Source organism: Sylvia atricapilla, chromosome 3 (genome assembly GCF_009819655.1).
Source record: "Sylvia atricapilla isolate bSylAtr1 chromosome 3, bSylAtr1.pri, whole genome shotgun sequence".
Lineage (NCBI taxonomy): Eukaryota > Metazoa > Chordata > Aves > Passeriformes > Sylviidae > Sylvia > Sylvia atricapilla.
Genome location: NC_089142.1, coordinates 88,136,867 through 88,263,907, shown reverse-complemented (window position 1 = coordinate 88,263,907; position 127,041 = coordinate 88,136,867). Strand labels below are relative to the sequence as shown.

Sequence of the window (127,041 nt, the reverse complement as noted above, 5' to 3'; positions counted from 1 at the left end):
CTTTGTGTTACAGTAATATGTTGATAATGCCCAAAACAGGTATTTGCTCACTTGTAGAGATAAGATATAACAAATAAAATTAGCTCACCTTCTTGTATTTATTTTTACAGTATAAATGCATAGCAACTGATTGTTATTAGTGACGTCTTTCTCCATTGCAATACACATCATAGCAATTTGCCAAGTTTGGTTCCTAAGGTTCTCAGGTAAAAAACACCAACCTGCCCTTGAGTAATTAAAAATCCAATGATGCAACCTGTTAATGCTTGTCATGGTGCACCTAGTTCTGCTCAGAAAATGAGCATCAGTAAATAAATGGCTGTAATTCGCAGTCATGGTAAGTGCATGTGCAAATTAGTTGTACAGTTGCTGTGAGCGTTTTGTAAGATTAGCTTGCTTGCTAAACGTTTAGATGCAGATCTCTGTTCTTACACAGAGAAACCCAAAGCAGATTGTCTACTTGACTTTCATTTGCATGTTGCACACAGTGGATACCTCCTAATGTAATCAGCTGTTAATGTCCTAGATACTGCTATGGGAATTGTGAGGTTTGGTTGGTTTTGGTGGTTTCGTTTTAGTTTTGAAGAAATAGGAATGAAAGAACAACTCTGTTTTATTATTCTACTTGGCAGTTAGGACTGCCACATTACTTTCCACAGGGTAATAAATTCCCAGGAGGACCCTGGTCTATAGATGTTACGCAGGTCTGATAAAATAAGATCTTCAACCCCAGGCAACCCCATTCCTCATGTTTTGGACTAGGAATCCAAAACACTACAAGGTTCTTCTAAGGTGAATTCTACCATTTCTTTCTTGTTCTGCTGCATTTGATTTCAAAAAAACCCACTTGATCTGATCTGAGTGCCATTTTGAAATTATCAGATTTTCACTGCTTTTTAGTGGCAAAGCCAATTCTTTCAGTCCAATTCAGCATCATTAAATTGTCAGAATAGCAGCTTCCTGTTTGATTCTTAATTATTCCTTTTTATTATATTTAAGACACTTAATTTTTTTTAAAGTGGTTTACTCTTCTTTGTAATGATCTGTTGTGATTAGAATCTCTTTTATATTACACTGAAGTTTTAAGGGTATATATTGGTACTTCTAGTCTAAACCTCTATTTTCAAGGTATTTAGAGGATTAAATTCTAGGCTGACTCTCTGTTGTGAATTCACTTTGATGTTTAATAAAAAAAAGGAGCGACACAATGGGAGAAATTAAAGACATAAGGGACAGCTCTGAATTTTAGGGGCATATTGTCACGCACAGAAATCTTCAGGCATCTAGATAAGAATATACCATAGCCTTAACTTTGAATTTCCTTCCTTTTGTGAAATTAGTCAGGCTGGTGACATTACTTAAACAGCCTTTTTCCATTTAATATTCCACCCTCTTACCATTATGCAGCAGGACCAAACGGTGTGAGTGTTTCAGAGGTGGTGTTATGACAAGGGTGGATGTATCCATAATGGGGACTTGAGCGGTGAGCCGAGGAACAGGCTGCGTGCGGAGTGCGGGAAGAGCTATCATAGGATGTGGCCAGGCCTCTGTTTACATAGAAAAAGCTCATATTCTATATACTACAATTACATTAGCACACTGCCTATGATCATATCTTGTTTCCTTGATGCCGAGAGATGGGGAATATAGGCTGTGATTATTGTTACAGGCTTTAGCAATAAGAAGGTAGGAGCCTTGAAATACCAGCAATTAGCGTTCATGCCTAACAATAGCATCCGTGGGGCTGTGTACGGAGAAGAGCTCAGGGAAGAGTGGGTGGATGACACACAACCTGCCCACTGACACTGCTGGCACTTGCAAATAATGCAAGTTTGGGGGAATGATGCCCCACTCAGCCAGTGAAGGTCATGCTGCGTGCCTCGGCCTCTGCACATGCTTCCACAGCAGAGCTGCTGCTGCTGCAAAAGCAAATGGTTGGTGAGGCAATAGAAGGCTTCCCACGAGCTCCAACCAAGGCTAGAAGTTGTAAATGAATTTCAGCACAGCTTTGCTTTCCAAGTTTGAGAGTAGACTGCATGCATCCCTGTATCAGCAGCCCACTGTGCCCTCCTGCCTGCACTCCCTGTATTAGTATAACAGTCCACAACAACCTCAACACTGAAGCTGAACAGCACAAGGAAACACTGCCCAAAACTCGTTGTACTGCCCACTCTACCCAAAACTGCTCATTCCACAGGGCCAGTACAATGTTAGAGACTTCAGCAATGTGGTGAGGCAGATGTGCCACTCAGCAAAGCACTGCCCACCAGTCCAACAGTGCCACTGTCCCAAGGACTCACCATTGGCTGTGTTTGCTCTCCCTATGTCCTCCCTGGCCAGCTTTAGAAGGGATCTCTTCAACTCTAAGTCCTGGTCCCTGCTCCTGAGGCAACCAACTCAGTGCAAAACTGGGTTTGAACTGGCACCATATTAAATTGTTACAGGGTTTCCAGGCTGTTTTGTCCAGCTACTGTTTGAACTGTGCAGAAGCCAACTGCATCCGTCTATGGGGTGTGCAATTGTGCACACCCCAAATGTGTCCAATCTGGGAATGGGATTACCAAATACAAGCGACAACATTTGTAGGGAAAATTCACCCAATTTAGAACCACAAGAGTCATTGGTTACATGGATACTGATCTGTTAAGAAACAGATTTTAAAAATCCCTTTATTAGTTTAGTATGTAATACAGCAAGAGGCAGGAAGTTCTTCCCGTTTCCACTCCATCCAAATTCATGTAGTCTCTCCACTACAGCAAAGAACAAACTTTTAGCACTGGAAATGGATTATAGAAACACTGCCCTGCATACTGGCTCATAGGTAGTGTTAGTCCTCCAAGATATTTTTAACTTCTCCTTGGGAAGGATTAGATTTCACTACGGCTAGCCTAAATTAATAAGTAGTTGCCAAAAGTTTCATTTCATATTTGTTCATTCCAAAAATCTCCAAAATGCTAGGTAGCTAAGAAGTATCAATAGCCATTCCTTTTAATAAAAAACCCCCATTGAATTCCTTAAAAAAAAAAATCACAGACAATACACTACGCATGGAGATTCTTTGGGTAAGAAATTGCAGGTGTTGGTGTGTCCACTTGTACCAGAAATAACAAACCTTTCAGGTTATAGCCACAGTGATTAATTTTAATGGCAGTAGACAAGAAACAGTGTACACAGAGCTCTGTGACATGCTGCTTTTTTAAAATATACGCTGAGAGCCAAGACAAGCCCTTCATGTGTTAGCAGCTATTAATTAAGGCAACAATGTTTAAGCAGTGGGTTGAGGTAATTTTAAAACTGCTTAACCCTTTTCAGAACTGCTGAGCTTTAGAAAGCACATATATATGTGTTCATATTAATATATAGAAGTATCTGCATGAATGGATTACATACATTTGTATATGCACATATAACTAATGCCTATGATTGCTCTTTTTTTGTAGACAATATTTAAAAAGCAGTTCAAATCGATAATTTTTAGAACTGCTGTTGCCAATTTATATAATTAATTATAAGACTGTTTGTTGACATTTATTTTGTCATTAATTCAAACTTAAAGCTTCTTTTGAATTGCAAATATTGTTGGCATTATTTTGCTTTCATGGTCATAATTAGATACTTAAAATGCTTCCAGTGCTAAAACCCGTGCAACTTCAAACCTTCAACATTGATACCATGGCTTCAGAACCAGCATCTCTCACCAACAAGACATTGGTATGTTTTGCTCCTCTTTAAGCACCTGATCAGATTTTGCTTCCTTTCCTACTTGCATCTTAGCACTGTTTCTGCCCCACAGTAGTGTTTCATGTTGAACAAGTGGGTTTAGAGGCCTAAGTGTTAAAGTACTGGCCAGAACTACATGGTGAGTAGATAAACAATGCCACTTGCCTCAAAAATAATTTGTATTTTTTACACAAGCAAATTAGCCTGAATTTTCAAGCAAATGCAGAGGAATTGGAAATCTATGAACATTCACAAGTAAGCAAAACCAAAATGCACACAACATGTAATTTTCAATAAATTCCCAGTGCCTTGCAATAACATAAAATCATATCAGGTCACAGGTGACATCATCAGTCTTCAAGACAGTATCTTTGCATACTTTCACTTACTGGGGGATGGGGGAAGTGTTTAGAAAACTTTCTTAAGTGTTTAGAAACTTTCTTAAAATAGTAAACCTTCACATTTCACTGAGAAAATCAGAAGGAAGAAAACCAAAAAATGTAGCAGCACTGCTGTGCCTGTCTGGATTCCACCAGCAGCTCCTTCCCAACACAACAAAACATCATCCTTCTCATGATTCAATGCTGTGAAGACTGCCCTAAAAGAACTGAGTATTATCCTAATGTTCCCTTTCCAACAAACACCCAAATCTTCTATGACTCAGTTAAAAATAGCCAATCACCTTGTGGTAATGCTTCATCTGACTATGTTAAGGCATAAAGCCAAAAAATGGGAGCTCCAAACCAGGCAGCAGAAAAACGTGCTATACAAAATCAAAACTTCGAAGCAAGATGAGTAGTGCCCGTATTAGCTGTCACCAGGTACTGGATGTTACGCTACACAAGGCAGTCACTGGATTTCCAGGTGGGAAAGTTGGAGGATAACCCTGTGGTGGCCATCAGCCCAAGAGACACTGATCTCAGCTGAGTAAGGCAGAACACCAACAACTCCTTTGCTCTTTTAGCGCCCCCTTGGTAGAATCAACTTAATCAGCTTTTTGGCTTGTAGTTCTTAGTAACAGGAGCATGAGCTGCCATCCCCCGCAGAGCCACAGGGGCATTTTCAGGTTGGTGGGAACAATCCAGAAGCTGGCATGGGCCCACCAGAATCCCAACAGTGATTCTGCACACAGCACTTATGGCCGCTCCCACCAGAAACTGTACCTGCTTCCCCAATTCCACCCCCAACTCCTACAAATGATCATGTAAAAAAGCCTTTTGGCCAAGTATTACTGGTACCAAGAAAGGTCCACTTGTCTGGTTACAGCAGAGCTCAGCACTGCCGAACGCTTTCCACACACGTGCTCCAGGTTTGTTCCTTCTAAAAGCAAGACAAAAGCAAGGTGAGTGAGTATTTTTAGCTTTACGTACTTCACAAGGAATTGCTCAGTGCCTCTGTATTAGAAAAATGCCTTGCAGCTCCGTAGTATGTTCAGTGACAGGCGCGTGATAAATTTCCACTGGAAAAAAACTCTTGAACATGACTGACAATAGTAAAGCCACAAATTACCGTAATTTTATGCCCCCTGCAGCTAGTGGTATAAAACATAGTTTTCAACCTTGTTTTTACTTGCTGAATTTAGACAAATTTATAATGTTATTGATGACAGTAGGAAAGACACTCAAATGCAGAAATTGTATTCCTTGGCACAAACACAACTGGAGCACAATATTTTATATGTACTATAGGGAATGAAAAATATGGTTGTTATTAAATACATATAAATATAAAGATGGAAATCTAGGGGATCTAGAGGATTCAAAATAATTAACTTCACATTATATAAATACTTTTTTTCAGCTATCACACATTTGATCTGGGTTTTTTTCCTCCTCCCTGGAATGCTGAACTGTTAAGACAGGTGCAGCACATGGTATTACCAGTGCTCTCTCTTGCTGAACATTAATGTTTTAAATGCAGGCTGTGTCAATAATATCATGAAGAAATGCAAAAACCTTGTTTAAGCAAAGTCTACAGTTATATTGCTCCTATTGGATTTTCCAGCGAGCATACACCTTCTATGACATTTCTAATTTTTACAGTGTAATTTTTCTTATAGAGGGTTCTGAGGGCCCTAGAACTGAACAACTGCTTGAGATGATCAAGCTTTACAGTTAACTAACCCCACACAGACCATTCTATCTATTAAATAAACTGATGGGAGGGAAGTCTCAGGGAACTCTGCAAGTAACAAGGGCGTGATTAATTTTTGGTGTAGGCAGGAATTTTTTCAGACTATGGCTCAGTAGCAGGCCCTGAAACTGGATACAACTGCTTCAGTTACAACTTCACCTGAGGGTGCAATTTCAGTATCAGAATACACAAATGGTGACAGCCCTACACATGGTCCTGTACCCAGACTCCTGTTCAGCACCACCCTGAATTACACAGACACCACACTTACTCTTTCAGCTGCTTTTGAATTGGAGAAGTGAGAGGTTGAAGAGGCTGCTGCTGGAACAAACTTCCTTTGGTGTTTCTGGCTTGTAATGATGCTCCCCTCCCTTCAGCCACCCAGCTGTGATTACAGGGCCAGTGCCATCCCAGCTCCCTGCGGGGGAAAGGCATGAGGGCCAGCGTGACTCAGCAGCTCTGATCAGTCCCTCGTGGCCTCTTCCTTCACTGAGCTGGGCTCAGCAGCCAGCACGCCCCTAGCAGCCCTTGCTGCTGCCTCAGCTGCCTTCTCCAGCACACCTCAAAGAGAAGCAGTTGAAGAACAGTCAGTGGGAGCCATGCAAAGGTCCATGGTGGTGTGTCATCCACCATGGCAGCCAACAAGCTGCAGGCTGCTCCTTCCCCTCATGGTCACTCACTCCCAAATCCCCGGCACCTAACCTCAGGCATCATGCTGAAGCTACTGGTTTTGTCTATTGAGACCTACAACTACTGTTCTTCCCACTTTCCCTGCACCTCCCCCATCCCTTCAGCGTTCCTCTGCACTGATCCTGTATTTTGACAATCACCCCTCCCAGCCCATCTCCCATAAATAAAAATCCAGCATCCAACAAAACAACCTTTCAGAGCCTTCTTTGACAGCCTTGTTAACCAGAACAACCCTGCCCTGTCCACGCTCCCCTGCTTTCCCTCTGGCCCAAACTGCTTTCCACCTGGAAAGTTCATCTTCCACTCCTGCCCTCAAGACTCAACTCTGACTATCTACAACCCTTCCCAAAACTCACTTTTCAGATCTGCCCTGGTCTCATGGACTACGTGAAGAACAGCAGATGCCAACTACTTGCAAAGCCAAGAATTAAATTTGCTGCTGGTTGTCAAGGCTCATCACTGCCAGACACCAGGGCTTGCTGCTTTATAAGCCTTGAGTTCACTCGCACCTAGAGCTGAAGGAAATAACTGTGAGAAACACAGAGCTACAAAGACGTTTGTAGCAATCACTGCAGACAATAGCAATTCCACAGATACTGGTGCTTTATCAGCGTTCAAGAGTAATCACATGAAAAACTGTGAAGCATTAGCCAATTGCAATATAAATGTTTAAGAGTATCAGAGAAACCTTGCATTAATAGTTTTATCTAAAAGTAGATCAATGTGGAACCTCCATCTATAGCAGGCACTGCATAAGACAGTTTCTATTATCTCATTTTCTTAATTACAGGAAACAGCAGAGAAAACTTAAACCTCAAACTTCCGTATCTACCCTTATTTCCATATCTAATGGCAAACCAAGCACTTTGCTCTTGTAGCTGAGAATCTGCACACTTAGGAAGATGCCCTCAGATTGAATTACAGTCTCAGTTGGAGCCACTAACTTAGAAGGATATTGGGTTTTCTCTAATTATTGATTCACAGCAGCAGTGGCAAACCACCAGAGGCTGCAGCCATTCTGGAAAGGAAATAACTTTTTGGCAATTACTTTACACAGAAACTATGAGAATAATTTTAAGAAATGCAGAGAAATATTTGCTAAGAAAAGGGCTAAATTCAATAGCAGTCTCAGCCTTTTCTTACATGCTTACTTTTTTCACCTTTACAGTAAAAATAAACTTGTGCAGGAATCTGAACATCCCCTCCAGATGCTGCCAGATTTCTCACACTTAAGCAAAACCTCCTGGTCACGTCCATCACTTCTGTCTCTCTCTCCTCTGCTGTGTTCCTGGGGAGTCCAGAACTATCACATGTTCAAGAAAAGCACTAAATAGAGTAGTACCCTAGTGAACACACTACCAGTCTATTCTTCTGTCAATACGTGCACCCATGATACTCCCTTCAGTTATGATCCTGCCTTGCCATGTAAACTGCAGCTGGAATCCTGCTGACTCAGACATTCAATCTATAAAAACCCTGACTCTCACTGCCAGAGTCACAATCCCTTCAGATACTCCATTTCCAACAGTGGGTACATATTAAGAAAATGTGTAGACAGCTACTAACTTACCAAGCTGCAATTCTTGCCATAAAAAAGGGTCTCAGGAGACAATGAGTTGAACAAACTGTTTTAGTAGATAAGGATAAAACCATAGCATGTAATTATCATGCTGCAAAATGACTACATTGGTAGTTAACGAGGAAACTTTTCCTGTGTTGGTCTCAAAAGCCCCCTCCTCCTGCCCCTGCCTCAAGGGGAGTGGGGGAAGACACAAGCCCATAATGTGGTGCAGGGCACAGAAGTGAGATCAAGTCATCTCAATTCAGGCAGCAAGCTTTTCCCAGTCCTCTCAATCCCAATCAAGGCACACGATTATGCAAACACATACGCACTCCCACAATTTGCTTTCTACAGTAACATGTCAGGTCATGGCATGTCAACAGGCTCTCTGCTTCCCACGGAGGCCTCTGGAAAGGGTGTGCTTCCATCTCACAGACACTGCACCTGGTATGGATCTTGCACAATCCCAGTTATCCACTAGCCGGTGGCAAATAATTCTATCTTGCTTTCAAGGGGTGCATGCTGTGGTCAGTGTGCCACAGTGCATTTGCTCTCCAGACCAGTAAACCACCACGACACGTTTGCAAGGCTGCCATTCTGCATTTTGTCATCTTACAGGTTTCCCTCTTTGAAGATGAAGAAATAATGAAACCGCCTACTTATTTGGTGAAGAAATGCCAACCTTCCAAACTGCACTTTTCTTCATGCTTGAAATGGCTGAGTCTCAGCACAACGATGCACAAGAAATATTATCATTTCAAGCGTGTTCTTGAAGAGTCGGCACAAATGCCGATTCTGCAAAACCTTCCTGGTATAACCTTGTTTCAGACTGAAATGACTGTGTCCCAGAGTGGCACAAATCCCTCATTGGCCCACATTTTAAAGACAGGAGAGACTGCACTTCTCTGTGTAATCATCCCTTAACTGCACATGAAACATTTACTGGAACGGGAAATCAAAAGCATTATCACACAACAGCAGTCCATCCTTTGAATAATCTCCTTCTTCCCATCTCTGCCACAGAGATAGGCTAGGCTCCACGAGTCCAAGCTATTCCAATGAGATGCCAAATGGTCAGCGTGTCCTTTTACTCATTTCCCTGTCAGTACTGCCATGTAACCCTGTTTCTTTTTGGTCTTGTGTTCCTGCAGTGCCTCACTGATGTTTAACCAGCTCAGCAGCTGGCTTGCTCAGCCCACAACCTTCCATGAGGTCACTCAAAAGGCAATTCTGGAGCTGAAAATGATTTCACTTACACTCTTCAGTTACAGGCTATCAAATGTACTTATTATCTCCATAACTGTAACCATGACAGGGCATGGTTCTGGCAGAGAGGCAAACCAGCTAGAAGAAAAAATGGACAGATGTTAACTAGCACCAGTCCTGCATGGTCGGACGCCACCGTGGGCGCCAGCAACACAGCCTGCATCTGGTTGTGGCCTTGTGTGCTGCTCCCCTGCCTCACAGGGCAGCAGCCAGCAAACATTACCCCTTGGTGTCACAACACAGACTACTGATGGTAGCAGTACCTGATCCACAGCCTCATGAGACTTCATCTCCTTATCAAAAACGGAGTTAAGATCCACAGATCTGCCATTAACTTCCTCTGTGATGACCTGGTGTTTGCTTCAACTAATATTCTCTTCCTTAATCCATGTGCTAGCTCAGCTCCAGCTGCATCTGTGCCCATTTCCTCAAGTTACGTTCAGCTGTGACTCCAGTTACAGGAACAGGACTACTGCTGTGAAATGGAGAGATTCACAAGATGACCTCTAAAAACAAAAGCTGTGGCACCAGAGAAAGGGTTGCCAACTAGTTGACACAGTCTTCAATTATGCTGCTATTACACTGAAACACATGTAATGTAGCTGCAGCTTTAGAAAAAAAGAACCATCTCCATTTGTGAAATGAAATAAACTGAGTCCTGCCTAGGCTTGCTTTCATGTAGGGCACAAAACCATTAGGCTATGAATGAAATTTCAAATGTTAATGCCTTATCTTGACAAGCCAGGAACAAAGGGTGCGAGACAGTTCGAGCCACGTAGCTGCAGTATGTTGTCAAGTCTGCGCTCATGGAGTGATGAAGGTCACTGCAAAACCACACCACTGAGGAAGCAGACACTTGCATTCACTCAGCTTGCCTGGAAAACAAAACTTACCATTCTCCTCCCTCCTGATCAGCAAAGTCTCATTTTTAAAGTACAGCAGGATTTTTCTATTTATTTGTTAATATAATAATTAATTAAATTGGAAGTTTAAATTGAAAAAAATTAGGTCCCAATTTCTTTCTTTGACCACACAAGTCTTGCAAAATCTTGCCAAAACCTTGTGCATACACATGAATTTTTAATTACCCCAATTTTGCCTCTGTGGGAAAACCTAAGAAAGATAAAGTTAAGATACGGCTGAAAATGTAAAGATTAATAAACAAAGCTGAAATGCACAGAAATTATCTTTCATTTTGTTAAAACCTGTCTGAAGTACCCAGAAGGCAACATGTTCCATTTGCAATACCAATGTGCACATTTATGAGTTTCCATTATTATGCACAGAAATAATGGATGTATTTTGTACCTAATATTTAATCTTAGTAACTTAGACATGTCTTATTTCCACAATCACACAACTCTGGGCTCAAAAATATCATCTCAGAGTAGCTGCACTCCCACATTCCTTCAAATAAAGCATGTCCACTAGTCTCCCAGCAAGTAAAACTGCTACCCCTGCAAAGAACAACCACTGCTTTGTTTAAAGGGCATGTTTTTATGGACATGGAGTTCTTGTATCTGTAAAATTAACTGGACTAACAGTTATGAGAAAGAATACATATATTCATTCTATATGACTACAACATACAAGGTTAGTGTAAAAAGCCAAAGTATTTTTCTTTACATATAATATCCAACACCCTCCCAACATGCTTAACACAGGAAAGTACAATTAAGAGAAAACTTAAAAAATATGTTTATTTTCTGTGTAGATACAGCTGAATTCTGAAGATGATGTTCTTCACCCTTACATTTTCACCCCAAAGTACAGTGACCAGGCAAAGAACAAGGATTAGACAGTTTACTTCAGTTACAGTTCTGTACCTCTCTAGTAACTTTCTTGATATACACACACCTGGCAAATCAACAGGGACAAAGAAACAGTTGCATTTATAGCAGGACATATATCAAAATAGAAATACCTCAGTGGGCTGCACCTTGCTTGATATTTCATTTGCACTTTCAACAGCATTTCTATTAATAAATGTTTCTATCAGCTGCAGTTATGGCAAATTATGTTAATCACAGATTAAATTAAAAATTACACATAACATGCTTTTTAAAGTTTTTATTTGGTGTAGTATTTAAACAATTTCATAAACAACTAAATAATAAAATTGTCTGTTCATGATGCTTCCAATCTTCTGTTCTTCCATTTTTCCGCATAGAACTTGAATGTCTCCTATAAACAGAGTGGAATAAACAAGTTCAACCTTGTTTCAACTGAAAAGTTACTAATTCTGAACAAAGTCTTACGTCCTGACAAAATCTATTATTCTCTGTCATGCAAAACTAGATCTGTATTGAAGTCTGTATAATTAGGAGAAATACCAGAGAGAGTGAATAAAAGGAAAAGGAAAACCTTGCCAAAAATGCATAATGAAGCTTCTATTACTAAATGCAATAATATAATCAATTTCATTTTTAAAATGAAAATACCTTTTAACTTCAATCTGCAATTGTGTCAAAAAAACTGAAACGCTTTTAAAGACCAAGCTGCATTAGAGAAAAACTGAACAGGGAAATCAGAAAATGAATCATCCCAGGGACTTGGAAAAAACACTCTTATGTTAACTAGCTACATATAAGAAACAGACATTCTAGTTTTTAAATTTACAGTCCAAATAAAAATTCAGGTTATAAAATATGTAAAGCTACAGAAAAAAACCACCATAGCTGTTGAAAGATTAAACCAAGTATTTTGCGCCAATAATTTTCTCCAATTGTTTACAAATTAGAAAAGAAAATCACATTTATCATGAAGCAATATAGAGAAACAGTATACAGCCATTCTTCACAGAATTACAGAACATTTTTTAGAATAGAAAAAGCGTTGAGAAAAAAAAGCAATAAAAAATTTGCTTAGAGAATGGAAAATATAATGTCTTCAAAATCTGCTTAGCAAAAATGGTACTAATAGTTAAATGGTCTACTAATAGTAGACTATTAGTCAAAGGAATGAGGCAAAACTATTTGCAGTCTTCACAGATTTAATATCATGCTGCTTGTCACCCTCAAGTAACATGTATTTGCAGAGTTGCATAGGTATCTTGGGAGGGCAGCTAGAAGCAAAGCTGCAACAGAAAAATAATTCCTACAGTTCTAAAATTCCATACTACTAGCGCAGCAACTTATACTAGACACAAAACACTAATTAATGAAAACTAGAAGCCATTAATTGTTACTGAAGCACACGTTCTACAAGCCTTTTCAAGTCCAATTTCTTAGATAAATGCCCCAAGGAGATTTGATAAAGGTACACCTGTAGATGAGCTGCCTGATAAGGAGGTAGTTTAAATATTGTAAGCCCCAGGAGGTTTTATTTCCTTAAGTCAAATCCAATGCAAGATTACCACAGCTCCCACAACACCCAGAACTTCATACGCTACCTCCTTTGAGCAGTCTCTGCAGAGACCTAGTCCCTATGTAATTATTCACGCAATCTGTTTTATTAATATTGAACGTACACAACTCTGCAGATCAATTTCTTAATTAGGAAATACTCACAGGGGGTTCAGTGAAAGGGACAGGCTCTCCTACTTGCTTCAGGAAAGTTGCTAAAGATTTCAAAGAGATCTCGTTCAGCTCTATGTTCTTCGCTTTTGTTTTCTCATAAGTAGCCTTTACAGAAGCAACATCCCCATCCAATTCTGAGGAAAAAAAAAAAAAAACATAACCCAAAAAACCTCAGTTGTTACTTGTTTCTCTTTCCACCTGTTTTCACTCATGCTTAACCATCAACTGCGGCTCAGACATTTGCTTGAGAAGCACTGGGATGAAACTGAAGAGACCCCTGAGAGTTTCACTGCTGTCCCCAGGGTCTTAGAAGCAGTACAACAAGCAGTTCCTAGCACCTTGTAAACATCAAGGAAGCCATCATGTCCAGTTAAATTCATTCTGTTGCCTGGGAGGGAGAACACAAACACCTGCAGTATGGGAGCTGTCTCAGGTTTTACTTGCTCACATTTGGAAACATCATCTTCGCAACCATAGGAGCTATAGAAACAATGGTTCATAAAGAAAGAAAAAAAAGAGCTTTGTGCAGAAATGGATAGCCTGTGTCCCTTTCTCGTGAGAAAAAGCTTCCCACTCACATCTGGAAAGTGGCTGAGCTCCTTTTTGAATGTGGGAGGCTACTGCAAAAACTGCATGAAATGACAGCTTAATGAAAGCATAGAAATTGTTAACTTTCTACAACTTTAAAATAGATTTATTATGGGAAACACCAACAAAAAGAGCTAATACTTATATTGCATTTAATGGACCACGCAATAGTAATTTTACATATTTCTTTTTTCTAAAAGGTACATAGCAAAGGATGCTGCATCTCACCAGACTGAAGGAAAGCTAGCCCTGGCAGTGGATCTCATCTCAGGACAAGGACAGGAGTAAAGGCCCTATTATTTGTTCCATCATGGATGCCTGACAGATGATCACATTTCTTTCAGCTGTGATCTATATTCTACTATATCTTTGCTAAAAACAAACAGTTATAATTTTATTTGCCCATTTTTTGTTAATTAGAAACAGCTAGCAACTACGGTAATAACAATACTCTGCCATATTTCATAGCCTTTTCTAATTAAAAATAACAATGGCCTGACAGGAGAATAATTAATTATCTCAAAAATCATGCTAATGGCAAGGTTGGATTTGGCCCAAAACAAGAAATCATGTTTGAAAGCTTATTAACTTCAAAATTTAAAAAAAACCCAACAACTTTGATTTAAAAGATCTTATTTCTACCCCTCATGGCTAGAGCACAGTCTAAGCCTTCTTATTTTCAGTTGTGCTAAATATTTTGCTGATGATCCCTTTAACAGTCAAATGATCCATGTCTCATGCAGGTGAGATGCTTGCACAGAATAACTTGGGAACAGCTTTTAAAACTCTTCATGCTTGTACTGGAAGTCTCCTCTAGGACCTGCTAGGAGTCAGGTACATCTCTTCCTGAAGAAAGTACAGCAAGCATCTGTTAATACAGAGTATAGATTGCTTCATATGGTTAAATACCCTCTATCCACTGTTTTAGGTATAGCAGGGTAGGCGATTCTCTGCAATCTCTTTATGAAACTGCTATTCCATCATGTCGTTAGAAAGGATAGTGAAAATCTTAGTTCAGTTACAGAATTTTTACTGAGGAGAAAGCAGCAGAGGACCAATGACGGCATAAAGCAGCAAGTACACTGCTGGTGACAAAAGGGCAATTTTTGTCTTATAAAAACATGTTAAAAAACTTACCCTGCTGTGAGCCTGAACCTACCTGTTACATGGCTAAAAGATTTTTGGTAGTAATAGCTTTTTGCAATGTTACTAAGCAAGCAAATTTTCTAAGTTAGGTAACACATCACAGGACTTCAACAACTTGATTCAAATATGTAAGTTTGTATTCCTTTGACACCATATCTCAGATGTGTGTTTTAAGTGTTTTACCTAATTATTCCTATTTATCTTCCCTGTGACAGACTGGTGCACAAGGGCTTCTGTCCTCGTACTTTTTTGCTTGTAACATGTGTGAAAAGGTTTTACTCCCTGTAATACAACTAGAGGACAGTATCAGAGTACACAAGGCAAAGCACTCTACAAGTACAGAGATGCAAGCTTAAGACTGAGTGTTGCCATAGGAGCTGTATGTATTCGTTTTTCAAGAGTGAGTCTTGCAAATAAACATACTTTACTTGACTTTTTTAGAGGTGCTCACCTCTGGCTTCAGCTATAAAGAGAACTGATAAGTACTTCAACTACTTATGTAAATTCTAATGAAGGCATCTGGAATATTAATGCTGGCTACATTACAAGATACATAAATAATTTACACTAATAAGATCATTTCACATTACTGAAAGAATAAATGACGTACGATTTTGAAACACACACATATATAAAAGGAACCAGTATTACTACATGCTTAGGGGAAAAAAAAGCTCAAGTAATTTTAAAAGCCATTCATTTCTACAGCATTTTCCCCCATGTGTCAGGATGGATTCTTTCTTATTCCATGAAGGCCCTACTTCAGGTTCTTAGTAAAGGATTCACAGCTTGTGTTAGCTGGTTGCTCTTCCATCCTAACAGCCAGGACAGCATACAGACCCAACAGACTGAAACAAGAAAAACCTCAGATAACCCCTGCACCTCTTATGACTCAATCTGTAAACCAAGTAAGGGCTGGCATGACCATTCTGAATTGTCCCCAGAGTTCTCACTATAAAACTGTTCCAAGGAGAATTGCTTACCATAACATCTCAAGAGGTACCGGTACGCCACTGCTAGATTGAGATGCTCAGGGATCAGTTCTAGAAGTGCCTCAATCCTCTTTGCCTGTGAGATTTAATGCACAGACAAAAAGAGCATGACCTTGAAATTTTAAAGAACAAAGTAAAGTCACCAAATTCAGAACAGTTATTGCAAATTTTTTTAATGAAATGAACTGTGCTGGTAACAAAGAATGGATTCTGTGACTCAAAGTACACACAATTTCCTTCCCAAAATTTTGCAGATATGAAATAGTAAAAGAAATGAAGCCCAAAATACAATTAATGTAATAGGGGCCTACTCAAGAATCCTAAAGATTAGTGTCTCCCCCGCCCCCACTCCCCCCCAGTTACGCAATTAATGTATCAATGAGAATATGGCAGGATTTCAACCAATTTTGGAAAACTTCAAAACACTCAGCATCCATCAATAACCTACCGGTCAATGGTAGCTATGATCAATGCTTAAAAGGAGTCAGATCACTAACTAATGTGCCTAAATTTGGAACCTCCTTCCCTCAGCCTCTGATTGCAGTTTCAAATATCCTCAGATTTTAAATTAAAAGCAGTTTATTAAGAACATCTTTATCACACACTATCAACTTTGATATGTTAGTAAAATTTCAGCTTGATGAGCCAGGAAACTTCAACATTTTTAGTTCCTTCTTACAGACACCAAATAATAGTGTTTATCACATCATATTTATTATCCCCGCTTCAACATAAGAACTTTAAATCTATTAGTATTTAATGGCAACTTCCACAAAACATAAATGTATGTTTGGCTCATTTGAAAAAATATTTATTCAAGTTTGTGTACTAGATGTCTCCTGATGTTGCTCCTCTATGAAAGTGGAATCCACATTGTTTTGCTTGGGTGTGTATTTCAGGGTTTTTTTGGTTGTTGTTCAGTGTTGGGTTTGAAGTGGGGGCTGTTCAATTTTTTTAGTGTGTGTTAAGGCTTTTTTGTTTGCGCTGGAGGTTTTTTTTTGTTGGCCTTTGGATTTGTGTTTTATTTGTTTTGGGGTTTTTTGTTTACTTCAAGGGGGCCATAGGAGGAGGGAGAAATAGGAGTAGAGCGAGCACATAAAGGACAGCATTTCAAATTACAGGGAATGAGCACAAAGCCAGGAACCTAAACAGATGCTCCAACTACATACATGTCCAAACCACCATAACAAGTAATATGAAATGTGTCTTACAATGTAAACACAGAGGCATTTTATCATCAGAGAGAGGCTGAGCTTTTAACTCACATTTGTATTCACACAATGTAGCCAGTAAAATAAGGACTTTCAGGTTGTGATAGTACGCAGTAAAACATTCTAAGGACAATGTTTGTAGGATATACAGTGTAACATGGAAAATGCAGGAAATAACGGAAACAAGAGAAAGATGTTAAGTACCCCCTTCCTCTCCATCATGCTCCATAATACAAGCTGTTCTTAAAATATAACCAGCTCTGCAAATTAACCTCCCCCCTCCCCAAGAAGCACAGTAAAGCTGTCAAGTGTTAAGTTCAAAACACTAAGAAAGGTTCATGAAATAGTATTTTGCGACATATATAATTGTATGCATAAGAAAAATTTTGTACCTGTCCAGGTTTAGTTGCTGATCCAGCCATAAAACGCCCTAAAGTTCTCTTCTCCTGAGCTATTGCATCCCACTTCTGAAGACAAAGAAATGATTAATGTAGCAGACATGAATAGGTTACTGATAGGCAAAATCACTAAGGTTACAATTTCTAATTACAGATGCTTAAAACAATATACAAATATATTACCTATTTACAAGGTAAATAATTGAATATTAGTTTGACAAGAAAACCAAAAAACTAACCACAAACCAAGCTCATTTCATGCTCTTCTTTGGTAAGCATTTTTAAAATGGTAGGTATAAAGTTTGTTTAAAACAATAGGGGAAAGAATTAAACTAATCCTTCTATATACCACAAAAACGAGGTTTAGGACTGCAAAAGAATGAAAAAGAGAAACACTATTCCTCTCCAATTATACTGCCAAGCATTCACAAGTGAGCTAGGGATCATAAGGTTAATTATACATTTAATAAGGTGTCAGGGAGATAACTGCTCATTTCTTTATAAAAATTAAAATGTACAAAGCAAGTTCTCTTTAAAGTATAATTACCTACACTTATGCATACAAAGGACTGATTTCAATCTCTCTATTTTATAAAAGGCTTTAACTGCAACAGACAGGGTTTGAGAGAGAGAAGTTGAACTTAAAAAAGTTTGAGACAGACCAGATAAAAATCAAAAATCTTTCTTTAGAAACAAGGACAAAATAAAATACACAAGACAATATTTAGTGTATGTTCCTCAAAGATTTCAGTCTTAAAACTCTTAACAATGCACAGCGTTGTTTTTTCATCAGCTGCATACCAGTACTAAAATGCACAGGAAAAACATAATACTCTGCATATGGAAACACCTTGAATTTCCTTCATTCAACCAGTATTGTAGACATATGGAACCAAGAAATTTTGGGTTATGTCATGATAAGTATTCTGTGTAAGTAAATTGGTTTACAAGCTCTTTAAGGTCCAGGTGAAAAGGGGTGAAGGTTCATTCCTTCAGGCAAACAGACAAGAAGTGGCTTTATGGTCCTAAACAGGGGCAAAGCACTGACAAGAGAAACTTGCAATTATTTTTTTACCAGTTCTAGACAGTCTCACCTACAGCCAGTAACTGCTCTGAAAGGAAAGAGTCTAGTTTGAGAAATGTTATCCACTTTATCCTCCCTTTCATGCTGAAATATCAAATCCCTTCTGATTCTCATCAGTAAAAGCATTCTCCCTCCAGACAGTAGCAGACACTGCTGCTGTTTCATAAACTTTTAAACAGACCCATAGATGCATTTCTGAAAGCAAGGAGTCTCCATGTATACACTAATATTTTAGATTACAAGTAAAACAATTCATTTAGATTGTTGTTTACTCTCCAAAATATAACAATGGAGAGTCATTATTCTTATCTTCCAGGTAGTGGATTCCTATTAGTGGAATACTTGATGCACATATCAGTTACAAATCTTTAATATAGCCCAAAGTGTTTCCTGAGCCATAAAGCCCCCTGTTTTCCCCCTAAACACAGAAGTTCCAACTCAGGCTTACCTATAAATATCCACTTATAACAAGGTATTTTAAAATTGTCCATTAAGATACACTGTATACAATGTTATTTCAAGTAGGCTGTAGAGCCATGAATTTAATTCTAACAGCTGGATGCTGTTATAACACGTTTCTGGAATATATGGATATTTTTCCATGTTCTAGAAAATTTTAACCGTACTGTGATTTTACTTAAAAATGAAAAACCCTTATCTTCACAAAAGCAAAAAAACCATACCAAATTTTCATTTACTCATTCCATGTCAATCAAAGAGCACTCCAAAAGAGTCAGGAAGAGTAAAATAAATTGAGGGTTGTTTTTTGTTTTTTTGTTTTTTTTTTTTTTTTTCATTTTGGTGGTCCAAGTTATATAGCAGGAGGGTTTTATGGCAAAATTGTAGCCTCCTTTTTATTTAATACTCAGAAGACCAGTTAGGCAAAGCACCACTCAGAGCCAGGGAATTGCAAGTAATACACCTCACACTATAGCAGAAGTAACTGAACAGCTCATAAAATATCCCATGGATGAAGCAGAGGTCTTTCTTGAACAGTTTAAAATACTTAAGAACTGGTAAATGAGTAGCATGCACTATCAGGAGATGATAAGAGGCCTTCATTTGAGGCAGGAGCCTATGCACACATCAGTCTGACTGCTGGACTGTCACCTGCTTGGATGAGCCTCCTGACAGAGCCTGTTTCCAAGCACCCACAGTTCGTCTCACCTCTTGCTTGGCTTGTCTTTAGCTTTGCACAAATGGCACAAATGCAGCTGTCTCAGTTCCTAATTCAGCTGAGACTGTGACCCAGAGACCAACACTTGGGTTTTAATGCATCTGTGACACTCAAATAGAAAGCAAATTCTGCTCTTAATAAACCATGAATACATTATATACAATATTATAGCAACCAAGTGAAGTAAAGTCCATGACAAGAAATCATTGCCTGCTTCTGTTTTGCAAACTATACAGCTGTAAAATACTATGTTTACAGCACTTAAGAAATTAGGTGAGAAGTTGCAAGAAGTGGTTTGCAAGAAACTGATACCTAACAGGGAACTTGGAGAAAACTATTTGCAATATACAAATAATTCCTTTATTTCCTTCATGTTATTGGAACATGAAAAATGCCCCTGACTCCGGCACACACTGCTACTCTCAGTACTAGGGCACGAGCTCATGGTTTCATCTAAAGTGTGCACTGCTACTCACACTGTAATTCAAATGCATCCCAGCAGCAGCCTATGCTGCACACCTCCTCTTTCTGACAATTTCTCAGTTAACCTTTGAAGAGCTCTACGCATTTCTGTACCTCTTGTTATGTCATTACCTGTATCAACGATCTGGCATCATCCACTCTGTCTGCACTGATATACTGAAGGAAAAGATCTGTGACAGGTTTGTAAATTCCACATTGACCGGCCAGTCGTTCTGCCATCGCACCAACTGCAAAATGATGGGTACATAAGGAAAATCTTTGATTGAAAAGCTGCTTTTGTAAACTTCACAGGCATGATTTATGCTGACTGAGCAGGTTTTATGTGTAATAGCTCTTTCATAACACCTCTGTCGAGTCAGAATATTTAAATATCATTGCAATTAACTTACATTTTTCCAAAGCTGGTTCTAATCCTTCCTCAGACACCTTTCTTAACAAATAGGAAATACTTCTGGCAGCTTGATCGGGATTCTGTGCACCAGAGATAAGCAGAGGCTCAAGGTATTTCACAGCAGCATCAAGGTCATTGCTAGAAAAAGAGATTGAACTGGCTCAGTTTCTGAAATCAAGATTTCTAAACCTAAAGAAGCAATTACAATAAAGTTTTTGTTTTCTACATCAACCTTGTATTTATCAGTAATAGTTGATGAAAAAACATTGACTAAAAAAAATTATTCACTTAGATATTGTAAAACAATTTATGACTCAATGAATAAATCAATTAATAAATAAATTTAATGGCCTTTGACCTGTACAAAGTTTAGGTGTTTTTGCCACTCTTTCTTCCTCATTAAGAAAGAAGAGTTCAGTTTGCTGCTTTAGGAAAATGCATCCTGCAAATCTACAAGGCAATATCTAAAGATTAACAGAGGGTATCTGAATAATTAATGCATGCAACTTAAGTATTTTTATGCAATGTAATTAATTATTTACCTGATTTTTCCCATGCCTGCCTTTCTGGATGCAAAAGACAATACTAAATGTCATTTGGTCATTACATTTAAATGCTTTTAATCTTAAGGCTTAAATACAGCAAATGCTAATAATATAATGCAAGAAGTATTCACCGAAGTGTAAACTCTACTTTCAGCATTTTAAAAGGTTCAAATGACAACATCTCTTACCAGTTCACATAATTAAACTGAAAGAGAAAACTGAGCACAATGAATGATTTTAGGTGAAGCAGAAATGCAGGACATGGGAAAGCTATGAAAAATGCTTTGAAAACTGAATCAGAATCATGGATCTACCAATAAATGAACATTGTGTTGGGAGTATCTGTAATAATCTGCTTTTTAGAGTTATAAAGGTACAGACTGCAAGGTATTTAGAGAATATATAGGGTGTGTATTATTTACACTGCTCAGTCTTTTCATACATCGTTCATTTTGGTATGGGTAAAGTTGATGCTCTACTTGCATACAACAATTTATTTCTTGATTCTTGTCACCAATCTCTATCTTAAGAACGCAGCCTACCTTTGCAACACTTTTATGACATGGAACTATAGGAAAATATGCAGCTTGTAATACAAATAATGAAGAGCCTCTCCCATCCGAAGCATTTCATTTACATAGAAGTCCATGCACTAGAACTGTGTGCCAAGGACCACTCAGATCTGCTCCCTGGGGCCTGGCATGCCTGAGGCAATCAGGAATCTGTGATGTACTACAGAGTTCTACAGCTTTCCTGCCAAGTGAGGCACAGGAGGTCCACCTGACAAAACTAGTTTGAAATAAAATAACAGAGTATGTAGGATTCTAGGATTCCTGAAGATTGGTTCCTGCAAAGTATATGTGAGAAGCTGACCTTGCCCTTTCTCCTCCAGGTGCTTCCTCATGCAGCTTTACACAAAGGATAAACCAGCACAGTACCAATGTATCAACTAAACCAGAAATGCATGCAGAGCACAATACTGGATTAAACAGCTGAATCACAGGATACTTGAAAGTCTGGGGATAATTATGATAACTAAACTGTAGCCTAAAGCACCAGCTAAGTATTTATAATTCTTACAAAAAAAAAACAAACAAACAAACAAACAAAAAAAAAAAAAAAAAACCAAAAAAAAACAAAACAAGGAAAGACTTCACAGATACACATCTGGCTTTCAAATTTTGAAGTAAAGACAGTAATATTTCAACAATATATTGCCATTTCAACTGCTGGAGCAGGTAGTAGATTTTTGTTTCCAAACAAAACACCAAAATCAAGAACACACACAAAAAATCTCTGGGTGCTAAGTCTAATGAAGTAATTCCACTTTACCTTCAGATTTCATAGAGCTTTTGATGTAACACCAAGGAAACACTTTACATGCATATTGGAACAAAGGTATCAAAGCTGCATTACAGCACTAAAGAAGACCTTAATGCTTCACAGTTATTATCCCTGTATATTTCATTAAATTTTCAACCACAAGTTTGTTAGGGAGACAATAACAGAACAGAACTGCACACTATACTCATCCAGAATTTTAACAACTGGGACACTGTAAAAATGGAAACAGAATGAAATGGTTAATGCAAGAGATTTCCCAGCACAAAAAAGAATTAAATACATAGTCCTAGAAATACTTACTTTTTAGTATGAGCCAATGCAATTGCATTAGGTATTAGTGAGCCAGATAAACCAAGTGATTTTGTGACGTCTCCCAGGATTCCTCCAAGTACCTGCAGGTTCTTTATATCTCTTTTTTCTGCCAGGGCCTCAGTGAGAGCAAAAACTGCTTGTCTAGTAGGCAACATACCACTGTCAAGCACTTTTTTTAAAACAGCCAAGGCATCTAACAATGGTAAAGAAGTAAGGGAAACAGAAATCAGACTTTATTTCAGAAAGCACCCTGCTGCTGATATCATTAATCCTATCCTTTTAAAAATATGTACAGGAGAAAAACTCTTTAAGCCCCGCAATCACTAGAGTGAATTCTAACTTGAATATACATACACAAATAAAAAAACTTCAACAATAATTTAGGTTGAAAGGCTGTAATATCTCATAATACGAAGCTCCTTTCAACATGGAAATAATCTGTTTGTAACCAGTTCAAGGAAAGCAGGTGTGTCATAAATATCCTCTCTCATGATTTTAAAGTCCTGACTCTTTTCTTCTCCAAACTGCAGTCAATTTTCTTTACTCAAAACCAAAAATGTTGTATATTTAAGAATAAATATAGCTTAGAAATGTAGTTCATTATAGAAACTGCTGAAGTATAATACTGAGATTTCTTTTTTTCAGTGTGCATGAAAGCTTAGTTTCCCAAAATTTAATTTTGAGGTAGAACTATGGGACACAAGACTCCTTGGAAGAACAAAAACTGAGAACTCAAGCCTTACCTCAAAAACTCCTAAGATTATTGCAACTACGTATAATAGAAACACACAAGGTCAACCCCCTGTCCATCTGCCACAAATTCCCCAAGCCCACAGCTGATGAAATCACCCTCATTTCTCCAAGCAGAATTCTTGTCAATTGACATTATCCATGTGCAAACATACACAGAAAGACATGCCCCTCTGGTAAAAATCTCTTATTCCTTACCAGCATAGGCAGGATTAATCACAGATGATAATTATAATACCAAGGGATAACACTTCTAGCATAATATACACCCACATGAAACTCCACAGCATTGCCATCCCAATTCAATATGCAGGTACTGCAGAAACCAAGTACTACTCTTTACATGACAGGATGCAAAAACATCCTGTATGCTTAGCCTTCCTTCACAGGAAATTTTTTGTACCCCACATTCTTCTTTTTAGGGAAAAAAAAGGAGCAATACATGGTGGGGGGGCAAGATTCAGAACAATCTTGGAACACATGCCAAGTTCAAATTCTTTCCTAACCAGGTGTGGACCTCACTCTAGCATAGAGTACAGCCAGCATTCTCAACAACAAGGCCAGAGAAAGATTTGAAAGCTGCATATGTGCAGCACTACTGCTGGAAGTTAGGTACTGGAGCATAGTGGATAATTCTGTGGGTAACTATATGCTTATGAAAACCAACCATGCAGCTTTCAAAATGCTCTCCTATAAACTCTGCAAATTTCCTACCATGAAACTCAAGTTCTGACTCTCTAAAGTAACCTGGTTTTTACCAAGTTCTTGCTAGAAGATATCAGAATTCTTAGGACTATACTTAGGGGCCTCCATAAAACCTTTTAACTGTACCACATTACACAGCAAAGAATGCTGATGAACTAAATGTGGTACGTAAGTGGCAAAGCAAGCAGGTTTTACACAAGTGAAAGCCATCATCACAGGATGTAGGTCAAATGGAGCTCATCAACGAAAGACTACAAAAACACCATGCCCGAAAATGTTTTAGGTAATCAGTGAGATTTAGAAAATGACTTAGTAGCTTTGATTTTCAAGGCTTCACTTAGACAAAGACAAGTAGTATCTCTCAAATTAAAAGACAAGTAGTATCTCCCAAATTAAAATAGAAACAAGAATTAAGTGTGACTATTCAATAAAATTGTCAGATAAAGCTTGTTCAATGCACAAGATAAAAGAAAATATAATTTTGCAAAGTAATGTAATTCCACAGACTTGAGAAACTTTGCATTGTGCAAAAAGTAAGATTTTTAGAGTACAGCAAGGATGAAAGTTGACGTGACAGAGAATTTCGTATGCTAGCTAGAAAATTCCCATATAGTTACTGCAATAGACAGGCAGGATATTCTGAAGAAGGGAAGAATTTTGCTGTGCAGTATTCAGGAAGTAATGCTAAAACTCATGGCATACTGGAGAAGAAAACAGAGAAGATTCATTAGAATAAAATCAGACAGGAAAGTCAGGTGAAGGCCTTGAAAGCTGCAAAAAAAAGATCTGCCAAGAGCAAAAGGAGCAATGGCATTCATGACAAATACTTCAGTGGATGACACCTGCCAACAACATGAAACTGCAGACTGAATGAGGAAGAAGACAAGTTTATCAGCCACAGGAAACAAAGAGTACAAGTGAGAAGATGTGTCTAAATGCTCATTTTGAGTATTTTAATGTAGCTGATGTTACATGGGTATGGGTTATTAGCACAGCTAGGCATGATGGAATGAAATAAAATGTAACGATGGCACAATCAAAAACGGATTTTCTGGTAGGCCCTATAAACCCAACTCCAATAATATACTGAATTTGTACACAGTTGTTTTAATGCCTAAAGGTACTGACAAAAACATGTATCAGCATTGTACTCAGACTTGCATGGAGATAAAAGACATTGCCCTGCATGTATAACTACCTGTGTGCAGAGTTTTCCTCTCTCACAAGAGTTCTAGAGCCCAACTAAATAACTAAGATGCAACACTGTGGAGCTAATCTCTAGGCTGCAAAGCAACCAATGCTGAGAACTAAAATAAAACAACTGTAAACTTTATGCACCATCTTGTTGACTACCCTTACGTACTCTTCAGCCACCATTTTCTTCACTATCATCATTGTTACATTAAAAAGAAAACCAAAGAGAGTTATTTTGTTACTGTTGGTATTGAGAACTATTAAAAAGTATTTGATTAAGTTTTTAAATCAATATTATAATCATTTAGTTCACAATCATGCACATTTAACAGTCAATTTAACTCATCTGGTATCTCACACAACCAACACAATATGCAAGAAACAACTGCTGGGAATTGTTTCAGATGCTCTAAAGTATGTTAATTTCCAAAGCAAAATGACTTGTGCTGTGAATTTTAACGCACTTGAAAGCCTGTACTTTCTCTCGTTCTGGAGCACAAATTTTGCATGTCTGAAGAGCTGTGATTCATCTTAAGAAAACCCATCTTGTGTTAAATGGAATGGAAACTGGACTAAGTGGTCAAATGACAAGTACATTCATATTCAAGCTGTATTATAAATGCATGTACAGTAATTTACGTCTCTCAGCTACCACAAAAGGCTCTTGATAAGCAGGTAATTTGCTAAATGGACTCCTTTATCCAAGTATTCGAAGGGCGTTACAAGAAAAATCTGCAGAGGCATTAATGTGACGTAAAGGTCAAGCATTGTGACATACCTTTCAAATAATCCCGCCTAACTTGCGATATGATGAGGAGGCTGCTGGCAGCACTGTTCAGTGTGAAGCCCTTGATGTGGGTCTCAGCACTAAAAGAAGCAGACATTTAGAAAGGAATTACTGACATGCTTCTGATACGATAATAAATGGTTGAGCACCAAGGTGAAATTATAAAAACTACTGTTCGTATGTTAAAAATATTGCTGCAAAATATCGACCTGGAGACAGCTTTTGTGTTATCCTGTCAATGGTTATAGAAGGATAATTTTTTTTTGCATTCTGACAGATGACAAAGTTGGAAGTGAGCAACAAAAGAAACAAAGTACAAGATTTTTTTTAAACAATCGGTTCAGATTCTTGAATGCTGACATATTAGATGACTAAAATAACTGCATGCCCTGCATTGTTCTGTTGTATCCTAAGCTGGATACTTTTTCTTCTTTTTTCAATAGTCACCATAATTATAAAATATAAAACTATTCTTTCAGCAATAAAAATGAAACATTTATTTTCAGCACTGTATATTTTAAACATAAACTAAAGCATATTATGAACTAACACCATATCATTTGGTTGATTAATTTTCAAATTTCTGTCATCTAAATGTATACAGGTTTTAAAGTGAACATCCTACATTTGCTGCCTTAGCCACATTAAAATTGTAGTTCGCTTATCAATTCCTTGTCTCCTGTAATGCAAAACTTCATGTATGTACAGCAAAGACAGCCTTTACTTTAGTAACCCTGCTAATGCTTTTCTAACACTCTGGGAATTAGTTAAGAGAGACTAACCAGCAATCACATTGGTCTTATACTACAAGATGTTCCTGCTCCTAAATGACATACAGTCAAGCCCCATTTTTAATATATAAGGATAACTTTACAAATGTTCATTTCTAGATTACAAAATCTCTACAGAGCAAAGGGGGGCATTGCCATTTACCATATCAGCAATCAAGATAAACCTCACTGATCATCTTGTGGCAAACAACTGAGCAGCCTACCTACTTGAACTTAGGGACTGAGCGGATTGGGAGGTAAGCAGGGTCATTGCTAAATTGTTCTCCTCAATCCCAAGAAAATCCTTCACATTGCACACAATATGACTATCCTCTCAGTCACTTTCAGCCTCCCAGGCTCACAAATGCAGTCACTGGACTCAGGATTTTCTTACTCTCCCAACCAATCCTCTTAATCCCTTCCTAAGCACCCACTGCTCAGTTCCGCCTTTTTTTTTTCCCTTTGTCCCATCTGTCAAAGCCCTTAAGTCAACAATTCATGCATGAGACTGTAAATTACATATAACAAAGGATTTACTTTCTCCAATCTTCCAATCTTTAGTGTGATTAAATAGATGTTAGCTACTATTACAGAACTAATCCATCATTCCAATACTCCTAAATTTCTATTTAAAACTTCTTGGACAAAATGCAGTATATATTCCTCAAAACAGTTTTAGAATGTGAAAGCAACTACACTTGGGTTGACCAGTAATGTTCTGGGATGTCTGGTGTTTGTTTCTTTCAAAGGCAGTGTAAGAGTGCTATTTACTTCTCCCACATTACTTTCTCATGGAAGTTTTTCAGTTCTAGTAACAAGGGGATATTTTGAAGTTATCGGACATTTTTAAATTATAAAAAAGCAGTTATTTTGCTGCCTATGCTAATGTGCAGAGTAAGACTATCTACATATTATTTACCTTTTAGATTTGGCTTCAAACAGTAAATTGAGTAATATGAATCTAAATGAAGGTAGCTTTCCTGTATTTTATGAAAACAGTAGAAGCTGCACAAGTTTCAGGCCACTGCACACATTTAGGCTTTGTAGGAGTAATCTCTTTTTAGTATGAGGTTGGAAAAATTCTGAAGTATCCAGAAATGTGTGCTAAACACAGATTTATTATTCCTCCAACACCATCACTTTCTTTATTTCAGTGAATTACTTAGAAGCTTTTAAAAATGCTTAATATAAGCATCACTTTGTTACTAGAAAAAAAGCTACACAGATACCCCATGGACACGACCAACATGAAGCATTTTCTGTTTTGATGCAACAGTAAGCTGTTAGTGGCTTCTCAGATTGGCATTTCTATGCTACAAGATGGAGTAGGAGAGTTGTAAAAGCACTGGGGTTGTGATCATAGTTGGCTTTGACCAGGAAAAAAATCTCTTATAAAATCCTATTACTTTACTCCTAAACATCTCAAACTTCAGAGGCTTAACACATCTCCAACCTTTTCAGTCTTTCGCATTTTTTTCCCCTGAATTTTAAATTGATGTACTACAACATTTATCTGAAGCGATGATTCTGAATCCTTGAAACACTAGCAACAAACCATCACCACCTTTCTTCTCTTCCAATCTGGAAATTACTGCTAGTATTATGCACTACTCTTCGTGCATCTTCCTTACAAGTAAGTTTGAGCTGCAGAGCAGGGAAGCAGTGGATCCATGTACAAATCTTCAGTACAGTGTTTCAAGCTTCTTCCCTGCAGAACCTTCCAATACATCTTTAGATACCTGAGTATTTTCTCTGAAACGAACTACCTAAATTTTATCAATGTTCTTTGTACTCCCTAAAACATCTCGCCTCCATCTTCTTTTTGCAAAGGTTTATCAGTTATTTGCATTACAAGGAGATCAATTTGATAAACTGATTTAGTTTTTCCTTGATATAAGCCATATATCCTGCAGGCACAAACATTACTTATTAATATTAGTAATTAATTAAAGCCCAGTTGCTGAGAGATATTTAAAAAAAGCACTATTTGTTCTTCTGAGTGCAGAATTCAAACACTTATTCAATAGAAGACATTTCTCCAGTCTAAACACTTTGAAAGAAAATATTAAAATAATCAGTATCATCTTACAGTAGACTGCTCCTGGACATCAGAAACTAAGTTGCCTCTAAAAACTACTAGGATTTTTTTACAGTACTCTACGCATTAGGTAATTCACCTAAAAGCACTTTCAAATCCACGGTATTCATTCAGTGAGTACACTTGATGACAACCGCCAGTCTTGCTCTAGTTGAATAAATTGAAAGACTTAAAATCCTTAAACCTAAATTCTTGTTCTTCTGAGCTCTATGTTGACAAGTCACAACACTTTAAAGCCCATAACCTGACCAGAACACATGTTACAGGCAGTAATTAAAGCAAGCGCCATACCATGCAACTTACTAAAGGGTTAACTGGATTCCTTTCCTTCTAATAATTCATGACAGCAGGTTGGATTTATTTCAGAAGTGTAAGAGTTGGATCTGAGGTTTATGGTCATCTCCTAGCCACTGGCATCACAGTCAAACGTACCATTTTGCATTTGGCAGGCAGCCAGCTGCCAGGGAGTGTGGGCAGGGTAAGACAGCAGCAGGGACAGGCATTCAGGGGAAGGCTCACGGGCAGCTAAGTGAAGCAATCTTGTCTGTTTGGATATTGCTCTAAAGAGGAAAAGGCAGACTGCCAGAAGGGTAGACTTTCAGCTCTGATGCCAAGTACATTTGTTCAGATTGTTATTTGAAATGAGTTATTAGCAATACACACTGTCACTCTTGTACCTTTCTAAAAATGTGGCATATCGCCCTCTGAAATGCCGGTGTATTTCTTACCACAGGTCCTAATCACTAGCCATGACCTGTTTTCCCATTAAAAGATAAGGACTCACCTGAAAATGACCCAGAAGTTATTTAACCCCTCTCTCTGAGCCAATAAAAATCCCCCAAATGAAGAAAAGCCTTACATGCGTTTCACATCAAGGGCTTCATCAAGGAAATCCTGTGCTAACAATGCTTTTACCAGCATGGTACAGCAACGACGATGAGACTCATCCTTCTGCATTTTCCTGAAGATACTGTAGGCCTCTAAAAAAGAGTAAGAAAGCCAAAAGGAAATGTCATATGCAAGAATGTTGATCACAGAAAGAAATCACCTATTCATGGAAAAATGGAAAAAGGTCAATCTTAAATCTATGTATCCTTTGCTTACATCTCGAAGCCCAGAGCTGCAGATCACAGCTTGCTCAAAACTGCCTGTATACAAACGACCAACACACACTTCTACAGCAGAAAAAGTTTGCTACTGCTCTTCCTTTATATGTGGCTGTTGCTTCAATATCAACATAGCTGGTTAGAAGGGGAAGACTCACGATTTTTAAAGCAACACCTAATTCTGGGGTATACAGTTACAGTGTCTGGTGCATGATCATAACAGCATTTAACAAATAATATAGAAGGCGATTCCAATATGGGGAGATCAAATTATTTGGCTACGACAAGATTTATACAAAACATACAATTTACAAATATACAGATATTTAGCAAGTAAACTACACTGCATTTGTTTGACTGATTAACAGTTTTATTTCATGCATTCACAATAACTGTCACTGTATGAAAAGATGTTACCAAAAAGGGGGAAAAAATGATAAGCACAGTTTTCAGTCATTTATTTTTCTGAAACAAGATTATGCAGCTATAAGCATGCAGCTAGAACTGCCAACCACGCTGTAACATATGCTAGAAAGCTGTGTTAAGAACCACAAACGATCTTTTATATCTGAACTGTGACTGCACATTTATTTTAATGACTCATGAAATAATCCCTTTGCTAATTCAAATCATAGCCACAATAACCTTTAAAACTTAGCAGAAATAGTTGGGACTATCACCACAAATTTCACAGCTAAGCGCTTAGCTGTTTTCTTCTACTTTGAAAGTAAAGATGAAGTCAACTCATTTGAATATTAATGTCATAAGAAGCATCACACTAATTGCACTTGGTACAGTGTGTTACGGAATTTTAATCAAAACTGTTGCTATAACTTTCAGTTTGCATCTTAAACTTCTTCAGCCAAAAAGTACACACAAAAACCTCCTGAAATGTAAGCACAGAAATGGCTATGCATAATTTTTTTTATTTACATCACACAGACTCCTACAGCAAGTTAATAATTAGAATTACCATGACCATTCATAATCTACTTTGTATACTTGAAACTTTGTTAAATATATATATGAACAAAGATAAAGGGTAACGGTATCTTAATAAAAATTAAATTAACTTCTGTGCATTTGAGTTTCATGTATACAAAGAGTCTGACATTACAAGAGTGATTGCACTGTCAACCAAAAGAGCAATGAAACAACACAAGACATAAGAAAGGTCCTGAAATCCTCCACCACTTTTACTTAGAGGTCTGAAGTTAGTTTGGCCTGAAGCAACGTGATGAACCCTCTTGTCTGCTCAAATGCTGATCACCAGCATTCATAGTGTTAAAGTTTAAATTCAGTGGGAACACATTTTTTCTTCTACTGTTCTGAAATCTGAGTTACCAGTAGACCAGCAACCACATTGAACAAGAGCAATACACCTCTTACTGGTATAACCTGCTACAAATGCAACTAACGATTCACAAAAATGTCGCTGACTGGTGATAGGTTTGGTCTTTCTACTCATAAATCTCTGTTTGAATTCTAATTTTTTTAAGGCAAAAAATTTCTTATGTTTAGAGACCTTACCACTAGTGGTCATGCTATCAAGCATATGTTACCCTCAATTATCGCAGTCCATAACATGCAAGATCTCCTTCTACAAGGAATTATATTTAATTTTAATTTTTTTTCATAATGACTAGTTCAGTGAAGAATTAAAAATATTTCTATCAACTTTGTTGTGTATGTCAGTCCTAACCTTGGAATGCTCATCCTATTCAGATTTTTTTCTTAACTTCATTTGCATCTCTGCAAGAAGCATGTTTGAAATATACCTAGATCAGTCTTGAATTGAGACATATACCTGATCAGGTATTATCAGCTTATGACTTCTTCAGATGGCATCTAAAATTATTAAAATATATTAGCATTCAAAAGAGAAATTTCTTGGTTTCAAAATCATATTGTGTTGTACCAGCTATTTCAAGAAGAAAGATTTGTTAGAGAAGTGACAACTTGCCAAGAAAGTCTCAGTTCTCAAGACAGTCAAATCTGTTTCAGCAATTGTGACTGTTTGGGATATGTGTTACACGATCCCCTAGAGTCAAGTTCTCACACTGAGGAATCAAGACAAAGATGAAAATATGACTTTGCATAAATCAAGCACTTTGGAGAACAGATTATCAAAACGTGTCAGACTTGGTAAGTTCATTGAATAGTTACATAACTAGATTGAGTTAATCTTTCTCTCATCAAAAAGCTGCCCTATTACATTCACACCAAATTTACATTATACTGTTATATAAAAAAGCCAACAACTTGATATTTTTACGGTTTTTTTAAAGGCCAAAAAAGCAGTTTTCCAAGAAGACAAATAGTTTTCCAACATAGTTGGGACATTTTTTCCCCTTCATTCCCAATAGCTCTAGACCACCTTCTCCCAAATACTGCACCTTTAAACAAAAGAATATACAGAAGTGATTTATTGCTAAATTCAATATCCAATATTATCAGAGAAGTAATACTTTATTTTTTTTTTGTTTTAAACCAGTATCTCTGCAAAGTCTAAGGCACATTTATTTGTTTCCTCCTGCTCTCCGTTTGATCATTTACGATACCAGATGGACAGGACACTTTGCTAGTGAAAATGTCATGAAGTGCATCCCCTTGGTTTCCTTTAATTTTCAATGAAAATATTTCTTATTTCCTTCTGATACCCAACAGTTACCAGCATGAAGAATCTCCTAAAAACATAATGTCTTCCATAATACACTTTTCTTAATTTCATATACATAACATGATATTGCACTCCCAATATGCAGAATGTCCAGATTCAACTTTAGACTCCTAATCTAAACAAACTGAATATTTAGACTGAATAATTCTAGATTGTAGTTTCACTAACAATGTAAATTAATGTCTAAATGACTGATATATTCTTCTTTTAAAAACTCAGAGCTTAAAAATCTGTGTCCAACCCATAAAATACACTGATTACACTTAGAGAAGAAAATTACTAGGTGTCTTGCATTTATAAATCTTCCTCATCCAGCAAAATTAATTTTTAAAACTATTGAAATCTATTTTCTATACCACATTCAAGTGAGGTACCTCGTTATTTACTATACTACAAATGAAGAAAAGAAGTATTTCCAGAATATTCAAGTACTCTGCACCTTGGAAAATACTAGAAACGAACTAACCAGGACCAAGGCTGTTCTTGGTGGTGCAGAGCAACAGGACAAGAGACAATGGGCAGAAACTGATGCACAGGAGGTTCCACCTAAGCATGACTGTGCTGCTGACTGAACACTGGAACAGACTGACTAAGTGAGGTCGTGGAGTCTCATCACTGGAGATACACAGGGATCCTGTTCCATATGCTCAAGGATGAGACTGCCTGAGCAAAAAGGCTGGACCAGATGACCCAGGGTCCAGCCTGACACATTCTGGGATTCTGTGATTGCTCCCCATTTTGTAAGGTCCAGTGAAGCTGCTACTTCTTCTGTCACCCTGCTTTGGGATGAGATGGACAGGAATGAATTTCCAATGATTCAACATAGACTAAATCAAAGGAATGGCACTGAAATACACTCTGCTCTTCTGTGTACAAAGGCAAACATCCATGCCTAAATTAATTCTGTTTCTAGCAGAGACTGGGAAGTTTGGACAGAAGAGCTCTGAAGTTAACTGAAACCTTAAAATTAATGTAGAATGGAGGAAAAACCCACAGTGGATTTCAGTCTACCTTTTACTTTATTTTGCTTGCAAAGCATCCGTATTTCCAGTTCTCCAGTAGCAGCACTTGTGCTATCTTCAGGGCTACCCTTTAAAAGAAACAAACATTTAAATTACTGTAATGCTGTGTGTTAACGTTTTTTTAATATGAAGAAATATATTCTTAAATGTTGTTAGCTAGGAAAGTTAAACTCCACTTACTTTAGGTACCTCAAATGGAACCACCTGACCATTTTTCTTAAGTATATTGGCAAGTAAAATTAGTGTCTTCTCACGAGGAACAATATTTTCTTCCTGAATTTTAGTCCAAATAGCTTCAGCCTTTCCCCAGTCTTTGTTGCTGTCTGAAACAAGATTAAAATCTTCAGACAACAGCACATTTAGAACATACATTCATATCTAAGGTGATTCAAAACAATGTCTTTGGAAAATAATTCATCAATTAATCATGTACTTCTACTTCATCCGATCATCAATTTGAAGTTTTAAACTATTTTAATACATACAGGATGTCAGGAAAAAAAAAAACAACCAAACCCTAAGGATTATACGAATTTTCAGATGAGAAATCAGCTCAAAAGTAGTGCAGAACTGATCATCCCAGATCATCAGTTCTATCATTCTAGGCTATTAATTGAGATTTATATAGGCATCACTGTACATAACTGCAAATAAATAGAAATCTGGACTTCATGAAAGAGAACAGTTAACTACCTAGAGCAGGTGGTTTCCTGTTGCCTTTATATTTTCTAGCTTTGCAGTCACCAATTGTGAAGCACTGGTTCACTCACAGACACTATTGATTTATACTCTGGTAAAAATGAGCTCTCTAAAGCAGAACATCTTTGCCAATAAACTGCTTTGGCATTTTACTGAAATCAGGTTGAGTTCTCCTACTATACATGCAAATCTTGTAAATTCTTTGCTGACTCTTCAAGAGCCAGTCTTTCCTCATAAGTGCACTGCAAAGGGTGAAAGGTGACATTTGAAAGCTGCAGCAATGGAGTATTTGAGGATGATCAGATCCTGGACCAGATTGTTCAGAACGGCTCTTTAATCTCCACTGTTGGAAATCACCTCAAATCTTTACTAGAATCTTTACTAAACAAAGCTATGATGTGATCTGACTTTGGAGCTGTCCTAGTTCCAGGAAACAGCCTAGGCTTAAACTCCTGAGGTTTTCTCCAGTATAAATTACTCTGTGATAACCAAATACCTTGCTTTCAACCTTTTTGATTGCTGCTTGGACTAGATAGTAGTCTCCTTTTTTTATATGCCTAAAACAGATCTGAAGTTGTGGGTTTGGTACACAATAACAGTCCTACTGTAGTTGTGCACGGGGCAGCTTTGACAGCTAATCTGAAATGGTTGAAAGCAAGATTATGCATGGCTTTTGTCTTTCATGGTGACAGAAACCCACAAATGTTTTCCACTTCTTTGAATAGATGAAATTGGTTCTGTCTTCTGAAAGAAGACTGAAGATTTTGCATGACAGAATTTGATGAATTGTATCTTCTTAGATTCTCTTCCTAGCAGGCACACTGTCAGACTTAGTCACTGCCAGAGGTGAACAGGATGAGTGGAGAAATAGGAAGGTTCTCTCCCTGTTGAGACAAGATTGATTTTCAGGCCTATTTGATTTTTGATGGTGAACCAGTATGTGTAAAGCCAGAACTAGGTAACGCTACAGTTTTCTTAGAAGCTTTCCAAGGCTTCAGGAAATGAAAAGAAGCAAAATTCTCACGGGGTCTCTGGTAATTTCTTTGGGCAAGTACTCATGGTCTTCTCTTGCTGTAGCTAAGTGCCGTGGGGAAGAGGCCTGCATCAGTAGTCCTACTGAACCAAAAATATCTATTTTTTGTATAGGAGAACAGCCTAAAATTACTTCAAACTCAAAAGTAAGCTTTCCAGGTACATCAAACTCCTGTAATGGCTCAATAATATATAGATACATGTACATACATTACCAAAGTACACGGAAGTCCCATAATGCTTTATGTCCCAATTTACTGTTCAGTGCTCCATACCCAATCTTAACACAATGTATTTTTTCAGTACTTTAAAATAAATCTCAAAAATTTTAATCAATTATAATACAGTATAAAACACTTAATAACAAGGCCAACATACAACTGAAAAACACAGAAAGGAAGAATGAAAACCTCATAGATACATCCTACACTAAGTCTGTGGCACAGAAATTAACTTTCAGGGGTTTTTTAAACTGTTTCACAGTTATAAATGACGCAAATGTTAGGTTGTGGCTGGTGAAAAGTAAGTAAATTACAAAAATATATGCACCTTTCGGAACTAGATTCAGTTACAGGAGACCCCTGATTTTTATCAGTTATGAAGATAACAGATGAGCAGGTTTTCTTCTCTAAGCACATCAAAAGCCAAAATAGAGTTAACTTTCAAATTATAACACCAGACAATAGCATGGATTGGAAAACTTGTGCTACCTAAATCTATATATTACTTTCATCCATACATATACACACACACACTATACTAAGTGTTCAGGTCTCCAGATGTAAAAAACCCAACCCCCTGACCTCCCCTCCCCCACAAAATGCCTCCGAAATGGTACCCAGACTAATTGTGTATCAATACACAGCTTCTCTCCAGGGTTACATCGCATCTCCAACCACAAAGGAAAACAGAGCACAAACACAAAGATCTCGTGCTCACTTACCACACAGTTCAAGCAGGTGGTAGTACATCTCATCTCTATCACAATCAAACAGATTCCGAGTTAATTCTACCAACTGTTCCAAAACTTCCATCTTCAAAAAGAAGGAAGAACAGTTATACTTCAGCCAAACAATTATTTTTCTATGTATGTGCACATACATGCTGTGTGCAGTCAGCGAAAATAGTATTTCTGTTTAAGTATACACCAGCATTAAGTTCACCTCATCAACCTGTCACATGTCCTTTCACAAACATAAAAATCAAGCAAGAAAATACTTCAAAACAATTTTTCTTGGAATAAAATGACAGTTCCATAGAACACATCATATGAATCACATACCTGTTCACCCAATATACACCTTTTTGCAAACCAGCGCAATCTTCCAGAGTGTGCTCTCAAGCCAGGTGTCTGTAAAATATTTCCACAAGAAGAAATACATTACTGCACATTGAATATTCTAAGGGAAAATAAACATAATAGAGGTATTCAAAACAAAAGTTCATAGCTTTTGTTTGTTTAAATGAAACTACAAGCTCACAAACAATCATCTTAAGTTGCATTTATGAGACGTAAAAATGGCAGTCATCTTATTCAAGACATTCTCCTTTTTTGGTTGAACATTGCTGAGAGAGTTAATTTAAAATACACTTCCAAAGAACTGAAACGTTTAATAAATCCTATCACCATATTAATTATTACTGCTGCTACCTATAGTAATCCTTTGTATTACTAATGGTAAAGAATTACACCAAATGTTTCCAAACTGTCTTCACAATAGAAATATCTGTATTCAGCACCACTGCAACTTAGCAGCTAGAAAAGCATTCTTCTGAACTGCGCCATCACCATTTGGTGATGCCAATATACTGCACAGATGCCAGGTGTAGTAACTGTAGGGCAATTCTACCCCAGAACAGAAGGCTCAAGACTTACTCTCAAGGCTAAGACACTTCAGGCTTGCCCTTAAGTGTGTGTACACAGAAGAACTGATGTGTAATTGTCAGCATGCCACAATTCTTTCTGTTACTGACTTTCCCAGGTTGTGAGCCTTTGCTTATTCATTGCTTTGTTGTTTCAAGCAGACTACAGCTATATTGTACACATGCTCAAAGAAAAGGTTTCAATCCTTGAAACTCCAGCTGGTGTAGAAAACCACACTGTGCCTTCCCAGCACCACATGCCATAATCAGAACAGCAGTTCCTACACTTATGTAAATTCTGAAATAAAGATAGGAAAAGTAAAATTTTTTGAAGAGAGATCACACGTTCTACCTACTCATGTCCAACATATCTAAAAAAGGTTACAGCGAAAAGTGTGCAAAGCTCCATTATTTTTTACCTCTTGGCATTCCCTCCCACAGATACTTGGATTTTCTTGCTTTATACTATCTTGTCTTAGCACAAACATAATTTACAGAGTGGACTCTGTTTTTAATTAAAAATGTCCAGATTCATATTAATATAGCTTTAAGTAATTCCAAGGAAATGTCTGTTCACCCCTAAAGAGAAACGTGTTTTGACTCCTCAAGGCCTTTAGGTTTGAATATTTTAAGAAATCTCTACAGTTTAAATGCGAAGTGCAACTTCAAAAATTTGAATGCCAGTTTGCACAGAAGAGGCAGTTTGAACAAAATACTGTGAAAAATATTTCCAGTTGCATAACAATGTAAACACTTACTACTGGAAATATGAATTTACCTTATCCCTTTTAAACACAGATTATTTCCTTTTCCCATATTCTCCAAGTGCAGAATTACTATCCTTGCATCTTTCTGAAATAATTCGGCATACACCAGACAACCAGCGTGCAAAATTTCAGCTTTGCACTCTTAAGTTTTGCTAAATATCTAGGAGACGGCGTTCTGCAGAGTAAATGTCCATATAATCCCACCAACCATCTAACCATTCTATGAAGTCAGTGTCAGTGTTTGCAAAAACCAGGATGCTAATCCCACAGCTCCTCAACATGGAGCATCTCTGTGTGTTTAGCTGTACTGTTAGAATAGTCTCAGCCCAGAAGGTCACAGAAAAATTGTGGCTTCCCACACATTCAAAGCAGAATATATAAACATAGGATTCCAGGTACATGCTTTTTTCCCAATTAGTTGTTTATTTGGTTGGGTTTTTTCCCTTTCCCACAGTTATTTATATTGATAGGTACCTGTTCAGTGCCTTTTTAAGAGCTACCAAGCAGTTTCACATAAAATATGCTGAAAACTAAGTCAAGAATTAACATCTTACACAACAAGCTCTTGATACACAACAGGCTGTTGAAAATGAAAAAGAAAGAAGTATGTTGCCTGCATTTGTAGCTAATCCTCTTTAGGACATGGTAAAATTCAAATACTGAATTCACTTACAACTTCCAATATCACTGCTGATCCGAATGCCAATGAACTCAACAGCTCGAAAGCTACAAACTTTTTATAGTAAATCCTTTCCTGTTCAGAAATGATTGATGTGTCTGTCACTACAAGGACAGCTGAGTTATACAACAGATATCCTTGTGTTTCATTTTGAAATTGAGACGTGTTTTCACATACTGCAGGTCTCAATCATCAAAAGAACATCTAGGTCAGATTAACTAAATCTCCAGGGCTTGCCTGATAGTCCATATTTGTAGCTTATCCTTCACAATCTTAGGGAATTTTAAACATTGCATTTAGCAGCATGCAGAGCTTCTACAATACAGAAGACTAAAATATAGAATAACAAAATGCAAGGAATAAAGTAAATAAAACTATAATTACTCTCCCAAATTCCCATTTACAATTTTGATCTTGCTTGTTTCAATGGACTAAAAAAAAATATAAATCTATATCGAGTCTTAACGGTTTCTTTGTCTTCTTGGGTTTTTTTGTTTGAGAGTCTCAAGCAATTCACCCAGCATATAAACCAAACACAGATTTCTGGCTTTTACATTAGTTTGAAATATAAAACAGTTGTACTGTACCAAATCAAACCCTGTTATCCTCTCTGTAACAATAATTACAGGAGAAAAGAAAACAACACAAAACACAGCAATACTTTGCCTTTAGTGCTCTTCCACTCTCCAGCTACCTGAGGTTCAGTGGATCACACTGGTTCTAATAAGTTATTTCTCTTCCATGAGCTCTTCTGGTTGCCCCTGAAACCCCTTCAGATTAATCACATTCAAAAGATCTTTTGGCAATGGGTTGGCTCCAATACCTTCTGCAGAGAACAACCAAAATACTACCACTTTTGACTGTTCCAGCCTAACTTCTACTAGCTTCATTTGAAACATCTGGATTTTGTATTAGAAGATGATACACAAATGATTTTTCTATATTATCTCAGTTTCATACTAATTTAATGATTAGTATACAAAATAATTCCCCGTTTCTTCTCTAGGCTAAAGTGGAATTCAGCTACTTCAACATATCTTTTATAGAATCAGTCCACAGTTTTGATCCAAACTTAGACATGATATGATTCATGGGGTGTCCTACACAGGGCCAGGAGTGGGACTCAATGATCTTGATGGGCCCCCTTCCAACTTAGCATATTCTGTGATTCTATTACAATTACACTTGCACACTTACACCCACACCAATTTACTCACTGATTCTATACCTTCACACACAGTATGTGTGAAAAATATGCGGCATCTTTGGAAGAACTCTTGTCAAGCAGCACTCAAAAATCATGTAAATGCAACAGTCCTAACACACTGAAAGCACCTGATTTGTTATCCTCCTTCTGAGAACCAGTCACTTCAGACATGTGATTGAAGGGGTCCAGTCAGCAGATTTTCTGTACTAACATTTTTATTTGAGCTAATTTCTACCTATTACAGCTGAAAGAAAACAGATTGCTTGGAAAAATATTGACCTGTCAGGGAGGAATCTATTAGATGTTTTTCTAGATTTTTAAATAATGATAGAAATATTCAAATTCTGTTTACAGTAGTATTCTGTAACTGCTATAGCAAATAGAGCCATACTGGTTCTTTTTTACTTTCAAAAAAAAGCTTTTTTAACAAAAAAAGTTGAAAAAATTACAGAAGACATATGAACATATTTGTTTAGTCCTCTCCATTTGCCTAAAACCAAACTTTCTCTCTTCAAACACAAAACTTACTTACAGAGAAAAAACATTAAAGACAACATACAGACCAGAAGCCCTGAGTCCTGTTCAAAAAGATGACTTTCAGGAAACTAAGAGCTGAAAACTGCCACATAACAGTGCCACTTTTGCTGGCTTAAGTTGCCTGTTTAAAAACCAACAACGGCATTTTTCATTTGGCATATATGTGACATGAGATGGAGAGCTTCTGCTTGAACCTTCCAACACTGCAGGTTCACTAATGACTACTGTGTGCTGTTTGGCAAAATAATTCTTACAAATACCAGAGTCAACTTACTCTAGCCTTTCATAACTTCAATGTGAATAACACATCAATTCTAACTATTCAAGTTTAACCCTGACCACCTTCAGTGATTTATGTCTACTTCAAAATTTCTCTATTTTCTTTGCAAAAAGTTCCATCTTTTCTAAAGGAAACAGTTCTACTATAATCACTAATTCAAACATATTGGAAAGAAACAGTCAAATTTTCTAAAAGCCATCCATGTTGCACTTCCTGATGGTATTCTTTGGAAGGATAGATCCATTCATTCCTCTCTCTGTAGCTGAAAAAGCCAGTAATAGTAAGAGACAGCCAGTGCTGCTAAAGGAAGAAGAACATTTCATGAAGAGTTACATCAGCAGCAATAACAGACTTATGCTACCAGTACCAGAACCAGTTACTGAGATTTAGATGCCAAAGCAATGTCTTAGAGGAAAATGAGTCACTTCTCCAAGCAGACAGCCTTGGGCAGACAGCTACAGGAACTGATGTGTGTCATTCCTAACAGCTCTCTCCAACATAAGCATCAGGGAAAACACAACACTTGATGGGAAGCTCTTAATCTAAAGACAGATTTTTTTTTTCCCTGATTCCACAAAAATGTCTATGAAAATCTCACAAATTCCACACAGCTTTAATGAAGCCTGGGATATTTTTGCATGGCAGGCTATTTGAGCAAAGCTGTTTACAACATCAACACTGGACGCTTTCCCTAGCTTAAAATTTGTGGCAGAAGATCACACTTCTACTAACCAGTAGGTGCACTTTTTAATCAGAAACTTAGAAGAACATACATAAAATTTCTGTACCTTATGTAGCCCTCCTAGTCTCCATTGAATGAGATGATTAAAACTATTTTACACTTCTATTATTATTTTCTCCTGCTAAACACTCCTTCACTTTCAAATAACAATGCATTAGTTTTTTAAAAATACCGATTAACACATTTACATGATTTTTAAAAATAATCTTATATCTTGAGTTAATATGTATGCAGGTATACCACTTTCCTGTATTTCTGCCACTATAGTCTTTTTAACAAAGACTAAGTGAAGTGTAACTGAATATATATATGGATATATATTCACTGCTGAATATACAGAAGAAAAAAACTATTTTAATTATTGGTTCTGAACTTTTATCAGTAGCCCAGATGCCCACAAAAGATCCAGCTTTAGAGACCAAGGGATCTAAAAAAATAATCTGTGCACCAAAAAGCATCTTTCCTGTTGCAATCATATCAACTGCCTAATAAAACACGAGTGCTCCCCTAGCTCAGCTTTCCTTTAAGTCATTGTACTACCTACAGCTACAGCTGTTCATGGCTGGTGATGGAAGCAAAACTTTTTCTACAAGTTCATTTTCCACTCTGAAAGAAGTTTAGTTCTCAAGGGTTTCAAAGACTGTTTCTTTGGTGATGGCACAGAAAGATACTCTCACTCACTTTACTCTTTCTAAACAAAAGAAAACCTTGCAAACTCTCTAAAGGTGGAGTAATTTCTTCTTCATAAGCAATTTTGCCCAGAAATAAGTACGACTAAAAAAAAATACATCTCCCATAATACTGAATTCTTTAAAGAGAAACTCATCTAAAATATGTGGACTCTAGTTCAACTTTTTTGGGCAAGGGATAACTGTATGTAAGCTTGAAAACAATTATAGCTGTACCTTCAATATATCTGCTTCTCATGTTGATAACGAGGGGCAAGTACTCTACTGCAGAATGGAATATTAAAACTTATGAGTTTCTCCACTGCAAGTCCTGCCTTCAAAGCTTACTCAGTTATAGCGTATTTGGTGTTTTATTTGCAGTACCAGATATTTAAATAAAGACAGAGGGACACATGTCTACACATCTACCCTCACTAATTATTCTCCTGAGACTGATGAGAATTCAAGCTCATGCTCTCCTTTCTGCCTATCCTGCAATCACACAAGCAACCAGTCAACATCTACTAGGTCAATTTTGATGTAAAAAGCAGCAGTAGTTCATAGAAGGAAAAGACAAAGCTTTCCACTGAGAAAGGCTGTGCTGTTGGTTTATGGCTTTTTTCTTCTCACGTATGCATTTGCTGCAAAGCTTCTGTCAGTTTCACAGTTCACTGACTTGACCAACACAAGTATCTGTTGAGTAAATACTCATGATTTTATTTATTTCACTTGAAAGAGGAATATCTGCTTCTTTATGTTAGGCAAACATTGAGAAAAATGTCAGGCAACTTGATTGTTTTCCAAAAATACTAAGATAAAAGTAGGATAGAGTTTTACAACTTGATCATTACTCAACACAACTGAAACTGATGTACATTTGGAATACTCTACATTTACCAGTAAGTTTTCCAAGATATATTATGCAGTGAAATATTATTACAAAATAAATTAGTATTCACAACAATAACCCCACTGGAAGAAAAGGTGACAGAAAAAATACACAAAAACGTTGCTTAAAACAAAGTCCTCAAGGTAATCCTAGTCTCAAAACAGAGCAAAGAATTTGCTGTTGGCCTTGTAATGTGGTTTTATGATGAATGAAAAAAAAAAAAAAAAAGCCATTATAAACCTCTTCCTTCTAACACAAAGTCCCTGGAGCTAAGAAAAGACACACAGATCTTGCCATAATCCCACATCTGAACACACTACTGTCTTTCTTTTGGGAAGGAATTTCTTCAGTTGTCATCTCCTTTACCAAATTTACTTATTTGAAACATATCCCTTCCCTGTAAGAAAGGAATATTTAAGAACTTCTAAATAACATAGACTGAACTAGTAAGCACTCCTTTTATCATTAACCCACATACATTGATGCATGGAAGGAAAATTTAAGTTCACTAATAACTAACTGCATCAGAGTCCAGTTTTGGAAGGAGAAGTAATGATTTTATTGGACTAATAGGACTCAATAGTAATAATTTTAAGAATTAATCTTGTCTTGTAATTATAGGGTTTGCATGCTTAAAAGCTCTTTCCCCTCCATTTCAGTTGTACACAGTTGCTCTAATAAAAGCTATTACATCCCCTATGAACTATTCCTAAATCTCAGACCACCATTATCTAATACCATCTTGCTCATAAACATTTAAATTTTGTTTTAATTACCTCCACTCTTTTCTCAACAGGACCAGAAATAAGTCTTTGTAAATAAATGCAGACACTAAAAAAAGCATCACTAAATTACACATAACCCATGCACCCCCCTCACTCCCCCAACCCTGCTGTCACAAATCAAGAAAGCATCTTCTTTTGGTAGTTCATCTCCAGCAAAAAATCAGCAGGACTCAATTTGATGATGCAGACTCTTAAAAAAAAAAAACCAATCTGGATGAAAGAAGGTTGTAATCTCTCAATATCATGTAGAAATATTCTCATTGTTTTTATGGCAGATTAAATCCAAAGGCAACCCGTATCTTGAGGTCTGCTGACAATGGATGTCACAAGTCTTTGCTTAAATCTATTTACCTCCTAAATTACCTTGACATCTGTTGATAGATATATTCCTGTACACTAAACTCACCCAAACCAGTTCTTTTGTCAGGTCCCAGACTTCAGCAGCCTTTTCTTACATTTCTTCACAACAGAACACGTTTTATTGAACTATTTCACAACCATTTGTCCCTGAATTCTTCACACTAATGTCTCAAGATACATGGGATATGGTATGATAAATTTAATTATTAAATACAAACAAGATATTTAGTATGAGAGTAGATGAAAATAGTACCACACTTGATTAAAATCTGGTTAAAAGAATTCTGAAGCCATGCACTATCGATGGCCATTTTCAAGGAAAGCTCCTCTAGTGGAAACAAAACAGACAGGTTAAATGTCTACTGAAAAACTCTGCCACACAGTTCTGAGATCTTTCCCTGTATTCCAACCCTCCTGGCCTTCATTTCCAGCAAAACCAAAACCAGAGCAGAAATGAGAGCTTTTACTCTTTCACTGACAGAGCAAATTAACAGCTGTTATTTTAACTGCTGATGTGATTTGATCTAGAAATATTTCAAGAAGCATCTGTCGAACAACACGAAGACAGTGGAACACTGCTACCAACTCCTACATCCTATCAGAGGAGTCCATATGCTCCCAACTAAATATGCAACAAACCTGATACCTTTCTGAACATGGTGCTTGTTTTGGTTTATTTAGGTAAGTATTTTGCTGTACAATGAAGCTTGATTTAAGGTGCAACGATACAGTGCAGAAATGGTTTAACATCAGTTTAGTATCTTGCCTATTCAGTCACAGGAATTAAATGTTCATTTCTGCTTCACGAAAACATGGTTCACACTTTCAGTAAGCAGATTTATAGATGGGCTTTGCTTGACCCTCTGCTGCAGGACTGTTAAAGCACTGAATAAGATACAAATCTTTTCAGAAAAAGCCAAGAGTGGACATGGGCTGCATTACACACTGAATTCAGTGGGTATTTAAATAGCTGCATTCAGCATGAGGAAATTAAGGCAAAAAGGTGAGTCCAGAAATATTCAACCATCATGAATGCAAAACACAGGTTACAAGATCTTGGTCAAAGATTCACAGCTTACCAAAATATCAAATCCAACAAAAATGGTAGACATCAACTGTATTTTAACTACTGTAAGTAGTGAAATCTGTAAACCTCCATGCAGCATGAAAACAAAGAATAACAGGCGAAAAGGGGAATAAATAAATTCCGCCAAGATGGTGTGACATTCCTTTTCTTACTCCTACTCTTCTGGATTACCTTCCCACTAGTACAGATCTTAAACATCTGCTTAATAAAGTGGCAATTAACACCTGAGTAAACAAAATGGACTTTTAACTGTACAGTAGAGGCAACAGGTAAAAAGTAGGGAGATCTGGGGGACTAGGCTCTAAAATATTCTTTTATCATTTATACACCAGACTTAAAAGAACATAAGGCCAAACAATTCCAGATTCTCTCCACATAATCATGTAAGACCTCTCCAGGAGGAGATCTGATTAAAAATTTTTGAAATAGGAAAACATTTTAGAGGATAGGAAAAGTATTTTTTTAGAAGGTACTTTTTCCCTAATCCTATTTATTGAAAATTCCCATCCCCTTTTTTTCAGCCTGCAATAGTTTTAATGTAGTCTAATTTAGTTAAAGGCAAAACATACTGACCTAATTTTCTTCCTTCTTTCTTTATGAAAAACAAAATTCAAGGACAAAAGGCAATTAAAATACCTTTCTAAGCAAGGGAAAAAATTATAAGTATCCATAGCTAGATTTGATGGCACAGAAGTCATGCTGTGCCAATCCAAGGGAAAGCAAGCTAATACGTGACCTTGTGGTAAGGGGCAAGAATGGGGAAATGTGCCAACTTAGTTTTGACATGATCATCTTTGCAGGACTCAAGACAAAAGCTAACTTATCACTTGAGGTGCAATTAAAAAGACTAAATCATGTCTTGACGTACTGCAGCACCCACTGGTAGAGCTTCTTTTCAGTGTAAAGCAGAATAGCATCCACCAACACAACTTTGAGGGCTCTGGAATCTCCAGGCACAGCTAGAATAAAACAGACTTACACTTTACAGAGGGGCCAAAGCTACCTTATTTGTAGCTATTGTTTCTGAGAATGAGACTTTCAAGTGCCTACAAGGCCGTTCAACAATACTGCAAACCGTAACCTAAGCACACAAACCCCATGATGCCTCAGAAACAGCAGCATCGCCCCCACAGTCTTCCCAAACACAGCTTCTCTTCCAGTCAGCATTACCTCAGAAGAGACTCCCACTACCAAACCACCATATGCTTCAGTCTGGCTGTTCTAGCATGGGGCAGACAAATTCTTTGTCTCATTTCCTTTGTATTTCCCTCCTGTTGCCTCACACATTCTCCTTCTCTGATTAGTCTTGCTTTGATTCCACCAAGCAGATAAGGCCCAGAGCTTTCAGCTTTCTTGTTATATCTCATAACATGATCTTGCATATATATGCATTCACAACACATTTGTGGCCAGATAATATAACATACAGAAGTCTGACCTGATTTTTTTACTCTCACTCAGATCTCACCCTTTGTTCTTTCCCAATATTGTCACCCACTTTGATTTTACCAAAGATTTGAGATTTAAGAGTTATTTTTTCATTCCTGGGGCTTTGAGTTCCAAGTTCTTTAAAGCAACAATTGTCACTAAGTTTCACATAAGCATCTAGTGTACCTCTAATTTCCAAAAATAGCAAGAGCACGCAGAGGCAGTGGTCTCCAATGAGTAAAAATCCCATTTAAGCAACCCCATCCTCCAGAGTGTTCATTTCCTTAGGTCCTAAGGGTTTTTTTCCAGCTTTATTACTATTTTTAGAGAATTTTTATTAATTCCATAGATTTTTTTAAAAAAATGCCAATATCACTAAAATTAATTGACCATCATAACCAGCAATACTTGATTAAAATATATGCTTAAAGCTACATGCAACAGCATCTAAAAAAGAAAGCAGTAGTAACTCATCTCTTTCACTAAGTATTACATCACAAGCGAAGAAGATAAAAAAATAATCTGAGATGACCATCAAGAGAAGTTATTTAGTCACAAAACCCACTGGACTGAAGAAAAAATTGACATACACCTTGTTTTTATATAGACACATATATACACACGTATATACACCATTTCACAGTATACTGATTAAGGTTTTCACTTCCCAACAAATCAAAAAGCAAATAGGAACTTGCTTATGTTTTAAAACAGTACAAACAATTTTCTTCTTCGGCAAAATATCAGTTATAAGGTTTCTGTCCTCCCCTTTTGGAAACAATTTCTTTGAAATTACTCAACATATTGTGACATAACAAAAGCACACTTAAAATATTATGCACCATATAGTAATTGATTTTTTGGCACTTTTTCCACTAGTAAAATACATGCATACTACTCCTAGCTAAATTCCTATACTACTAAAAATTCTCTAATTTAAACCATTCTTCCTCCACAGCCTAAACAAAGCTCTAATTCATACTTCAAAGAAGTTAGATAAAAATACTTTAACTAGCATAAAAGAGAGGAAACTTTCCATTTGGTCTCCAGATATTTGGTGCTCATATTTATGCCTAAGCATCTGTGGTTAGTAGTCACTTATGATCAATCACCAAATACTGAATACTTGGCATGTTTTAAGAAAATGACAAGAGTTTCAGAGCCCAAACAATTTGATAACTTGCTTATTATCCTATTCACGATTGCTGAGCTCCAGACACCAATACAAATTCTGAGAAATTAAATGCCAGTATCAAAGAAAGAGCTCCTAAATTACGACATAACAGTTTTGTTCATTTAGCTTTAATTTTACTTCTAAATCTCAGATTTCATACTTTTACCTCATATATGCTTTAATCACTGTAAAAAGAACTCAACTCCTCGGTGTCATCTGCTGCCAGATTCACCCTCTCAGAACAAAAATACTGATGTTTCAACACTGTGCTTAGCAGTGTCCACACACCCCACGGCCAGACAGTATTGTTCCATCACAGACAAACAAACAGATCTCAGTTAAGATTTTTTAAATGTAAGAATTTCATTAGACAGTTGAAGGAGGGATAGCTGGTTTTTCAGATACTTTAAGGGGAACTAAGATAAAAAGCATTCTTTGTCTCAGGAAGGAAAAACACCCCCAAACAGGTTAGAGTTGTGTATGTGCATAACACAAAAATGCTGAGGACAAACTAGTACTTTTTCTGCAAGATGCCTCCTCCCATATATTAAGTGGAAAACTTATGCAGCATTTAAAAAACATACAGCTGTGTTAAGAAGAAAAAATAATCACAATCTGGGCAGACTCTGCAGCTGCCCCTTTGACTTATCAATTTCAGTAAGCACAATTTCAATCAAGTCTAGATAAAATATACTAATCCTAAATAGACCAAGTTTGTCACCTACCACTTTCTATAAGCTGCTTACTATCCTGAAAAAGGAAGAGAGAGAAGAAATGCTAAATTAAATGCCAAACAGTAGCAGACAGTGCTTGTTTGGCTGATTAACTTGTAGACAAGCATTACAAATAAATCTGAGCATGGTCTGCAGCAAATTAAATTCCAGTGCTTTTAAGAACAAAGAATTCCTTCGAAAAGAGGATTAGCAACTTTACACCCAGGAATGCCAGTTTAATTTAATTGTTCCACAATCCGATATTTAATATGCAAATATCATTTTGATATATAAGAGCAAATTTGAAAAAGTGAGGAAACAATTTCAATGTACAAGACGACTGTCTCTCTTCTGAACTGTAATTACACAAAATAAAGCTGGCCGAGGGTTTTTTATTACAGGGATTGCATTCTATTAATACGAATCAGAACAAGTCTAATTAAAGGTTAAAAACTTTAAATGTTTCTAATTAAGAGTCTAAATAGCTGCACGATTAGAGCACCATAGTTAAAATCCCACCTCGATGACCTTCTTGGCCTCTTTGTATTTTCCTGTTTGCAAGAAGGCGAAGAAGAGATCGTAAAGAGCCATCATGTCACCATATTCTCTGCTTATAAAATCTGAAACTGAAGACAGAAAACAACTCATTAATTTACTCAACCTATCGATGTATTTCTGTATTTCTGTCAGATATTCCTAATATGAATATTTTCCAAGCCTCATAAAAGTTAAGCTATAGGGGGATTAATTTTGAAACAAACAGAATGATTATAACACATGCCACAACTTGTAGCTTTGTGGTTGAGCATATTTAAAATGTTTTTCTGTTTATCTGCACTACATTTTAAACTACATTCAACAAAACAGACTATATTGGCATGCTCTCCTCATAGAAAGTGAGGATATATGGTTTATGAACAGCCCAGCTATGTGAAAAACAGATGTATTGATTTGTTATTAATTTGTTTCTTAATAGGAACATACAAAGCTAGAACAAGTATTAGCAGTAATCTTGGAGAGCTCAATGATGTGCTATACAAACAGAGCTATTCTATGTTTACAATTACACTCAATTTTTCAATCTAAAAAATGCAGGCATCATATTAGTGCTTTAAAGCTAACTTGTATAAAGACAAACAACTTTTTTCTTTCAGTTGAAAGAAATTATATACAAATCCTGGAAGACAAATCCCCAGAAAACGCTTCATATTAGCAGACAGCATTTAATTACATGCAACTAACCCTTTTGCAGCAGATCAGCATCTCCTTTTTCTACCAGTTTACAGTAGATGTTATGAAGTTGAGGATTTTTACCATACTTCTTGTAACAGCTGATTAAAGCTTCCAGAGCTGCAGGCATGTCATCCCTTGTGGAATAAAACAAAACAAGAATAAAACCACTCTGAGCAGGAGAAGTGCATGCTGAAACCACTTTAATCTTGAAAATTTCACAGAAAATTAATATAGCAGTCTAAAATCCAAGTGTTCATTCCCCCCTCAACTCTTTTGATTTTTGATTCCATGACCACTGTTCACAACAAATTAGCCAAAGGTGTAATATTTCTCAGCCTTAGATGCACTAAATTTTTGAGCAATACTCTTAAGTTATGCTATGTCCTATCTTGATAAAAACCAAAATCCATGGGAAAATCACTCAAGTGTTGAACAGCTTTATTTTTCTCATTTGTAGGTAGTACCATGTACTCTATCACCTCTATGTTTATGTTTAGGCATTTCCAATTTTGAAGTTCTTCACAATGATTTCCCAATATTTTGTTTCAGTATAGATCACCAGGATTAAGATAACCACAGATTACTTTATAATGGTTTTACCCCTTAACAGAGTGCCTGTAAATCATCTATTGATGTCCATTCCACAACAATGGAAGGGTTACAGCATTATTCCTTTCTATATGAAAATTAGAATCCAACAGATATTTTTTACTTTAAAAAATACAATTTTTGCAGTTAATTCAACCATATAGTAGGTTATCAAGACCTGTTTTATGCTGGCCTATCCATGTCACAGAGACATGGCACTAGTGTAAATCCATGTAGTACTAAGTAAGTGTGCAAAATGGCATTAAATGCATTTAATGCTCCTGAGCAGCAAGTAGAAGTAACACACAGAATATTTCCATTTTTGGTACCTAAATCCTTTGCTGAATTTCCCCTATATATACACTATTAACACATTCAGAAGTATACATAATTAAAATGCAAAACTGGAAAGTCATAAAAACAATCACAGAAACAACAAATGCAAAATAACCTTCCATACTGTGTAACTAACTGTACTTAATCATCTGCTGCAGACCTTTTTTGCAAAGGATTACAATCCAGTCTTGAAACAAAACCGAATGAAACAAAGCAAGACCACCAGAAACAACCAAGGACAATCAGGGACACTGGTAAAACAATATGTCAAGTTATTCTTTGAAGGTTAAGCTTTAAGCTGAAATAGACCAAGACCACACACACAATATATAAGTAGCTACACAGCCAGTAAGACTGCATTTTAGATTTCAAGAGCCTTATTTGATAAAGGTGATGCAAGTTACCAAAGGGAACAATTTTTTTTTTTTAAGATCACTTAACAACAGCAGCCGAAAGGCTGACTTGAAATGACTTAACATTCCCAAAGCAACCTTATTTTTCACCAACAAAACCTTAACAAACCAAATATTGCTGTTAAAACAAGCCCAATTCAGATGTCCTCTCCTCACACTGCATTTCTTGTGCAGCACGCATTTTGCTTTTTCAAAGAATGAACTATCTAAACTACTATGTACTACTATCATTATGTAGGCTAATATTTTTAAAATTTTTAACAGTAAAACACAGAAGAAGAATTAATTTTATTCAGTACTCCTGGCATTCTTTAAAAGAACCTAAGATGATGGATTTCTACCTTATCCCCCTTACTGAGCCCTGTTTACAGTGCATCTTCTGGCACCCCATGGAGTCATTTGAATTTTTGTCATTTGGGGTGAAGACTAAATTACAGGTTAATTTCAAAACTGCAAGTAGATGTTGCAGGCTAGATTACTGTCATAAAAGCGAAATACTACGGTAGTTACCATAGTCAGATATAAAGATTTATATAATCAGTATTTTTCTCCTGCTTTAGATGCAAGTTCAGTTAACATGTAGAAAAAAACCAGTTTTACAGAAAACTACTCAATTTCTAAGGAGGCACAACAACATTTATACATGCAAATTAAAGTTTTCAGTGATAAATCTAGCTTTTCAGACTGATGCTCAAACAGCTATAGTATTGTCTCGGCTGTATTCCTAAAGGATTAAAGTGACTGTTTTTAGGTCAAAGCTATCAATAAATGAATGAGTAATTGGAATGTCATTCAAGCAGTAGCATTAACAGTTTTCTAGTCTCTACATGTGTACTTCTGAAGGCATTAATAGTGCACACGCAGAGAAAAAGAGTCAGCTAAGACCTGAGACAAAAATAAATGGAAATATTGTACTTGTTACTGGGACTTACTGCTCAAAGGGGCGAGTGAGTCTGCATTTAAGGAGCTTTGTACCTCACACACTGACATACAGTTACAACTGTTTTGAATCTACTGAAATCGGATATATTTGTTCAACCAACCAGTCATCCACAGTTTACTCGAGAATGGGGTTTATAAAACATACAGATGCTGAAACTGGCAAAGACAAATATAAAACAATAACACAGAATTTCAGACTCTACAAAGATATTGTTGGTACCACTACTGCAAAGAAAAGATGATCAAGCCTATGATTGTACCTGAGCTTCTATGATTTAATAATCTGCAGTATTTTTTAACTGTCACAAACTGCAGCTAATTCCAAGTATGTACCAGTAGCTACTTTTGTAAGCAGTTTTTACAGTCCTTTTAGAAAATGACAAGGAACTCACTTGTAGGCTTCAAATTCCAAGCAGAGGTAACACTTTAATGTGTTTCTAATAAGAGTTATAATAAAAAGAGCAGCACAAAAAAGCATTTCTACATTTTAAGAAAATGCTATTTAGACAAAATGATTTTAAACTAACTAACAGCTGTGTGTTTGAAAGTATTTGGGAGTCCTTCTGTAACAAGTTATGCATGTCAAACACCCTTTTATTCTCCTAAAGGATACTTAATACTCTAAGACATTAAAAGCCATGTCTAATATTACTATTTAATTAATATGGTTCAAGTCAAAAAGGAAAAAAAAAGGCTATATACTAATAGCCATGTTGGAAAAATTGTATTTAAAGTGTGAACATAGATGATCCATGCTTCATTTTGAGTTGGTAAGATACTACAGCTTTAAGTCATTCAGAAATATTATCTATTCAGGACTAAGACCTGTTCCACTTAAAGATTAGGTGTATTTTTCTGGCACTTTGAAACTTGCTCTTTTAAAAAACAAGATATACTATTACTTTTGAATGACAGAAGGAGACTCAGCCATGAGTACATTCTGCTTGGTCCAGAAGAGTCAGCCCTACCTCGGCATTATTTTCCAACTAAAGTGATGTTTGGGTTAAGACACCAAGTTTTTTGATTCTTTTGGTTTCTGTTTAGAATAGCTATGAAGGTATTATGGGTCCAATCTTCCAAAATACTCGTGTGGGCAATTTCAAGCTATCTGACACACAAAGCTATCTGAAGAGCCAAAATTACTCAGCTGTCAGAAGGTTTGCAGGACACACTCTGTAGCAGGACTGGCTTATACCATGCCTGGATATTTCAGTACCCCTCACTTTCAACAAGTCACTCCCCTCTTGCTTTAAGAATGCAGCACTAAATCTAACCCTTTTACTTGTAATAAACAACTTTCCCAACCAGAGAGTCTGCCTGATAAAAATAAGACTCCAAATATTGATTTTAATTGGAATGAAGTGCTGCAACATTATGCATAAAGCTTTAGTGAAGTGGCAATTTACCTAAGGGGTTTACTGATTGTAAAGCTCTCAAACCTGAAATCACTAGAGAGGTAGAAAGAAAGAAGGGACTCTCTGGGGTGGGGGTGGAGGGTAGCCTGGTAAAACAAATCCCTCTCTACAAATCTGAAGCAGATGTTACTGTAAAGGGAAGTCAATTCAGCAAGGTACAATCAGCTTTACAAAAATTATTCTGTTAAAAGAGAACGGGCTCTTGAAAGAGCTAAATGTGCTTCTGTTCATTTGCTGTACTAAGGAATCTTCAAGGAGACTGGTGTTGCAATTACAACTAATCCTCCCCAAAAAATTAACTGTGTTGAAGGCTTTGTAATTTCCCTAGGTACAATTTAGCTGTCACTTACTTTAAAATTTACTCAAACATGCGTTCCGAACAGCACTAACTTCACATGTCAAGTGCTTTCCAGCCAATTGAGTCTAAACTGGAAGTCGGTGTTAAACAACTGAATGATTAGACAAGATAGCTCATTTCCCTGCTCTTTTGTTCAGAATAAAATGCCACATTTACATTATCAGACTCAACAGGATTTTCTGACAGAGGGAGAAAAAACCCTAGTGAACACTGTCCATAGCAAGCACATGAAGCCTGTCATTTACCAATCATCCTTCAAAAAGCAATAGCCATGAATGTAACTTAATTACGACCCAATGATCCTTGACGAAAAATCATCTTATCACTGTCCTGTCCCCATAGGGCAAATGAGACACTTTTGTCCTTTGGCACTGATGATGCTAAATTCCTAATTGCAATAATGGAGTAAGAGAGCCAAACATCCCTAATTTCATTGCAACACATAAGGAGTTTTAATACAATATCAGAAATAAAGCTGCTAAAAAAATTGGAAAAAAACCTCTCCCCACTAGGGATATGTACCCCCCACTAAAAACACCACTTAATTTACAAAGATGCCTATTTTTAAAAGAGCATATGAAGTGCATGCAAGTGCTACAGAATGATCTCAAAAAGAATCAGAGGTGATTTTAACTCCATGAAAACAACAGAAGGAAAATTGTGAAGGCACTGCATTCATGCTCTATCTGCTACATAAGAAACTAATCAAAATGGGTTTATATGAGATTAATGACAAATGAGCACACATTGCCCTACTGGACAATACTGTATTAAAATACACTAACCATTTTTAAAGACAAACAATCAAATAATAGAAAGGCTATAGTTGAAGATACAGGTATTAACTGGTTGTGTTCCCTGATTTAAAACTACCAGACATTTTACTCATATGGTCTGTAACACGATGCTTTCATAGTTTACCTGCAGATTTTCTTCCTTCTGCTTCAGAGCACTTGTTATATCAGGAATTAGTAAATTGCAAACCTGAAGAGGTTTTGTTTCTTTTCTCAAAGGTGCCTTGGTACAGAACTTAAGCCAAAACTACAATCCTTAAAAATCTTAGTAACTTTTACACAGTGTAGGTAACAAAAGTTTTTCTAATTATCAGCAGCTGGAAGAACCAGTTCAAAAGTAAGACATATTTTAAGACAAAGTACAAGTTCTTTATATCCTTGCAGATTTTTTCACACAATCCAAGGAAGGTTCGTCACATTATATGACAGACCAAGACCATGTGGACAGTCTCAATTTTTAATGTGATTTCCCCATCCTGAGAAACTGTTCAAGGTCAGAAATAAAAATCAGACAATTCAATGCAGGGGGGTAGTTCCCTTACTCAGTGTAAGAAAAACCACAAGTTAAGTTATGAGTTCTTTCTCTAGTTAATTCAGCTAAAGGTTTCCCAGAATACTGAAAAAAAAAAAAAGTCCATTCTACTAGAATTCTGGCTTTTGTAAAATCATACTGTCCATCATAATTTTTTTCTTTTCCCGCTCTGTTAAAAACTTTTAACTTGCACTAAGACTTAATGAGAACTTAAGAATATTCAGGACTGGAAGAAAAGGGTAGATGAAAACATTTGATTCCTCTAATTGCTTAAATCTTCAAAAACAAACCACAGATGCCTTTCTTTACAAGCAATTGAAAAGTTTGAAATAAATTAAGAACACAAAACATTAGTACAACCACTACTGTGGAACATTTAAAAATACCCCAGAGCTTATTTCAGAGGCATGCTGATGACCTGCAGCTAAATGACAACATTTCAGCATGACACTTGAACTTGACACTAGGATGGCAAATAGTAAGCACTACCACTGAAAGAAATGATTGACACTTATTTCAGTCACTCATAACCTTCAAAATACTCTTAGCATATGTAAGAAAAACAAACAAACCCCAAACCACAGCACCTTCCCCTTGCTAAAAAACAAACATCCCAGTGAAAACAGAGTTATTCCTCCTAAGCAAATTATGCAGGAAAAAACCTCCCAAATTCTGTCTACCATCAGAGAAGATGCAGTCTCTTCACTCATAAGGCGGTAAAAAAATCCAGAAGAAATTAGCTTACTTTGTGTTTTATTTATGTATATGAAATACATTATATGAAAACAGGCACCTCTTCAGGTGAGGACCAATGACTTCCAGCCATACAATTCCACAGTCTGGAACTACTTTCTCCTTTATTAATTTAGTCTCATCAAAAGTCCCTTTATTAATTAAAAAAAAAAAAAAAAATCCAACTTTTTATAAAGTTTTCCCAAAAACTCATAATAAAAAAAAAAGTGGAATCAAATTAAAATGACACTCGTTACTGTCCCCTTTTTCATCTGCACATGATCACACCTTCATCTACATCATCATACACTACATCTCAAGTGAAAAGAGCCCAAGTAGCACCAGGTACAACTTGCATGTCAATGTGCATAAAGCAATTATGTAAAATGCAGCTGCTCTTATGCACACTGCAAAGCAGATCAGATATTTTTCCGACACATTAGTTACATATGATTGCAGTTAAATTACTTCCATAAACATCTGCCTGGCTTGTGATGCAACCAAGGCAGAGTCACTGACTGGGAAGAATGTACACTATATTCCTAACTGTTGACCACTTCACTAAACACTGTTTTTAAAAGAGAATGTACACACATCTACTGAGAGTTAGCTCTTTTTCAAGAATTTTCAATACAGAAATATTATATAGTCCTGGCACACCCAGAATACATGCAAGAACTAAAAACTCCCACATGGCTGACTTACATGATACCATGAAAAATTCACTTACTTCACAGGTACTATAGTTATGCCAATAAAATTTTGTTTACATGAACCAAATACCAAGAAATTGATTAATAAGCTCTAGCTCTAAGTGCTGAAAATCCAAGAACTATATAAGTGACACACAAAAGAATAATACAAGGATTGTACATATGGTAAAGGAAAAGGGATTCTTGCCTCAGTTTTAGTAAGAACTTGTTGTATAGTTCACACAAACCTTAATTCAAATATCCTACACCTCATAATGAAAATGCAAATGAATAATGCACATGGAATTCAATGTACTTCCTACCAGAATGCCTGTACAAAACTCCTTTTCTCTAATAAGTGGTATTAAAAGTGTATATATATAGGCAAAATCCCTTGAACGTAACAGACCAGACAGTATTTTCTTTGCATTTTAAATTCAGCAACACAGCAGCCTACTGGCAATGATCGCAAATTCTTTGAATTACATGAATTAAAAATACTTCAGTGTTCAACAATCACCCTGAAACTCACCTGAGATATACTGGAAAGCACAGCAAAATACTGCTCTTTGGATGTAAAAACACATTCCACTTAACCCCAAGAGCTGAGTCTGCACCTATCATGCTCTGAACAGCTATCTTGTCAAACAGACTTTAGAATAAACTAATTCATAAGCATATTCCAACATGTAGCCACTTCATCTCTGATGTGCCCATAAAACACAGCTGTTGTTCCCAGAGATCATGACATGATGTCTAGCTGATGAAAAGAGGTTTCACTAAATTAAGAAAACATATTTGTTCATTACTACTCCAAGATCACTTCAGTAATTGCATGTGCGTGAGCACTTCCAGACACGTATGTGCAGCTGTGACTTGTGTACGCAGATCATAGAACACAAATAAATTTAACTTGTTCCATCTGAAGCTCAAGCATAGCTTACTTTTCAAGGTGAACTGTAATCAGAGGGGCATGAAGGGCAGCAGTCTGCACCAAGCCCAGGTTTGCAATGGCATCATGTAATCGATTCACTCTTTCAACTTCACCTCGCATGGCAGCGGCATTAAGGATGTGGAGAAAAGATGCAACCGTTCTGCCTGAGATAGGAACATCCTTCTCTTTCATCTCCGTTAGAATGTTAATAGCATCTACAATGAAAACAACACAAAAGACCCTTAGGTAATTTCATGTAGGGAAAACAAACTGCTATTAAAACAGCATTTCAAACCCAGCAGGAATGTAAATTCTGGTGTATAATGCCGATTTCAAGTTAATTACTACTTGCATTTCTAAACGAGACTACAATTATAAATCCACAATAGCATGGTTTTATCATTTTGCTGCAACTTTGACTACAAATTATAGATAGGAACTGTGTGCCCACTCTGCACCACATAACCCTGTACAGTCTGCCCTATAGCTGCAAGATTCTACTAAATGGATGCTTTTATCGTTCAATGCTAACATCTGCTAAATCACTCCATTGTTTCTTCAGCAGATGGCTTGTCACGAGGCCAGATAATAAAGATATGTTTACACTGTATATACAGCCAGACTAATGGTCTGATACCGATAGGGCCTGTTTGCTGTGTCGATACTAATTAGCCAAGGAGAGCCAATGAAAGCCTTCTAACAGACTGCATGTTAAAACATTAGGTTCATTAAGCTTCATTAGTAAGGCGGAAACAAACATTTTTGTATATGGAATAAGTGCATTTTTATAATGTTCTTAATTATTGCATAGACAGAATGTTTTGACCACTTTACATCTGGCTACATTTCTGAATTATTTTCTTTTCTGAGGGACATTTATGGTCTTAAAAGCCAGCTCATATTTTCAAACTGCTTAATGTAGAGGTGGACATGATCTGATTTATTATGATTTGGACAACATCAGCTTTGTTTATTATTTTTCTAACAGTAAGCTTAATAAGAGGCCAAGACAAATTTCAAAGGAAGAACTTAAATGAAAAAAAAACTGTATTAGCTTTTTTGTTTCATTTTACAGTGTTTTAAACAAAACCAATACATTTTGTGTCTAGGCTTAGACCATGTTAGCAGAGCTGTTCCTCTACAAAACCATAAACTCAATATTCAGAATCACTTTTTAAAGCTAATAACAGTAGTTTAGAGTTCTTTTTAAAGATCAACCAAACCATGTAAACCACAGAATTATACTAGACTAAATGACAAAAAATGAAAGAGCTAACAGCCTAATGCAAACATCTAGAAATATGAAACAGGCAGTGTGCAGAACACTTCTTAAAAAACCAAAATTTCCAGGCAGTTTACAGATTGAATATAAAATTTAGTAGCAAACACAAAAAAGAATAGTAACAGAAAAATATATACTTCATGAAAAGTTAAATTATTTTTTTGCAATACTTGGCTCTTACGAGAAGGTTATTTTTATAGGTTTTATGTTCAGCTTTCAGACCTTCTTAAGCAAAAACAAAGCCATTAGTCTAGGCACATACGCAATTTGTGCCATAAGTCATGATCTTCAAACTCAATCCAAACAGCAATGCTAATAAAAACTAGCTGCAGAAATGCAAAAAGCACTGAGCTGTGCAAATGTAAATGACAAGCTTGCCAATCCATTAAAACTAATGGCCTGCACTGTCCAAGCATCTCTGGTTGAATTCACATGCAAATTTGTATGCAAAATGTTCAAGCACTTTTCAGGACATGATATACCATTAATATCAACTCACATTTTTATTCTTGAGGCAAGATACCTTTATTATATAGCAGAAACACACAACGAAAGCAAATGGATTACCTTCTAGTCTACCATGCTTTTCTAAGACTTCTATCAGTGCTACGTACTTTCCACTGTCAAGAGCAACAGGTGAATTCCTAGGGAAGCTGGAAATTAAAGCATTAAGAATTTTATCAACAGAGGCTCACATTTAAAAGCTTCAGCTTCAAGATTTATTTTTCTAAGTATATAACACAACAACAGCACTAAGGGCTAAAAATGATAGTGAATCTTAAAGGAAAAATCTGATAGAATTGAAAAGATGCATCATTAGAACATGGTGTAAAAATAGAATCCACACACCTTCCCACCCTCAAAAGCCAAAGGTTATGTTTCTGAGAAAGAGTCGGACGGTTTAATTAATTTTTGGATAGTTATTGCATAAAATAGGGTATTTTTCAGAAGCCTGGGAAGAAAACAGTGCAGATGACTGGAACAGGGATATAATCCGACAGAGAGGCTGGAACTATTCACCTAAGTTAAAAGCCACTATTTTGAAGTTTCTGCTAAGCATTGTTTCTTTTCTCTGGAAGTACTAAAAGTTAATTCCTCCACTGCTGTTTCTTTGTATAACGATCCAAAGAGACACTTCTTTCCATCACAAGGCTACACTTGAGGCAGATTGGTAAAAATGCATTATGGCAGTGAAACTCCATCAGAAGACTGAATTTCACTTCCTAGAAGCTCACTCTGGAAACTACGTGAGAGCAGAAGTGTAGCCAAAGGCAATACACAACTCTTAGTTGTAGAGGGGCAAAATTCTTGATATTCACAGCTCAATCCTCTCACATAATTTCTAATACTAGCAGGGTATAATGAGCACCTGCCTGCCACCCTATTGTAAAACCTAAGCAAGTACTTTGTGGGTGTATGTGAGAGAGAACCTGAAATACATATGTATTCATATATATGTATACATATGCATACGTGTACATACATACATGTGTATACATACTTGTTTGCAATTCACTATAGCATGAGACCAAGAGGAGCCTTTTGAGGGAAAAAGGAAAGGGGCAAACAGAAGGATCATCTGTAAGAATTTGCTCCAGGCTAAGTTATGCATGGCATGTTTTAGCTGAGAGCTAACTTTTCCAGCCACGATACAAAGAACTGAATATAAAAATTTAAAATCGAATGCTTGTTGACAGTCCTAAAGTAACACTACTCAAACACTGCTATTCTAAAAACAATATAGGTGCCCTGCACTCTGGACACATTCTAGGTGCTTTGTAACACACAATACAGGTACCTATCTTTAACTGCAAATGAAGCCAAAATTCAATTTAGACACTATGCATGTTTGAAACAAAAACAACCCCACATCTTACGTAGCAATCTGCCGTTTTCAAAATAAAAATTTTAAAAAAATTACTGACCACACAAAGTAGCTCCTTCTAAATGTTCAATTACACAAAGCAAATTTTTTGTTTCCAAAAACCACACCCTTGACTGTTTTAAATGCACATACATTGTTGGGGAAAACTAATTAAAAATGGATGAGGGGGTTAATACTCAACCTACTTAATTCAACAAGGTCTGTGTATCAGCATAAATCTCTGTGACATGTTTCAGTGCCGGTGTACTTACACTTTTTCTTTCAGGTTCATTGCCTCTTCTACATTATCATGTCGACAGCACAAATTTATTAAGGCTGCATAGCCACCGACAACCATGTCCGGTTCGTATTTGGCTTTCACTTCAAGGGCTTTTTGCATATTCTAAAAAAGGAACAAAGCAAAGATGTGAACTAGAGGAAAAGTCAATCTGACATTATGAATCTTATACATTCAGTGTGCAGTTACATGACTGCTTTGGTGCTTTTAGTAATGTAGGATCACATACAGAAACACCCTGCTGTAATGCTTTAGCAAATTTTAAGAGTGAAAGCTGTTTTGCAAACATCATTTTTGTAGAACACCTTTTATATTATTTTGAGGATAGACTTCTAAACAAAATTTCTTGCTTTGCATTTGTATTTCTTGCATTTTTTAATGTAAGAGACTTCTTTTATTTTAATCCCAAGACCATGAACATGATTACCCATATTTTAAAACAGTTCTCATTTATTTGGAATTCATAACCATTTTCACCTGTTATACTGTCAAACGCATAACAAAACTACTTTCTAAAGAATAAAAAACTACTTAATAATTCCATAGAAAGCTTATTTTTCTATAAATTCTTATTCATACATTTGACCACTTTGAACTTGCAATGGTGTTTGCATCTAGGCTTATTTCATATGTAAAACTGTAGAGATACACAGCTGAAATATACAACTCTTTCTAAACTGCATTCGTATCAACAGAATATTGTGCTATCATCTGCACAACTGTTACTGTTCCTATATATCCAGCTTTATAGGCAGGATCATACTGAACAAGAAACTGAACAGAAGTGTGGTGATACCCCACAAATTACAGACACACACTAAATGAATGTAAACTACAGCTGGACGCCTGCCGAACGAAGGCAAGAGACCCTTTATCTCAGAAGAGCTTTCCTCCTGCAGGAAAATGGAATTTCAATCCCTGCATTAACAACCTAGTAATATTTGAATTGCAAATGACTAGTGCATGTATCAGTTGCTTGACAATCTAGATATAAGAGACCGGAGCCATGGCTTGAAAGGACATTTGGCATGTATGATAAACCTATCACAGCTGTTACTATCATTCACTTTGCAGATTATTGTAAACAAACTTCAGCAACCCCAAAACATGCCATTCAAGGTGTTGCTGAAATTAGTTAACCTTTTGATTTAATTGCTTTTTGCACTTATGTTTGATTTATAAGCATCAAACCATGAAACCTGAAGCACTGCACTTGTCTTTGCTTAACTATGTCTTTCAATATCACAGTCATTTATGTCCCTTTAAAAATATAGCTATGTGTTTCCAATTATCTCTGCATTGCTTACGATACCTCTTCTTCACAAAGAGCAAGTATGAGTTGTTTCAAGACATCTGTAATAGGCTGGTTTTCAGCTTTTTGCTTTTCTAGTTTGTTCTCCAAAGCAGACACGTCAGATTTAGCACTCTAAATGGAGGTAACAGAAAGAATGTCAATTGCAAAAACACCCTTCCCTGAACAACTTGTCGGATCACTTTAATAAAAGACAGACAAAATAATCCTCTTCTTTCATACTCGAAGAAATTTTTTAATCATTTAAGGTGCTTTTATCTGTTTAAATAGTGCCTACTAATTGAAGATTTGAATGAGAAAACACTAAAAAAAAAAAAACAAACAACATTAAGTGTATCTACGAAGGGCAACATTACTGTTTCCCTTGCACTCAGTTCTTTGTGTTCAGGGAAGCAGGGAATAGAAGCCTGTTTCTTTTCCCATCTCCACTTTGCTCAGATCAGAAATGTAAAGACTTGACACTCGACCATTAAAAGCAGTATGGATTTATATGGTTCCTGCCACTCAAGTGGATCACTGTAATTTACAAACTCACACCACTACTGTTAACTAACTAGAACTTTCAAAAAATATCTGCCAGACAGGGAAACTGAGGCATGAAACCTCGGCCAACTCCAAGGTCAAGTATCAAGTCTCCATGTGAAAATCTGGACAGCCTTTACTCCTACTCTGGAAAGTAACCCCTGAACTTCAAATGGTAGATTAAAATAACGTTAATATACTTCCATGACCTGAAAGCTAGTGATTACACTTCATCTAAACGCCATATCCAAACAGTGTTATTACAGTAAGAACAAGCATAGCTATCTGTGAATTTACTTACTTCTGGAATGTTGTCTGTAGACAGGGATTTTTTATGACACAGTAACCTTACATCCTGAAATTCAGTAAGACAAAAATATCACTGATGTCCCCCAAAGCTCAATCTCTAAGTAAACATATCACATTAAAAAGGTTCAAGGTAATTATATCATAGCAAAGGGAAAAAAAGCTGTGTTCTGCAGCGTTATTACACTGACTTGAAACAGCACTTATTAAATGTATCCCTTTCACATTAGAAATGAAACCAACTACAACAGTGAAAAATCATAGAAAGGTTAAAAGGCTTACATATAATCACTGCATGAAGATATTTATTTTGCAAAGGAGAATATATTTAGAGTTTTTTTAGATTCAAAGTAATTGCTATAGAACCACAGACCTTAATTAATTCGGGAACTTGAGAGGAGTCCAGCAGTCTGCAAATGCCGCTGTAGTGGCTCGTAGGGATAACTACATTCTGTACCAAGAGGTGGGGAAAAAATTATATGAGTTTTGAAACACAACCAAACTGAAATTTGTCTAACAGAAATTATCTCAGACGTAATTCAAGTCTCCAGCTCTTGCATGTCATTGAGAAGTGGTCTGGTTGTACTTAAAAGCAGCAATTTCAAACCTAATAGATACATGTCAGGCAGGACAGGCATTATGTAGCAAAAAATGAAATGGTACCATCTTCTTCAGCTGATGGAAGTATTGTCTCAAAAGCTCCTCCTTGGCCTGTACCTCTGAGTCACTCATGCTGTCAATCAAGTGATAAAGAAAATAGCCAACAGCTTCTGTGGAAAAAAACAAGAGAAAGCATTCCACTAAAATTACTGAGACTGTCATGTTATCAAGATTAATTTATAAGAAATCATTTTGGTGTGAGATGTCACCCTGATGAGAGGCTCTGAAATGGCAACAATGATCACTGAGGCATAGAGATTATGTGGTTTGGGAGCACATATCTAACTGGTGAGTGAAAGGAATATTAATTATTTTCAGACCTAGTGACAGCTTTTCAGTACAGAATCTTACTTCAATCTATTTTTTTCCACTACTGTGTGACAGAAGTGGTACTGCCCAAGGCCTTCCCCCCCTTTCCTGCCTGCTACCCCAAATAGTTGCCACAAATATTTTGTCATTGCTCAAAAGAAAAAACAGATTTCTAACACTTTGCATATTTATTCTGTACCTTTTACCCATTATATTCCATTACCAAGCCACATTAAGTATTGTAATATTAATATAATAGCATGCAAAAATGTTTTAACCATTTGAGCAAGTAACACTGAAGAAACTGCCTACTAGCCAATAAAAGTCAGGATGAACAGATTTCATCAAATTATGCTAAGTTTCTTATCTATGCAGTGCAAAAAATATGCAGGGTCCTGTAGGTCTTCCCAGAACAAGAAGAGCATCAAGTATTGTCTTCTCAAAGGTTGGCTGTCTCCAACCCTTCTTGCCCCTCTGGCTGTGAAAGCAGGGGGAAAAAATCAAACCTTTTTGAAAAAAAACACATAAAACAAAAAAGTGCACTTATTCTAAGGTAGAAGATTTGGGATATTAGTAGCATTTTGCCTCACAAAATCAGTACCTGTACTACTAAAGGTAAAAGTAGGTTGAAAAACCGTTTGTTGTTTGTTAAAAGTATTTAAGCACTGACACTGTATTCCTTCTAAATCTCAGTTTCTATCTATAAATTTAGAAAAATTAATCATTATCAGCAAGATTTGTTTATAATGCTAAAAAAAAAAAAATCTCGAGGATCTCACAGAATATGCTCTGATTATTTGAATCAGGATTTTACCCACCATGTTTTCAAATTTCACTTTCAAAAAGAAGCAATCAGTGTTTACTGTTGTAATCCCTCAAACCCATCATTACACAGAAGAACGGATTTGTGGATAAGTTACAATCATAGAAATTGAAACTCTACCAGTTGGTCCTGGAGGCGTCAGGCAATAACGTTCATCCTTGTACAAGAGTTCTGTTATCTGGTAAGACAGAATAATCGTACATTGCAGCCAAAAGAAGCAAGCAAGGACAAACAGTATCTGAAATTGAATTCTCAAAATAATAAAGCATCTCTCTGTTAAAGTATTATTCTTTACCACATCACAGTCATTCCCTAAGAAACACAAAGGAGTTTTTTGGTAAATAATAGGGTTTTCTTGAAAAAATATTGCAAACAGAAATGCTTTCTGAGGTATAGCATTAAGACAGAGAGCACTCCAGTATTCTGTTTATATATCACTCTACAGGAAGTTAGCTATCCTAAGACACTGCTTAAAGTGTGTCACTCCTGAAGATGCTACAATTATGTTCCAATTTACCGAAAGGCTGAAATTGTCCTAAAAAGCTTCTGGGTTTTTTTAATATCTGAAAAAAAGCAAGTACGAAAAAATAATAAAGGAACAACATTTATCATGCTCTGCTAGAATTAAGGTAGCTAGGATAGCTAGTTGTAAATAAGTGCAATTTTGAATGACAAAACACACGTTCATAAAAATTAATTACATTCAACTACGTTTAGCACTCAGTTGATCTATCATGCAAACCAAAGAAATATATAGATTTTACTTCTTCTGAAAGAAAAGCATTTACCCAAAAGCCCCCACATCTTATCTACAAATACTTTAACCTAAACAACATCACTTCAAAAATCTTTTGACTGTTAAGGAAATTAAATAATTTTTATTAATTAAATCTTCAGTTAAAAACTGAAATTGTCTTTCAAGAATTTTTTGTTTCTATTTTCTACGCTGCTAGAATGCAATCTCAAAGTCAGGAGGAGATGCATTCTCACTGCCAAAGTGCTGTGTTTTAAATAATGATAAAAGAAAAGGAACTCTCACCTTCAATTGTTGATGAAAATGGATAAATAAAGACAGAAAATATCAAATGTGCAACTGAGTATCTTATCTATTACTTTTTTACCAACACCATGGACAATGTTCACAGCTAAACTACAGCTTTTTACTTTCTACGGCCCTTTTCCCCTCATCTTCCTATGATAAATCAATACATACTGCAATAAAATCCACCGAAGTCATAACAGTTCTTTTGACTCTAATATTAGTACACTAAAAGGGATGAATTACAGAAAAAAATGGTAATATTATTTCTGTTTCTAGGTGTCTATTTATTTCCTAAATAGAAAAGCATTTCTTATATTAGAAGTTCAATGCATGCATTTACTCTTAAACTTAGTGAAGACAACAAAATTTATTTTTCCTCTATTGTGATGAAGAGCAGAATTAACTAGATATTACTTCACATGCAGACCACCATTACTTCAGCTCTCTGTCCTTAAAAATTATTTTTATAATCGGGCCAATAAGAGACATCTTTTTTTCTTTCCCTGCTCTCCCTTTTTTCTTTTTTAATGCAAAAAAAGGAAGAAGAGAGGCAGCAGACAAAAACATCCTCTCACAAGAATCATCACATAACAGTAAAAGGTAGTAAAGTGCAAAAAAATCCTGCAATAATTTTATGCATATCATTGATCAGTGACTTCCCAAATCTCAATTTCCATTTTGTTCCAAGATTTCTTTGTGAAATCTAAAATGTACTTGTATTAATCAGCAGTTAGAGTACTGAAGAGCAAAGCACAGTGAATCCCTTCCCAAATTCTGAAACCATATTGAAAGCATTATCTGCCAGTATCTCCTCTATTCTAACGCTGTACAAAATGTAATGACCAAGTTATATTCCAGTGTCTTCCTGATGCAGCCCTAACGTAGGGTTGGCAAAAGGATCAGTAATTCCCCTTTGAGTCCATCAGTTAATTTCTTCTATCTGGCTTTGACTTCGATGCTTTAAGTCATATAACAGAAACTTTGAAAAATTATGTCAGCCTTACTACTGTATTGACACCAGCATGAGGACAGGAAAAGAGTTTGGGGAGGGCAGGAAAGTGAATTGATGCCAGATGGCACAACCATGGCAGACTTTGTTCCTTCAATCACCTTCAGCTGTAACTACACTGATCTAAAAATTGCTGTAGAATAAGTGAAATGACATGGTAACCCCACACTTGATTTTTCATGATTTCACTTAACTGTCCAATTTGAAAACTCAGTTTGATACACTTGTCTGAACTGCCGCTGACAGAAATCTTACTCAAATTAATCAGGTCTACAATTTTCAGCCTCAAAATTCAAATTTACAATAATGCACCATAAACATGCAAAGCCTAAAGAAGCTTAATTTTATTTACAGTTTTATCTCCACTTACCTTGCTCCACAGCTGTACATCATCTGATCTGAAGAGGGCAGCAAAGGATAACAAATTAAAAGCAACAAAAATTATTTTACTCTTGTAGCTTTCTTTAAAACAAAACAGAACATTAACACTGAAGATCTTACTTAAATGAAATTAAAATACAATAACTATCACATACAGTTTAAAGTAATTTTGTACAGAATAACTTCAGGACCTTTTACTATACTCAATACAGTCATAATTTCTGCTAAAAAAACTTCACATAATGCAACATTCCAAATAGATGAATTACAATTAGAAAGTGTTTTAGTTTTGGTCTTAGTTCAATTTTTTAACATATTCTAATTGTATTCTTTTGTTTTATACTTCTCTATTTAGCATTTGAAGAAAATGTGCTTCACTCAAACAAGCTGCACTTTACATAAAAAACACTAGATACATAGAATTTGCTAGGAAAAAAAAAATCTAACTCCTATGCATTAGACTTCTAATACACCAATACAACTACAGGCAGCTATTAATGCATTTATACCACGCAAAAAAAAGAAAGTAATCAAGTCTCTTAAGGTACAATGTTCATTATAGTGAGGGAAACACACAGTATTTTAAAAAGTAGAAAATAAAACATAGAATTTCTCTCCTCATAGACTGAAACAGAACTTGAGGAAGAATACGTCTCTGTACATCATGCAGTTACAACCAAAAACATTGTCAACCAGTTCACTAAAATATAAAACCCCTGACATCTTAATGTAAACCTGCCGTCTCAAGCATTAAGAATCTGATGTTTTCCTGTAATTCTCAGACCCTCAAAATTCTCATTAGAAGCTATAACTTTTCAAGAACTGTAACTTTTTGACAACTATAAAACAGCATTAACATAGGCAAAGGTAAGGTAAGAGAACAAAAACTTCTGACACAATTTTATCTTCCTGTAATTCTCACTAGAGAAAAATAAGATGTCAGGGTGAACAAACGCACAAAAGCTTGAACACATTCACATAAGTTTAGGATTTCATTTAGAAAGTTCAAACCTATGAAACATTTGTTCTTTCTGTGCAACTGCCAGTTGTATTTGAAAATGAATCAAATGCAAGTCCACAGAGAGGGAAAAGAAAATGCCATCTGTGAGGTTAGTTAAGCTTTGTTGGGTGAACTCACTCCACCACTGACAGGATGACAATGAACTGCAGATATCAAATGCATCAATTTCCTAAAGTACTTGACTCTGAAATAGTAATGGTACATCAGGCAAATAGAATGGGAATACTTTGAAGCAGTTACTAGAGAAGAGCAGTTCCAACAGAAATCCATAAACCAGTCTGCCACAGACATTTTTCATGCATCCCTGGCCTCCCTACCCTGTACTTTTGTACTCCAATCCTGAACTTTGTTCATTTGAACACTCAAGACCTGCATTTAGCCATAAAATTTTGCTGTGGTCTTTACAAAACCTACAAATATTCTTTCTTCTCTCCTATCATACCCTCAAGTTTCAGGCTCAGGCTATTCTAGCCATTAAGTTCAAAACAGAAAAGGCAACGTGAGTGGGTATGCTTTCAGAAATAATGTAAGGGTAAAATCTGAGCACAGGTAACCTTGAACACAGTGGCTGACACCAGGTGGCAAGAAAGGCAAAAAAACCTGAACAACATAAAACAGATAAATAAAACTTATGCCACACTTAAAAGTGGCAAGGGAAAGCTGAAGTAAAATGCAAAAAAAACTACCACCATCCCATCCCCTCCAAAATCACATCAAAAGACCCCTAACCTTAATTTCCATCAGAATTCTGAGTTTTTAGCCCAGATCTCCAATAACTGTTGTAATCAGAACAGCAGGAATTCTTCCAACTATGAGGAGAGTAACTGTTTGACTTGAGCAGACTAGAATTTTTAGCAACTAGTTTGCTAGCAAGATGATGGCATTTAAAGATACTTTAAATCACATTCTGCACACCTGCACAGTTCCCCAGAGGTATTTCAGGCTACTTCAGGATATTTGGCTGTGTGTGGTAAACATCAGCATGATTTGCTTTCTAATGGAAGTCCTACTCCAGTTGGATATTTATCTATACTTACAAAGAGAAAATGTATTTAGAAAATCTGTTACTTTAATAAATATATCTGAAACAGATGATTCTGGGGCTGACTATTTAAAGGAATAGCAATATACTCCTACTGGATCTAAAACATTATTTCCTGTATCTCTTGGATGCCAGGGCCAGCTTGGGCCCAGCTAACAAACCAAATTTCAGCACTGGTTTGTTTTTTCTCCTCCTTTTCCTATGATACAACAGGACCAGCTAGACATGCAATTTACTAGGAAACTATTTTCATTATATTCACCTAATAATTACTAATATCCAATCCAAACACAGTTCTAATTCACACTCATTACAAAATTCCAGGAAATAACACAATCAACCTTCAAACCCTGGTCCTGAGTAATATCAGGTGACTTCTCTTGTTCCCTGTGGTGTGTATGCATGCTGAAAAAAACCCTTATCATTCCCAGGCCTAAACATTTGACTGGGGGAAACAGTGCATGACTGAAGTGCTTGCTAATTCACATGTACTTACACAAGCTTAAGACAACCTTGCAAATTCACAGGGAACCTTCCCTGCAGAATGGAACCATATGACTGTGAACACCAAGTCCTGGCAATGTAGCTCAGAGCTAGGTGTTAGATGTGAGTGTTCAGGAGCCATATTAATCCAGAGGGCACAGAGAGTTAGCAGATCTGGCAGAATATGCCAGGCTCTTACTGGTATTTCATCTTCATCAAGCATCCTATTACTTTACTGCTTAATAGCCATCCTCTTTAGGGAAATTTTACAGTAGCATAGCTGTTTATAAAAAAAAGTGAATTACGATAAACCCCCAAATGTTTATCGTAAATTTATATTTAAATACCCTAAATTCATATGCTGGCAAATAGCACAGAACAAAGAATGATGAAATTCTTTTTTATCTACTATATATAATGTTTCAACTGTATGCAGAGGCAAGGAAAATGAGGAAAGCAGGGAGGAACAACAGTATCTCCTACTAGAGGTGGAATGATACTTTTAAGACATGGAGCAGGGGGGCAAAAGACTGGACAGACTTGTGCTCAAGGAGACAAAAAAGAGAGGGAACTTTGTTACACAGAAAAAACCCCAAACTATTCATAGAACAACCTTACCTTTTAAAGGCCAAAATGAGGCTGTTTCTAAACAGACGACAATCAAGGGCAGGTGTGTTTGCTGAAGATACTGCAAATGAAAACAATGTTTCTCAAGTAACTGTCAAAAAATTCGTGAACTGCAACTCCGCAGATCATGTAAACAGACCATCACTTGAAAAGCTATTTTGATAGTTTACTAAATGCTGACAAATATTTATAAACTGAGATTTAAAATATTCAAGTGTTGGAAACAGTCCTGGTTTTATCAGCTCTAAATCTGATCCATTTCAAAAGCAATCAAAAATTTTGAGAGTGAGAAGTTTTCCCTCTACAGTGCCTTTAACGTCAATAGTTAATAAATTAGCTTTTTATATTAATTATTAATTGCATAAAGTATCTTCATCTGTAAAAAAGTACAAGACCAATTCCAAAAAGCAAAACAAACCTCAAAAAATAATAATCAAGAAAATCTGAGATATTAATATTAATCCTGGAAAAAAAAAATCCACTAAAGGCAAATGGTTTGCTAATTGTTTCAGACTGAACACTTGCCTTAAAATAAGTTTTAAATTTTTGTCGTTTATTTTTTAAAATAATAATAAAGTTTAAAAAATCCAAGCAAAAATCAATGGCACAACACTAAGAGTTTGCTTCTGCTAGTATAAATTCCCTGACAAAAAAGAAAAAGTAGTTCCACCTAAATTAAATCTAAGGGGAAAAAAGAGACAAATACACAGTTCTACATGGGTTTATATACAATAATATTTGAAAGCAAACGAACTACAAAATCACTTAAAATCAAATGTCCCTGAGAGGTCATTTACAGTTATGCTTCATGTCCTCATCTTCACATCATTTCTTGACTAAATATTCCATAGCATTCTACCTTCTTCCTGTAGAATTGCTGTCTCTCATTCCAGCACCGTAGACCATCAAATAAAAAAAAAACAGTAGTGGGTGCATTTATGTCCTGTATGAAGTTATCATCATCTCACTTCAGCTTCACAATGGAATTAACTACTGTAAAAATCTGACTGCACAGGGCCTTTTCAGCTAGGGCTACAATATGGTAGAAGATGACCAAAATAAAAACACCAGCTCTAAAGGAACCTGGAAAGTCAAAGGCAAGAACATGCTAAGAGCACTCCCTTAGTCTAACTCCAGTTTTAAATGCTGGAGAATTTCTTTTCGTTTGAAAATCTCAGGTAAAGTTGGTTTCAAGACACCCTCAATAGAAATTCTCCCCCAGCAGTATATTAAACTTTTTGCTCATAAAAAGACGAGCAGAAAAGCAGGTTAGTATGCTCAGCTGCTGCTGACAATCGGCAACCTGGTTTCCTTAGCAACAAACAAGTCTGAGAAAATCAAGGGGCTGACAATGAAGTGGAATGGAACGGCATGATAAAGGGAAAAAGCGGCTCTCATGTACACTGCCTTCTGTGCCCAGATTCCTCAGCTGATGCTTCAGAGTTTTCATCTTGTCAGCAGCAGAAATCTATATGTTATAAGGCATAAGAAGCTGAATCAATACACCTAGATAGCAGCCAGCATTAATAACCAACCTTTGCCTCCTCTGACTACACTGATGAGACAATCTCAAACTATTTTCCATACTGCATCTATTTTTCCCTCTTTGTATTACTGCAAAAGGAAATAAGTCAAAAAGAAAAAAAAAATCAGCTGTTTAATATCTGTGCCTTATCATCACATAGGTGCTAATTAGATTTACTAGCATTCATTTCAGCTTGGTAAACTATTTACGGAGTAGCTTCCTTTAAAGCTCAAGTTCAAAGAAATTTGATATGTCTCCATGAATTATTAACCCTGGTCTTTGTAAACAGAAATACCACTACAAGATTTAAACTCACAGACAATGGCTAAATAATATACTATGTGATATTTATTTTGTGACAGTAAGAAAGAATTCAACTTACTCTATGTGCCTGTGTCATACTTTTGATATACAGATTTACCATATACCAGGCATACATGTGTTTGTGTCTTACAACACACTAAAACCAGCCTGTTTCAGTTAACCAGAATGAATGAAGGGGTCTACATTTTCACAGAGAAAAAAAACCCACCAAACTATTTCACATTCCAGAAGAGATTTTATTGTGGTTAATAAACAGTCCTTCTTTGAAAAAAGCTTCAAAAAAATCTTTTTTGGTAGTTAATTTTTTTAGGGTCAATGGTTGGGCTTTTTTTTTTTTTCATGTAATAAAACCAAAGTACTGGCAAAATTTAAGGTGAATGTTGAAGATTCATTAATTGATAACTCTCCAATACCAAAATCGAATCATTGATTAGTAATTTATTGTCAATTTTCTCATCTGCAACACAACAGCTTTCCCAGAGTCATGGTATATAGTCTACTTATTCCTGTATTTGTTAAACAGTTAATGACAACTGCAGCAAGCAAGTGCTTAAGCTTTTCCCTGAGCCTTGGACAAATAAAACTGTTGTTTACAAAGAGATTTTTCTGTATCCGATTTAGCCCAAGTTTAGATATTTTATTAGTATCTCACTATACAAGAATATAAAACCTAATTATTTAAATTTTGAAGAGAATCATATATTCCTTCTTAAGCAAGCAAATTATCCCTTCCCATACATTCAGTTCAATGACACAAATTAACATTTGCAAGCACTGAGGATCAGAACAGTCTTTGGAGAAAACTCTTAAACATGCAACAATTCAATGCCTAATTAACCAATCACATTTATACACAATTTCCATGACCAAGAGATCAGCAGAACACCCTCAGGTTAATGTCAGTGACCATCAGATCTTTAAAGTTGGTTCTTTCATGAGTAACTCTAGTACTTCAGAGCTGTATCGTTCCTCGCTTTCTGTGGTCATTGATGCTGCAAACAAAAGCAATCCTAGCAACCACCTCACAGGCCTTGTGAAAAACAAACTCTTTGCTTAAGCTCTCTAAGTACAAGAGTGTCACATTCCTGTCACAATCACAGCAAAGCTGTTATTTGCAAATAACCTGTATGTAAATCTTACGGCCAGGTTCAATACTAAAGAAGAATTAAGCTATGATTTATGGTTCAGAATTGGTAGTTTCAATCTGACAAGTCACCCTAGAAGACTTCACATGGTAAGCACTTCGCTTAAGTACCCCAAGTATGTTGCAACCTCACATACTGATACAAGTAAATCTCTTAGCCTACAACCAATCCACACTATCACCAAGTACACAGTAACAAGCAACATGAAAAATACTCACATATAGAAAGAACTTTGTCCAGCCTCCCCTGTAGCGCTTCACTTCTTAGCTCTGCTAAATAGAGCCCAACGCTTTCAAACAGGCAGCCATTTTCCTACAGAAAAAGTAATCAACCATGGAACTCCACACAGAGAAGACCACCCGATACTTCCTATTTTTAAACACTTCCTTCCCAAAGGTAGCTGTTGAGAACATAGAAGGTGCTCTACAGAAGTCTACATGGCAGCCAAATGAATTGCTACTGATCAAATTTTTTTTGTATTGAAATCGACTGCAAGAGACAAAGTTATAAAAGGCAGGAAAACTGGGACACTTAAATTTGGTCTCCAATCCTCAATTCTTTATCAAGTAAAAAACCACTATTCACCAGAAACAATTGTAGCACTTCCAGTCCCGAGTAAAAATAAAAAGGGCATTATTCATTCATTTACTTTTCCAGTTCAGGAAACAAAAACCTACTAGGTCTGGAGCAAAATACTTCGGTTAGCTCTGAGGAAGATAAGTAAAGGCAGCAGCAAGAAGACATGATAAACAAACCATCACTGCAACGACAACTGTTTGAAAAATATTCTAAATATTCTGAACAGGATTCATCATACCAGGTTCATGTTTGGAGAACTAATGGGATCTAAAGCCCTCACAGAGAACATAATAAAAGAAGCCTTGTAATAGTAATTTTTACAAATTTTACATGAAAACTCACCTTCAGCTGGGCATGGGCAGTTTCAATATCAGCAAAGTTTTTAAAAACATAGTCTGTGTATGTTTCTGCATCAAGGTCCACCCCCAATTTGTGCATCGATTTGAGGACCTCAAAGATACCTATCAAAGCAAAATTAATTAGGCTGAGCATTCAGAAAAATAAAAAATTGAGAATCAACATGTAAAAATAAAGGTTGATTTAAAAAAGAAAGGAACTGTCTCCTCAATTTCCCTCCTTGAAATTGCCAAGAAAAATTCTGCATTTCTGTTCTAGGTATTAACAGAATTCCTAACTGTGAAACTTAAAATAAATTTACAGAACTTCATATTCTGTGCTATACTATAAAAACCATGTAAGTTCAGTTTGGAAATTGCTATTATACAAAATTATTCGCTAACACAGCAAATATAAGTTACTCATGTTTGCAGAACATCTTATAGAGCTATGTATAAAAACGTCTATATTATTGTGCATAAAAAACCAATCTGAAATTTGATGTAAAGTACATAAATTCAAGATACAAACACATTTTACAAGAAATCATACATTTTTAGTTTTGTTCCCAGTATCCAATTCTGATTAGCATTAGTGTCCAGAACTTTTCTCAACCTGTTTAAAAGTAGTAACATGTTGGTAATCAAATTGGTTAATTACCCCACAACACATCAGCTTCAAACTGGAAGTTCAGGAAAAGCCTGGAGTCTCCCTAGCCCAGTGAAGCTACATTGTAACTTTTACAGGATTCACATCATGTCACACAACTGGACTGCAGAGTCGCATTTGAAGACACCAGATACCAAATATTAATAGTCCAGCAAGTAAAAGTGTAGTTTTAGAGTATATGTCATTCTTTTTAATTGCTCACACTCTTCTGATTTGCAGAAACTTCTTACAGTAACCTTAGCTACCAAACTCTGAATCTCTGTCAAAACCAATACAGGTATAATAATTTTTTGCTGGTGTAAAAATGATTTGTCAGTTGCTGCAGGACACCAGTACCAAACAGCATATGTTTTTTTCAACTTGCATTTCATACTTATTACTTTAAAAATGTCCAAAGTCCCTGTCTTTGCCCTGGAGTGCCACCTATGGAAAAGTGACACTTCCATGAATATTTTATGCAGTGCACTATGGTGCAAATAATCAAATGTGAATTCCCTTTGAGCACTTGAAAATACATGCAGGCAAGTCACACTAGATTAAAGTCGCATCATCTGTTCGAGTTTGCCTTAAACAAAACTCTGATTTTTGGACCAGAATCTGCAAAAATATGAATAAAGAATTAATTACACTAAGTCTTTCTTCATACCTTTCAAATGTTGACAGCTAGTTTCTATTTCACATTTTCAACATCCCAGAAAACACATTAAGTCCTCTTATGCTGAAACCTTTTCAAAAAATAACTTCACACTAAAAAGTTGGAAGACCAAGAACTAGATCCCATAGTGAATAAGGTGTGGTGCACTCAGGAGGTTCGAGCCTAAGCCTGTATGCTGAAGAGTGCAGAAAACAGGTTTGTGAAACATCCCCCACCCCCTAGCAGACAGACTAGGGCACATTTCCTGAGCAGGAAAGGGCAGGTGGGAGAAACAGAACACCAGCACAACAGCGAGATGCAGACAGCACAACCACATTGCACCAAAGTAATTGCACAGCCAAAGTAATCACAAGCTTAAAATGTAAATATGTGTTGCAGTATTTTATTTTTTCTAAGGTGGCTGATGTACAATTTTTGGGGGGACAGAAGATTAATGAAACCAACACAGAGTCCTACAGCTTTGCATACATTTTCTACCTCACCAAAAAGAAGAACTACTTTATCATCAAATATACATCTCCCACAATACTAAGCAATGAAACATTTCCATTTCAGTTAAAAAGATTTGAGCATTATGTACATGGACTTCTATAAACTCTTTGCTTTTCATACTGGAAAATGCACTGACCTCTTCTCTCTCTCCCAACCAAAAACAGACTAAAGAAGAAAGGCAGAAAAGTGCAGTCACGTTCATGCAGAGCACTGGTCTCACAAACTTCTTGGAGAAGACTCTCCCAAATATACACATATATTGATTTAGAAATTATTCACAAGTATAGAATTGTACTGATATATTGTGGGTATTATCAAACATACACAAAAACAGAGAGCCAAAAAGGATAAAATATTTATTTGCTAACAGCCCACTCACAACCCAATGGAATTCCTTGCACACCCCACTCTGGAGACCACTGATCCAGAAGACTGGCCATGACTAAAAACCCCAGTAAAGCCTTTTGGTCATCTCCCTGCTTGATCAAGAACAGGCTTTTTGAGATCATAGGCTGACGTGTAAGTACACAGGAGGTGAGTATACAAAACCAAATAACTGAGTAGAAAGACAGCAGAAATAGGAACAAAAGAGAAGTCAAACAACTTCTTTTTGTCCATACTGGAAACTGCACTCAAACACCACAACAGAACAGATTCCAATCTCAAATCATATTATAGTATATTGAAGAACAAATATAGGAGAGATGAACCATGAGGTGGTTATAATATTTCTATGGTTGAGCATCTTCTCAAAAACTGAAAAGTGAGGCTCGCATTTCAGCCTACCACTCATTTTTTAAGGCTCTCACAATTAAGTCATGCCTACTGCCTACAGCAGTCCCAAGAGAACAGAAAGAATTTCTAAGGCCATTATGTACAGTTCTACATGCGCAAGCGAAGTTAAATTTGGCTTTAAGCAGTTTTCTGAGGAAACAAACAAAACTTCAGTTCAAATGATGCCTTAAGTTTTAGCTTTCATATTTTCCAGCCTCTGCACTGCATTAGTATATAACTCTTAACTTCATATGAAGTGTTAGCAAGTTCTCTTCACAATTTAGTTAGACAAAACAATCCTCTTCCAGCCCACTAACCAAGGACACTGTTGCAGCTTCAGGCCCAGAAAGTATAAACAACAGGAAACTGAGGAGAGCAATTTGGGAGGCTGGGACTTCACAACCTGAAGCTGTAACTGTACAATTAACCCCAACATGTAAATGGACCAAAACTTACAAAAGTGTGAAAACATGTGACCTGTCACCCATCTGGGGTGTAGCCCTGGCCAGGCTCTTGTACTGCCCTAGGTGTATCCTTTGAAGGCCTGTGATAAACACCTACTTTACTCTTTTAACACTGTCTAGCCCGTGTTCTAGGTAACCTCTCAAGGTATCACAAAAAGTAAGATCACATTGAAAAAAGCATAGTATTTAACTTATTTTTGCTGTGCTGGTAATTTCAGATCCACTCAGAATGTTCTTTGCCAGAAAAGTCTGTCTACAAAACAGGATTTCAAGCAGTAACTTTGTGAAATTATCACCCTCATTCCCCTCTGGATCCAGATTCTTATTTTCCAAAGTAAAAACTGACATAACATTCACAAACCATGGGTACTGTATGTAATAATAGTTTCTGCAACAGCTCAACAACAGTAGAACCCAAAAGCAAAATATACACTTGTAAAAAGTGCTTTTAAAAATAACATGAGCATTCAAACACAAAGAGGAGCTACAAAATATTCAGGAATAAGCCTAAATTGAACACTTCTGCTTATTTACCCTAGGGCCTCCTCATTTTAGCGCATCATCTAGTACAAAATGACTCTCAGTGCCAGTAACAGATCCACTGCACATTGATCTTTTAAACCGTCCAGGTACTTTTCAATCCTAAAGGCCTACTAAATAAGTATTAATCAACTCATGTAACAGATGCACAGAAAGGCAGTGCCCCACCTGAAATTATCTGCCTGTGTAAAATGACTGAAAAGAACTGTTTGCTATTTCAGAGTGGTTAAGGTGTATTTAAAAATGGTCTTATTTAGTTTCAAACCTCCTAACCATCACTTCACTGCTACTTTTCTTTCAAATATAGTTCTGTAATACAAAAATTACAGAATTTTCTTTGATATCCAGTGTCAGATTTTGCTGTAATAAACATCAGAAAAACGTGTAATTAAACACTGCTATTTGTTATTTAATTGTCTGGGTCACACTACATGTACTGATTCAGACATTTGTACACTGCAGTTCTAGATAGCTTATATTCTGTTTATTCTGATTATTTAGTCCAGTCTACATCCTATCACATTTTTAATAGTTTTTCCTCAAAGTTCTCTTCCATTACCAGCCTTGGCTATACCAAGACACTAAACTACACACATTAGGCTGGGCATTACTACTTTGCTGAGAAATTAATTACCTTATTTTTGGTACGAGATGTAGAACTGTGTCTGTACTTCTGTTCACATTACTTTTTGCTCTTAGAAAGCACCATCCTATTCATTTACTATCTGCTGTCACCCTTAGCTTCTCACTGCAGCATGGCTTTTTGCTCTATGATTTCTATGGAACAATTCCAGGCTGAATGAGGTTTTTTTCCCCCATTTATCTTTCTTCTAGTGTAATGGTTGTATTTTTAGATAGTGGAACTAATTTATTAATTTTTTTTGTTATTAGCTCAGAAAAAAATTGAATGCAAGCTTACGTAAGGGAAAAAGACAACTTGTCTCACTACTCAGCAAGAATAGTTACATTGGTTTTTCATTATAAAAGCAACAGAGCAGCTATCTTCTTACCTAATATATTTCAAGAACTGCAAAATCACTGACTTGTGTAGGCATGTCCAGTGCTTCCACTTGACAATATAAACTTGGATATTGAGTACCAGGCTACAGAAATGAGTTTACAAATTCACAGCATTATCTTACAGCCACACAGAAGTATGTGCATGCAATGCCTTTGCAGGCAGAAAAACAAAGGCTCTATGGAATATGGCTAAAAATCCTGGAACTGAGGGATCCTTCATCAGTTCTCTCTTCTCAACTTGCTTACATGACTTCCAGCAGCAACTACAGTTGCCAAAAGCACAGTTCATTTCTACAGTAGGGAGTCCAAATTTAGGCAACCTCTGATCTTGACAAGAAGTATCAAAATCTAAGTTTCTCCTGACACTCAAATACTGCTTTAATTTTGAGAGCCAAGTCTAAATCTAGAAATACTTCCAACATCTCTCAGAATTGTGTTAGTGAGGTGAAATTTTTCATGGAATAAAAGAAAGCAGGTTTTAGTATGCAGCATCCACACAGGGAAGTACTGGTTTCCATTTACTTATTTTTGGCAACACTGTGTTTCAAGTAAGTCACAAAGGACCCAACTAAAACATTGCTAGACTTTTAAAATATCATAGAACTTTCAAGGATTTGAAAACCTGGGAGAAGATAAACTTGGGCAGTAGTCTAGCAAGAACAGAGCCTAAGGAGTTAATAAAAACTGAATATTGTTTTCACAAAGGCTTTTTGAAAAAGACTTGAGACATTTTTATAGCCAGAAACAATTAGGGAATACTTGTTTCAGCATTTCTTCCAAACTGGAATGTGACTGTATATTTAAGATAAAATTGCGATATAGAAGAGTCTGCTAAAAGCACTTTTTTTTTGTTTGTGCATTTTGTTTGTCACCCAGTGTCACACTAACAACTCTGCATCTCATTCTAAAGCACATTATACTGTGAGATAAGATGAAAAAGACAGTTTTTTGTTTCCCCAAGGGGGAAGTACTTCTGTTAAAAGCATCTTTTTACAATACCATTCTTTCTGAATTACCAATAACGCAAACCAAAGAATTAGATACTGTACTCTAAAATTTAATATTTGTTCAATTCTTATTCATATCCTGTAGACATCCCCATGTGTAACAGGGGAAAGTATGCTAAATGCTTAAACCTACTTAAGAACCCCAAAGATTGAGCATTTTTGTCCTTCAATCAGTATGCTGTCAGGTCAGGCTCACACATTCAGCTATGGAAGTTCTCCTGCAGTTTTTATGATTGTAACAAAACTCACGTTTGGTTCATCAGGCAAATAATAAGAAGCTGGCTTGAATAAAGGACTGGGTTTGCAGTCCAAGAGAGCTATAATAACATAGCCTTACTTTTAAATTCTTCACCTGGATTGCAGCTTCTTCAAGAGTAAACTGCAAATTGCAATGAGCAGCATAAAGACAACAGAAATGCAGAAAGAATGTGAAGAGTTAAAAAGATAACACATCTTTCTCTGTCAAGCGAGACTTGAAATTTGTAGAACTGTATCGCAATCAAGTAAGAAAGGAGGTTTTAAAAAAGTCTTTCTGAAGGAAAAATTGTTTGAAACAGGGAGAGACATATGTCAAGAGCTTTGTTTAATTTCTGAAGAATCTCATAGCAGTAATATTTGTGCCCTAGGTCTGCCACAATGTCATGGGAGCATTTATCAGACAACTCACCTTTAAGATTTTTCTCTTTCTCGTATGCAACTAGCAGTGGCCAGCAATAGTGAGGTCTGAGTGGCAAGCCTTCTTCCTTCATCATCTTCATCACATCAATGGCCAAAGCTGAAAACATATACAGAGTAATTAAGCAGTGACCAAGCACTCCAAAGAGCACAGGTAAAAGAACTGAAGAAGTAGAGTACCCGATTTGTTGGCCTCCAAAGCACAACGCAAGATAAATGGTAACGGTGCCGAGTGCATCTTCGCTTCTTTTAATTCTTTACAGAACTGCTTCAGCTTGCTCATAGGCTGCAAACAAGTTCAAAAATTAACTGAATTTCTCAAATTGTTAAAGTCAGATTCTTCTAATGTTTAGAAAATGGGTATTACACAAGCCAAACAGGATTCCTTTGTGAATTTCAATTTACAATTCAAGGTAATACAAAATAATAAAATTCTTCTTTTCCTCTTGAAGAACTGTGTAACTCACCATTTTCCATCTTCACAGCTGCATTAAACTAAATAAATATACTATTACTAGGATAAGAAAAAAGTCTTACTATTCTGCTTACCAGATCTCTATTTACACAATGTTGCAAGAAGAAGCTACCTTGGTCCGTATCTTCACGTGATAAATGACCTAAAGACTTCAAAATGCTGAAGCTGATATCTTCAAAGCCGTGAGTTATCAGAGTCAAACACAGGTTCATTACATCTAGCAATTGAAAAACAGACAACAGCAATATTAATAAAGTGCACACAACTTTTTCGCCTTAAGCTACTAAAATTAGTGGAAGTAGAAAAGTAAATGTTTTACAAGTAGTATTAACATACTTTTTAACAAGTTTCACAACCCAAATTTGAGATATCTTTTCCAGAAATATTTATATTTATCAATGAAATTCACTTTTCCCATAAGACAATTAGCTAGGCCAAACACTACAGAAGTATCACCACTGCAGCATGACAGAAGGATAAGGAAAAGAGAAACTCATTTCTAGATGTGACAAAATAAGAAGAAAATGGATGAAGTATAATTAACATTAAGCAAACAGATTAAACATGTTGGGATCCAGAAGTGGCTTTAAAGGTAAATAATAAAAAACTGTATTCAGTATTTTGTATCCCTTTTTTATGGCAGTCATGAAGGGCTCTCACAACAGCAATCTTCACAGTGGTTTTGAAGCAAGGACTCCACACTTGCTGTTTTCTTCTAAAAGCTCAGTGAATTTTAGAAATTTTAAAAAATGATAGATTAATTTTTGTATGCAAATTATTCAGGCTGTTTCACATTTAGGTTTTATAAAATACAATCTAAAACACACAAACACACCAATTAATCCACAAACTAACAGCAAAAATATTGCTTTCCCTCAGTATTCAAGACAAAACTAAAAAATTACCTAATTTTTGGAAAAAGAATGCAAAGCAACATTAACAACAAAAAACCAAATAAAACACAAAACAAGAAAAAAGGAAAAAAAATGCTATAGGAACATACCTGGAATTAATTCCCGTTCAAATCTTATGCGCTCTCTAATACCCTCGATGTGCTGTGGGAAACCAGCCTTGGCAAGGCTAAAAATCACCTGCATCAAAATCCTGTCCATAAGGTACCCTTCAGTCTTCTCAACCTGCTCTAGAGTCTGTAAAACCAAAATAAATACAATTTGAATCAACTCCAAAGTGACTCAAAACAGAATACTTTTTAAATCAAAACAAAACAAACAAAAATCTGTGCTTTTTTCTTTTTTAAAATCCACAGATTTAGGTAACGGAACATGGTAGAGAAAAAATATGCAAGAAGCATTAAGAGTGACTCAAACACCTTCAGACTGTAAAAAGAAAAAGGGACACCTAAAAGGGATATAACATAGTTTCTTTCTAATATCTAATAATGTAGGAAAACACCTGAGGTATCCTCATTGTGAGATGACTTTGAAAAGAAATTACTTTGTAAAGGGAAGAATGACTAATCAAACATTTTGGCACTGTTTGGAAAAATGTTGGTTGATGACTATTTGTTTAAGCCACTGTAGAAAATTGTGTTTCCAGTACCCTCTTCCTTCATTTGGTCCTCTACATCTGATTAAACTCCTGATACATCTTAAGAAAATTGGTTTGATCTTATCTCATTGCTTTGTGAGTATTTCTTTGATTAAAAAAAAAGTTAGAGAGAACAGTTGAAAAAATTCAGCTACACAAAGGGCTGTAAAGAAGCCTCATCTTACAAATACCTAAGTTGTTTGCACGAATTCTCAAAAAAAAAAAAAAATTCGTTTTTACTGGAAAGATCTTGTGGTTTCAATGGCCAAAGGATGGCTCGATGGGAGCAGAATAACCAAGGTTTACTTTTTATTTTCATAAATATAGAGATATCCCACATGCACTGTCTTTAAAAAAACCCCTAAATTACTAAACAGCTCACTGACAAATCTATCTTCCCAGAGTGAAATGCCACTATCAAAAGAGAAGTATTTTTCAGAACTTATGACACTGCTTTCAGTTAACCAGCCATTCAAATGTAACAAAAAACCCCAAAAAATGAATGTAACAAAAACAAAACAAAAAAAAAAAGAAAAAAAAAAGAAGAAAAAAAAAAAAAAAAACCACAAAACAAAACAAAAAAAAGAACAACACCAAAAAGATAATTACTTAGAAGCAGGAGGAAACCAAATACTAAATTCTTTCTTATTCCCTCCTGCCCAGACAGAAAGCATTCCAAAGTTATACTGAACAAAAGATCAAATAAGTTGCATTTAAATTCAAATTTGCAGTACCTTTTTGATGCTATCAACATCACCCTTTTCAGCATACACATTCAGCAGTGATAAATAGGTGTCTGGACCTGGTTCAACACCAGCCATCCTCATCACTGAAAGGATGTTTTCTGCACTCTTCATATCTCTAAAAGAATTCAAAGCAAGACCCCCAGTAGATTTAATCATAATGATGTTTATTGCGACTTCTACATTTCCTCACTAAATTAATTAGAATTGGAAACAAAGACTGCAGCAAGATTAGAGAAACTTATTTTAACTAAGCAAATCCTGAAAGGTGAAAGTGCAAATCTTTTTAATAATTGTATTACTTAAAATACTTTTTCAGCTTTAACAGATGATAAAGTTCAGAACTAAGTGCAGCAAATTTCTTCTCAAATACTACAAAAGTACAGTAATTTATCTTGAAATACAAGATTTTCAGACACAAGAAAAAAGTCTATTTCCTTTGTTAAATAGCTTTTTCGCTTTATAAATGTAGAGACAGTCTTCTACACATTATTATTCAAAACCATCACACTACTCTGCAGCATGTAATTTTTTTCTGTACAGTATCACTTTGTATCTTAGTAAAGCTAACAGTAAACAAAAGGAATAAAAGGTATTAAACATTACCCTGATCGTGCATGTCCTTTCACAAGGCTACTGAATACTGCCTCAGTGATGGGGAGATCTTTGCTCTTCATAAATCCAAGAATCTTACTGCAAAATATAAAACAATTTGTATTTGCCATTTTGGAACATGCAGACACTAAGGTGGGCTTGGGATTTTTCGATTTTAATCTTCCTTTCACTTACTTCTTATGCCCCTCAATCACACAGTTACAGCTTAACCTTGCTAAAATTGTTAGAGATACCCAGCAAGTCCTGTGAAACAACAACCACCAGAATTATTACTATTTGCTCCTTAGCCCACTTTATTTTCAAATGCCTTTCCCAGTAGCCATTTTCTTACAAAGGCAGTAAGCCTTCATAACCTCACACTTTTTCATGACAGCTCTAGAAATTACAAGAACAAGTTATTTTCTGAGCAATGTGAATGCAACTTGATTTAAACATACTGGTCTATTACTTATTTTTATTTCATTCATGTTGGTTTCAGCAGTCTCAAGGAAATTGCTCTCCATTCCTTGGTTAAAATACACTTTATATAAACCCCTTCTGTGCTTTGCTCAATTTCTATGAATTACACAGAAATCAGTTTTAACATCAGTGGTAGAGAATATGAGAAACAGATTTTTGTGAAAATCCCTTTAAACATAAATGCAAAAAACACCTTGCTCCTTCAATGTCGCCCTCATTGCAATAAGCAGCAATCAACCTTTGGTATGTAACCTAGAGAAAACAAAAAGGGGAAGTTAATTATTTCCACTCAATAAATGGAGACTACTATTAAAAATGAAGATCCTGTAAAAGGGTACCTACTCGATTGGGCTGCACATTGGCTTCCTCCATCCTGGCCAAGAATTCTGTCGGAGAAAACTTGTGCTCATTCTGAAGATAGACTTTAAGCAAAGCATTGTAATGGCTTGTATCATACACAGCACCTAAGGAAATATTTCAACCACAGTCAATGTAGATTCTCTGAATTCAACATAGCTTTATACCTTTCATAGGAAATTAATTTCACATCAATTTTACTCTGTATGAACTTAGGAGAGGCCGTCTTTTTATTCACCTTTGAAGTATCAGACATTTATTTAACAGTACTTATAAAAGGCTAAAACAGAACAAGAGCACAGTAACAGCCATGCTCATGTGCATGCTATTTTACAGTCCCTGCAGTTGCATTTATTTTACAGATTCAGGAATGATACTATCAGAAAGCATTCACCTATGCATTATCTATACATAAATGACTCACAATAAAAATATCATCTGATAAAATAGCTGGTATAGCACTAGGAATATTCAGTCCACCAGATATAAAGGTAACATCTAACAGAAAAGTCAATTCAGAAATGAAAATCAAGCAAAAGTCCAATTTAAGCATCTTTAAAAAAATCTTTAGATTTTAGAATTTTAGATTAACACCCCTAGATGTCACTATAAGCCCCAGAATTAGAAACAAGTCTCTCACCTGAATAATAAAATCCACTGTTCATTCGGTAGTAAGTACAACCTGTTATAACCTAGCATTTAAACACCATTAAAATACATTGTCTCTTTTTCCAAAGACAGTAACCAAAGCACAGAGCTGTTCTTGCAAGGAGGAGTAACAGATCAAACCTACCAAGTTCTTTCATCTTGTCCCATATCATATGGGCCAGTTCTGTTCTTTCAGGTGACAATACCTCTGGTAAGACAGCACCACAACTTTGTAACAAAAGCAAGGTCTGGTTACTCCCTGGACACCCTGCAAACAAAACCACAAATTTCTTCATAAATAATTATGCAGCCAATATTTAGAAAGAAAATTTGAGGCTGACCTACTGAAATATTTAAACATTTTCTATAAAACAGAATTTTCTTCAAGACTGAAGACTTTAAATGAACAGGATACCCAAATGATTAAACAATGGCCTACCTACTGTGCACTACCCTAAAAAGATTCAAGATGAAACATGCCATTTAGAACAATTATGAGCTTAGCTGAACAGACATTGTTAGAAGACAACACAAAATTCCGAAACTTAGATTATCTAATACTTTCAACTTCCCAACTCTAGATCCTGACATCATCTCATCCTAACTGGGGCATAATGTTCTGGTAAGTTTCTAAAATGTCAAAATACTTTTGACAAAAAGTAATACCAATTCAATACAATTCCACAACTGGTTGTCAGAGACATTTCCACATGTAGACTTCTATTTCCAGTTCCGCCTATGTTTAATCCATAACAAATGAGAAGATTTACATCTAGAGAATAGGCAGAACTGCAGAATCGATCACAGATGACCCAATCAGCTGAAGACAATGTTTTTTTCTATCCCATCTTTAGATGCAAACCCAGCAATTGCAAATAATTTCTTTAGAAATCAGCATGCTGTCAAGTATGATCACCAATTCATAACTGACCAGCTTTTAAATCTCTGCACACAATTACTACATGCAATGAAAATGCCAACACATCTTCAGTTTCATAATGCCAGTGATGCAACTACTAGTAACCTAGTACCTGGAAAGGGAAAAGAAAATCAAAAACTTTTGGCAGTGTGAGCATGGAGAGATGCATGAGATCTACTTCAAACATCTTTTTCAGGTATGTTTTAAGTTGCAATTAGAAATGGAAAAACAATATAAACAGGCAGAAATCAACACCAACTTTCCACACTAATCTCATTATCAACTAATAAACAAGGACTAAATTTTTCACATGGTAATATTTGCCATTTACTCTAAAACACCTTAGCTAAAACATTTGTGAGGTTCTATGCTTTTATTTTTAAATACAATTACAAATCCAAAGGAAAATCCCATAAGTGGTTAAGATTTTTGTTAGTATGACTTAGTTTCTGTGGAACCTGTCAAGGTTCATGAAGAGCTACTTGAAGAGAGTTTAGATTTAGATTAAATTCTTGCCAACCCACAATGGCGAATTAGAGATTTACATCAAGAAAACAACAAAGCAGTCAGAATCAGAAAGGATGGCCCAAGCAAAAAAATCCCAAAAAACACAACAACTAAATTCAACAGAAAGAGCATGAATTGAAGGTTCAGCCTTTACACAGTAAAATGCAAAACTTTTAAAAGCACAAGGCCAGCTAGACAAGCCATTAGAGCCCAGTGCAATACACAGCAAAGTTTAAAACTTAAGCAAAACAATACATGCTGCCATTGATAAATATTGGCAGTAGTACTTAGCAAGTATATTCTTTAAATATCTCCACTGACTCATCCTAACTGGTACCAGACCTCATCAATTGTGGCAGCTGGTGTGCAAAATACTAATGCAGTCTGCATATTTTAGCCAAAGAGGTACTGAATCTGTCAGAATGGACAATGCCTAGCTATCTGGTTTTATTTTATTCAAGAAAAATAAAGCTTTCTTGTCAAGAATAACCACAGCTAACAGGGAACGTGGAAACTTGTGCATCACCTCCACATTTCCCTGTTGCAGTTCCATTTTAAAACAAGTAACAACTTAAGGGGATGCATGGTTCATTACAGACACTTTAAAAATACACTGTGCAAGGGAGACAGGTATGATCCCTGCCCAGAAAGCACAGTACAGTGACATGAGAAAAGTACATTACCAGATTAAAAATCGACAATAAGTAAGGCAATATAACATACCTCAAAAGTATACTTTTATAAGACTTATAAATTCTTCAAGACAAAAATAAAATACTTGAAAAAGCTAACATGAGCATTCAAAGCAAAATAATCTCTCTAAAGCATTTAAAGCCTGTCCATCAACATCTACAGCAGATCAAACAACACTCAAAGACAAAATACAGATCAAAATACTTAATTCATTTTCTTGGCTTAACGAATTCACTTCCTTGGTGCAAACAGCAGCCTGAAATTTAGCTTTATTGTGATTTAACTGGAAGCAACTTACCTGCTTTGCTTACTTCCTGGAAGATTTTTAGTAGAAGAGCTTTAGGGATGCGGCCAGTTTTCCTGACAGAGTTATCCACTTTATTTAATGCCCAGTCAAACTGCCAGCTTGGTCTGGTTCCAACTTCTGAAACTGGTTCTTGTTTAACATTTCCTTCCTCTTGAGGTGCAACTGTAAGGAACCTTACCTGATTCATAATGTGTCTGCTTGAACAGAAACAAACAAACAACAACAAAAAAAAAAAGATTACAATTCTGTGAGTCATTTTGCATCTAGACTAGTCACAATGTCAGAAAGATAATGCACTTCTTGCTGATGAACAGTCTCAAAAACATTCCTTTTAAAAATAAACAAACATTAAGTAATTCATTTCAGTGTCTTTCTACTTAAGAAGTCAGTCATACATTTTCTTACAGTGACACGTTTCTCTGAGATTTTCACCTCATGAATTAAATGGTTCAAATAATATTCCCATAAAAATAAAAAGTTTTAAGTCATCCAAGTGCTCTAGAAGTCTATTGTCCCATTACAGCTATTCACTAAAGCTCTCGAGGTTTTTGAAACATCTCAAGTATAATCACAGACAGATCTTCCAGAACACAGCAAATCAAGGCAGCACATCAGACCTTCCTTGTCAAGTAAAACACACAAGAACTAATGCAGAGGTCGGTGTGTTAGACAACCATGGCCTGAACCCCAACAGGATCATTCCACATTTTACAGAACTGACAGTAACCAGCATGAAGCATCCAGCCATTCTGCCACGTACACCACACATCAACAGACTTAAATATTTATTTTCTCATAATAAAATAACAACACAAAGCATAATGAGAAAGTGCTCTTACTTCCACCAAAGCAATAAAAAAAAAGCTTGCCTTTTTTCAAGAACAAGGTGATATACATAAGAATAAAAAAATGGTGTATGTGCCACGCTGAGGTTATGAACAGCCTGTGCAGGGGTAATTATCATTACAAACAAGCATTTCAGGAAGTCTGTTCTCAACTGTGCTTACAACTGCAGAAAATAAACCAGATGACCCTCCTCCAGAATCCTATACAAAAAAAACAACAAAAAAGGGAATATTTGTTGGATGGCAAAAACAAGATTCAGCAACTTCTGAAATTGCGCTGCCTCATCCCTGGCTCTTCGACAACTCTTCAGCTAAATTTTTGTAAGCTATTCCCAGACCAGTTTAAAAAAAACCCCAAACCCCAAGTCTGCCCTCCCTGCTGTTGCAGGTGCTCCAGGAGTCCTATAGACTAATGGCTCCACATTGTGTGAAATGGCAGCCTAAATGCCGGAGTGCTGACATTCTCTACAAAACACCTCCCTGCCCCTGGAGCTTTTTCACAGGTCTGTCTGCTGGCTGCCTTCTCACCAAACAGTCATAGTTTAAGGCCCAAGGAGAAAAGTCCAGTGGAGGAGAAAAGCTTGCTAGTGGCAATTCTGTGTTTCAGAAGCCCTGGCATCAAGCTGCTAAATGGCAGAGAAATGATCACTGAGGTACAAAATACAGACTGGTGGTTTACATGCTGGTTGCCTCTTGTGAGCAGAAAGTAGCCCAAAAGACCAACTTTTTGCTCGCTGTTTGAAACCCTGATTTGGTAACTCAGCAGCCCATAAATTCTAGAAGTAGCCTGAAGCAGAATCTCTTTCCTAATGGAGCCACAGCAACAGTTTAATAGATTATATTTGATTTTTTAAAAATCCTTCAATAATGAAAAACATCACTACTATTTGGCACTCCTTTTTCAAGAAGGCAATTTTTACACTGCTCTATTGTCTTAGGTTTCCTCCTGAAGAACATTCAAGAGCCTAGCTAACTATCTGCATGGTATTTCACTAGGGAAATGATAAGGAAGAAAGAAAGACTGAAAAAAAGGACAGATCCCTCCTTCAGTCTCAGTTCCATTTCCTGATAGATGCAAGTTCCCACCAATCTCTCTGGGCTAGCTCTCATTTCATTTAGATCCCTTTGTGAGTTTATTTCACTCACTGACCGACCACAATACCAATTTATCCACTTCTACAAAACAGTAAAATTGCTGTTCCATCAGGTTAGAGTGGAAGCAGCTCACAATGTCCACAACCCATCAGAATTAACCAGGAATAAAAAGAAAGTGGGAAAGAAAAAGTACCTAAAATCAGAGAAACTAGAAATAAAAACAAGCAAAAAACGGGGGAAAAGCTCATGAAAAGCTCTACTTTTCATGTCAAGCACCTTGTTAGATTAACATCAAACTTTTTTGTTGCTACTAGTAATGCCATGCCTCACCGAAAGTATTCCCATGAGGTCACTTTCCCTGATTCTTTTCCCTCTTTTCCTCTTCTCCTTCTATTACCTCCTACAACCAGACGCAGGGACTTTTAGAAAACAGAAGTCATTAGACTAATTAGCAAAAAATTCAGTAGCACAAGGTAAGAATAACAGTAAGATACTAAATTTTAACTTCTCTAAGATTTAACAAACAAGTGAGATGCCTAGAACTTAAATAACACATAAATAGCAATACTCAACTTTGAGCTGGCCAGTGGATTGCTAGAAGAATGAATGAATTGTAATTCACTGCAAGTTCTTTTTCTTAAAGAGATCAATAAAAAAAGAAAATGGTATCATCCATTCTTATATACCCATTAAAAGAGCTACTTGGAAGCTTTTCACAATACTTCCAGAAAGGTTAGAAAAATGCTCTGGAAGCTGCAGCAACACAGGGCTGTATTTGTAACACAGACATTTATACTTTTATTTCCATTAACAATTAAAGTACAAGTGGACAAAACTCTTGTGCTTCAGACTGGAATTGAAATACCGTTCCCTCTAGAAACGTCCTAATGTTCTATAGTATTTCTTGAATTATTGAACAGTATTGACATATAGCACACTTCTAACCATAAACAAATTGGTATCTACAGTTCAAGCCCTGCACTGATTTAAGAAATCCATCTTTGTGAGATCCTCCACATGTCAGAAGTAACAAATATTTTCAAGTACTAGCCCAGCACCATCAGATGAAGTGTAAAGATAAAAACAGTATGAGCATGCTCAACATAAGCTACTTAACTGCATGAGAAGATTCTAAAGTTTCATTTGCTACTAAACTCTGCTGCTTAGCATTTAACAGGATGCTATTTATAACCTAAGTTTAGAATATTATAGCGTGCAAATTGCTGCAGTTGCACACTGTAAAACACTAAACACTTACATGAAAGTGTTATTTTTATACAGTAACTTGACCCTCTGAAAGGTGAGCAGAATTGGGCATTTCTATTTCCAATTTCCCTCCCCCCGCCCCCGATATTACCAAAAATGGTACTGGTGCTTCTGTTAATTTATACTGATTGAAGACATTTTAAGCAATGGCAATATGGGAGTCCAAGTTTCATTTTAAGACAGACAGGTGAAAACAGTGTGAGGTTATAAAACAACCTGAGGAACTCAAACTTTCACTGGCATCCACCTAAACTATCATCACCAATCTGAAACACATTTGCTGTAAGACTCAGGTGTACTTCCCCATATGTAGGCCTTCAGCATTTGAATGAATTACACCTTTAGCACTATCTAAGGTGCTGTGTAATGTTAATAAGAATAGGAATAATAAGGATTTGTTAAAAATAACTGTGGCTTCAAAAACTGGGTGAAGCTGCAGCATCTACTGTTTTGAATGTGGTATGTAGCACTACAAATCAACCAAGAACTCAGAATTTAAAACAAAAACAAGACCAAAAAGGAGCTAAAGGAGCCTACTATTTCATAAGATGAAAGATTGAGCAGACCAGAAAGTCTCAAAAAACATACAAACTTAACAAATTAAGGGACACAGCATTAGGTTTCATTTCAGGCAACCAGGCAAAGGGCAGAACAAAGCAGACAACACAGTGAAAGTTTATAGTAATAGCACAACCTCCCTATGAGGCACAAAAAGAAGCTAAAAGAGGCAGTTATCCATGCATCAGGAATCTTCAATTTTCAGAAGCTGAAAAACAACACACAATTAAGAAGAATAGAAAAAAAAGCAAGGATAAAAATCAAGTCAGGAAGCCAAGCTACCTAAAAAGGCAGCAAGAAAGGTTACCAAATTTACTAAAGATGATTTTAGAAATTACCTCTTCACAGGGAAAAAATGACAGCTCATACACTTTTTGGCTTTCAAGAAATTGCAACCATCCTCTGTAAATTTTAACAAGGAAATGGTGGTGTAGGTGAGAATATGGAAGAATGACTCAAATTCTTTCTGAAAACATTAAGATATATTGAAGGCACATTACTGGATTTTACGCAAACTCCGGTCCTTTGGATTTACCCTGAAAAATCCATGGAAGCTGTGGGAAGAAGAGAAGTCTAATAAAAAAAAGTATTGATATCCAGGCTTCTGGCAGCACTTTACCTGACAACCAGCAAAACAAGGAGATAGAACATACTTCTAGTTGCAAAATATGGGTGCTACCGTTGTGTGAACAAAAACTGTAAATATGTATACGAAATTAAAACGTGGTTCCTTGTAGAACCGGGAATGTTGTGGAATGTGAAGTTATCTCCTGACCCATCTAGGAAATGACTGGCACAAGCCATGTGCAATAATAGCTTCAATACAGACCACAGGAAGTTGTATGTTTTGGACAAAACACAAACGCAGAAATTTAGGATGGGGTACAACTGGCTAAGAAGAGCAGGCCAGAGACTACTGAAAATGAGGCACTGCTAAGCATGAAACGACACACAGCAAAAAGACTTCAAATTCTCAATTCCTAAAAACAGGAACATAATAAAATACAGTTAACCACCTCTTTATCATGATGTGTTTATTAAGAAAAAATAGAAGTATAAAAGACCCAAAGGACTCATCTATCCCATTCCACTCTACAAACACAGAGACAACTGAACCAAATCCATCAGGAATCACACAACCAGCACTAATGGCTGCAATATTAACTGTAATGAAATATTTGAACAGGATACTTCAGTCAAGCTTTCTCATTTGGAAGTTTCTAAAGATTAGGAGAGGAAAAAATCTATCATGCATGACCTCGATATTTCTGATCCTGCCTCAGTACTGGATGATTGATTACACAATTCTATGATGCAATCATATTTTTCAATTATTTTAATCAACTTTTTTCAAACTTAAATGCTTCCCCAAGAGCTGCAATGAGTGCCAAGTATTTACTACCTTCAGTTACTTTCAGATGGCATTTTAAGATTTTTCTCTACATGAAACACTTTATTTGCAAGCACGTAAAGCTGCACAGTAAATTTCAGATCTGTTTGAATGAGCAATCTGGTTCTTCCCCAAGACATGTAATTTTTCTCTACTATGCTTCAGAACTGGGAGAAGCTCAAAAGGAGATATTGAGCCCTATGAAGCCATCTCTCTCCAACTCCCACAGTCACAAGATATTGGATATTTGAGCTCAGATATTGGAGCCTTTACAGCATTTTCAGCTTTGTCTCTACAACTGCAGACAGAACACCGCAAAGGTTAACTGTGCTTTTGTAATCCCAAACGAAGTGGTAACTCCATCTGCAGTTTAGCTTACAACATTGGGAGAGTAGCTGAAGATACTCTCGCAGAAAAACTGATGCAGAGATGAAGTATGGATGGAAAAGCTTATACTAAGTCAACCAGTAAAATTCTTCTGCTTACAAAGGTTTAAGTAGGAATCCTAGCGCTGTACCCACATACTTATGTCTTCCACATTGCTAGAGCAGACTTAAGGCAGCGTCTCTAATTTCCTACAGGGGCAGATCTTACACACCAGCCTGAGTAAAAAATGTCCCATCTTTCCTAAAACTCAAAAAGTAGGTGATGTTCATGTTTTCCCTTTCAGCAGCAGGAAGGTTACTTTCAGCAAAACTTGACAAAATCCAAACATTTAAAAAAAATTATCTTCAATCCTGTATTTATTCATATATTATTTATATGTTTGTATAAATATATGAAGATAACTGCATGTTTAATTACAAATATTAGATATTTGCCTCCCTTTATCAGAGCCACAATAAGTTGCTGCGCTTATTCTATGGAAAGTACTGAACATTTTGTTCTTTCTAAACTAAATAGGCAAAACCTGTGTGAAACAGTTCTCACAATCAAGTCATGTTCGAAGTCGAACGACAAACTTGAGTTAGAAATCATCAGTGTACATAAAAGCACTCCAGATCTAACATTAAATTCAGCAAACATAACACTAAATATACCACCTGAGAGCCCAGCATGATTCCCACAACTGTTAACACAGTATTTGCATTGTTAGCCATGATCAGCTGTACAGAAAGGCCACAATGTTCAGGCCACTGTATAGCTGTTTCAGTGAGATATAGCAGGATCTTCAAAGAAAGAAAAATTAATGTCTTTTCATGCAGCCTGACAAACCTCGTGTTTCTTGGAGAAAATCTAAAAAATTACCAAAGTGATTCACAAGAAGTAAAAGAAAAAACATTTGCTTTGTACTACACTTAGGATCTCAGGAAAAAACTCATCACGGAAAAGGGTGTCAAGCATTGGAACAGGCTGCCCAGGGAACTGTCAGTCACCTTCCCTGGAAGTGTTCAAAAGACATATGAGGTACCTGGGGACATGGCCTAGTGGCGAAGTTAGCAGCATCAGCCAACAGTTGGACTCAACAATCTTAGAGATCTTTTCCAACCTTAACACCTCCAAGATTCTGTGATGTCTTGGGAAGTACCTAAGCATTTTATATCCACCACTAAAACACTTCAAACAGCTGCAACAGTGCAGCCTGTACAACTTCATTACAAGTGAGGATTGTGAAAAGCACATCTACTCTATGCCTCCTCTGCATTTCAAGACCCTTCCTTCTATCATTTTACTAATGTAATTAAGCATTCAGGCTTATGCTTCCATTAAGCATTCAATTCTACACTTTTGTCCAATGGTAATGGATTGCTGAGTATGATTGTAAATAGCCAAAAAGAACTTGCTTGCAGCTAATGTAAAAAAAACAGCCAAACCCTAAAATGCACCATTCACTAAGCTGTGAATCATTTGGGTCCTTAAGACTCAATCAAATCCATCCCCCCGACCTGCCATGTGAATATCCTTTTTTAAAAGGATATTCACTCTCCCATCTTACCAACCTACTTGAAACACAGCACAACGGATCAAAAGGCAAGAATTCTTACAAGTTCCTTCTGTGCTGGTTTTGCCTGAGTTAGAGTTCACTTCCTCCAAAGTAGCAAGTATGGGACTGCCTTTTGGATGTCTGCTGAATTCAGTTTTGAAAACATAAAGGCAAACTTGTGAAGGCAGGACCTTTGGGCATGTAGAGAGAAGAGCAGGTTTGGTAGCTTGATTTCATTTTGTTATTGTATTGATTCTCCTTGATTTTCCTCCTCAGCTATACTTCCATGATCCATATGCTTTAGGAGCCTACCTGTTCGCCCTCCCTGATTTAGAGCCAGACAAGGTGGCAAGCAACAGGAGAGTGTCAGAAGAATGGAGCCAACACCCTTTTCCTGGGCACTAACTTTCCCACAACAGAAAGCTGTAACATCCATCACCTACAGTATATAGAATAAAATCTCCTCAAAATGTCCTGATGTTAACTCAAAAATCTACTCCACTTATCAGTGGAGACAATTCAAGAATACACTAGTCTGGACATTCAGATACTAACAGCAAATTCAGCCATTTTTCCCCTACTGAAGCTTCTATAAATTCCAGTAAACTATTTGTACCATGTAAATCAGTGCACTGCTGAAGTCTGCTCTTGTAGATCTGAAGTTTGTTGGATTGGTCTGGCACAGTCTATCTTTTATAAAATTGCATGTCGGGAGAGTGACAACATGTAGCTCAACATATCTCACATTTCATAGCAGAGGTGGTCAAGCAAAAGAGTAAATTTGTCTTAAATCTGACTTGCTATGAAATGCTTCTCAACCATTAGGAGATGTAGCTACTATCCTAACTCATTTTTGGAAGAAGATTAGATTAAAAACTCAAAGCAATAATGGTGCTTTGATAAAACCTCGGCTTGAATGCAATTCTTGCTCTTTCACTATCTAAAGAAGTTCACAGATTTGCAACTTTTCTGTAACCATGATTGTAACAGTAGTCACACATTCACCTCTGAACTGACTTTATTATGTTCAATGCTAAAGTGACTATACCAAGCACATGGAAACATAGTTATTTACATCATTTTCTTGCAAAATGCTAATTATTCCTGTTTATTTATTTAATCTTAAAACTGGGTGTGTCTTTCCCTACTATTCCAAATAGTCTGCATTTCATTCTCAAGGTGATCTTGAGATCTCAACAAGTACAGTAAGCCCAAATGTTGTCCATATACCAGTCTAGCTCTTCAAAGGCGACCCAGTTCCAGAAATTAAGGCTTAAGTAAAAACAAAGAAATCAAAAAGCAGTACTTACTTAAGGTAAAAAAGTGTAATTAGATCATATGCTTAATACATGAAATTTCAGTTTCTAAGTATTATCTTTGGCTCTAGATCATCACTTGTGCATTAGGATGGCCTAACACACAGTAGTAGAGCGACAGGGAGATTTTTAGTTACTGGACAGGAGGAATGTACACAAAATTTCAAAAGAGTTTTCAGCATCACTGAATTATCCCACAAATGACCAAATTTATATCTGAAATTAAGTATGATTTGGTCTAAGAAAAAAGTATTGGGAGGGAAACAACCAATAAATCAACCCTCAGCTGTAAGAATCAAAGTATCATCACATAAAGCACTTCTAAAGTTCTTTCTAGAAAAGAGTTCTAGGGTCAAAAAGCAGTTGCTCCTTCACCAAGTCACACATGAATTTTGGTTAATATTATTTCTCACAACAAATTAATTTAGGGAATTAAGCTTCCAGTTGAGCAAAACAAAAATAAGTTACTAGAAAGAAGAAAGGTTTATTGATAATTTGTAGCTAACTAAATGTGTGGTTCTGTTGCCAACCATAAATCAGATATTCCTGGTTCCTGGTCCACTCCATGCTTCACACCAACTTTTGTTGGTGCCTAGCATTTGTTGGCATCTAATGCACTTCAATGATTAAAGACCACAGAAAACTAGGGGGTTTTTTTAGTAAGATTTTTGCAAGGCTACAAATTAAACAGCCCCAAAGTATGACTAATAAGCACTAGAAGAAGGGAAACTAGCAACAACGTCCTTATTTTGACAGTAAGACTTCCCTCTAGGAGTCCTACATTTCTGATTCTTATCTTTTCCCATCCCTCCTTCTGAACTTACGAAGTCCTTCGCTGAACATAATTATCCATTTAGAATGGCAGAAAATTGTTACGGTTTTCTACCAGGAATTAAGTTACATTGACCTAGAGGGAGCACCAGAGATATAACACAACACAAGAGACATAACAACTTGGGTAGTACTAAGCACTTATATCAGCTCATAAATCTGTATGTGTCTGTAGCTGTGATAATGAAGGTTTGTGTCTCTCAGCTTCCTGCAGGGCATCAACCACATCTAAGTGTTGTCAAAACCGCAGCCAGGATGGATGCACACAGGTGGTCAGAACTGGCTGAGTTTTCCAACCTACCTGTGTGACAGAAGGGAGAGAAAACCACGGCAAAGAAATTATGCCTCCTCACAAGAGACAGGGCAGAGCCTGAGGGCACGAAGAGGAAGCCCAGATGGCAATTGTGCAGGTACCCAGAGTCGGTCATAAAATTACCGACTCATACAGCATGTAAAAGACCTCCAAGATCATCGAGTCCCACCTGTGACCGATCACCACCTTGTCACCTATAACCAGAACACCGAGTGCGACGTCCAGTCGTTTCTTGAATGCTTCCAGGAACAGTAACGCCACTCCATCAGTGCTTCCCCCCTCCCTGCTCACGGCGTGTCCCCCACAGCCGCGTCCCGCGGCGGTCAGGGCTCTGCTCTGAGCCCAGCGTGGCGGAGAGCGCGGGCAGCCCAGGCCGCTCGGCCTGAGGGCAGCGAGGCTGCGCGCGGCCTTTGCCCCAAGCTCACCCCGAGGCCGCGCACACGCCGTGAGGGCGCTGGGCCGGCCTGAGGTGAGCGCTGCCTCGGAGCCCCCGGGGCAGCCGCGGCGGGCGGCGCCGCACGGCCCGGCGGCATGGCCGGCAGTGCCCTTGGGCGTGCGGAGCGCAGCCCCAGCCCGCCCCGCAAACCCTACCGGGCAGCGCAGCGGCGCGGGGTCTCACCTGGCGGGGCCGGGCGGCGGGGCTGGGGCGGCGGGCGGGCGGAGGAGCGGCGGGAGCAGCGGCGAGAGGCGCGGGCGCAGCGCCCGGAGGCGCCCGGCGGAGCTCAGCAGCGCGGCCATCACCGCTCTCAGCACGTGAGTCGCGCGCCGGCGCTGCGCCGCCGCCGGCCCCACGTGACGGGGGCGAACCATTCCCCTCACGGGGGAGGCGCTGAGCCCGGACCCGGAAAGGGCCCGCTCAGGCATCAGCGCGCCGCTAATTCCCACCCCGTGCCGCCGATGGGGTGTTCCACGCAGGCCCGGGTTGGGCCGCGCGGCAGCCAACCGGGAGCGGCCCCGGCGGAAGGCGGGCGCGGGAGGAAGCGGCGGGAAGCGCCGGGTTTCCCGGCGGGCGCTCCTGGGAGTCCTTCCGTGCCGCTCCGCCGGACGTGCTGGCCCTGCCCGCCGGGCTCTCCCGGGCTGCCCGCCCCAGTACTGCTTCCCTGCAGCCCGGCAGCGGCCGCCGCTTCTTCGCTGCCCCTGAGGTGTTGCAGACCCTACCGAAAGCGTAGTGGGTGCGCGCACGCGCGTAAAAAAAAAAAAAAAAAAAAAAAAAAAAAAAGTCCCTCAGCCGGTTCCAAGCGATTAATGGGAATAAAGCGTGTCTTGCCCTCGGCGCTGCTCGCCGTGTATGCCAGGGAAGCCATGGGGAGCTGACCGGGAAAGCTACCGGTCACTATCAGCCTTTTCACCGAAATCTTATCATTGCCTGGGAGTGATGGGCAGAGGGAAGAACTTTGTTAAACTGATTATCAGTAGTTAATCTCTCCCTGAGCTTGCATGTATTTACTAACATACTACCTGAATTGATGCTTCGTTTTAGCATTCACGTTAACCTCGTTGCTATGACATAAAACATTAACTAAGGTACTTAGAAATTAAATGCATATTTTCACGCAGAAAACGTCATTATTTTTGCTGTAACTTGCAAATAATTATTCTAAGGGAGGATCAACTATCACCAGCCATTTCCAATTATACTTTACTTGGAAAGACTAGTCTCATCATCAAAATGCGGAAGGCTCAATTTTTAAAAGTTATGTACTCTCATTTTCCTTATTTATCAAAGTCCTGGATGTTTGACTCTTCTCACTGAGGAATGAATTACAGCTAGTAAGACAATATTTGCAGTATTAACCATGATACTGTTTATCGTGGCTTCTACGGTATCAGCATCACAGCATTTTGTGGAATGCAGAATTCAGTCTATTTACAAATAATTTGGGTGAAGCTGTGGGTATTAACATCTTTGAAATGGGTCTTTCTTAATGTCTCTACTAACTTTGGACAGCAGGTTTGTTGCAGAGCCTATATAGCTTGGCTCCTAAACAAACGAGGGTCTGCACAAGGCTGAACTTCTGAATTTTGGGGTAAAATAATAGGTTAAGTGGGGAGAATACGTGGTAGGCAATTCAGAAAGGCAGTACCTTCCTAGTACCTCAGCCGATGGGGAAAGGAAGAGGGCAACATGTGGCTGGGGCTGGGAGTTAGGATAAAAGAAGGCTGCACCCTCAGAAACACCGAGAAAAAAAAGCCTGTGGGCATATGCCTCAGTGGACTCTCTCTCCCTTTATTCTCATAAAGTTGAAGGACTCCTCTGTCTCCTTTTCAGACGTAAATGTCTGGCGTTTGTCAATTTTCCTGACAGTCTTAATGAGGATTTACCTAAGTACAGACCTAAAGCTCAGTATTAGGCTGGGTTAGGTATGTGCCCACCAACCTTGATGATGGAGTACAGCCCCTGAGAGCTCACTTTGGTGAAACAATATTAAAAAAACCAACATTCTTTACAATAAGGACCAGAAATGATACAGCAAAGGACTATGTCCAGGTTTGAAAGACAGATGTCTGCTAAGGAAGGTGGGAACATCCCTTGGAATGGAGAATATGACCCCCTTCCCTGAGAATCGTTACGACTTTGAAATCAAGGGGCTTTCAGGCGACAGTATGGGAAAAGGAATAACAGTTCCGTACTAGTACGTGTATGTACAACAAGGAGAACAAACAACAGCAGCGGCAGCGAAACAAACAAGGACAACAAGGCCAACAGGGCGTCTGTTCCCGCTCTTTAGGCATTTATCCCTGGGTGCAGTTCCGCTCACGGCCGCCAGGGGCGCTGGTGGCTCCCGGCCAGGCAGGGCAGGTGCCATGATTCCCCCGCGCCGCCAGGGGGCGCTGTGGCGCGAGTCCGGCCGCGGCCCATCACGCACTAATGGCGGATGGGCTGGATGGCAAAAACCGGCTGCAGCAGGAGCCTCGGAGCAGCAGCTGAAATGGCAGCCTCAGCCCGGGTAGCGGACACTCAGCAGCTGTGGCAGGAGCCCTGAAGTGTCCCAGCACCACGGGATGCTTGGCTACGAGCAAAACCTCTAAAGCCATGGCAGAGAAAGGGCAGCGGCAGCCCAGCTCAAGGACACGGCCAGGAGAAGCTTCTTTGGAGGGGGAAAGGGTTTGGGGTCCTGGGGTTTTCCCTCAGGTACCCCAGCAGATGGTGAAAAGGTCCTTTTTTAGTGACATAGGGTGTTACTAACACCCCAGTGTAATGGCTGCTCCCACAAACAAAGCTTCATTCCCAGCAGAAGAAGGCAGCAGGGGATGGAACCCAGCAGTGGTGGCGAAATCTCCCCGCAACGACCACAGTCTCTTTCCCCTCCAAATGCCAAGAAAGCAAGAGCACTGGGAGCTGCCCCAGCCCCTTTCCTCCCAGCCCAAATCTGGCAGCATGTCTGCCCCTCCAAGAGGAACGCCCCCAGATAAGAGAGTAGCTGGCCCCACCCTTCCCATGGCAGTTTCTTATGTCTCTCTTAAGTATTGGTAGTTATTGTCTGTTCGCAACATATGAGAGAAAATTCCCTGAGAAAAAAAAATGGTAACCCCTAATGCCCAACGGACTGGAAGACAGAAAAAAATGAGGTGACATTGTTTAGCATAATAGTAAGTTCTGGTTACTGAGACTTCACGGCTGCTGCATCGGTAAAGGACATTTTAAGAAGTGTTTTAGAAGGAGAACACTGGGACAGATAATGGCCAAGAACTTCTGCAAAGAATGAAGGAAAAGCAAAAGTCTTTGTTTGATAATACAGTTGATGGATAACTGAATCTTAAACAAAAGGCTGCTCAGAGAAGTTCTCTCTTTACACTGCTGACTGAGAAGTCAAAGATATGATTCTGCTTCACAGGTAAAGACAGCTACTTGGTTGATGTGACAAAGAAGGAGGTCATGGGATATTAATTCAAGATGTGACTTAGCTGGAACAGTAGACTTAGGAAATTATGTTTGCTGAAGTGGTCTGGATGAGAGGGTCACATTTATCAAGATCTGAAAGTTGAAAAACATTAATCAGTAAATTGAGACATAATGTTTATGGAGTTTAGGTGAGAGTTTTAGCTCTTTGGATGAAGATGAGTTGTGTATTAGGTATGTTATTTGTGGAGAAAAAATATTAGCCTTTTAATGCTAAAATCTGGAGAAAGCACTGTGTCATTAGCAGTTGTTGAGAAGTTTTTTCCCTGCAGACACATACTGTAGACCACATACTCTAAAAGTCGTGGCCTGATTCACTCTGCTCAAGGAATTTATTCCCATCATTAAGATAATTACCCCTGGGGATAATACTTAAAGAGTGCCAGGTTATGTTCCTGGGCTCTGGATCTATGTCTCTGGTATTGAATTCCTATTCTCTACAATGGTTTCAGCCTATGCCAGACAATTGCCTGGCATAGTTTGAGGAATTAGCATCAATCAGCTTGGGACTGTTGCCAGCAGGTGGATTGGAGATGGCCGTGCTAAGCTGGAGAGTGGGAGAATTTAACTCCCACTTTGGCAAGGATTCTGGCCAAATTCCTTCAGTCATCTGCACATTCCCTCTACTGTAACTCATGAATTCTCTTAAGGTTTCTACTAATTCCACTGAGAATTTACCATAAACACTCATTAAACACTTATTATTAACTTTTCAAATTTAGTTGAAATGTGTCATAAAAATTTCCAAAACAGAGTTATAATGACATGGGTAATTAGAGTTTTCCTCATTCACTGTGCTATCCTTCAAATAAAACCCTGTACGTACAAAACATCTAAAAAAACCTAGCTTATACCACAGTTGGCTTTGGAAACTTGGAAAATCCCAGGTTAAAATCATGCTATAAATGCATCCCTAGAATCTCAGCGCAAAACTTTTGGAGTGAGTGATCCAAATCATGTCAAAGTGAAGGACAGTAAGAGGACATGGAGAAGAGAGTCAGTGCTGGCCTAGTACTATTGCCTGCAGGCAGTTTGGATGTGGCTGCTGTGTGTCAGAGGGCAGATGGTACCAGGGACCATGGCTGTTTGACTTCTCTCACACAGGAGGTTTCTGAGAGGTTGACCATTGAAAAAGTCAGACATAGGCTGTGCAGTAGGGTGTGGATGAATTTCTGGGATCCTTCAGGGGTTCCAGATGTGTCCTCTACTGGTACTTGGGCTGCCTGGTGAAGCCATCAAGTTCCCTATTGGGAAGGTGGAGCTCCTCTCTAGATATTTCAAGGCAGGATGTTTTAAGGTGAAGACAAACCATCCTGTGGTGTGTAGGGAGGATGTCGTGCTCCTAACCTCTCGATGCTTTTCCTGTTGTATCCCATTCCCTAGGTTCAAATGGCCTCATCTAGAGGCAGCTCTGTGCAAATGTCACCAGTGAAGTACCACATCCATTCCCCACCAAGGTCCCAATCCAAGGTGGGGCACGATCCACGTTACACAAAAGGGAGAGGGAGCACAGGAGCACAGTGGAACATGGTTCCCGGCATTCATTTTGTGGCTGCATTCCTCTTGAGAGGTGGACGGTCTGGAAGGTTTGCCATGGAAAGGATACTTCACAGCCTTTACCTGAGACTCTGGGGCAAGGCAGGCCACAGAATGGAGGAGGTGGTGGGATACTTACATGTAATGCTAGTATCAATGTTGGTTTTATTTTTGATGGCTGAGTAAGGTTAGATTTCAGACAATGTGCTATTTAAGAGGTTCTGGTATGAAGAATATGCATCCTTAATATTTCTTGAGGTAACGTGACCTTTCCCTATGGCTTGTTCACTAAACCTGACTGAAAGTGTCCTGACTGGAAGAGGTGACTCTCAAGCTAGCTCAAGATCAAAGGATAATGATGAATATGGTTCTCTGGGATATTTGGTATATGTATATATACATTTAGATAGCTCTGTATTTAGATAATATACATATACTTCTGTGACAGCAAAGAAAATCTAATTGAGATTCATGCTTGCCAAGGTTTTTGTGCACTTTTAATATCTCGTTTCCATTTTGTTCTAGGTTGAAGTGGGAGCAACTTAGAGTACTCACACACGTGTTATTTCAAACTCTCACTTTTTCCGGTTGAATTCCTAGTATTTCTCAGATCTTGTGAAAATGCATATTTCAGCTTCATTTGCAAAAAAAGAAAAAATAAATTAAAAACATAAACTGAGAATGTCTGATGAATTTAGAGGGGAAAAAATGTAAAAAGAGTGGTATTTTTAAAACAAATGTGTGGTTTTTAGAGCTTGAGTTGCTTAATGCTAGAAATAATGTGATTTCCTTGTTTGGGACATTTTCCAGGTTGCCAAAGTGCCTCCAGCTTTTATTTCTTCAGTGTCTTTCAAGTCTTGTAATATAACCAGTGTTACATATAGCAACACTGTTACATATAGCCAGTGTTACATATAGCAAAGCATGTGTTCTATGAAAAATCTCTAGTTGCAAATAAGATTGGAGTCACCAAGGTTTTTGCACTAGTCAGGTTTTATTTTGAGAGGATAAAAATGAAGTGAGATACTCAAGAGCTACAGAAGTGAGGTAGAGATGGTACAAGTACACGTGTTCAGAAGAAAAGTGGGGAGAGGTGACACAGAATAGTTTGACAGAAAGGAAGGAGAAATCTGAGATGGGAGTAACTGAGTAACTGGTAAGGTTGCTGGATGGAAAAGTGTGTTGGTTTTGGCTGGGACAGAGTTAATTTTCACTAGTGTGGGACTGGGTTTTGGATTTGTTCAGGAAGCAGTGCCCAAACAGGGGTGCATTCAGCACTGATGAGCAGCACTTACAGTCAAGGCCACCTCTGCTCCTCCTGCTGCCTCACCAGCTCGGAGGTTGGGGTTGCACGGTGGGTTGAAGCCCACTGACCAAAGGGACATCCCACACCATTTGGCATCGTGCTCAGCACCAAAACCAGGGGCAAGGTTGGCGGCAGGGCCATTGGCTGGTTGGATGGTGGTGAGCAATTGCTTTAATTTGCATCACTTGCCTTTCTTGGGTTTTATTTCTCTGTGTTATTTTTCTTTTTTTCACAATGAAAAAACCCCATGAGTGTTCTCAGCCCATGAATTTGCTCACATTTATCTTCCCAGTTCTCTTCCCCCATCCTGCTGGAGAAAAAGCAAGCTGCTGAATGTATGGTGCTTAGTTGGCAGCTGGGATCAGACCACGACAAAAAGGGATAGGTGTTCACATGCTGAAATAGGATGAAAATAAGCACAGTTCACTTTCAGGAAGATAGTGAGCAGATCCTTTTTTTTTTTTTTTTTTTTTTTTTTTTTTTTTTCCTGGACTTTTAAGTTTACACTTTGCTGCTTTTGGAGCCTGTTTATCTTTCAAGTGTCAATTGTTTCCACTCTTCCCCAAAGTAAGTTCCCCTATCCCTGCTGTAAGTTTGTTTAGGTTTAAGCCAATCTCATATTTTATGTAGATCTGGCTGCACAGCTTTGATGGTGTCGGTATATTGGTTTGGTGTATTGGTTTGCTATGCTCAGAGTCTGGCAATGTGGTAAAATCAAGCCAAGGAACGGGATCAGGAACTAGCAGTAGCAACTAAAAATCAAATAGCCATGTTTTAGGATTTGTTGAATAGTATCCAAGTGTCTTGTTGAAATTATAACCAAGAAGGCAAATCTGAGAAGTGGAAAAATATGAATAATAGACAATTTGAATAGAAAATTGCTTCTTCAGAGTTCTGTCGATTTCTATATAAAGAATGCTTGGTTTTCATGTAAAACAATTCCTTTCCAATGGGCAATGGTGACCAAATCCCTAACAAAATGCTAAATTTATGTCTTATTCTATGTATCTGTTAGTTAAAATGTTTCTGCAGGCAAAACTATGCATTTGCTTTTGTTTGATCCAACTCAAAATCTTTGATGAGCTCTTTTAGAGCTGTACTGCGTTGTAAAATAATTATTTCCACTGAAAATCCAAAAGAATTTATTTCCCTTGGCTCCTCAGCTATGTTAGTTTTGCAAGGTTAGTAGAAATTTTAATAAGTAGTAGTGCCTTTATTTTTGTAACCAAGTCAGCAGATCTTATCCTGACTATCTACAGGGAGTAGATCTGATGAGTAAGAAGGTGCTTTTTTTATATAGTTACTTTTCAGAGGATCACAATATGAAAATGGTTGTGACATAACTGGGTCACATCTGAAATTTTTCTATAAGCTGCATAAAATGAGAAGTTGAGGTAGCTGCTTTTGTCAGAAGGTATATTCTTCGAGCTGTAGTGAATCACACAGCTCTGAGATTTGCATATTGTACTCTTGCTGCAAACCAGTCATAAATCTGTAACCAATTACTAGCCCCTCAGTATCTTAAATCTTCTACATTTAAATAATAATAAAGTAAGAATATATATATATATGTATGTATGTATGTATGTATGTATGTATGTATGTATGTATGTATATACACACATAAGTGTCACACACTATTTCTTCTGTCATTGCCTTTGTTTTACATGTTAAACTGGGGGTATACCCTACTACAAAGAATATCATGTCCCAGGGTTTGGCTGCTATGAGTATTGGAGAGGAAATAGTTGGAGAAAACAGTAAAACAAGTTTCAGGAATAGAAAAACTGAATTTCAGGTGCCTGTACCTCCAGTATAGAATGAAACATTTTCAGATTTTGATGCATAGCTTAACTTCTGGTTGGAAGCAGAAGTAGAGTGACTTGGAGACCATACAGATTACTAGCTGGACTGGGAAATTATAATAAAGCATTATTAAGCGTTCAGGTTTTAGTTTATGTAAGAATTCTGATGCTGTTTTTATATTGCCGGGCACATTGGCCAAGTCTCTGTCAAATCTCCTCCTATCCCAAACAATGAAAAAAAATTAATAATTCTGGATATAAGATAGATGAAGTAAAGAGCATCTAAACTCTAAACCTCTGCTTTAGTTTGAAGTATTTGAGATTTTCTTGCAAATGTTCTGATTTATGTTAATAGATGCTGGATATAATTTCAGACTTGGACAGTTAATCATAGCGCATGTAGAAGGGTTAATCCAAAGGCCACTTATACTCTGCAAAACCTGCTCCACTAACATTAAAAGAAATGTTAAATCACACACAGGTTGTGTGTGCCTTGCACGTCTGCCGCACTGGCACATACATCAGGGACAGATATGGCACATTGCTTATTTGTATGGCTCATTTACCTGAATAGCAATTTAGTTTCATCCAGGTCCTTCAAATATGAGGTGCTGTCTAAAACGACACTTGGATGGTTCTCTTCATGAACAGTAGTCAGATTAGCTTTCATTGTGTTGAAAACTTCCACTTGTGTTTGTTTTTAGTCCCTTTTGTTGTAGGTTGACAATTCTGAGTGACCAAGAAGACAGAAATATCCAGAGAGGTGTAAACAAGCCTTTTGAAGGGCAGAGACCAAGAATCTCTTAAAACAGATCATTTACTGCTGGAGAAAGTTTTTAATTTTTTTTGGCAGCTGATCTACTTTGAGAGATTTTTTTATTCTCTTGCTAACTTTTCTATCATCCCTGTTGGACATTTCTGTGCCTCTTGTTAAGTCAAATGCCAAATCAAATGTTTATATGGCTGTGCTCTGACTGAGGAGTAATATTTCCAGTTGTGAAGATAGGGTAGAAAAAGTTAGGATTTACTTTTTTTTCAGTGCAAATACTGACTGTCTTGCAAAAGAAAATTTGAACTCAAGTGTCAGTGAATTGTGTAGAAAATTTATTTTGTTTCCCTGCATTTTTTCCCTTTTTTTCTTTTTTTTTTTTTTTTTTTTTTTTTTTTTTTTTTTTTTTTTGGCAGGTGTTTCCTTCTGAACTTCAGAATTTAAAAAAATTAAAATCCAAACAGATAAACTCAGCATAAACAGTATTCAGTGGTGATCTTTTCCATGTTGCTTCAGGCCCTTGAATTGGTTCTATGCTTTTTTCATGTTGTATCATAAAACCAAAATATGGTGGGGTTTTTTCCCCTCAAGAGGTGCACATTTGTAATGAAACATCTTTCTAGCTAGGCCTCTGTATGCACCCAGTGAGCTGGGAACAAAATTTCAGCTCACCGGAAATAAAACTTCAATTAATGATAGTCAGATTCAAGGATGAATTCCAAATTTGCTTAGCCAACAGCTGCAATTTCTTTGTGGTTTGTGAGTTATATTTTTCTAACTACTTAGCTTTTATACTGCCGAAATATTTATCATTAAATACTTCAAACTCTATCAAACTTTTGGGTTTTTTTCCATAGAACTCAGTTAGGATTGCTGGAATGGGTATCATTTAACTGAAGAGAGTAACCTGTTTCAGCAACATGGATTGTGTTGCTAATATTTTCCCATTGCTGCAATGTGTGAAGGCTGGAAAGTTCAAATATTTCCCTTGGGGCAGACACTGTCTGGATAAATTAAGATAAAACAGCAGTTGAATATATTGGACTATCCAAGGTGCAGCACAAATGATCTCTGCAAAGGAAGAAGAAATTATTAGCATTTTAAACAAATCTCCTATGAAAAAAATCAGTTTTAGTTTTCCCTGATTTGTCTAATTATTTTAAATGTATGACTTTTTGGCATAAAGGTATTTGTGTATTTCTGTGAACACATGTTTTAAAGGCATTAATCAAAAGCATGCAAAAGAAATTTTTCAAATGTGGATACACCCTGCAAAATCCTCTGCTTATTATTGGAAAATATATGTTTTAATGAAGCCATGAAACACTTTTTGATTATTTTCCTAAATCAGTGACTCGGACAAGAATTTCGTGCTCCACTAAGTCTGATTTTGTACACTGAATATTGGCTTAAAATAAAATTTAAAGAACAGCTTTGTCCCTGTTCATATTATTTCTTGATTGTTGCTGTTCTTTGGAAAGTACCAGTAAGAGCTGCTTATTTTCAGAAGGAAGAGCATATTGCATCTTTCACAGCGAGAATTTCTTCCAATGTATTTGTCATATTTTAGCTGAATAAATGTTCGCAAGGGGAAAAAAAAAAAAAAACCCACACCAAAAAACCCCAGTTCTTAAATGGCATGGGTAGGTTTAGAAACTTGCAGGACAAACTGAGATTGAAGGATTCTTCCTTCTCTTTTGCTTTATGCAAAGGAGCTCCTGGCTACATCTGAATGCCTGGAAAACTTCTATCCAGAAGAACAGATGTCTCTGCAACATGCACTGTGCTAGGCTTGCAGCATCAGTGAAGATCACACTATGTTGTCTTGAGTCCTGTTTGAAGCTTAGGCACTTTATAATCTTTGGATATTCAGAATTTCTTGGTGCCCCCATATTTGATATAGTGTCCTATGATTATGCAAGTACTCTGTAACCAACATTTGCAAAAAAAAAAAAAAAAAAAAAAAAAAAAAGCAAGGAAGAAACAGATGTTAGGGAGAAATTCTTAACTGTGAGGGTAGTAAGGCACTAAAACAGTTTACCAGAGATGAGGTGGATGCCCCACTCTTAAAGTGTTCAAGGCTGGGTTGGATGGGACCCTGAGAAACCTGGTGTAATGGAAGATGTCCCTATCCACAGCAGGGAGATTGGAAGCAGGTGGTCTTTAAGGTCCCTTCCAACCCAAACTGTTGTCTGATTCTGTGATTTTTATGTAAGCAGATTGGAACGGGTAATCTCAAGAGAGTCTTAATAAATCTGTCTGTACCAAGACGTTGATTTTGAATGAAAATCTGAGAAGTTCCAGAGAACTGGGAGTCTGATCTGCTGCTGCTGCAGCAGATGTGGCATGGCATTTGAGAAATGTAACATAAGACAGTTATTTAGGCACTAAGCCTCAAGAAAATAACAGGTCAGCTGACAATGGACTTCAACAGAGATTTTAATGCTGAGAATGCACTTAATGTTAACCAACATGATTTCATAGAAATTAAGTATTGCCAAATGAGATTGTTACTGTTCTGAAGGACTACAAGTCTGCTTGATACAGGTGACAGCTGTGCTGGCTCACTTTTAGAAAGCATTTGACTTAGTGACACCAATTAAAAAATTATTGCTCTTCAACGATGGTAAATTCAGAATGAGTGAACTACTAACACACAAATTGTATTTGCTAGGAATGGGTAGCAAAATAAATTACAATCTAGTGAGGTTACATGGAGATGGTTCTTAGCTTAGTGTTTTACTTGAAATCTGAAAGAAACGTCACTATTTGAATTAGTGAGAAAAGTCATGGAGCAGTAAGTGATGGAAGTTGTCAGATGGTACAGAACAATAACCAAATTATTACAGCATATTGAAGTTCAGATGTGTTAGAATTGAGTGCTCAGTGCTCAAGAAGACTTTACTGGAAAGGAAAGCTCCCTGGAGATGCATCATTACCCATGTGGGCCCTGCCTGTGAATGTCCTTTGTGTGGGTCAGAACAGCACTAGAGAAATATATAAAAGTTTGAAAAAAATTTTGATTTTTCAAGTAATTAAGCTTAACCTGATCTTTATACCCTGAAAAGCAATTGCTCTCTTTGATGCAGTGGATTATGTGTCAAAGTGTGAGACTGTTGTGTGAGCACAGTCTGTTGTTTGTGGAGGAATCAATCTGTCACCAGGAGCTGAGAAACACTCTGAGATAAGTAGCAAGAAGGATACACTAAAATTACTTCCTTCAACTTGTATTTTGTCTCTGAGTCCTCACCCGTGCCATCCTTTTGTGCTGGCAACAAGTGCTCATAGCTTCTTGATGAACCACATGGATGTATCAGTCTGGATTAGTTAAACCCAGATCATGTCCCTAGCCCTTTACAATGCACAGCCACACAAATCATAGAACAGTTTGTGTTGGAAGGGACTCAAAAACCATCAAGACCAAATTCCCCATGCACTAGACCAACAGAGCCCTGTCCAACTCAGCCTTGAACACTGCCAAGGATGAGGCATCTGCAGCTACTCTGGGCAACCTGTTCCAGTGCCTCACCAGCCTCACAGTGAAGAATTTCTTTCTAATGTCGAATCTAAACCTACTCTCTTTCAGTTTGAAGCCCTCTCCCTTGTTCTATCACTACAGGCCCTGCTTGAAAGCCCCTCTCCAACTTGTAGGACCCCTTTTAGGAATTGTAGGCTTTTAGAGGGTTTCCCTGGAGCCTTCTCTTCCACAAGCTGAACAATCCCAGACTCTCTCAGCCTGTCTGCACAGGAGAGGTGCTCCTCTGATCATCTTTGTGTCTGTCCTCTGTCTGTGCCAGCACAGGGTGATCACAAGGACTGGGCCTGTGCAGAAATGGGAAGCAGAGAGAATGATGGTGCCTGTCTTTTTCAGCGTTGCTGCTATTTTAACCTGTAAGTATCCTTTCAGTTTTTAAAATGTGATGCAGTGAATTATAGGCTCTATTTAAGTGAAAATTTTAGTAGAGTACAACTAAATTGGTTCTAATCCTGCTGTCAGGTTCCAATGCTTTACAGTGCTGTAACTGAAGTCAAGCCAAGTAGCATATTTTCCTGATTTAGCTGAGGAGTGGAAGTGGAACCTAGGAGAAGGATCCTGGTGACAACTGTTGCCTATCCATACCCTAGGCTCTTGTATTAGATATTCTCTGGCTTCCCAGCATGATCTTCAGTAAAGTCCTACTTAGCTTCTTTCAGCATTGAATACTGTTCTGGAGGTAAGCTTGATGTCATTTATCAACAAGTTTTTATTGTAGTGGAAGAAATTTTTGAAGTATATAAAAATTAAACTGCAGTGAAATCATGCCTGATACAGACTAAGGTAGACTCCACAAAGATTTAGTCAGTAATATATGCGGTGCTCTAGATTTACATTCTGTATTCTCAAAAAAAAAGGTGAGTCTGTACAGTCACAGCCCAAAGCTGTGTTCCTAGTTCTTGTGGAACTTCAAAGTAAGGACTTCATCAGGAGCATTTTAGGGTGTGCAAGGATTTATGGATAAGCTTTATAAAAATTACATTAGTTTGAATTGGTTCACTTGCTCCAATTTAGTACTACTACACATTTTTTATGGCTAAGTTGTTTGCATCTTTGATAATTTGCTCATTCTTAGATTAAGCACACACACTTTCATGTAGGTTCATTTACATTTAACTCTTATTTTCTGATTTCTCCATCTTCCCAGATTTTTTAATAAAGGTTATTTGTATGTGACAAAACTTAAACTCAAACTTTTAGAAAACATCTTTGCAAGAGCAAATGGGATCTCAACCACTATAAACCCACTTCCAACAATTTTACATCAAAATCTGAATTTAGAAGCTGCATAGTAATCAGCTGGAATGTATTGGCACTGCGATAGGAAGAGTTTGGCCTATTCACAAGATAAGACAGAAGAATGGTGGATGTATCTTACACAGAGGGTCTTAGCAAGTTCATTTCTTACATTTCTTACAGCCTACAGAATTTAAATGTTTTCTTCTGGTTTTTATTTGTGTGTATGTGTTGCTTTTATTTCCTCCTTTATGGGAGGAATTTAGTTGCTTTTGTATGAGTTTTGTTTTAGTTTTAATTTCTGTCTGTAAACTTTAAAATTTCACATTTACTTTTATCTTTTTAACTACTCACTTGACAATGCTAGCCATTGGCCTAAATGTACTTATGGCATATCTTTACTGAGGGGCATGGGAGGAAAGAGATGTCCCTAAAGAATTATGGGGTGCAGAAGTTTTTCTTTGAAATCTTTTTGCATTTTCACCTCTTTTACAACTCTTTTCCCCTCAACTTTGACAAAACATTCTCTTTTCAGATTCATTCCATTATAAGAATTATTTGAAATGTAATTTGAAAATTAAAGAAAGCCTTTTACTTTAATTCTTCTGCTTTTGATAAAAACTCTAAAAGGGGATGTTTTCTCTAATTTTTGCAGGTAGCAGTAGGTCACCAAGAAAGCAATGTAACATTACTTTGAATTTGTTATCCTTAAGCAGAAGATGTATTTTTAATTAGGCAAAGTATAAATTACTTTCTCAGTTATTCAGGTTAAATGCAATCCATACAGCACAAAAATCTTACCCTGCTCTTTGTTTAGCCATCCATGGAATTGGTGAAGAAGAAAGTGCATGTGGCTCACATTTCTAATGTAAGAAAAGAACACTTGGATTTCTTTTTTTTTTTTTCCACGTATTATAGAATATAAAAAAGGATGAAATAAACCTTTTCCCAGTCCTTTAAAGTTCCTTGGGCTTGAGTCATCATTAGATTTCTACTGGAAATAACTTTGGCTTCTGAATTTTTTCCTATCCTACAGATATTTTCCCACTCAAGCCTGTTTGTTTTTTTACTTTTTATTCCAAATATTTGCTTCTAAGCCTTTTTGTAGCCTTCTCATTGTCAGCATCTTTTTTTCTTTCTTTCCTGTTACCTTTCCATTTCTTTGAGTAGAGCTCTTTAAACATTTACAGTTTCAGAAAGTTTCCAATCTGCCATTACTAGTAAACTCTTCCAGGAACTCCTCATCTAGAAGTGTCTAAAGTAGGACATTGCTACTTCATGAAAAGATTTAGGTATTTTTTCCCTAATTACGTGTCAATTTAAATCGCAAAGCTCTTGCAGAAATCCTTGTGTTTGGTGGTCATTTCCTTAAAGGCATTCCAGTGAGAAAGGCAAGGGCTGTGAGTGTCAGCAAGATATGCCTTCAGACTGTTTAGGTTTGATTGCATTGCATTATAGAATGCTTCATTACTGGTTTAACCTCTCAGAGGTTTTCAGCTGCTGTTTTATTTAGCTATACCGACTACACTGCCTACAGCAACTCCAGGCAATGATTCCCCCAGTGGCATGCATGAGCTGCCCTGCTCTACTCCAAAAATACATTATGGCTGAATTTGCCCTCAGAGTTTGGAAAGATCTAAAGTCTTTGGAGACTAAAAATGTGGTTTTTTCTTTGTTTTAGCTGGCAGTATGAGCCTCTGGCATTTTAAAGTGCAAGTCATTAGCGTCCACAAGGGTGATGTTAATATGTCTGTGTTTCAATCTCAGGACATTTTCCAGTTGCTTCTGCCACAACAATCTCTGCCATCTCAGTGCTTTTTAAGCCCCTTGTGAATTCAAGTAAGCTTTGCAATGCCAGTAAGAATCACTGTAGGCTTTGGCTGTAACCAGTTGCTACCTGATTTATTCTTTTTGCAATAGTTAGCAGTGAGGTTGGAAGTCTTTCAGAGCTGTTCAACTTGGGGAGAAGGAGGAGAAAGAGGAATGTTAATGTTTAGAAAAATTAAACACAATTGAAAGAAAAGCTAGAAGAATTTGGACATCCTCTTTTTTTTTTTTTAATTATTAATATATTTAAAATGTAGGAGCTGTGACATAGAATAACAATAATACTCAGTTGCACATATAAAACCTCAGCAACAGTGATAACAACACATCCAGCAATAAAGGCAAACTAAAGGATCAATTGAAGTAGTGAAGAGCATAGCCTGAGGGACCAGATGACAGTCCTCATGGATGAGAAGGGTGAAATCTGTCAACAAAGGTAATGCCTTGTGGGAAATGCAATAAGGCAACACAGAGATCAAGAGCTGACCCTTTCACCCAGTGTGTAAGTGCTGAGTGTGGATGTACAACATGTTTGGTCAATTGCAGCTCGCTTTCACTGGCAGGAATGCCAGAAATATTCCCCCTTCCCTTTTAACTGCTTTACTGTATTCCCTCCAGTTCCCAGCTCAGGCATAATCCCAGCTCCCACAACCAAGAGGAATGTAATCTAATCTGAGAGATAGGGCAGAAGCAAAATAGTGGTCTGAATGTGAAGACAACCAAGTGAAGCTAAAAACGTAAATGTTTTGGCAAGCCTTGACATTTTTAGGCATTTCATTTGGTCTTGGGGAAAATGAGGTAGTGTGGTGCCAAGCCAGTACAGCCTGGGGTCAGATCTCAAGGTTTCACAGCCCACGTGGCCTGTCCCCACCATGTAAACATAAAAAAGGACTGGGGACAAAGAGGTACAGTTTCTCTCTTAGCTTTCTTCTGATTCTTTATTTGTTCCTCCCTTGTTTAAATGAAGAAGTCTGCCAGGGAATAGTCTCTCATCTGCAAACTGAGAGCGTGTCTCTGGCACAGGTGGGCTCTTGCCCATTCCTGCCAGCTGCAGAGAACAGAGGTCTGTTAAAAAGGAGTGGGAAGGGACATCTGTGCACGTGTGCCCACACACACGTGTTTGCCCTCTTGTACCCAGCTGGGGGAGGGCTTAGTGGGGGAGCTTCAACAGAAGGGATAATCCTGGATCACATTATAATAGCTGATTCCCAGCGGATTTGGTGCTTTATAGGACAAAATTTCTGGCTCTTGAAATATATGAAGAGTCCCAAAAGAGTTGTGGTTTGGACAAAGCTGATCCAGGTCTTCAGAGATGTAGGGAGTGAGATGACAGTGTACCAGTAAAAAATCTCTCTTCAGTTCACCAATTTATTTTTTCATTAATTATCATGTCTACTGATAAATATAAGGCTATTCAGATATTTCTAAACTCAGGCTTCTTGGAAATGTCACACCTCCTTATTCTGGTCCTGAATAACACACTTTCCTTTGATTAATAACTTTTACTCATAATATTGGGAGTGTGTATACTCACTCTGGCCATATAGTAGCAAGTAGCTCTGGTCCACATAAGACCTTACTGAAACTCATGTGTTACTCTGAATGTTGGAAATATTTTATGTTGTATGTTTGTCTGATTGCTTACACATTGGCCTACAAGGAACTAAAAACTTCAAAAGAAATTTTAATTTTTATCAAATTGTAGCCATTCTGTGCAGAAGTGGAAGTGATAAGGATGGATGGGGGAAGAATTAAAAAGCAGAACTCAGGTGTTGGCTAATTCACAGAAATTTCCATGTCAACATCTGAGGAGAGGGATGGACTCTTCTTTGTATGGAAGGAGGCAGAGCTGCATTACAGGAACTGCAGCAGTAAATTTGTGGTCACAGGAATGAAAATTCAGAGTTTTGTGACTGAAGTTGAAAAGTTCGTGGATTGCAGTGCTAAGCACAGACTTGGTTTGACTTCTAATTTTGTATATCAGAACACATCTTACCTGGTTTTATTTGGTTTGGATATGACAGGAATGAGTTATGCTCATGCTTTGAAAACTATGTTGAGATGCACCTTTAAAGGTGTGATTTGACAGGATTCAAAGGCAAGTACCAGAATTAAAAATTAGAAAGCAGTGTCTTGTATTTCTCCTTACCTGAAAGCTGCACATCAGAAGCAAACACACATTTAGGAAACTTTATACGTGTTTTACTGACAAGAAGAGGCAAGGATGACTGGGCCTGTGTTCATGTAGCACATCTGTATGACATAGATGTTCAGTGCATCTTAGCAGAAGCTGAGTGATCTGTTAAATTTTCAATGTAATTTATTATTATTGGTTATTTGCAAAAGAAGAACTTTATGAATAATGGTCAAGTTTATTTATATTGTTCAAAAATAGCATTCCATTTAATACAAATTCAACATATAGTTTTTGAGAATAATTGTCTGGGAATAATCTGTATTCCTTTTATATAAATTCAACAGAAATTGTCTGAGAATAATAGCTACAACAGGTTCTGTTTTGCATATCTATCATTCTTCCAGTTGGATGCTCTAAAAGCATCTAACAAACAATAATAAATTTAGCTGTACAACACCCTGCTGGTGTGAGTGAATATTATAAACCTTTTTTAAAATAGGAAAACTGAGGCATAGAGATATTAAAGCAAATGCCTCAAGGGTAGCCACTCACATTACTTTGGGATGCCTCCATTCTCTCTCAATGAAAGAAAATTACACTACATTGTCAAACAATACATTATCAAATTGGTGAAAGTGTGAGGGAAAAGTTTTGTGATGCTGTCATCACTTCTGCACTACTTGTCCTTGGCAAATAAGTGGTAGTCTAGAAGGATGTTCATTATTATAAAGAAAATCAGATTATTTGGAAAGAAAGGGCTGTTGTGAAGATCATCAAATCTTTTGCATAATGTAGTGCATTAAATACTGCGGCCTTTACAACTTGTAATAATGTACAATTGTATGTGAAAATGACTTCAAGATGACTTTCTAAAATACATTATGAACATTTTATGTTTTGATGATGAATCCATTCCAGATTTTCTAGACATGCACTTAAAAATATTTATCTTAAATGGGCAGAGAAATATTTAAAAATGTCAGTATCCTTATACCTCCAATGTGGTGTTACAAACAGACAAACAGAAAGGTATAGAAAAATTCTCTCCACTCCTGCAGATATTCAGTTTTGCTCATGCAGTAGGAAAAGTCATAAAAAGATAAGAAAGAGACGTTGCATGAAATTTTAAAAGATCTTGTGATCTTGATGAAGCAATTAGCACCACACACTGGACTCCATTATGACAGTAGCCCATAGGTGCATCCAATATTTGATCTACACTCTGTTCCACAAATGCAAGCTAATCAAGACTACTGGGTCTTTGCAATAATGTTAAGTTCCTTTGGCTTTAAACAGGATTGGTGTATTTATAACTTAATGAAACTAACCATCTTGATTTTTTTGGCTTCTGGTTCAATTAGCTATGGAAGAACACCTTGAGGGTGTTTATTGACAGTACCACAAAGCTGCTGCAATTCTATGTACCAGAAGCTCTGACATGAAGGTGTAAGAATGGATATCAAACCAGTCAGGACTGAAGGCAACTCTTAGTGCAAGTATCTGTGGCATAGTTACGTACGAGTGGAAAATTTACACCTGGTTTGTAAAAGGAGCCCTGCCTTGTGTCCTTGTTATAAAAAAATTCAGGTTTCATCATTAAGTGTTTATAGACTTGCATCTTTAGCATTCTGCTTGTGTTCCATGGGGCACCCTCCTTTGAAGAAAATAACAAAGGAAAATTACATGTACATGTTATTAGTTAATTACTTCAAACTTGAGAAACTATTCTTTACAAATATATAGTTTCTTGTTCATCATGTGGTTATTTCATCATCTAGTAGTGTTGTTTCATAATTTGCAATACTGGTATATGGTTAATCCTTATTTCAGATGCTTCACAATTTTTTTCTAAGTTAGTTAAATAAATTACTTGGCTGTAGAATGATAACATCAAACTGCAAAATGGGACCCTAGCTAATATCAGATGCCCTGTAAGTCCTTCCAAATATAACTATCTTGGAAATCCTGACACAGGAAGCAGGATGAACTTACAGTTCATTTTGCAGCACTTACTGCAGATGTAAGTCGGAATGCTTGACTTGAAACAGAGCATTTACTTTTGAGTTGAGCATTACCACTGATATACCGTGTCTCAAGGAATTAACAGAATTAAGTAAGTAAATGAATTAAAGAAAATGTAAAGCAGAGATCTGTGTACAACCAATTCTGATTTATTTGAATGTTTTCTCTATCAGTGTTCTTAAATGTAGCTCTGTGTGAATGTAATTAGTTGCTCTGTCAGCTTTTTGGGGTGGGAAATCTTGCTAGATTCAATATTAGATCTCTAAGTACTATTTTATTAGTTTTTTATTGGGACCATGCTGTAATGATATTGAGGCTTGCAGAAGACATTTTACCCATGAAACAGTGATGTCAGTTCTAGTGAATCCTGCTTCAGAGCTTCAAAATGTGGACTAACAGCTGACTCATATTGCTTCGCAGAGAGAGCACCTCAATTTCTGAAAAATTGGAATTCTTTTTTCACCCTTGTTCCTCTGATCGGAGAGTATCAAAATTTTCTTCTTTTTCCCTACCTAACCAGAAAGTTCCTTGTGGCTTTTTTCCCCTCTTATCTTCCTAAGTAAGCTACTGGTGAATATCCTCCATTCTGGCTGAATAGGATTCATTTCCTCTGGGTTGTTGGTCTAAAAAGAGGAAGGCATTAAAATAAAAGCTGAGCAGCAGAGTTTGAGCTCTGTAGTAAGGTCTAATCATACTACTTTGTGATTCTATGGAAATAATTAAGGTCCTGTGAAAACAAGACATTTTTGTGTACCAGAGATGTAGAATTACACTATTTATAGCTTGAATATGAGTTTATGGCTCATAGTTGTCAGTGTTACCTGCACTGGAATTTTGCTTGGATTTTCACTTAATCGCTGAAGAACAAGGTGACTGAGGATCCCTTTTTCAATTTTTTTTTTTAAATTTAATGCCATTAACATCACTGGTTGTAAAGTTCTACAGGCCTTTGGAAATTCTCCCCATGGTCCATTAGTACAAGGTTATTAATATATTTACTTAGATAGCACTTTGAGCTGAGGACACTTCTCAGACACTGGCCTAAATTGTACCTTTGAGCATACCAGTGATAAAAATGGAGTTAGAGAGCTCTGTGCAGCCCATGATAATGTAAGCAGAGAACTTTCTAGATCTTCACACCAAACATGACCATACATACCCCATCATATAACCTTTTCCTCACCTTGTCAAAAATCATTGTTTGAGGAGCAGCCTTTTTGCTTTCACTGCTCAGATAAGAAGGTGCTTGTCAGAAGCTCCACAGGAGCTTCCTGCAGCAACTCCTTGGCCTCCATACAGCTTGGATGTCATGGTGAGGAAATGGAAATTCTTATATCTTATATTTCTTAAAAGAAAATTTCATCTGTAATCAGCCGCAACATGTCACTCTCTTCTTGTATTATCCCATCAGAGAACATCTTCTTGCAGAACCCTTCTGGTCTGAGGAATCCTTTCCTGAACTAAGTGACATGAAAGCTTCATAGTAATGTGTCACCTAAAGGGTCTTTCCAGCTGTGTAAATTTACATTGACATTAGTAAATCTTCAACAGAAAAGTCTCCTCTGGTTCCGGTTTGGTATCATTTGCCTTTCTCACACTGTCAGCAGATTGCCACCTGCAACTCCTTCTGTCATTGCTCATTATGCTGGAATCTTGCTCCTTACCCAGATTCCCACCTTACAACACAGATTTGTTATTAGTCTCCAAGTGCACCATCTTGTGTGGTATGATAAACCATTTCTTCACAGGTTTATTATTGCAGCCATCAGGTCTTTCTCTGAGAAACGCTGCCTCTCTGTGTACTGCTCTACCCTCTCAGCTGAGCAATGTCAGCTCATCCTGCAGCACACTGGCATTTTTCTGTAAAGGTCACAGAGCTTTTGAAAAAGTTTGTTTTAAAATTATCCTGCAATATACCCACTAATAAATCTCTCAAACCTGAAGTGCTTATTTTCAACATTATTTGCTGTTATAACCTCTTAGATCAGCTCCTTACATACCAGATTTTCCTTTATTAATTTCATCTTCAATTTTTACAGGTAGCAATTTGTCAAAATTTTCACTGGAAAGCTGGCAGACATTTTACTCATTTCTTATAACTGGGAACTATTATTTACTTTAAGAAAAGAACAAGCTTAGACAAAAGTGAATTAGTAGTGAAAAATTCTTTTTCTTCCTGCTATTTTCCTTTCTATTTATTGAGGAATTTTCCATTAGTTTCCAGTCTTTCTTGCTGATATGCTCAAAGTTATTCCCTGTATGCTAGCATATTATTTATGTCTGATTAACAGGTTTTATCTCCTTCTCAACCTGTACAATTTTCTTCCTGACTTTAAAGACTGTTGTTTTCAGTTTCCATTAGAAAAGATGTTCAAGGACTTCAATAGGGGAAGTTTGAAATGAATGACTATATAATCCCCAAGTGAGAAACAGTTGAACGATGGATTTTCTTGCTTCAGTTGTCAATTGGAAATTTTTAGCTCAGGAAGAACAGAAGTTTAGCTGATAGAACCCAATACAAATTTTGTGCTTATTGCCTTTCCCTATTTTTATGCCTTTTACATGAGTTCTAATAAAGGATTCACAAGGAAACCCAACTGGCAGTCACTTCCCTATACGTTTTATCACATATCCCAATAGAGTGACATTTTTAGCATGCTTTTCCAAGTTGTTACATTAACAAATTTGCACTGATTTCTTTATCCTGTCATCTAAAGACCACCTTGTAGCAAGACAGTGAACTTTTACAGCATTCCATAGTTGATGCACTGTCTAATGTCACAAATGTCTGCTCAAATTACTTCACTAAGACTTGAGAAGAGTCTACATTGTGCCTTCCATTTGAGCTTGATTTGACAGAATCAGTCCCTGCGCTAGCTCATGGCACTTATCAGTTAGTCAGCCTTCCTCAGGGAAGAGAATTTAGAGTGCACCATATTCAGTTTTCAGATCAAGCCCTGTCCCCTTAGGAAGCCCTGTACTGCATTATTAAACAAGGTGCCATCAGCCGTAGCACCATGCTTAAACATTCACTCAAATAAAAGACGACATCATTAGGTTAACTCTTTTTTCACCAGCTTCATTTACCGTTCAGTCATCTAAAGTAAAACACCAAGACAAAGGAAAATTTGCTACGTCTTTTCATTTCTCCGGAAGATTTGTAAATGTGGGCAAGAAAACCTCTCTGATGTTACAAAATAATGATTAAACTTAGTGCTGTATGAGGTGAGGTTTTGCAGACTAGAATTTTTTGTCATTTAAGAGCAATGTATTGTTTATTTTGCCAGTTTTATGTGTGGTTCTCACAGAGACTACTCCTTGTGTGTTTTGATTTAACTGTCATAGCTATGCACAACCAAATTCTGGATATTACTGTCACTTAATTATGTCAATGACAGAAAAGTGACATCAAGCTAATATTTAAATGAGGGAAGAAATTGATCATAAATGTAGGAGTCCCTTTATAAAATATATTACCTGTTATGCTGTCAGTGCACTGTACAATAAGGAGCAAGTAGATAGTGATCAAATTATGCATATATCATCAAGAATTATGGATCCTTGAAAGTATTTTATATCATTTCAATCAAACCGAAAATCATGTAGAAGGGAGGCATGCTCCCCCTTGAAAGTGAGTACACCTAGGATATGCACTTTAAGATCTGCATTTTAAATCTCCTTGGGTCTTCTCCTTATATTCAAAGTGAGTTTTTTACATCTTTATTTATCTCGTCAGACCAGAAATTGTCAAGATTCTCTGAGAAAATGAAAGATATCCTTTTTAAAGCTGCATGTTGATATAAATATGAAAATGGATTAAACTCTGCTTCCAATTTTCAAACATATGTACTTCAATGAATATTAAATGGTAGACCCATATCATCATCATGACTTATTTACTTTGTAGAGTTTTTATCAAAAAAGGACTGGAGCTTGCTGTGGAGCGTGAAACTCCACTGTAATTGAGTTTAGAGTGGTAAAACCACTAAAGAGGCCATGGCCCCAGAGAGTTCCCTGAAACCCACCTGTCAGCTGGTGTTACATCACTGATCCAACAAGCCGTGCCTTCCTCTTCCCGCTAAAGATTTCTGTGGAGAAAAAAAAAAAAAAAAAGAAGAAAAAAAAAACCCAAAACAAAACACCCAAAGTTGCTTCTAGGAAAAAAAAACCCCTCTGCAACAGCTGCACAGTGTCAGCAGAAATAATGATCTGAAACTCAGCCTCCAAGGGATGCTAGTCTGGGTCCTAATTCTGTAAGGTGTCATTTCTTTCATTGCAATGCCATTAAGCATGAAAGTAATGGAGATGACATGAAGTATTCTTTCACCAAAGTATAACAGGACGGAGAAAGGGTACTTCAGGATTTTGACAGGATAAGGTGTCTTGTTTTGCTAGAGGGGTTTTCTTAAAGGATCCATGTATAAAAGTGCCCATTTAATTCTCAATATTTTATTATGAAAATGGCATATTTTATCATCTTAGCATTTGAAATGTACCTTCACGTGAAAATTGAAGTTATGAGCAGGTTAAGTTTGGGTTAAAAGCTGTTTTTTGGTTGTAGATTGGCCTCCGATACCAGACTACTTAATCCTCACTGATGAAATCAGTCCTCAGGTCAAGTGTTCTACTTGCAGAACTACATTTACTTCAGCAGAGTTTCACCTGTGCAGGATCTGGTTATAAACCAGTAGTGACAGGTGATATTTAACAAATGGTTCGCTTGCCTGTTTTCTGTCCAGCAGACACTTGGATCTGAAGCAGCTCCCCACCGCTACTATAATTTAAGCACCTTCACTAGACTTTCTGGCAGAGATGATGAGACAAACTATCTGGGAAATAGCTCCTCCGTGTAGCTCAAGGTGATTCCTACACCAAAATGTCAAGGCAAGCTGGCAGGGCTGTGTGAGCAGTTTTCTAAAATGGTGCATTTATTCTATTTTTGGCATGAAAAGAGGTTTTTGTCTTCAGGCTGTCAAGTAAGCCCTGTGACAAAAACGAACACCTAGCTTCAAAGACAGCTAAATGCCCCAACCTTATTTAAGATCTTGCTTCCACTGAAATCAGTGCCTTTCTGACATTGGATCAAAGTCTTTAAAAGCAAAGAGTCCAAATGTTTTCTTTTGAGAAGATGTAGCTGATCATATTGAGTCCCCTTTTCAAGAAAGGGAAAGAAGCTGCTCTGTTAGACTTGGATTTGTTTCAAAGATCATGGCTGACAGATGCATTGTTCCGAAAACTACTCCTGCCAGTTTTTTAATCTATTACACCTGCATTAATATTCAGTGCAAATGAGTCCTCAGTTTGGTCTTTGAATTAGTACTGTGATCATTGGTGCTGAAATTGAGAAAGGAAATTATATTTCTCCTATATCTTTGCTGCACAAGTCTGAAATAGTGCTTCCTACAGGAGATGTTCTGCTTTCAGGAGCTGTCCTGCTGTAACATGCTTCGAAAATAGTTGCTGGGAGGGATGCGTTGGAAGGCTGACCTGAAACAGAGGCTGGACAGAGCTGGAGAATAAAGTAGGTATTTATTGAAAGGCCTCCAGGATCCACCTTGGGCAGGACAGGAGCCTGACCAAGGCTGTACCTCAAGTCCGCTATGAATATCCACACACAAAATGGCTAACTGGTCATGAGATCTTACATTTTTATCAGTTTTGGTCTGTTTGCATATTGGGGTTTAAGTGTCCAATTACAGCTTCAGGTTATGAGGTCTCATCATTCTTGTTCCTCCATTCAAGTCCACTGTTGTTTATGCTTCGGGGCCTGAAAGTTGTCCTTGGTTCTCAGCAGAAAAAGGATTTGTTTTGTCTACCTACCCTGTGAACAGAGCTTACTGGCACTTAATATGAGGCTCAGAACTATATCACTAGGCAGCACAGAATCTGGAAATCTGAAAGATAAAACTTAAGGCATCAGGAGGAACATTGCAAATTGCTGTGCATTACTTACTTGACCTTGGTGTGCAGACTCCCCACAAGTAGTAACTCCAAACTGGATCACTGCTGGAAAAAGGATACATGGGAACTTCCTGCATACTTAGTGAGTGATTTGGGCTTCCAGCCTACTCCAGAAGAAGAATTAGGGCTTTTGCTAGTGTGGGTGCTGTCCTAGCTGTATAGAGGCATGTTTTCTTTAAATCCAAGAAGACCACTACAAACATGGTGTCTCCCAGTGTTCCTGCTTGCTTTCAGCTTCAGTCTTGAATGATTATGAACACCATTGAACTGAAAAAAACATCTAATGGCTTTCATTGAAGAAATATTCTAGTTGCCCATCTGTGCAATATTCTATGCATTCTTGCAATCAAGGAAACCTTTAGGCACATAATGAAATAAAAAACTGCTGAGAAGAAAAATATTTTGACTTTTGATCTGACCTTAATGCAAAGAAGCAACCTTTTTGTCTTCAAAGGATACAGTTCAAATTTTATCACTCTGTCTTTACTATAAGTAATTCTAATCTTAGCATTCATTCAGTCCATTGTACTACTCTCTTGGGTGTGGTTTTGTTTGTTCTTAAGCCACGCAAACTGTGGGGTGCTGCTAAAAGGGGTGATTTTCCTTGAAGGCTCATGCTGCTTTTCCTGCCCGAATATCTGCTGCAGGACATAATTTTTGGTGGCTACCTGATAGAAATCTTTTTCCACCTGCAGTTAGTTTTCAGTTGGATCAACTCACTGTCCTGGCAAACCTGATGCTGCTGGATCACTGGACCCGATGTGAGGAAAGTGGTGGGAGCACAGCACCACAGAAGGGCAAGGGAGTGACTTTTTTGGCATCAGTTTAAGTTACACAAGATAAGGTGTATCATAAAGCCACTTTGCAGTTAATAGCAGTGCTGTTTTATTTCACTAGACAAACAGGGGAAATTTGACTCAATAACTCTGAATTACCTTCCTTTTTCTCCCCTTACTCTGTCTACCAGTGTAGTGCCTGAATTTACATCAGGCTTAATTCTAGCAGTACATCAAGAGGATGAGAGATGCTTTAAATTAGTGTTTCCACAGACTTTCCCAGGCAGTATTTTCTTCGTCTCTCTGACTGAAATACAACTTCTTGCCTCTAATCCAGCTCATCCCCAATGTTTCCTGGCATTTCTGCTTGAGGGGCCTGAAACAGAAAAAGTGAAGAAACAAAGACACCTTACCCTGAAGAATTTACACTTTGGTATTTATGGGAATGTACCAGATTTCAGGTGTTCACACTTGTCTTTAATGTGTCATGAGAGGTTTCAGCAATTGTTTAGGAGAACTCTATGGTAATGTATGTTAGAAGTTTGTGCTCCTCAGTGGTAGCAAAGCATTTGTGCTAAGAGAACTGCTGGAATTACAGTGGTGTTGTGGGTTTGACTGATATCTGTCTTGTTGCTCATACCTCATAACTGAATATGGAGTAGCAGAAAAAAGCCAAAAGAACAAAAAATGGCAGCCTGCATGTCCTCAAGTTTCTTTACCCATTTTTCCATCATATGGAAGGTGGTAATTGGGTCACTGTTCTTGCTGGAGTTTCAGGAAAAGGATGTTGTTACAACCTGTTCCACATCACACTGGGCTATCAGTTACCATAGTTTCCTGAAATAAGTGATCATCAAAAAGGCCACAGTATATTTAAGGTATTTCATTTAATGTTGTGCAGCTCTGTTTCAGCAGAAGTCTCATTACTTTTTCAATGTGCTCACCAGATATTGATCAGCGCCTTTCAAATAAAAAGTGTTCACACATTATTCACACGTACTACCCAAACGTCACAAGGGGAAAAAGTTATTGTTATTATTATTGTTGAGCTTTACATTTAATATCAGTGGCTTGTCCAGTAAGAGATGAAAGAAAGATATGATACGGATATTGAGAACCTCGCGGAGATGAACAGACGCTTTTCCTTTGCCAAACACTATCCAACACTAGATGGCACGCTTGGCCTCAGGATCACAGCCACTGGTGCCTGTCCTTGCGTTGCCCAAGCGCTTTCCCGCTGTGGTCTGTCTTCCAGTTTCTAATAAGAAATGTCCGTGAAGTTACAGGGTGCAGCTGGGCAACCCTAGTAGAAGAATTTTGAATCCTCTATCGTGTGTTCTTCCCTAAGCTGCTTCATTGCCCAGATTCTGAAAGAAAAAATTAAAAATCCCTGAATACGGAGAGAAAATAGGAGAGACTGAAGTGCAAATAGTAGAGTTTTTAGTAAGTCCTAAGGAAAAAAAAAAAAAGGGGGGGGGGATGCAAAACTATTTTCACCATTTTTTCCCCTCTTCTATTCCATTTCCATTCTCTATTGTGCTTATGCTGGCAGATTAAAAATGGTTGCATAACCTAAAAATAAATCTCTTCATCCAAGCCAAAATTTATTTTGTTACAATTCTTGATTTGATCACTGAACCAAAAATACACAATTTCAATGTCCCTAAAGCAAAGTGATACACTTAGCCTCTGCCTGTGTCGGGAGCTAGTGGAACATAATGGGACTGGGATTAAAGAGCAGAGTGGATGGATGTAAGGACCCAATGTTGACACAAAATGAAATTCAAGTAGGTTACTTTGGCTCTAATCTGATCCTATAAGCTGGATTCCCATACATCAGGTGAGGCCTTGGAGCTCAGTATCTGGTGTAATTGCATTGGCTTTGGTGATGGGCAAAGACCAGCTAGAACTCAATTTGACTACTGCTGTGAAAGACAGTAAAAAACATTTCTATAAATACATTGTCAACAAAAGGAAGATTAAGGAGAATCTCTTTCCTTTATTGGATGTGTAGTGAAACATTGCCACAAAGGTTGAGGAAGATTGAGGTACTAATTGCTTTCTTTGCCTTAGTCTTTAATAGCTATGCCAGTAGTTCTCCATGCACCCAGCCCCTGAGCTGGAAAGCAGTGATGGGGAGAAGAAAGAAGCCCCCATATTCCAAGGCAAAATGGTCAAGGACCTGCTGCTTTCCTTGGACACAGTTAAATCTTTGCAGCCAGGTGAGATCCACCCAAGGGTACTGAGGGATCTGGTCTAAGTGCTGACCAAGCCACTCTCCATCCTTTCCCAGCAGTCCCAGCTGACTGAGGAGGTTGCAGCTGACTGGAAATTAGCCAGTATGACACCTGTAAGAAGGGTGAGAAGGAGGAGCCAGGGAATGACAGGTTTGTCAGTCTGACCTCAGTGCTGGAAAAGGTCATGAATCAGATCATCTTGAGTGCCATCACACAGCATGTGCAGGACAACTAGGGGATCAGACTCAGCCAACATGGATTTATGAAAGGCAGGTCCTGCCTGACTAACTTGGTCTCCCTCTATGGCAAGGTGACCTGCTTAGTGGATGAGGAAAAAGCTGTGGATGTTGTCTGTCTAGCCACCAGTAAAGCCTTGGACACCATTCCTTACAGCATTCTCCTGGAGAAACTGACTGCTTGTGGCTTGGACAAGTGCACTCTTTGCTGG

The 127,041-nt window shown here is 37.3% G+C and overlaps 1 protein-coding gene across 1 annotated transcript; it reads right to left on the bottom strand.

Moving 5' to 3' along the window:
• Positions 1–11,051: 11,051 nt before the first annotated feature.
• Positions 11,052–98,424, bottom strand: LRPPRC (leucine rich pentatricopeptide repeat containing). Its single transcript, XM_066316091.1, has 38 exons — positions 98,165–98,424; positions 87,999–88,201; positions 85,727–85,849; positions 84,919–85,040; positions 84,770–84,828; positions 84,109–84,195; positions 83,494–83,620; positions 82,215–82,359; positions 81,286–81,428; positions 80,917–81,022; positions 80,729–80,836; positions 74,447–74,565; positions 73,744–73,837; positions 70,523–70,592; positions 67,348–67,375; positions 65,047–65,104; positions 63,798–63,904; positions 63,508–63,585; positions 63,130–63,183; positions 62,307–62,420; positions 60,969–61,099; positions 59,400–59,485; positions 57,561–57,765; positions 49,824–49,948; positions 49,101–49,207; positions 36,685–36,753; positions 36,346–36,436; positions 33,852–33,994; positions 33,661–33,739; positions 29,723–29,843; positions 25,987–26,075; positions 22,548–22,752; positions 20,357–20,496; positions 20,079–20,194; positions 17,218–17,292; positions 15,606–15,690; positions 12,880–13,022; positions 11,052–11,554 (listed from the first exon to the last, which is right to left on the bottom strand). The coding sequence occupies exons 1-38, from the start codon at positions 98,407–98,409 to the stop codon at positions 11,498–11,500; spliced, it is 4,257 nt and encodes a 1,418-aa protein (XP_066172188.1). The 5' UTR covers positions 98,410–98,424; the 3' UTR covers positions 11,052–11,497.
• Positions 98,425–127,041: the final 28,617 nt, after the last annotated feature.

Bases quoted from the DNA above. Each gene is read 5' to 3' on its own strand.
- LRPPRC (XM_066316091.1), bottom strand. From the start codon at position 98,409: ATGCCTGAGCGGGCCCTTTCCGGGTCCGGGCTCAGCGCCTCCCCCGTG. The intron at 63,905-65,046 runs GTAGAGTTTCAA...TTTTTTCCACAG, and splicing joins GACGCCTCCAGGACCAACTG to AAGCTGTTGGCTATTTTCTT. The intron at 57,766-59,399 runs GTAATCCATTTG...TTTTCATTGTAG, and splicing joins AAAGCATGGTAGACTAGAAG to ATGCTATTAACATTCTAACG.